Raw genomic sequence first — 144179 nt, forward strand, 5'->3', positions numbered from 1 at the left:
TGGAAGAGGTGAGTGTGCTGCCCTCAGCGAGTTTGCGGGTAGGAGGGCGCTTGGCGCAGTTTTTTCCAGCGTGGGTTTCCCTCACGAGCGACGCTTGGGTGCTGCAGACGGTCCAGGGCTTCCAGCTGGAATTTCATGGCCGTCCGTGTCAGCTTCATCGTCCCCGTCCCATTACCTTTTGCCAGCGCGATGCAGAGTTGGTGCGCAAAGAGGTGTCCACCCTCCTCCAAAAAGGGGCGAGTTGTTGCGCGCAAGAACACCCTGGGGGTTTCCTCAGCAATCTTTTTCTGGTCGTCAGCCTGAAGGAATTCAACGAATGGTTGGTGTACCGCCATTTCAAGATGGAAGGAATCCATCTCCTGAGGGACTGGATGGTCAGGCTAGACTTAAAAGACGCCTACTTGGGGGTGCCGGTTTTCCCTCCCCACCGTTGTTTCCTCCAGTTCAAGTGGGACAATCAGGTTTACGAGTTCACCACGCTACCTTTCGGGCTCTCCTCAGCGCCGTGGTGCTTCACAAAGGTGTTACGCCCGGCGGTGGAGGCTTTGCGAGCTCGAGGTATCAGGATGATCGTATACCTGGACGATATGCTCTTCATGGACCAGTGTCCGAAGCGGCTGACGGCCCAGCTTCAGGTAGCGGTCAACCTACTTCAAGGCCTGGGCTTCGTTATTGACGAGAAGAAGTCCCTTCTGATTCCCGCTCAGTGTGCAACCTTTTTGGGGTTCAACATAGACTCGGTGTCGTCCACGCTGAGTCTTCCCGCCAAGAAGATCCGACACGAGTTACGTCAGACTCTGGCAAAACCGCTCACGTCGTTGCACTACTTGGCGCGCTTAGTGGGTCTTCTGTCCTCTTAGATTCAGGCCATTTTCCCGGGGCCTCTTCACTACCGGGCCATGCAACGCCTGAAGGCGTACCATCTCAGGAAAGGCCTGACATATTCTCAGATGATTCCGTTGTCAGAAGAAGTGAGAGACGAGATGCGGTGGTGGTTGATGCACATGGAGGCCTGGAATGGCCATGCAATTTTCGGTTGCGCTCCGGATGTGGTTATAGAGTCGGACGCCAGTCGTTCTGGGTGGGGAGTCCGGTGCGGAGATTTTTCCACAAGAGGCGCCTGGTCGGCACACGAGCAGTCCTTGCATATCAACTGTTTGGAGTTGCTGGCGGGCTCCTTTGCGGTCCAGTGCTGGACGAAGGACAGAGTTCAGTCATGTGTCCTCCTTCGGATGGACAACGTGTCAGCGGTCCGCTATATCAACCTTCTCGGGGGAACCAGATCCAAGATACTAGCGGACCTTGCCAAGGACTTTTGGCATTTCTGCTTGGATCGGCAGATATCGGTCACGGCGGAGTACCTGCCGGGGCGTCAGAACGAAGTGGCCGATTGGCACTCCCGGCACCTGTTGGACGCTCCCGGCACCTGTTGGACGCCAGTGTATGGAAGTTGGACCCTCAGGTGTTCTCCCGGCTGGCGGACAAATGGGGTCCCTTCTCGGTGGACCTGTTCGCGTCTCGCCTGGATCATCAACTTCCGAGGTTCTTCAGTTGGCGCCCGGATCCATTGGCGGAGGTGACGGACACGTTTCTCCAGGATTGGTCGGGCGAGCAGAGGTACGAGTTTCCCCCGTTTTCAATGATAACACGAGTGTCGGCGTTGCTTCGCCATCAGTTGGCGGAGGTGGTCTTGATCACTCCGTGGTGGAGGTCTCAAGTTTGTTTTCCGGTTCTTCTGGAACTTTCTTGGGATTCTCCAATCCTACTCCCCCACTCTCCTCGTTATCCTGCTCAGTCCGGAGGGGTATCCCCACCGACCAGTCCAGGAGGGATCACTGCGTCTGGCTTGGCGGATCTCCGGCGTCGCTGGACGCTCCCAGGCATTTCGGGGAAAGCAGAGGATCTGATCTCCAAGGCTTGGGCGGATAGCACGACCAGGAGATATCGATCAGCCTGGCATAGATGGCGTCGCTGGTGTGTGCGACGGAGTTTTGATCCCGTGGGGGCGGATGTAGTTCATGTTCTTAACTTCTTGGCCGGTTTGGCGGAGGATGGCCTGGCTTACCGGTTGATCAACACCTTCCGCTCCGCTATCTCGGCCGGGCACGACCTTGTACAAGGTTCTCCGATTGGGGAGCACACTTTGGTGTGCAGGCTCCTGAGAGGGATCCGCCTCTCGCTGCCCCCTGAGCCGCGCTATTCCGTCCTTTGGGACGTAAACAGGGTTCTGAACTTGTTTTTGTCTTGGCAGCCAAATAGGTTTCTGTCTCGCAAGGAGCTCACGGCTAAGTTGGCAATGTTGTTGTGCCTAGTATCTTGCAGGCGAGTTTCTGACGTTTGAGCTCTTGACATCACTGCTAGAGTTTTTTCCCCGGATGGGGTGTCATTCACTGTGAGTAGACGGACTAAGTCCTTCTCGAGAGGGATCTCTTATCCGGCTTTTCCGGATTCCCCGAAACTGTGCGTGGTACAGTGCCTCCGTGCCTATGAAGATTTGACAGAAGATACTCGCCCTCCGGGCGAAAGACAATTGCTCATTGCCCTACGTAAACCGTACAAGGCTGTTTCCTCCCCAACTATCGCCAGATGGGTGCGTTGGGTGATGCAGGTGGCGGGGATTGATACCAAGCAGTTTGGTGCTCATTCGGCAAGAGGAGCGATGGCCTCTAAAGCTTTTGCCCTTGGGGCTAGATTGGAGGATTTGATGAGAGCGGCCGATTGGTCCTCAGACTCCACTTTTAAGAGGTTCTATTTCAAGCCAGTGTTAGAAGTAGCTCGGCTGGTTGTCGACAAGCTTTGAACTGGCATAATCCGAAGCCTCCGGTCCTGCCATATAATGAGAATTTGTCTAGCCTAGGTGCTGGTAAGTTCCAATTCTATTAAGGACTCGGAGGCGAGGATTATTCCCCCCCAATGACTTCATGGAAGTGGACCCTCCCCGTATGTACTGTAAGTAACTCGTTTATACAATTCCTACTGGCTATGTATGCTATTGATTGTGAAGTCTCTCGCCATGTTTCTTACGCTGAGTTGCGTAGATGGTCGGTATCTGACACTGTGTATTTTTGCAGGGAACGACGGTACCAAACAAGACGCGTAAGGTTGCTTGAGCATGGGCTTCTCGCGAAGGAAGAGGAAGCAGCTGCAGGGCATGATGGGAGCTGCTGGAGTGCGGAGAGTGAAGGACTACCATTGAGACTCTTTTGTTTTCCCAACTGTTCATGGGAAATGTAGTGTTTTGTATGTTTTTCTTGCTGCTGTTTGTGCAATAAAGCGAAGGAAAAAAAGGCATAATCCTCGCCTCCGAGTCCTTAATAGAATTGGAATTTACCAGCACCAAGGCTAGGCAAATTCTCATTCTGTCTATCTTGTCCACACAAGGAGGTGTTGTTTAAACTGAGTCTTTGGCTCACCTCTACAAGGTTTGTTTTCACACCCACAGGTGACACAAACTTAGTATAATGACCTGCGGAACCCAATCCAGAATATAAATGAGGTGGTGTCAATGCTTTTGGGTTACTATCCAGGAGCCGTCGTAATCCAAACAATCGTTCATTGATGATTTACACACTCAAGATCACTAGAAACGGAATATATATTTCAACATATTTATTTAAAAATAGTTATTTAAAATGCCGAGATGCAGTGTACATAATATTGGTAACATCACAGAAGATAATAAAAAGCAGCTGTGCTTTTCAATAAAAGTGAAAATTGAAAAAGTGTATCACATTTTATAGCCCTTACACCCGCACAGTGATCTCTCTCAGCACTATGCTAGTAGATGAATAAATAAGCCTGAACATCAAAGGTGGTGACTTAACTGACAACAGGGTTTCTTGTCTGTTTGAAATAGCTTTTAAGCTATTTCGAACACAAAGCAGAGAGAGCTAGGAGATTGCATCTGTGGGACACAACCTTGGCACTAGTTAATGAATGCAGAATGGAATGGTTTGAAGAGCCTCAGGGAGTCTTGATGTGGGTTTCTTCTGTCGCGATGGAATGTGGTGATGTACTCATCTGGATCTGCGATACACATCTGTGAACAGGGTGAAGTTTCTCTCCACTTAAGGAGATGAGTGATGGTCCTTAAATACTCAATTATTATCAGGGAAGAAAACCTCTGACATAGTTTTAGGAATGTTGGATGAAAATTACAGGCGCTAGAAGAAGCGTCTTAGACGCATCTTCATGAAAATGGGAGATGAAGGGGCTTCAATTCAGACTACACACTTTGGATGATTTATTTGTGGATGTTGATTTGATGGCCTTGACTTATCCCAGACTGGGTTTCCCATCTGGTGTTATATCCAAGGTCGTTATCTGAATGATTTGACACCCTCGGTTCTAGGAATGATAATCAGTGGCAGCTGGCATGTTCTGAGGGTGGTGGGCCAGGGGGACACAAATAAAAACAATAAACAAAATGCATTTACCTTCCTGCGCAGCGTGACTTCCTACTCCATTGGTGTTCTTTGAATTCAGGCTCCAATGTGGGACCCCGCCAACTCCCCTAACCAATCCTGGTGCCTCTCTCACCAGAATGAGAGCAGCGCCAAGACTAGAGGGAGCGACCTCACTTAGTGCTCTCAAGAGCACTGGAGGCCTGCATTTTCTCTAACCCCGGGGTCTAAGACCGCTTGGTTAGAGAAGTTTAAAATGTGCATATCTGACTGGCCATCGCAAGACGGCCGGCTAAAGAGAAATGCACCTTTTGAAGCACACAGCTCCCTGCTGCTACTCGACAGCACTGGCCTCACCCCGTCCTGTCACAGTTCGGGACGGGTCAGCTGAAAAAATAAATTGGTAATGAATAAACTATTACCATTTTATTTTCAGCTCTGGCCTGGGGCTTTTCTTTGTTGGGCGACGCTCGTTCACTCAAAGCCACCCCGGATGAGTATGATAAGGGCAGACTACATAAGTGGTGTTAGTGTGTATAATAGACATGACGGTGATTCAGCAGAAAACAGAAGTGTTGCCCAAGGTGGAATTTGAGGACTACTCAGAATGCAGTCATAACTTATAGACTCAACCCCAGACTTGTACGTTCGAATGTGATGTCACAGGGGTGTTTTACATTAATGGGGATATTAATTTTAAACAAAACCCATGATCATCTTTCTTGCGTTGTACCGTGCTATGGGTAAATAAAATGGCAACTCATTATCTAAAATGGCAACCTCCATTACCCAAGATGGAATAGCGACAAAGGTAAACAAGCTGGATAGTCTTAACAAAAATTGAGACAATAGCTAAAACAGAACCTGTCCTGTATGTGTTTTAAGAGCCTAAAACTAAAAGAAAGTAGGTTAAAAGCAAGTGAATATAATATATAAAAAAATCTGAATTATGGAGGGAAACAGTCATAATATTTATGACATTCTTGAAATAATTTCTAAGCTAAAGCACTGAATGTGTTTTTGATTGATCTTGCTTATCAGCGTTATTCATTATACATTTGCAGAATAAAAGCTTAAGCCAGAAACATGCATTTGATGAAAACAGCAATTCATCACTTTGTTACAGGTTGAATAACACATGCCTTCAAACTGAAATGTGCAACATCATAGGAGAGAAATATAAACAAGGGTATTATGCGCAATGAAGAATAAAAGGCAACAAGACAAATGTTTTCATTTTCTAATTATTGTGGCTGGATGCAAAAATATAAAGGTGTTAAAGTACAACCAGTCCCATTAGAAAGCTGTTTAAAAAAATAAAAGAAGTGCAGTTACTTTTGTGCATAGTGATGCAATCACCTATGTTTCTTTCCGCGAATTATTTGGACGTCAGCTCTCCAATGAAGTCTTTGGTGATGGCCTATGAAAAGGCTGGTATTCGCCACAGAAGAGAACGCGCAATGTCATCAGTTCTGCGCGTTGTAAATTTCCAAGGCGGCACTCGCTCGGAGACGCTTTTCGTCGTGAGTGGAGTTGCAGTCTATTGTACGCCTTTCCGCCTATACCACTTCTGCCCAGAGTGCTGAAGAAGATCAGGCGCGACCGGGCCCAGGTTATCCTTGTGGCTCCGGACTGGGCATGAAGATACTGGTATCCCGAGCTACTCAGCATGTCAGTCGATCCCCCGATTCGTCTGCCTCTTCGGGAGGACCTTCTGTCGCAGAAGCAGGGGATGGTTCTCCACCCGAACCTGTCCAGTCTCCACCTACAAGCTTGGAGATTGAGCGGCACCAGTTGAGGCCATTTGACTTGCCTTCTGAAGTCTGTAATGTCATTCTGGCAGCCAGGCGTCCCTCCACAAAGTCGGTATACGCCTGCAGGTGGAACAGATTTGTGGCATGGTGCACAGCAAAGGCTGTGGATCCACTCTCTGCACCCCTTTCTGAGGTTCTCCTCTTCCTTCTTTCTCTGGCCCAGCAGGGCTCTGCTCTGGGCACTATCAAGGGGTAACTTTCTGCCCTTTCCGCCTTCTTAAGGCTACCTGATCAGCCTTCCTTGTTCAAGTCCCCAATTGTAAATAGGTTTTTGAAGGGCATCACACACATGCTCCCTCCTGTTCCTTTCGTGATGCCCCAGTGGGACTTGAATCTTGTACTTACTTACCTAATGTGTGCTCCCTTTGAGACGCTCCATAACTGTCCTCTCCGTCTTCTTACTTTGAAGACTGCTTTCCTGGTTGCCATCACCTCTGCCAGGAGAGTGAGTGAACTCCAGTCTCTTTCTTCTACACCTCCTTTCCTCTCTGTCCATCCGGACAAGGTTGTGTTACGGACGAGACCCTCTTTCCTGCCCAAGGTTGTCACGGCCTTCCACATCGGGCAGTCCATTACCTTGCCCACCTTCTTTCCGCCTCCGCATCCCTCGAAAGAGGAAGAGAGGCTCCACCGTCTGGACCCAAAACGTGCACTCTCTTACTATCTGGATCGCACACGACAGTTCCGGGTGGATGACCAACTCTTTGTCGGTTACGTGGGCGCTAAGAAGGGAAAGGCGGTGCACAAGCGGACCATCTCTCGATGGATCATCTTCAGGCGTGTTACTCCTTGGCTAAGAAGGAGCCCCCTGTTGGATTGAGGGCTCATTCCACTCGGGCCACGGCGGCTACCACTGCCCTAGGCCGAGGAGTGCCCTTGCAGGACATTTGCCAGGCAGCTACGTGGGCCTCGCTGCACACGTTTGCACAACACTACTGCCTAGACAGCCAAGTCCGGAGGGATGGCTTCTTTGGCCGTTCCGTCCTCCAGGACTTTCTGGTGGGATTATTGGTTCGCAGACCCGAGGGTTGGTATTGCTGGGGTATCTATTCTAAGGTAAGGAATCTATCACTAACGTGTCTCTTTCAGATGCACAAGTTACTACTTGTGTAACGATATATCTGTAAGAGACATTAGTTAGTGATAGATTCCTTACCGACCCACCCATCCTCCCCGTTCTGCGAACCGATATTTGATATTTGATATTTATGTGTATTTGTAAAGCGCAGACGTTCGCTCCCGAGGGAGCATCATGGCGCTGGGCAAGCTGCAGGGGATAAGATGGAGAGGTGGAGTATGATGAACAGAAAGAGATTAGATGAAAGAAAATTAAATGGAAGCTAAAACAGAGGGGTCAGATTGTTGATAGACCCATGTCTTGAGAAGTCTCCTGAAGCTGTTCTCGTTTTTGACAAGTCTAAGATTGACAGGCAGGTTGTTCCAGGCCCTGGCTGCCAGAACAGTAAAAGATTTCCCACCTTTAGTCTTGTACTTGTACTTGGGGATAATGACAAGATTTGTCCCAGAGGATCTCAAGCAGCGCGGGGGGTTGTAGCGCGCGAAGCGATTTACAAAGTAGTGGGGACCTGTATTTTGAATGGTTTTAAAAACAGTGAGAAGCAATTTAAAGAGGATTCTTTTATGCAGCGGCAGCCAATGCAGCAAATGTAGTGCTGCAGACGCAGATGACCTCCTAGGGAGGTGAAGAACCAGCCTCGCTGCTGCGTGTTGTATGCTCTGCAGCTTTCTGAGGGTGGATTTTTTCACTCCGGCCATAAGACCATTGCAGTAGTCGAGTCGGGAAAGAATGAGGGCTACCACGACTGACTTTCTGGCTGCAATTGGAAGAAAATCAAAGAATTTCTTTAGAGATTTTATTTGTCCAAAGCAACGACCGGCCGTGATCCTGACGTGGTCATCGAAGGAGAGAGATGAATCGAATTGTATGCCTAAGTTCCGGGCTGATGAAACTGAGCTGGGATGGGCTTCCGATCCTAAGGGCCACCAGTCTTTCGGGCAAAAAGGCGTGTTTTTGCCCAGTGGGATAATTTCCGTTTTGGCGCTGTTGCATTTTAGGTGGTTGGTATTTAGCCATTTAAAAACATCAGAGAGACAATTTTTGAACTGAAGGTTTGCGTCAGTGCACTGTTTGTCGATGGTGACGACTAATTGAGTGTCGTCAGCATAGGATGTGACAAGGATCCCATGTGACTCTATCACAGCTAAGAGGGGTGCCATGTAAATGTTAAAAAATAGAGGACTTAAAATAGACCCTTGGGGTACTCCAGATGAAATGGGTTTTTTGTCGGATAGAAAGGGGCCAAGGGACACTGTCTGGGACCTATTAACTAGGAAAGATGAAATCCAGGCTAAGGCTGTGTCTGACACGCCAATCTCTCGCATTCTGTTTATTAAGATGGCATGCGAGATGGTGTCGAACGCCGCTGTGAGGTCTAGTAGGATGAGGACAGCCTGCTTACCCTCATCCTGCAGGAATCTGATGGAATCAGTGAGTTCGATCAAAGCTGCTTCAGTGGAATGACCAGAGCGAAAACCCGATTGTTGAGGGTGCAAGATGTTGTGGGCCTCTACAAATGTTTTAAGCTCCTCATGAACTAAACGCTCTGTGATTTTGCCAAGGACAGGAAGTAAAGAGATGGGGCGCATGTTAGTCAAGTCTGTTGGCGATTTGTTCTGCTTTTTCAGCAAGGGTTTTACAGTGGCCTTCTTCCAGTCATCAGGGACAAGTCCGGAATCAAAGGATTCATTAATGATGGCATTAATGAGTGGATTAACTGCCTCTATCAGGTGATGTAAAATGATAGGGGGACAGGAGTCGGTGGGCGCTCCTGATTTACAGGCCCGAATTGCCTTGCTAGTTTGTTGCATGGAAACAGGTTTAAAACGGGAAAGAGGAGGATAGTTAACTGTTACCTCTGGGGGATTTGTCGGGGGGGGGGGGGAAGTCTTTTTGAATGTTGACAATTTTGTCGACAAAGAAGTCTGCAATTTGGTTGCATAAGTTCTCTGAGGGAGGTATTTCAGTGGTGAGAGCTTTAGGATGGGTGAAGGACTTGACTATGGTGAAGATAGTTTTTTGGTTTTGATGGGCTTCAGCTATAAGCTTGGAGAAATATTCCTTTTTTGCTGTTTTTATATCAGCAAGGTATAATTTCCTCTGTTGTACGTAACCTGCTCTGGAGACTGTATCATATGTTTGTCTCCAGTGTCTTTCTAATTTCCGACATCGCAGGTGACTATCGGCTAAGGTCTGGGTGAACCAGGGGGCGTTGGGTTTTTTCTTCTTTGGACCTTTTCCCTGGTGATTTGTGAGCTCGGTATTGGCCGAGACAATTTGGTTCATCCAGATGTGGAAGTTGCGGGAGTCAACATTTCCAGAAATTATAGGGGGTAAGGGTAGTGGATTGGATTCCAGCTTTATGCGTTCAGTCACCTTCTTCCAGTTAACTGTGAATGGGGCCGGGGTAAAGCTAGTGCAAGGTAGGGTAGGGAGGGGTATCGTGATATTAAACGGGATAAAATGGTGGTCCGTCCAGATTTGAGGTAGTGGGGAGGACGTGGAGAGGGTTGTGAGGTTGGAACAAATGCCATCAAGGGTGTGTCCTGCCCTGTGAGTGGCAGTAGTGATATGCTGGGAGAGTCCGAAGACGTTTAAGGAGTGTAGGAAGGAAGTGGTATGGGGGTCAGTGAGCGATTCCATATGTAGGTTTATATCACCTAAGAGGGTGAAATTAGGGTACTGTAGCAGGAGCGCTCCCAGGGCCTCGTCTAAGGAATTAAGGAAAGAAGTGGGATATCTAGGGTTAAGGTCATCCCCTTTCAGGGCCCTAGTTTCATGGCACCAGTGTTGGTTCTATCATGGCTCTGCGTATCTGGCGCATAAAAGCTGTGTATCAGAACTGACGTCAGCATGCATGGGCGGCGTCTAAATACTCCGACGACGTCATTCCGGCGCTAACGACGCCGACGACGGACGCGGAGCCGCGGACGACGCCTGCCGGCGCGCAGGGGTATTGCTACGCAAAATTTTCCGGATCCAGTCTAACGCCTGGGGATATTCTAAGGTAAGGAATCTATCACTAACTAATGTCTCTTACAGATATATCGTTACACAAGTAGTAACTTGTGCAACATGACCAAAACAAGAAAACTCCAATAAGTAGAACATAAAGATTTTAGTGAAAATAGTGCCAAAAAGCATACCGCAGCAACTCAAGATATCTGGTCACACCGGGACAAAGTCACAAGTTCAAGCCGACTGCAAAGGAGCACAGGCAGTTTTCAGGGACCCAAGTTGGCTCGCTGAACAGTGCATCTTAAATCCTAGTTTGTGGAGCATTGCGAGGATCCATGTCTAAGGTGTATTGCACAGTTGAAGCAATGCATCGGTTCCGAAATGCAACGAGGCTACATTGCGATGGCCTGTGTCATCTTCAAAGAGTCAGTCGATAGGGCTTGCAATGCAACGTCAGACGTTGAGGATGCAGCACGCAGTTGAGGCGATGTGTCGGTTCTGAGAAGCTGCAAGGCTGTGATGCTGAGTCAGTCATCGTCATTGTGGCTGCCAACGAGGAGGGGTGCAAGGGCCTGTGCTGAGGATATACACTATGGGATTCGTGTTATATGTATGCTTCCTTCTGGGCCTAACACAAAAGTGGTGATTTACCTGGTGAATATGCCCCAATAATGATGTATAATTGAATCAGCGGAAAAAGTGTGGGAGTGTTGTGTTTGTAGAACAGAAATAAGAAACCAAGGATACTACACTATCACTACTAATTTAACCTGTTTGTGGAGGTGCAGCCATTAGAGTGCGTTGAAGCACATTGGTACTGATATAACAAAGTTGTAGGTTTTACACTTTGGCTAGGTGCACATGGTGCTTTGTGTAAGGGAATTAAGTGCTCTTTACAAAGTTGGTGATTTAAGATTTGTTTGATTTACAAAGTTTACTTTCTTGTCTTTCTGTGGTCCTGCTGCGGCCAATAATGATCGGGCCGAAACGAACCAACCTTTATATGGAGGAGCTGATTCATGGGTAATGTTTAATACATCATTTTCAAACAAGGTGGTTAAAGGGCTTTTGTCTTGAGAGACTGTTCCTCATTGGATTCCCTTATTCAAGCATGGACTACCTCCCAGTGGATCAGGCAAGTTTGTACCACTGTATCATGAAAATTGCTCACTGAGAGACCTGAGTCAGTATTGTGTGACATGTGAAATTATTGTTTAAGTTATGTTTGTCACAAATGTATGTGAATTAATTCTGTTATGTATAAACGTGTAAACTGTTGTAAGAACTAAAATAAATGAAGAGATTAATATAAAATATATATATATATATATATATATATATATATATATAAGCATCGCTTAAATATGAGTTGGAGAAGGTGCTTGAAGAATTGGAATTGACAGTTTTGAAATAAATGACTTTCCACTAGAAAAGTGTAACTCTATTGAGTTACTTTCTGTATTATTCATATTTGTCCCCATTTTGGGCCAGATTTTATTTAATGGCTATAGCAGCCCAGGTCCCATGGGATTATATGGGCACACTCTTATTTTTGTTTATGGGAATGCGTTGCGCAGCGGAGGTTCTACTGGGCGGCGATCCTACGCAGGTCTTTGAGATGGGTCCAATCCATGCAGCTGCAGCAATGCTTTAGTTCTGCTTGGGTTGCGCTACGCAGAAGATGAGATGCGTTGGTTCCGCTGGATCCACAGAGGCTGGCAGAGCACTGTAAGCCCACTTAGAAGGGTCTAGGTCTGGGTTACCACCACTTGGTAGGGTTGACTTACATCACTCCTCCCCCCTTCTCACTGCCCTTCATCGGCTACCGATCAAACAAAGAGCCCTTTTCAAACTTGGCTGCCTCACTTTTCAAGCTCGGGCGGGCACCGCCCCTGCGTTCATTAATTCCGCCATCTCCAATTACTATCCTGCTAGAGACTTACGTTCTTCTACCAAGTCTTTGCTTGTCATCCCCCGGTTCAAGAAAAAGCGATCCGGTGGCCAGAAATTTTCGGTACTCGCACCCACTTTCTGGAACTCCCTTCCCCCCCCTCTAAGATCCTCTCCCTCCTACTTGGAGTTTCATAAGGCTCTTAAGACCTTTCTGTTCCGGCAAGCTTTCAGCCCATAGCTCCCGATGCGTCCCTCGGCTCTGAAATCCTATAGCGCCAAGAAACTGCTCAGTGAATGTGCGCTCTATAAATAACTAAAAATTCAAATTCAAAATGGCAGAGTTCAGGTGCATAAGCAAGGTTGTTGGAAGCCTGTTCTGTCTCTGAGGCTTTAGATCAGGAGCCCAGCCAACTAGCCTTTGGCTTTATTCTGGCTTCAAGAGATGCAGGCCCAGTCCTTCTCAAGCAGGCAGCAGGGCAGCAGTCCTTCAGAGCAGCATTCCTTCAGAGCAGCATTCCAATAAAGTGGCAGCACAGTAGTCATTCTTCCTGACAGAGTATCCACTGGCCCTGAACTGTACTGAAGTGGTAGTGTCTAGCGTCTAGTATATATACCCAGTTGTGCCTTTGAAGTGGGAAGCAGCTTCTAGAGGCAGGCCTTTGAAGTGTACCGATGTCCTGCCTTTTCAAAGCTGCAAGATTCAGTGATCTTGACAAGGGGGTTGTTATAACGACCCCCTTGGCTTTGAAAAAATATCATACGCAGACGACACGCAGATGGCATTCTCGTTTGACCAAGATCTCGATAAAGCTAAAGATCGTTTTGCCAACAGAATGACCCGATCTGGGGATGGATGACAACAAATTGTCTACAGCTGAATATGGAAAAACACTGAGATCATGCTGTTTGGTAAGGCCCAACCACTCTGGTCAGACAATTGGTGGCCGTCAGAATTAGGTGCTGTCCCGATCCCTAGTTAGGTAGTCAAAAATCTGGGAGTGAAAACAGATCAAACTCTAACCATGAAAGAACAAGTCCTATCTATCACAGGAACTTGTTTTAATAGAATGTGTCTACTGAAGAGAGCATTCCGATTTCTCTCCATTTCAACCGGAAAAACATTAGTCCAGGCACTGATAATCCGCAACATTCTATTTGGAATAACTTTGGCGCCGGTTTATGAATCTTGGCGAAATTTTCAAAACTAGTTACCCACTCCGGTCCGCTCCTATCCTGAAAGTCTCAGGGTGATTTGTCAAGTGGGGGCTGAGAAAAAAGGGGGGTACGAAAACCTCTTTCCCCCATGCAATTTTCTATAGGAACCTATAATCGCAGCTACAGCCCGAACTGCTGGACGGAATTACACCAAATTTGGCAAAGAGGTAGCCCTTGGTTCAGACTCGTGCCTTTTGGTTAAATGGTGTAAATCCATTCAGTAGTTGATGAGAAAATCAAAAGTAAAATCATAGATATATCTATGGCCGCGGTGGATCCGCGCACCCTCCGTGCACCGTCCCAATCATGCGCTGCATGCTAATTGGCTGTCAACTGGTTGTCAACATTCCAAACCAGGAAGTGTTGGCAACCATTTTGTGCCTCTGTAGAAGCTAGGTGGAAGAAATCAGTGGAACAAGTGTGCAAAACGTATAAAGGGGGCCGTGTAGAAATCCTCTGACCCTCTAGACCTGCTTAGGAGGTCCAACAAGGACACTCAGGGCCCAAAAAAAAATATATATTTTTTTTTAAAACAGCAAAATGCGTGCAGGGTACGTGGATCCTGTCGTAAAAAAATAAATAAAAAGGATGCATCCCACCCCTCGCAGCACCGCGCTGAAGAGGTGTCTGTAGGGCAGCGCTGCCCACTAGCTCAGGTCTACAGTATGGTCCAGCAGGTCTTTAAAATGAGACAGAGAGGAGAGGAGACTGAATGAGGTGAGAGATCACATCATTATGCACGGCAATATAGTTTGTTCGCACCTGTGCAGTGACGCTGATGCACCTCACCCCTCTTGCCGCACCGCGTTCATTTGGAGGTCTTGTGCACCTAGGACGCTCTGCTTACCTGCTGCATACACTACAGGCAGCAGAGCTCACAACTTAAAGCTCCACATCTGAAGATAGTAGAGAATTAGTAATTCTAGGATAGTCCAGTATGCAGGAATGAAAAGACAGAGACGGTACTTTTCTCGATGTGAATTGATCCTGAGAACACGTCTTATATGCATCAAGTATAAAGGAAGAATGGGTGAACCTCCGTTAATTTCTACTTCTCAACCTTCTCATATTTAAAACATAACATTCCGAAAGCGACGCGGGGCAGCCACGAGCTGTGACACGAATGTCAAGCTCGTGTCTGCATGCTTCGATGTTCGCAACACACGTTATCTCCTTAAAAACAAGCAATTGCAATGCAATATGTCCCACATTATTAAAGCTTGAGCTATTGGCATTGCTAAATAATGCAACACCAATAGCTCAACATTTAATAATGCGAGACCTATTGCATTGCAAATGCTTGTTCTATGATAGAGTTGAACTTAAAGTGATATTGCAGAAACCATTATTTATGACACAGATTCTTTAACAGGAATAACACGAAGGAAGATATTTCGACTGGTAATTGCCACTATCTTGATCTGAACTATAATAACACCACCCTCTTACACCCCCCACCCCATTAAAAACACAACCATCTGCATGGTCCCAACTATTTTAATGGGCTTCGATTTATCAACAATTACTAGAAGTAGTAATGTTTCCATCTGGTTATAGAACACAAGTGGTGCACAGCCACACACGTGGTTTCAATTATCACGCCGGTTTCTGAGCACGATAATTCAATCAACAAGTCATTTGAAAATCCATGACCTATTGGTGTCTATTAAGCGCAGCAAGCACGTACTAGACACCAATAGGCCATGGGCAGAGCAATGCGCCCGCCTCTGGCCAATTGCATGCAGTCTTTTAAATAAGTCGCACGCAAAGGCCAGTGGAGTAGCACGGAAGGAAACGCACACGCACAACCCTGTGCGATTCCTAGGTTAGGTTCATAATCCCGTTTTTTCACTTACAAAATGTCTCGTGCTCCGCACTGCAACGAAGGCATGAGCCTTACTGCACACACCAACGCAGGCGTGAATCCTAAAACAACTGAGAAAGGAAAGGTTGTCAAAATAAGATGGTAAATTTAAGGGTACATAGTATAAAAAAAATACTCATCTACTTTGCTACAGATGTGGGAGCGACGGACATTTGGCCGACTATAAAAACTGTCCTGCTATTGGGAAAAAAATGCAATAAGACTGCGTACTCCTAAATCGCTGTCGCCTTTTTGTATCCAGTCTGCCGCACCCCACCTACTCCCTACGCTGCGCACCCAGGCCTCACTGCTCACCTTTTCGACGACAGGGCACCTTCTACATGATGCAGTCCCACTCTGCCACCGAGAAGTCTCACATTTGGTGCTGAGTCTTGATATCGCTATGGCAATGGACATACTTGTGCACGCATCATCATTGCAGGTTGCTCACCTGCTCAGTCCTTGCGGTACCACTAACTCATTGATCAAAGACGGCACGCACGTGGTGGTGGGCCTCCCTTTTCGATGGTTGGGGCCTACATGAGGTGTCCGTCTACAAGTAAGGGCCAACACAGCGCATGCAATGGGAGAAACTCTAAAATGGCGTAGAGCATGTGCGTGCGGTCTTTTTTATTGGTAGAGTCACGTGTCTTGTGATGCCTGTGCTGCATGGGTGTGGTGTGTGTGTATACTAGCCATGAGAGAGTGTCTGTGCCTTTCTGACAACTAGACCTGTGACCAGCAGATCACTACAATGAAAATCTGGGCCATGTAGCGTTGTTTTTTCCTGTAAGCGTAGCGGAGTGGGCTGGCCTGACGTATGCCAGTGCTTCGTGAGGCTGTGAAGAATGACTCCGGAGCTATGTGCGTGGCTCCGTCGTGAGCTATATGAGAAATCAACTGATTCGGGTGTCTGTGTTGTAGTGCTGCCGTCACCCGGGTCTTAAACGCAAATATGTCATTATGTAAGTAAAGTCCCACAACATGGCCAACATTGAAGGTACGGGGTAACACACCCTATATTCATCCATAGTTCCACCCAAAAAGATGGTGGACATGACGCATTTCTGTGCATATGAATGTTTATTGCACATTCAGTGGAGTGTTGTAGCTGTTGCAATACAGGGCCATGAAAAGTTCAGGTTGCAGTTTTTGGCACATTAAGGGCAGCTAATTAGAGTGAGGCTCGTGGTCGGAGTTAGGCTGCGCCAACATATGTACTTATATGGTCAGTCGGGTACACTGTCGAACATGGTGCTGGAAATCAGTGTTCGAGCGTCGGAGTCGCGACCACATCCTGTTTTTGTAGGCACATCATGTAATCTCCGTGTGCCTGAAAGTGTAATGTAAATACGGTGCTCATGTAAAACACTGAAATACTTTTGGGTCGAGTTCGCGCTATATAAATGATACACAAAAAAAAACCTCCGGCAATCGCAGGCACTTATAAATTTACTATACACTTTGCTTGCAGTACTCTAATGATTCAGTCTCTACGTTCGTACTTGTAGAATGAGCAAGAGAAAGTTACATAACCAAAGTTTTTCCTACTGCCAGAGGTAAGATGGTTGCATACACTGTTTACAGCACAATGTAATGTGGTAGGGCCCAGGGGCAGCATTTTGCAAACATAATGAATACACAGACACAGATAGATAGTTGAAGTAGGTACGAGCACGTGCGCTCAACTCAATTTTATTACCAGGGTCACATGTCCAGTGATGTCTGTGCTGGGTGAATGTGGGGTGAGTGTAAGCCAGCCCACCGGGAATCATTACTGTTGGTAACAAGTACAATAGTAATCATCAAATCATACACAGATATTCCATCATAAAGGGTTAATGACTTGTGTTGCACAAAGGTAGGAGCACTACATGTTAAATAATACACAAGATTCTATCGTAAAGGTTTCATGTCTTGTGGTGCAATGAGGTAGGGGCGGCAGATCTGAAATCATACACAAAATATTCTATCATAAAGGGTCCATGACTTGTGGTGCACTGAGGTAGGGGCATCAGAAGCATTCAGCATCTGCGAACCCAGCTATGATACGTGATGTGGGCGGGTCGCACTGGGAGCATTGTCTGTTGCCTTCTGGACTACATCATCTGTAATCGCAATTCGAACAAAAGATGAAACATTTATGCAATACATTGTCGAAACATGTAGGTTTCAGGGACATTATAGTTCAGATTGTGAGCTGTGCTGTCCGCAGTGTAGACTGCCCTTCAGTGTTCGTTTGGACTTGCAAGATGAATTTGGTTATTGTACTAAACCTATAACTGATATAAAACAAGTTCTTGAAAGAAGGATACTAAAAGGATATTGTGTAGGTTTGAGGGACGTTATACTTAGTTTCGTACTGCACTCTGCAATTAATAAATGAAGTCAATTTAATTGTGAGCCCTGATGACCGCAATGTAGTCAGGAGGCAGCGGTTAGCAAGGGCCCCCGGCCACGTGACGTTGAGTAGAGCTGCACAGTATTGGCAATTCAGTATGTGTGCAGCCAGCGATGATAATGGTACACTGAATTAGTGGCACCTGAAGCAACTAGCTGGTGTGGAGCCTGTGATGATGCGTTGTCCGGGCAGGCCGCGCTGGTAGCAATGTCTTTTGCCTACAGAATTTTGCCTTAATAAGGACACGTATCGATTATTTATGGTGCACTGAGTTAGTGGTATGTCTGGCGCTCAGCGTGTGCGCAACCTGCGATGATGCGTGGTCCGGGCAGGCCGCACTGGGAGCATTGTCTGTTGCCTACTGGACTGTATCATCTGTAATCGCGATTCGACCAAAAGATGAAACATGTATGGAACACATTGTCGAAATATGTAGATTTCAGGGACATTATAGTTCAAATTGTGAGCTGTGCTGCCCGCGTGTAGACTGCCATTCAGTGTTCCTTTGGACTCGGAAGATGAATTTAGTTATTGTACTAAAGCTATAACTAATGTAAAACAAGTTCTTGAAGCAAGGATACTAAAAGGATATTGTGTAGGTTTGAGGGATGTTATACTTAGTTGTGTACTGCACGCTGCAATTAATGAATGAAGTCAATTTAATTGTGAGCCCTGATGACCGCAGTGTAGGCGGGGGTTAGCAAGGGCCCACAGCCATGTGGCGTTAAGTAGAGGTGCACAGTATTGGCAATTCAGCGTGTGTGCAGCCAGCGATGATAAGTGGTGCACTGAGTTAGTGGCACCTGAAGCAACCAGCTTCTGGGGAGCCTGCGATGATGCGTGGTCGGGGCAGGCCGCACTGCTAGCAATGTTTTTTGCCTAGTGAATTCTTCCTTCATAAGGCCACGTGGCGATGATTTATGGTGCACTGAGTTAGTGGTACCTCTGGCGCTGAGCGTGTGCACACCCTGCGATCATGCGTGCTCCAGGCGGGCCGCACTGCAAGCAATGTCTTCTGTCTAATGAATTGTGCCTTAATAAGGCCACGTGGCGATGACTTGTGGTGCAGTGAGTTAGTGGCACCTGAAGAACTGTGCGCACCTTGCGATGATGCGTGGTCCGGGCGGGCCGCACTGGTACAATGTGTCTTGCCTACTGGACTGCGTCATCTGCAATCGCCATTCCACCTGAATCGTGAGCCCTGCTGTCCGTAGTCTAGATCGAAGGCAGTAGTCGGCACAGACATCGAGGAATGCTCTTTGTCACATCCTTTAACAAAATCTGAGGACATAGAGTATAATTGTCTCTGCATTAAATAAATCAAGGATTGAATTCCATGCTATCCGTAGTGTAGATCCAAAGCTGAATTCAAGTTGTGAACCCTGCTGTCCGCAGTGTAGATGGAAGGCAGTAGTCATCACAAACATCGAGGAATGCTTTATTGTCACATCCTTTAACAAAATCTGAGGAAATACAGTATAATTGTCTCTGCATAAAATAAATCAAGGCTGAATTCCATGCTATTCGTAGTGTAGATCCAAATCTGAATTCAAGTTGTGAACCCAGCTGTCCGCAGTGTAGATCGAAGGCAGTAGTTGATACAGACATAAGTCTGTGGTGCTGTGCGCTGGGTTCGCAGGGGGCCTGTGTCAAGGAGGCCCGTGGTCATGGCGGCAGCCATGTGGCAGGATGAGGGCCATCGCTCTGGCAGACTCTTTTGTCTTTGCTCACGTGAACCATGCCCAGGGCTTGGTCTATGTATTTATACTCTTACGCTGGAGTGCGTATGTTGGACCAGCCCACTCCGCTTCTGCTTCAAGGGGGGACAACACAGCTACATAGGTGTGGCGCTGCGGCTAGGGCGACTGACTGCGGAATCTGGGAATCACGGTTCGATCTCCGGCACCGGCGGCAGATTAGCCCAGCTCCCTGTGACTCTGGGGAATAGCTTGCCTAATCTTCCCGACGGCCCCCCCGGATGATTGTGCGCTTTACAAATGTGGATTATTACTATAACCAAGATATTCCCCTGTGTCTGAGATATTATGGTTGCGTCCACTGTGCAGTACACCACACGTATCAATACTATATCTACACATGGAAAGGTTTGTTGTTTGTATAGTGAGTTGTGTACAGCACATCACCGGTACACTTGGGATTCTGTGAATTATTGTTGATGTGCGAGTTCCCTCCCTTATACATAGTTGGTTGCCACATCTCCGAACATTCAGCTATTGTGCGGTTGAGGGGATATGGTATTTTGGGAAGGTCCGTTGTCCTGTGTTGCGCTGCCTCTGAGGTAGTAGGGGGGGGAGTGGTCCGGGGGGTGGTTGTGGTGGTGGTGGCGCTGGGTGTTGTGATTTTGTTGGGTGTCAGAGCTGCATGATTAGTACCTCTATCACATATTCGTCTTTAGATATGGGTGTGAGTTGGGTGTAATTCACGCAGTAGATAGATGTTGTTGTTAATTTGATACTGGTACGTGGGGCTATCGTCTGTTTTTAGGTAGCATTGCAGATTTGGCTGGTTGTTGAATATGGGGAAGTGGTGTTTTGGTGTTTTCTTTCAACGGGAACGCCTAGTTTGTATTTCATTAGCGTTAGTTGTGGTTCTGGTCTGTGGCGATTTTGTTGGCGGAAGGTATCAATGGAAGAGTGGTGATATTTGCAGTTTTTACTGGGTTGAGAATGGGATGATCATTAAAAAAGACAGAAAAAAACAGATATGCTTAGTGAACATTATAATTAGAAATTAGCATTGTGGTCGTGGGGTTTCCGCGGGCCGGTAAATCAGGCAAGGAGGCCGTAGGTAGTGTGCTATTGTTATGGGTTTTATTAGAAGTACAAGAGACACGCAAGGGACGGGTACAGCGGGCTCCAGATGTTCGGATCCGTCGTCTGTGTGGGCGCGATTCCCTTCGGATGGTCCTGGACGGGTGCTCTGTCTTCGCCGTTGGTGGAGATACCTCGGAGGGCAATAAGAGAGAGAGAGGGACCGTTAGTCCGAACAGGGACTCGGCACGTATGCCACTACCAACACCGGGAAGTGAAGGGGCAGAGCAGGAGGAGTCGTGAGGTAAGGAGGTACGGGGAAAAGGGTCGGTAGTAAGGATAAAGACAGTGATACTGCAAGGGTGTTCAGGACGTGACGGGGAGTTGGGCCGTGTACGGTGATAGTGCTATACAGAAGTTCACAGTGCGTCTACTACGTGATAGGTGCCTACAAGAGAGAAGACTATATACAATATGTACAGTGAGCACCTAGCGTGCTCACGGGGAGGTTTACGGTACTCACGCGGTCCGCCGTAGCTCTCCAGTGAGCTACGGCCGCTCTTCAGCCTCCTCCTTAAGGGTTCCACCAATCCTCCGACCACTCGTCTGCTTCGGTTGGCTCCTCTTCTCCATCTCCAAGGCCAGTCTGAGTATCCTGCCACGATTCTCCGACCCCGCCTCCACTGTTTGTGCCGCTTTTCACTGGTTCTGACGCTTCCTCCAGGGCGGGACTTCCGGGGTCAAGGCGTAGTACTTCCGGTTGTTGTTGGTCCGTGATTGGTTCCTGGAATAGAGAGAGAGGCGGGGGACTGTGGGTCATCGTTACTGTTCCGGCAATGTTGCGGACCCGAGGGGTTTGACGGCAAGTGTTCGTGCGGACCACCCCGGGATGAGGTAGCGACTCAGGGGGGAAGAAACCTGGGGGGGGGACGCCGGGACTCCGTCACATCCCCTTCCCCTAGCTGTCCTTCTTGTACGGTTTGGAGAGAGCGAGATGGGGTACCGGGATAGGAAATCAGCATTGCCTTGTTCGGATCCTTTTCGATGTTGGGTACGGAAGTGAAAGGGCTGGAGAGATAGGAACCAGCGGAGGACCCGGTCGTTGTGTCCTTTGTTCCGGGCCATCCACTCCAAGGGGGCATGGTCGGTAAAAATGGTGAAGTCACGACCCTCCAGGTAGTATCTCAAGGTTTCGATAGCCCACTTGATGGCAAGGGCCTCTTTCTCAACTACCGCATAGTTTAGTTCCCTGGGGAATAGTTTTCGGCTGAGATATAGGATAGGTTTCTCGTTTCCTTGTTCGTCTTCTTGTGACAGGACTGCCCCTAATCCCTGGTCGGAGGCGTCTGTCTGGAGAATGAAGGGCCGGGTATAATCAGGGCTCACCAGGACAGGACTGGAGGTTAGGGCTCCCTTCAGGTCGGTGAACGCCTGCCATATGAGGGGGTTAGGGTGCTTCAGGGCGTGTTCGGTGTGTGTAGCTTTTTTGAGAAGATCCGTAAGAGGTGCGGCTCTCTGAGAGAAGTTGGGCACGAACCTCCTGTAATAACCCAGGAGCCCGAGAAATGCTCGGAGATCTTTTTTTGTTCTTGGAAAAGGAAGGGTCTCTATGGCTTCGGTTTTGGATTTCTGGGGTCTGATCATACCTTCGCCCAACAGGAACCCCAGATACTGGACGGTTTGGGCCGCCAGGGTGGTTTTGGCGGGGTTAATGGAAAAGCCAAAGGAGCCCAGGGAAGAGACAACGTCATGTAAGTGGACTAGGTGTTGCTCCCAGCTGTCGCTATAGATGACTATGTCGTCGAGATAGGCACCTGCATACAGTGCGTGTGGCCGCAGGACTTGGTTCATTGCACGCTGGAAGGTGGCGGGGGCACCGTGGAGCCCAAAGGGCATGACGATGAATTGGAACAACCCCTCAGGGGTAGAGAAGGCAGTCTTTTTCTTGTCTTGGTCTCGGAGGGGAATCTGCCAATAACCCGTGCAGAGGTCGAGGGTGGAAATATATTTGGCCTTCCCTATTCGCTCGACCATTTCGTCAACTCTCGGCAAGGGGTATGTGTCGAACCTGGACACCTTGTTCACTTCGCGAAAGTCTATACAGAACCTGACAGACCCGTCAGGTTTAGGCACCAGAACTATAGGGGAGTTCCACTCGCTGATCGAAGGCTCGATGATCCCCATCTTTAACGTGTCCTCGGTTTCTCTTCTTATGACTGCCCTTCGTGCTTCAGGGACTCGATAAGGACGCAACCGCACCACTTTCCCTGGTTCAGTGTCTATTGCGTGTTCGGTGACGGTGGTTCTTCCTGGGTATGATGAGAAAACCTTCTTCACGGGTGACAGGGCTTTTTGGAGTTCATGGATTTGTCCCGGGGTCAGAGCAGGGTCTAGACAGGGATCAAAGGGAAAGGGAACCGGGAGGCTGTGCCCCGACAGGACAGGACGGGGTCCCTCCCATTTCTTCAGGTGATTCACATGATAGATCTGGGCCGTGCCTTTTGTGGGGTCGAGCTCGATCTCATAAGTGACCGGGGTCACCTGTCGCAGGACGGTGTAGGGTCCTTGCCACTGACCCAGGAGTTTATGGTCGGAAGAGGGCATCATTAGGAGGACCAGGTCCCCTACGGAAAACGCCCTATTCTTGGTGCCCTTATCATATTGTCTTTTCTGGGTGTCTTGGGCCTTTTCCATGTTTTGTTTGACTATGTCTCGGATCTGTGCCAGATGGGTCTTTAAGTTGTTGACGTACTCAGGTAAAGGGCGTGTGCGGTCCGGGTCAGCTTCCCAGGCTTCCTGTGCCATATCCAGCAGGGTACGAGGGGGTCTTCCATACAGCAACTCGTATGGGGAGTAACCAGTACTGCTCTGGGGCTTACACCGGATGGCAAAAAGGGCTAGCGGGAGGAGCTCCTCCCACCGTTTAGCCTCCAGTCCCAACATTTTCTTTAGAGTCTGCTTTAAGGTGGCGTTGTAGCGTTCGACCAAACCATCCGTTTGTGGGTGGTATGCTGAGGTCCTGATTTGTTTTATCCCTAGTCTTGAGCAGACTTGCTTCATCAGGGCAGAAACGAAGGGAGTGCCCTGATCAGTGAGAATCTCACGGGGGAAGCCTACACGGGAAAACAGCGTGATAAGAGCTTTGGCAATGTTCTGGGCCGTGGGCTGGCGTAGCGGAAAGGCTTCAGGGAAGCGCGTGGCATAGTCCACGATTACAAGAGCGTATCGACAACCGCTTCGGGAGGGCAACAGGGGCCCTATAATGTCCATTCCCACCCTGCTGAACGGTATGTCGATGAGGGGAAGGGGACACAGGGGCACCCTAGGGGGTCTATAACGGCTGTTCTTTTGACAAATAGCACATTCACGGCAATAGGTTTTTATGTGCTGATAGATCCCAGGCCAGTAGAAACGGTCAAGGACCGTTTGGCTCGTCTTTTCATCCCCGAAATGACCCCCTAACAGGTGAATGTGGGCTAAGAAAAGGACTTTGTCCCGGAAGGGGCTAGGAATCAACAATTGTGGGTTTTGTTGCGGGCCTCCCTTTCTGTATAGCAAACCCCTTTTCTTAAAGAAATATGGACCTACTTGTGTGGGGTCTTCATTTTCTAGGGCCCTTCCCCAGGCTTCTTGTAGGAGCGGATCCTCCAGTTGAGCCCCGCGGAACTCCTGGTCTGTCTGCCATGGGTGTTCATCCACAGCAACGGGATAGGCAGAGGTGTGTAACATCTTCTCCTGTCTTTTCTGTCTCTTGCTTTTGTGGGGTTTCGGATCCCTAGGGGTTGAGGTCGGGTCCTGAGGGTAGGGGGCCTCCTTCCACCACTGGGCCAGGGAGTCCGTTGTATCCTGGAGCAGCGTAGGGAGACCTGGGTAGTCGCTTCCCAGGATGGCTTGTTCAGGCAAAGCTGGAATGAGTCCGACCGTGAGGTTGGTTCCTGGATCGCCGGGATGTTGCACCCAAACCCGCGTGGTGGGGTACCGTTTCGTGTCCCCGTGTACGCACTGGATGGCCACTGCTCCCGTTGGGGTCCTCTGGTGGAGAGCCAAGTCCTGTGGACGGAGGACGCTTTGTCGACACCCAGTGTCCGCGAGTGCCAGAACCTCTTGTCCGTCTATGGCCACGGGACAATGAAACGGAGGGGGAGCAGCCCCGGGCGTGTGGCAGACGTAGTTTCTTACCAGTCCGATTTCCATCGGTACCTCCTTTTGGGGGCACATGCGGGCTATGTGTCCGAAGTTCCCACAATGGTAGCATTGGGGTCCAGGGTTGGGGGGACGGTATAGGATCGGGGAGGGCAAGAGAGGAGCGGGTTCTTGTCTTCGAGGTTGTGGAGGCCTGGGGAAACGGTTGGTGTTGGAGGTGTGGGACCTGTGGGTGGCTTCGTCCCTACCACGTTGCTGGTCTTGAGCTCGGCCATACGCACAAGCAATTTCCACTGCCGTCTCCAGGTTGAGCCTGGTATGTTGTCGTACCCATCTCTGCGTGGCGGGATGAAGGGACTTCAGGAACTGTTCGAGACAGATCTTTTCTACGATGTCCTCTTTTGTTGTGGCCTCCGGTTTAAGCCACCGGTTGACGAGATCCTTGATCCGAAAGGACAGAGCCCGAGGGTTTTCTTGGGGCCCTTCCTTGGTCTGTCTGAGCTTCATCCTATAAGTGTCGTCGTCTACTCCCAGACGTTCAAGGATGCATTTCTTTATGTCCGGGTACGGGGTGTTGCCTTAGATGTTGGCCTGTTGGTAAGCGGCCTGCAAGTCTCCGGTAAGAAGGGGACCCAGGTACTGACCCCATCGTTCTACAGGCCAGTTCGCGGCTTGGGATAACCTCTCGAAATTAGTAAAGAAGTAGTCGGGGTCTTCCCCGGGGACGTATTTCTGCAACACCACGGAAGGGAGAGAGGTCATGGGTCGTGGTTGTCCCAGGACGTCAGTCAATTTACCCAATGCTTGTTCCTGCACTGTTCCTTGTCCTTTTAGAACGTCATGAAGTTGGCCCCGGTCGTCTTCAGCTGTTTTTAAGAATTGTTCCATGAGTTTCCCCAGCTGCTCCTGGGATTCGGCCATTCTCTTCATGACGGCCTCCATGCTACCGGCTGATCCCACTTCTGACACCAGATGTGGTCGTGGGGTTTCCGCGGGCCGGTAAATCAGGCAAGGAGGCCGTAGGTAGTGTGCTATTGTTATGGGTTTTATTAGAAGTACAAGAGACACGCAAGGGACGGGTACAGCGGGCTCCAGATGTTCGGATCCGTCGTCTGTGTGGGCGCGATTCCCTTCGGATGGTCCTGGACGGGTGCTCTGTCTTCGCCGTTGGTGGAGATACCTCGGAGGGCAATAAGAGAGAGAGAGGGACCGTTAGTCCGAACAGGGACTCGGCACGTATGCCACTACCAACACCGGGAAGTGAAGGGGCAGAGCAGAAGGAGTCGTGAGGGAAGGAGGTACGGGGAAAAGGGTCGGTAGTAAGGATAAAGACAGTGATACTGCAAGGGTGTTCAGGACGTGACGGGGAGTTGGGCCGTGTACGGTGATAGTGCTTTACAGAAGTTCACAGTGCGTCTACTATGTGATAGGTGCCTACAAGAGAGAAGACTATATACAATATGTACAGTGAGCACCTAGCGTGCTCACGGGGAGGTTTACGGTACTCACGCGGTCCGCCATAGCTCTCCAGTGAGCTACGGCCGCTCTTCAGCCTCCTCCTTAAGGGTTCCACCAATCCTCCGACCACTCGTCTGCTTCGGTTGGCTCCTCTTCTCCGTCTCCAAGGCCAGTCTGAGTATCCTGCCACGATTCTCCGACCCCGCCTCCACTGTTCGTGCCGCTTTTCACTGGTTCTGACGCTTCCTCCAGGGCGGGACTTCCGGGGTCAAGGCGTAGTACTTCCGGTTGTTGTTGGTCCGTGATTGGTTCCTGGAATAGAGAGAGAGGCGGGGGACTGTGGGTCATCGTTACTGTTCCGGCAATGTTGCGGACCCGAGGGGTTTGACGGCAAGTGTTCGTGCGGACCACCCCGGGATGAGGTAGCGACTCAGGGGGGAAGAAACCTGGGGGGGGGGGACGCCGGGACTCCGTCACAAGCATTTAAAAAAACCTTTGAAATTCACTGAAAAAACCATAGGTTTCAGGTATCTTATAGTTAGGAATTAGCATTTAAAAAACCTTAGAAATTCACTGAAAAAAACCATAGGTTTCAGGGATGTTATAGTTAGCTGGACATTTCACTCATACAAAACCATTGAAATTCCTCCGTTATAGTTAGTTGTACTAACTATAACTCACGCATCCGCAATCCACTGCTGATGATGTCACATATTACATCATTCATGACATGGTCAGTGACATCACTAATGACATCACTGATGACATCATCCACGTGACAATCTGATACACCTCATCATATCATACTAAATCCTCTATCCAGACACTTATACATCCACTCAGGCTTCAATGCAGATTCCTATATATATAATACCTATTTAAATATGGAAAAAAAACACATTCACTTGTATATAAATAAGTATCCATAAGTTTCAGTGATTATTTGAGTGACTGTATGGAAAACTGTATACTTGTAATAGTGATTTTATAACACACCAAGTATGAGTTACTATCTATATGAATAAATAAAGTGGTGTTTGTATAATTGTGTAGCTGAGTAAATGTAAGTATGATCAGTTGTTTGCATAAGTGAGTAGGATGACTGCATAAGTGAATAGGATGTGTGCTGGTGTGTAATGTCGATATAGGTGTATAAGTATATGTAATAGTGTTCTGTTGATCTTTCTCCGCATGTATGAGTAAATCTATAGGTAAGTGTTTAGATGTGTGTCTGTAGATCTACAAATCACTCGGTGGGTTTGTAGAAACTTGTATTGGTGTGTCAATGGTTTAAACATGGTACTCTATATTTTATAGTGAGTTATGAAAGGTTATACTAGTGTATGATGAGGTGTATCAGATTGTCATGTGGATGATGTCATCAGTGATGTCACTGACCATGTCATGAGTGATGTAATATGTGACATCATCAGCAGTGGATTGCGGACGTGCGAGTTATAGTTAGTACAACTAACTATAACGGAGGAATTTCAATGGTTTTGTATGAGTGAAATGTTCAGCTAACTATAACATCCCTGAAACCTATGTTTTTTTCAGTGAATATATATATATATATATATATATATATATATATATATATATATATATATATATATATATTCTTTCACGTCAGCAGTGCATTGCAGGTGCGCAAGTTACCGTTAGGTGAACTAATTATAACAGCAAAATTTATATATATATATATATATATATATATATGTGTATATATATATTCACTGAAAAAACCATAGGTTATAGACCATATATAGTTAGGAATTAGCATTTACAAAACCTTGAAAATTCACTGAAAAAACCATAGGTTATAGACCATATATAGTTAGGAATTAGCATTTAAAAAACCTTATTTTACTCACACAAAACCATTGAAATTCCATATATAGTTAGTTGTACTAACTATATATCGCGCACCCGCAATCCACTGCTGATCATGTCACATATTACATCATTCATGACATGGTCAGTGACATCACTGATGACATCACTGATGACATCTCAAATGACATCACTGATGACATCACTGATGACATCTCAAATGACATCACTGATGACATCACTGATGACAACATCCAGTGACTGTATTTTTCTGTAAAGTTAAAATATGTCTTACATATTGAAGAATGAGTGGATGTATAAGTGTCTTGATGAAGGATTTAGTAGGGGCATGACTGACTGTATGAGTGACTGATTAAATGTGTCTCACTGAGTGCATGGGTTAGTGACTAAACTGTCTTAATTTGTGCATCATTATGTCTGTTGTTCTGTAAACTGCTGCATGTGTTGATCAGTAGCTATATGATTAACTATATGGGTTATTGATTGGTTGCCCAAGCATTTGTATGGGAGACTGAGTGTGTGTGGGTGGCTGGGAGGTGTATGACTCTCTGCATAGATGTGTGAGCAGTTGATTCACTAGATGTATGGGTTCAAAAGTGCATGTGGAAACAGCTGTATGGGCGGTTGACTGTGTGCATGAGTGTATTGGTGACTGAATGGATATCTCAGTGCTACATGTCAAAGTAAGTACATATGTAAAATACAGTACATGTGTGAGTTGACATATATAAATAACTGTGCATAAGAGCCAGTGAATGTGTGAGTGGCTGTATGGATCATTGTGAACTTGTATCCAGGATTGTATAAGTGAGTAAATATGTTTTAGTATATGTTTGAATAAGTAAGGTGTGTATAACTGTATAGTTGAGGAAATGGAGGTGTGATTGATTCTTTGCATGACTGACTAGGTGTGTGAGTAACTCCATGGATGAGTGACAGTCTGTGAGTGTATGTTTATACTGAGTGTATCTAAGGTTATATAAGAGTCTGAAGAGGTTCATCATAATATCACATGAATGATGTCATCAGTGATGTGATCAGTAATGTCAAATGAGATGTCATCAGTGATGTCATCAGTGATGTCATTTGAGATGTCATCAGTGATGTCATCAGTGATGTCAAATGAGATGTCATCAGTGATGTCATTTGAGATGTCATTTGAGATGTCATCAGTGATGTCATTAGTGATGTCATTTGAGATGACATCAGTGATGTCATCAGTGATGTCATCAGTGATGTCATTTGAGATGACATCAGTGATGTCATCAGTGATGTCATTTGAGATGTCATCAGTGATGTCACTGACCATGTCATGAATGATGTAATATGTGACATGATCAGCAGTGGATTGCGGGTGCGCGATATATAGTTAGTACAACTAACTATATATGGAATTTCAATGGTTTTGTGTGAGTAAAATAAGGTTTTTTAAATGCTAATTCCTAACTATATATGGTCTATAACCTATGGTTTTTTCAGTGAATTTTCAAGGTTTTGTAAATGCTAATTCCTAACTATATATGGTCTATAACCTATGGTTTTTTCAGTGAATTTCATTGGTTTTTTAAAAGCTAATATCTGTAGCTGTAAAATGTATTCTTCTTCAAATCCAAAAATATATGTTATATGTTTATTAATAATTTATTTTTTAAATATTTTTTTTTCTTCGCTCCCGGTTCGCGAACCGGGAAGCTTCCCGTTAGCTCAATTTGATGCCGCGACCCGGTCCGCGAACCGGTAAACGTTCCGCTTGCGCAACTGCCGCGTTAGAAATCAACATCGTGACGCGTCGCGGAAGCGCGACGTATCACGTTGTCGCGTAATGCGTCTTATGACGCGCCGCGTTAGCGCACCCGGAAGTGCTCCGGTACGCGAACTGAGACGCGAAGCGCAGCTCCCCGGAAGCGATCAGGGGCGCGTCGCGAAAGCGCGATGTATCGCGTTGCCGCGTAATGCGTCTTATGACGCGCCGCGTTAGCGCACCCGGAAGTGCTCCGGAGCGCGAACCGAGGCGCGAAGCGCAGCGACCCGGAAGCGATCCGGGGCGCGTTCCGCAGCGCGTAACATAAGCGTAACAGGTCATGTGACTTGTTAATAAAACTTTTCATTGGTTCATTTCACTTTTGGTTTCATAATGATGTAAGGCTAGGTCAGGTGACCTAAAAATAACACTTTTCATTGGTTTAGAACTATTGTTTTTACCAAATGATGAAAACCCCTCCTTCTTTCCTCACTCTGACTTTCATCTTTGTGAGAGGAAGACCTTTTTTGATAGTTCAGCAATGGCTTCATTGGTAGCTTCAGCTGGTGGACCCCCACCACCACCACCACCTCCTCATGGGAAGAGAGGACCACCTCCCCAGTTCATCAGCAACACAGAGGAGGAAGAGGATGAGCAAGAGGAAGAGGAGACAGAAGGACCACAGTTTTTAGAAGAGCAGCCCCGGGTTTCTCATCGGAAAACCAGTTTTATTTGGCAGTTTTTTTCGATCCCTGAAGGGCAGAAGAAAGTAAATGCCAGATATGTCACCTGCCTCATATGTAAGGAGAAGTTATCTAGAGGCACCTTAAAAAAATACAGCTTCGGTAACTACACCATGCATCGTCATATGAACAGGTGGCATCCATTAAACTACAGCCGGGCAGAGATGCGTGACCAGCAGGACAACCCAACAACTCCTGTGGCCAGGTCATCATCACAGATATCTTTGACAGCAGCAGAGGCACGGGAAACCGTGCCAAACATTCAGGACAACTTTGTCCATATGAAGTTTACCTGCTTGTATTGTGGTGCATTACTGTCTTGTGGCAATATGAGTATTACCTTAATCAACCGAGCTTATGAAAATCACAATTGCCCTAAACGCCCCAGACAGTAAATTTTTTTGTTGCTCCTGTTGAGCCGTTTCCAATGCCTGTTTTTTGTTGTTTCCCCTCCATCAAAAACAAAAAAAAACATAAAACTGTTCAAAAAATACAAAAAAAACAAAAAAAATTCAGAAAAATAAAAAAAAATATAAAACAACAAAAACATTAAAAAAACAGTTCTTTTCAGAACTACCTCCCCTTTCAAAAAAAATTGCTAGAATGTTTAGCACTCTGGCAAGCTCTATTTCTTTTGGTTTGCTTCCCCGTTAGCTTCCCGGTTCGCGAACCGGGAGCGAACCAACATTTTTTTTTTTTTTTAAAAAGAAGAGTTAGTATAAAGGAAGTAAACAGAGAGTAATGTTAAAAGAAAGACAGCTATAGGGAGTAAACCAGAGATACTGTTTAATAGATCTATTTACCGAAGAAAAGATGGAAGAGGGTATAATTGTGAAAAACAAAATAAAAAAGGAAGTGAAAGAAAAAAAAGAGAGTAGAACAATAACAAAGAAGAGTTTCTTGGAGAATGTGAGTGAATGTTCAAAATAAGATTAAAACATGTGGAATAACAAAGAGAAAAAACAGAAAACAGAAAAGAAAAAATAACAGAAAAAGATTAATTGAAACAGCAAAGAAATGTAAATAACATAGAGCCATATCATCAACATAGCCAATAAAGGTTTTGCAGCTTTTATCGGCAGAAATGTGTCGCTAAAGCCGCTTTTGCGGCAGAAAACTGCCGCTAAAACCACTTTTGCAGCCGTTTTCTGCCAATAAAAACAACAATAATTTTATTGGCTGTGTTCATAATATGCCCCTTAGTGTGCTTCAACTACACAGAGAAAGCCTTATGAACAAGTAGTGAAAGAGTGATCAGTCAAAGACACTAAGAGTAATAGAGACGGTGTGAGTGAACAAGAGTGAGGAACTATGAGAAGAGAGGGACTGAGAAAAAGAGTGGAAGGAGTTGAGTAAGTAGGTAATAGAGAAAGGAATGAGGAAAGTAGCAAAGGCAGGAAACTGAGGGTTAAAGAAATGAAGCTGTGGAACTAATAGTAGGTGAATGTGATAGAAATGTAACGAAAAGAGTACAAAACATTTACCTTATAATTGTCGTTAACTTACTCACTTTTTATTTTTATACTTTCAATCTGTGAAAGAGAGAACAAACATTTGAAAAATATTAAAACATGTATTTAAAAATTAGAAAAGACAAGGGAAAAGATTGAAGGACAAACAGTTTTTCAACAACTTTGACACTTACAGAAGCTTCTGCTTCTCCAGGCCCCCTACACAGTCCTAAAGATATACATTTTAAACTAACAGTATCTTGATGCAGATGAAGTGAGGCCTATCTTAAAACATGGTGCATCTTTTGCACTGCTGTTGTCTCACAAAAGTGTCGCAAGACACTAACATTTTAAATGATTGTTTCAGGATGCCAATAAGATGTGTCCTATCCAGAGGTTTGTTTGAGGTGAGGCCTACTCAGGGTTCCAAATGAAATTTCGAGTTGTTGAAGAGAACAGAGGACATAATACATGTGAAGGCCAACCAATGAAGTAAGTCATGTCCACATCACTCTTGAACAAAGGCCAGACCTCTTCTGTGTCCGTGGACAGACCTAAAGTTCATCTGCACAATGTCATTCGTAAACTTAGGAAACACTGGTGATGTAATTGAAAAATGTGGAGTTTCTTTTCCTCATTTCACAATCACATCACCTGTGTTGCCTTTGATTAGGTATCTCATAGTGCAGATGGAGTCTAGCATATCAAAGAGTACATAGAAGTTGAGCAGTATATACAACAATTTTGACATTTACAGAAGACTTAGCTTCTTATCTTGTTGGAGATGAAGTCAGGCCTGTCTTGCAACATGGTGCATCTTTTGCATCACTGCTGCATCGGTTTCATGTGGCACGGGTTTTTTACAGCATGACACATCTGCCTAGATGCATCAATTTGTAATTTTGTCGCCTCATAGCAAATCCTTTGCACCGCCGCTGCATCACAAAAGTGGCGCACAGTGGCGCAAAAGAGGCATACACCTATCATAAATCTGTCCCTAACATTTGAAATGATTGATTCAGGATGACGATAAGGTGTGGCCTCTCCAGAGGTTTGTTTAAGGTGAGGCCTACTCAGGATTGCATATCAAATTTATGCTTGTTGAAGAATACAGAGGAGATAATACATGTGAAGGCCTACCAATGAAGTAAGTCATGTCCACTTCACTCTTGAACAAAGGCCAGACCTCTTCTGTGTCCGTGGACAGACCTAAACTTCATCTGCACAATGTCATTCGTAAACATAGGAAACACAGGTGATGTAATTGAAAAATGTGGAGTTTCTTTTCCTCATTTCACAATCACATCACCTGTGTTGCCTTTGCTTAGGTATCTCATAGTGCAGATGTAGTCCAGCATATGAAACAGTACCCAGAAGTGCAGCACTGCATGCAACAACTTTGACACTTACAAAAGCTTCAGCTTCTGCATGCCCCTACACAGTGCTAATTATATACATTTTAAACTGATGGTATCTTGCTGGAGATGAACTGAAACCTATCTTGCAACATGGTGCATCTTTTACACAAAAGTGACCCACAGCGGAGCAAAAGAGGCGCACGGCCATCATAAATCTGACCCTAACATTTTAAATGATTGTTTCAAGATGCCGATAAGGTGTAACCTATCCACAGATTTGTTTCAGGTAAGTCCTACTCAGAGTTGCAGATGAAATTTAGGTTTGTTGAAGAATACAGAGGAGATAATACATTTGCAGGCCTACCAACGAAGTGAGTCATGTCCACTGCACTCTTGAACAAATGTCAGACCTCCTCTGTCTCCAGGAACAGGCCTAAACCTCATCTACACAATGTGATGTGTAATGTTAGGAAACACAGGTAATATAATTGAAAAACGTGCAATTTGTTTTGCTCATTCCACAATCATATCACCTGTGTTTCCTTTGCTTAGGTATCTCATTGTGGAAATATAGTCTATCATATGAAAGACTACGTAGAATATGAGCACTGTATGCAACAACTTTGACACTTACAGAAGCCTCACCTTCTCCATGCCTCCTACACAGTTCTACATGTACATCATAAATGCAAACAGTACAGAATTAATTATACATGTTAAATGGTTTATTTTTGCTGTTCTCAGAATGTATCAAATTTCACTAAAAACAGTGACTTGAAGGTATTCATCATATAACAGCGGGGAAAAAAAAACACAATCAAAATGATTGTGTTTAAAAAACCCATACAACATAACAAATCAGAATTCAGAACTCCTTAAAGTTAACTTACTTTCCATGACGTCGAAGGATGTCCTATGAACAGCTTACACTCTGTTGTGCTGTTATTACTTTCAGCCCGCCACTTTCTGAAAGAAAATCTCCATCGTTTTGAAAAATATGTTACATACAATAAATGACTTCTCGCTCTCTACCACACGTTTCCACAAGGCCAAATCATGTCAGAGCCATTTATAACTCTTGGAATTCTTGTAAGCCAATCCCGTCATGTTGTATTTCCGCAACTTTCAGAATTAAAATGTTGAAGATCATTTTCACAATCCTGGACTACTAATATCTTACCCTTCTTGCTCACTCATGTTCTACATTTCCTATGACACTGATACTGCTTACTATGAAGCAGACTTACACTACCTCTATGACTACTACAATTATTTAATTCTCTACATCACTTTTAATCACAAAGCAATATAAAACAGTAGACAGCATTGCAGACTTACATTCCCTCTACTCCATGTTTTGATTGGCTGCTTGAATTAGCTTATAAAAAGAAATAGTTTTTCTGAACTCATTCAAAGTGCACTTATTTTTCCATGACGTCCAGTGTTATGGTAAGAAGTTATGTCTCTGTACTACACTTATCCTCAAGGCCAAATCGTGTAGGAGCCATTAGAACTTCTTGAAATTCCTCAGAGCACATCCCGAGATTCTTTCCCTAAAATTTTGGTTTTAAAAACACCAGGTAAGAATTTTTAAGGTCATACGGCAATTTCTTTTTGAAAATTAAAACAGAATCGTTGCAGAATGACCAGCCATTTCTAGACTTTAAATAAGCTGTGTAATGTCCTGATGTTATTGAAGGACCGTCATGATATATAATTGCTACAGTTACAAAAGTCCTTCCTGATATTGACAACTGTGAAGCCACAACATTTTTAATTAAAGTTGTCAATTTTGTTCCATCAGGCCTACATCGTTGGAACATTAAAATGACATACTGGCCATATGTTCGTATAAATAATGTTGACATCATTTCAGATTTACATTGGCTACATTCCATGTTGTGATCAGCTGCTTTTACTAGCTTATTAAAGGAGACTGATTTACTGTCTGGCAAAGTTAAATATATAAATCTTTCTGAGTCTACACTAGTAGTACTTGATACCCTACAGTTCTCGCAGTCATGCTGCCATTGATAAGAAAGCCCAAACAGGTGATCTACATCTACACCTTCAGCATGCAATACATCAAGCATATACATTAAAAACTCCTGACAATCTTGCTGAATATTTTGAGAGAATTGTGTTTGGCCTGAACATCTGTCTAACAGATTTCGAATTTCAGACACACTTTCTATTTTTGTTCTATCAGTGCTACATTTCTCTAACACAGAATTTAACAAACTGCATAATCTTTGATCAGAATTGACCACAATCTCTTCTTTTACATTTTCTAGAGAAAACAAAACATTAACCACTACATTAGCATAGCAGTTGACACCAGAAGTGTTTTCAAATTGAAAACCAACAACATCTTCAACAGAATCCTTTTTGTTTCTGCTTATAATTTCAGGTTCATCGACTTTTCGTCTTTTTGCTACAACCTCCCCAGTATTGGTCACATTTCTTCGTTTCCGGCCTACCACACGTTTCTCAAACAAAGGATATTGAGGCAAATGTGGCGCATACTCTCTTCTCAACCTATTGTATTCCTTAACACAATCTAGATCCGCACAAATGTTTGTGACATCACACTCAATCAAGTACAATCCCGATAAAGTTCTAACTCTTGACAATGCCACATATGCCATACCCTCCTTGAACACAAAACTGCCAATATTCACCAATGCACTGTCTACACTTAAACCTTGCGATTTATGGATTGTCACCGCATATGCCAAGCAAACAGGAAACTGCTTACGGCGAACATATAAGTCTTTTACAAGCAAAAATCTAGCAGAACAACGACCAATTAGCTGTACTTCCTCAATGCCATCAAATTTAATTTTTAAAAATTCAATTCCATCTCTATTTCTGTATTTCACAAAATCAACAACATTACCCATTGATCCATTTACCAGACCTCTTTCAACATGTAAATTCCTTCTTAAAATTATACGGCAGTTCAAGCACACATTCAGACTCTTTTCAAAACCTGCAGTTTTAGATATAGTCTTCTCTAATGAATCCAATTTTGATTTCAAATTCTCAGACAAAATAATTGTTGATCCCATATGCTCTACTCTGTCAATAGCTTCCAGTTTCACAATCTCTTGCTTTTCTAAATTCAACATTTTGTTGTTGAAGATGGCACATTCTGCAAGAGTTGGCATCAAACATATTCCAGATTTCTTCTCAGTAATTTTCTGAAAAATATTCTCAGGCACTACATCTTGTTCTGGATATAACTTTGACAGTAATCGTGCATGTAAAGCTTCTTTCCCATGCTCGGTCACTTTTCCTATTCTAACATCTTGTAGAATATTCTTGTAAACTTCATCCTTCGCCTGACGCATATTTTCATGCAGTTCAGCATAATTGAAGTTTAACCATATATTGACGTTGCCAATGCTCCCTAGGCACTTCCTGGTATCTTCATGCGTGAGCATTTTGAACACAGGTTGCCCTTTCACTGGTGTCAGCTGCAGAAGATCTCCGAAAACAATGATGTGTTTGCCACCAAATAACACATCATACTCTGTTTTGAGAACTTCTTGCATTCTCAAATGCACAAAGGCAAGCATGACATTGGAAACCATGCTTACTTCGTCAATGATAAGAAGTTTCATTTTCCTCAAGATTCTTGAAACTTCACAATAAGCATCTCCAGATAGCTTGTGATATTGTAATTTGTTGTCATGCTCCACTGGCAGCATCAGTAAACGATGTAAAGTAATCCCTTTAATGTTATGTGCTGCCAGTCCAGTTGGAGCGGTGACAACACAAGACAGCGATGACTCAGTCCTTTCCTGCAAATAACATGAAATTGCTTTAATAAGGAAACTTTTTCCAGTTCCCGCTTCTCCACTCACGTAGAGTCGGACAGGCTTCAACGACGTACATGAGCACTCTTTCTTCTCATGACTTAATCCATGATCAATTTGCATGGTAACTTCGTCATATATTTTCCTCTGCTCAACGTTGAGTTGTCTTTCCAACTCTTCTAAGTTAACCGCATCCTCCTGAGCATGTGCCATGGCTCTTTCCACTTCATTCATAGCAGTGGCAGCTTCATTTTCGATAACAGGTCCTCCTAGTGGATCCTGACTCAATGAAGCAGAACTCTGACTGTCCTGAGAACTGTCTCTGGCAATCTCGGCTGCAATCCTTGCTTCCTGCTCGATTTCCACATTCAACATTTCTACATATTTGGGAAAAGCAGGACATTCTATGGTCTCCTTGGCGGCAGTGAAAGAGTCTTCGTAACAGAGGAAATCTCCAAGCAGTTCCTCTTCTGCACGCCAAGGCTTGAAAAGTTGCAAAAGTGCTAAATAGAAAAACTCCTTTTTTTCAGGAGATTCGCCACTCAATTTTCGATGGTTTACCAAGTGGCATTTTCTTTGCTTGACCAGACATCCCTCACTTCCAATTACAGCATACACTCCTTTCTCAGTATCTTCTTTGATGTTCCTCTTGAATATGTAATTTTGAAGGACCTCATACAGACAAACATTCTCGAGGTGACTGCTTCGATTTGGATAATATGTATCCAACATGTTGCTCTTCAAAATGTCGGTACTGTTTGGCTCCTTTTCCGCCAAATACTCAATTTCCCGCACAGGTTTCAGAACTCGATTACGCGTTGCAGCAAGACCAAGACTCGCCCAAACGATACTCCTGGATTTGGCATAGAGACTTGCTGAAGACAACCGGTCAGAACATTCGTAAGCTCCGATTTCTCGATGCGACAACATCTTCAGACTGAAACTGTACAACTTCTTGCTGAGGCTCTTTTCATGGGAAATGTCCTCCCACATATCCTTCAATTCTGTCTTCTCTTTTTTGGTGATGTAAGATGTCACATACCGAGCCACAGCCATACAGTTATCAGCCACAAACTGTATATCCATGTTAGCATTCCACATGGACAAAATCACCGGGTTGTAGTCGTTGATGTACTTGGACTCTTCGTTCCTCTTCAAATTGTATGTGTTTTTAGGTGATTTCTTCATCACATTATGTCGCAGCGAAGACATCAAACTGTTTACTCTTCCTTTAGAAATCACCGGTCGTGGAAAGCCGAAACGACATTTGGTGTAGAACTTGTCCTTGTTTCGGAATTTACGACGACAGTACTTTCCACAACGATGGCTTTGGAAACGTAGAACTTTTTCTCTTAGGCTTTTCTTCTCCTTTGCGTTTGGAACAGCACACGTAGAATACTGTTGTATGAAACTCATCACTGAGTCTTCTGGATCTGTTCCAAATTTAGGTGCATCCTTGATCCACAACAGCATATGTATGTGAGGAGCACCTCTTGCTTGGTACTCCTTTCTCCAGAAGAAATCCAACACCTCTCCAAGAGGTGGATTCTTCTTATTCATGATGAAAGACATCATAGCTTCAAATCTATGATTGAAGTACCGGCATACATTGACTGGATCCAAAGAGCACAGTTCTCCGGGTGTCTTGAATTCGATGTTTTCGATGTTTCCATTTGCCTCTCGTAGAAATTCAAGTAAGTCTTCCCAGCCATACTCGGCACAGCTCAGAGTGAGGAACCATGTGGGAGTTCCTAAGTTCCTCAGCATACATTTTAAATCACCATGACGACGGTACCAGTACGCATTAGTACCACGCTGACACGCCATGAGATTAATCAGGTGAGAATCCAAAATACTGTCTTGGACATTGACTTTATCCATAAAGTCACTTGCCGAGATGTTTTGCATGTGTATACCACTTTTCAAGATGTGGTTCACTGCATATGACAGTCCAGACAGATCGCTTTCAAACAGGAGATGAAACAAATAGGGAATACATTGTCGAAACCTAGCATCTCCTGCATACAAGTCCGGTATTCAGAAGCAGGAATTTGATGAGGTCGCTCATCATATCTTCCTCCCTGACCTGTTGGAAAAAGCTGTGGGAAACACCGAGCTTCCAAACTTTCCTCCCAAACACTAATGGGACTCCCTTTGGCTTGTTTCATTTGAAACAACTCAATAGCATTCCCCATGACTTCCTTGGAATGCAAAGGATGAACACTATAATGTTCATATATTTCTTCACTAGTAGAGGGTTCTACTTTCTCAATTTGACCAGCACACAAATCACTATCCTCTTCCTCACTTACTTCCTCTTCTGCAACATATATATTCTTATAGTACTTATTATTTTTTTTCAAGTACAATGTTGCCTTTTTGACTTTCCTAACATTCACTAAATCTTGCCATATTTTCTTATTCTTTGTCGGAACCCCATTAACTAAGATAACCAGAGGGTCCTCTTCCACTTTTTCTACTCCAATTGTGTTAATGTTTTTCTTCAAATCTAGAGGCAAATAAACAACTCTTCCATTTAATCCTCTCTGTAAATCTGATGGAGGCAATTTCCCTGTCTTTGGCTCCATTCTTACAATAGCCTGAAAGGGATGGATACTTTGAATCAAAATAGATTCATAAGTATTTAAATCCTTCAATTCAGAAGGAATCTCAACCAATTCCAGATTATTATGAACTGCTCTAGCAGGCATCTGGTTTTGATTTAATTTGCTACAACAATAAATACACACACATTGATCCGATCCCAAATCAAAACAATTTTCTACCATCAAATATGTTGTGAAATCCTTCCATTCACTATTATTTTCCCTTTCACTTTTTGCATATAAATCCACTAACTTAGTCTGATTCTTATAATAAGTGCGTCGACAACACACACAAGTGAAATTAGGCCTCTCACTTGATTTCACCTGAAACGTCGCAATTTCCCTCTGAAAATTATCTGTACTGGAAACCTGTACACTATCTTCCACATTACCCTCTTCTTCTTGGTCAATTTCAACATTCTCCTCTTTACTTCCAAAGTAACAAAACTCAATTTCTGCACAAATATTCTTCACATCTATTTCAGAACCATGCAAAAGAGCAGCGCATAATTGTTTAAGCATAATTGCTGGACTCTTAGCATAATACAACATTCTAACTAATTTCCTCACTTTATTATGATGCACTGCTAGCATCCTGAAATGATGAAAAACACTCTGGCATACTCTCCTGGAAAGACAAGCCAGTGAATGACCATGCAAACCTGTCACTTCTCTCACTCTGCAAGGATCTAATTCTTGCAACAACTTCATTTTCTGCTTCAAACTTTTCTTATTAAATGTCCGTACAAAATCACAAAGCAAATTGATGGAATCCTGTCGCACACTGCAAATACTACTACACTTCCAGGTGTACACAGGACCCTTAGGACGTCTTCCTAAAACCTCATTACCTAACACCTCTTCTGTCTCTGTTGTCACAAGTTTTTCTTTTTCAACTGGACAACCATCTTTCACTTCATAAGCTCGACCACTGGTGTCAACTGCATGCACCAAATCATTATCCTGGAAATAACTCTCCTCATTAAAAAATGCCTCACAACTTGAACTATGCATCCATTCTCCGGAAAAAACTTCACAAAAATTACTACGATTAACTATTCTCTTCCATCTACTATTTCTTTTGAAATCATAAATTGCCTTGTTTAGCTTCCTAATTCTATTGATTATCAAAATAAATAACTTACGTTTAATTTCAAATGCCTGATCAATAACTTTCTCAACTTTTTTTTTTCTCTTATAAAAAACCACTTTTTTTGTTGACCTTTCTTAATATTTTTTAACAAATTGCCAATTATCCTGTTGCGGAACATTCGTTTACGAATGTCCCTAAACTGTTGTTTCCTTCTACTATCATGCACAGAGTTATCTCTTGCTCTAGCAGTAACATTTTTGATTGGCCTTTCCTTTCCGTTTAAAATGCTTCTCTTTTTCTGGACTGAAACATTTTCTGTAGTAATATTTTTTTTACTACAAATATTTCTTATAAATGTTTTTGTGCTCTTACCCGGTGCTTTCTTGGTGACTTGACAAGTTTTTTTGTTAGAGGACTGCTGCATTATATCATGTACCTGCTGTCTTTGACGTTTTGCAGCCTTTCTAAGTCTTTCTTTAGTTGGCATGCTGAAATCTTGAAATGATCTGCAGTTGAATCTGTGGTAAAATATAATAAAAAATGTTATTAACCACTATTACCAAACAGTAAATCAATAACAGTCATCAAAAACTTAACACACTACTTGACATTTTTAGTGCTTGGCAAATTTAGAATACAGAAATAGCAGAAAAGAAATGGAATTCATATTCATTTTTACCTGTGCTGTTTTATATGTGAATCTGATCTAATTTTATGAGCATATTTTAATATTTTATTGAAGACACTACACATAACCTGTTTTTGAAGGTGTCTTTATTTTTAAATGAAACGGTTTACATTTTTACTTTTCATTTATTATAAATTTAAAAAAATAAATGTTTATAGTTCCATAGGCTCAAGCACGTCAGCTTCCCACCCTATGTCATACAATTCTGACAAATCTGCATCCTCATCATGTTCTTCTTCATCCTCAGGATTTAAATCATCCAAGGGATCTACTTCCACTGATGTTTCAATTACGAGTTCAATTATGAGGTCGAGATCAACTGATTGCTGATTGTCGCTCATGTTGATGTTGTCGTTATCTTTAAAGAAAGAGAACAACAATGAGATGTTGCAGAGTAAGGCACAAATCTCAGAGACTATAATAGTAAAATTGTTTAACAAGAGTAACATTTTGCAGCTATTATTTAGCCATGACCAGCGATGCTGAGGAGGTAAGGCCTATGTCCAAGTTTTCAGTGAACAGGACTCATCCCTTCTTAACCTTGGATAAGCCTCACCAACTCTGTGTCCCCTGCTCATACTTAAATGTAAAGTGGCAGATTTATGTTAACTGACGCATTCCCAGGGATGCACCAGTTAATGTGCACCGCTGCTCTGCCACCCATGGTGTGCCGCATTTACAATGTGGAGCACCATTGAGTGAAAACAGCACAGATGCGTCACGCATCTGTGCCGCAAAAGCAGCACATTGCAGGAATCACGTCGTAAGCGCAACATGTCTACTGCAATGCACAGGAGCAAGCCACACATTGCATGGTGCATCACTCCTTATGCCTGTTTCAAACAGGCGTAATGATTTGATTCAGCAATGCTATAAAGCTGAGTCAGTGAAATCTTCTAAATTTCACTGTGTTAGTTTTACAGGGCTTTCTTGCAAATTAATGCATACCTTGCAACAAAAAACCTATATGAAAACTGACGCAGGTTTCATGTGGCACAGGACTTTACAGCATGACACATCTGCCTAGATGCATCAATTTTTAAATATGTCGCCACATAGCAAATCTTTTGCACCGCCGCTGCGTCACAAAAGTGACGCACAGCGGCACAAAAGAGGCACACGGCTATCATAAATCTGTCCCTAACATGTTAAATGATTGATTCAGGATGACGATAAGGTGTGGCCTATCCAGAGGTTTGTTTAAGGTGAGGCCTACTCAGGGTTGCAGATTAAATGGAGATGGGGCACCCCTGAGCCTTGCTGGAGCTGCATGGCACTTGCGATGCAGCTCCAGCAATGCGCCACCTTTACGGCACAGATGCGTCACGCATCTGTGCTGTTTTTGCCCCATGGTGCGCCGCATTGTAAATGCAGCGCACCATGGGTGGCGGAACAGCGGCGCAGGATGACTGGCACATCCCTGGGGATGCACCAGTCATCATAAATCTATCCCTAAGCTTCTTATCTTGTTGGAGATGAAGTGAGGCCTGTCTTGCAACATGGTGCATCTTTTGCATCACTGCTGCATCGGTTTCATGTGGCACGTTTTTTTTACAGCATGACACATCTGCCTAGATGCATCAATTTGTAATTTTGTCGCCACATAGCAAATCTTTTGCACCGCCACAGCGTCACAAAAGTGACGCACAGTGGCGCAAAAGAGGCATACACCTATTATAAATCTGTCCCTAGCATTTTAAATGATTAATTCAGGATGACGATAAGGTGTGGCCTATCCAGAGGTTTGTTTAAGGTGAGGCCTACTCAGGGTTGCAGATTAAATGGAGATGGGGCACCCCTGAGCCTTGCTGGAGCTGCATGGCACTTGCGATGCAGCTCCAGCAATGCGCCACCTTTACGGCACAGATGCGTCACGCATCTGTGCTGTTTTTGCCCCATGGTGCGCCGCATTGTAAATGCAGCGCACCATGGGTGGCGGAACAGCGGCGCAGGATGACTGGCACATCCCTGGGGATGCACCAGTCATCATAAATCTATCCCTAAGCTTCTTATCTTGTTGGAGATGAAGTGAGGCATGTCTTGCAACATGCTGCATCGGTTTTATGTGGCACGTTTTTTTTACAGCATGACACATCTGCCTAGATGCATCAATTTGTAATTTTGTCGCCACATAGCAAATCTTTTGCACCGCCACTGCGTCACAAAAGTGACGCACAGTGGCGCAAAAGAGGCATACACCTATCATAAATCTGTCCCTAGCATTTTAAATGATTAATTCAGGATGACGATAAGGTGTGGCCTATCCAGAGGTTTGTTTAAGGTGAGGCCTACTCAGGGTTGCAGATTAAATGGAGATGGGGCACCCCTGAGCCTTGCTGGAGCTGCATGGCACTTGCGATGCAGCTCCAGCAATGCGCCACCTTTACGGCACAGATGCGTCACGCATCTGTGCTGTTTTTGCCCCATGGTGCGCCGCATTGTAAATGCAGCGCACCATGGGTGGCGGAACAGCGGCGCAGGATGACTGGCACATCCCTGGGGATGCACCAGTCATCATAAATCTATCCCTAAGCTTCTTATCTTGTTGGAGATGAAGTGAGGCCTGTCTTGCAACATGGTGCATCTTTTGCATCACTGCTGCATTGGTTTTATGTGGCACGGTTTTTTTACAGCATGACACATCTGCCTAGATGCATCAATTTGTAATTTTGTCGCCACATAGCAAATCTTTTGCACCGCCACTGCGTCACAAAGTGACGCACAGTGGCGCAACAGAGGCATACACCTATCATAAATCTGTCCCTAGCATTTTAAATGATTAATTCAGGATGACGATAAGGTGTGGCCTATCCAGAGGTTTGTTTAAGGTGAGGCCTACCTACATTTATGGGGAAATGAATTAAAATGTCCTTAAGACACATTAAAGCGTTTTTTTAAAGCCTTTGCAGCATTTTTGGGTCACTTTTAACATGGCTATGTAACTTAAACAATCAAAATCTAAATTTGCCAAGCACAGGTGGGAGCATATTTACAAGGAATTTGCACCACGGGGAAAGGTCTTACATTAAAATGGGAAAAATAACATCAGAGACACTCCAATGTCTTATAAAGAAGCAGACACCATTATGTCCTTGTCATAAATGTTAAAAGCATTCCTTTACCTCAAAAACGATTTTCAAGTCATAATTTGAAAACACTGCACATGGGGAAATGACTGAAAATGTCCTTAAGACACATGGAAGCGTTTTTTGATTGCCTTTGCAGCATTTTAGGGTCACTTTTAACATGGCTATGTAACTCAAACATTCAAAATCTAAATTTGCCAAGCACAGGTGGGAGCATATTTACAAGGAATTTGCACCACGGGGAAAGGTCTTACATTAAAATGGGAAAAATAACATCAGAGACACTCAAATGCCTTATAAAGAAGCATACACCATTATGTCCTTGTCATAAATGTTAAAAGCATTCCTTTTCCTCAAAAACGATTTTCAAGTCATAATTTGAAAACACTGCACAGCTCCTATGCACAAAAACACCCTGTCAGTACTAATACTTCACATTCTCTCCAATTACAATTTCTCAAAGAAACAAAATCTATTTGTAAAACACTTGAGGCAAAGCAACATTTTAAAAACACAACTTTCTTCATAATTTTCTCCTTAAAGCACACTATTCTCTATCTAAATTAAATAAATCTTTTCTCACCTTAGCAAATACTTTATGAGTTTCAAAACAGTCTCAGAAACACACCACTTTGTCTTTAGCAGAGCAAAAGGTATGCACTCCAGAGTCTGCAGCTATCAAAAGCACAGAAATGCTGTAATTCTTCACACATATCTCTCATGTCACCCAATCAAAACTCTTCCCTCACTTTTTTCAAATCAAAACCCTTCCCCCCTCTGCCCTCTCTGCCTTTTTTTGCATAGCAACCACCTCTTGGAAGATCTCTGGTGTTTGCAAGTTCACACAACAATGTTTCAATTGAACTCTGAACTCTCAGTGCACCTGCATATCCAGTGCAATCTTTCATTTAATGATTTTTTCTTGACCATTCAAAATACATCTTTCAAAGAACTCATCCATGCACCCTAACTTTCTGTTTTCAGCAATCAAAATCCACCAATCACTGTTACTGCTTCATTAACACAGAAACTCCACAGTTTTTTTCATTTTAAGCTCTTATTTTTTCAACTGCCATTTCATTGCCACACTTCATCTGACTGCAGCAGAACCTTCTCTCACCATGTTTTCTGTCTGGATTGTTGGACATAGTTACATCTACTGGGCTCAGAGGTATGCTGATAACAGAAATGTACCTAACCTCAATTTACAAGATGTGGAAATTAAGTGGTTTGGCCACAGAGGATTAAAATGTCACCAATTGATACCATTGGTGAAAACCTTTATGCATTTGCCAAAACCTGACCTGTTAATTGTGCACTGTGGAGGTAATGACTTGGGCACTTTGACTGGGGTAGGTCTGGAAATGCTTTTAAAGGACACCTTTGAGCAATTAATGGCACTTTTTCCTCAGACTGCCTTGGTATATTCAAATATATGCCAAAGACAGAAATGGAGGTGGTCGAACCAATTTTGTCCACAAATTGAGAAGTCGAGGAAGCATGTAAACAAATCTGTTTCAGCTTACATGAGAGACCATGGAATGGGCTCCGTGTACAACAATAACTTGCGTTACTACATGCAAGATATCTACAGAGGAGATGGAGTTCACTTCTCAGATGAGGGCAACAGAATTTTCATTCTGAATTTAAGACTGTGCATTGGTACCTACTTAGAAGTACCTAAATGTACCATAAACCCAAAAGCTCTTCTCAGAGCTACCCTACATCTGATAACTCACAATTATTATTTTACTCTAACTTTTTTCACTAATTTTCAACAAAGTACGCTCCCCGGGGCGCTACCCGGTACGCGGACCGGAAGCTAACCTCGCAAAATTTTTTTTAAAAATGTTTTTTTTTCGCACATATGGGCCTCCTCAGCCACCCTCAGAAAACCTAGGGGGTCAAGATAAGTCTACCGTGCCCCCTTCTACCCATTCTGAACATTAGTTGCCCTCCATCTTGTATCTTGTATCTTAATTCCACCGAAACACAAAATGGTGGACTCCCGTAACGCTTCAGGTTCGCGTACTGGGGCGCTCGCCAGTTCGCGTACCGGGGCGCTCCCCGGGAAGCGCTCCATCAAAAAAGGTGGGAAAGTAATTACAGAAAAACGACTGGAGACACTTTCACCAAATATAGATTAGCTCATACTACATACCAATCCCTATCATTTTCACAAATTTGATTGAAATTCCATTTAGCCATTTAGCCTGTAGACCTCTCTAAATACCGTGAGGTAAATTATTCACAAAACACATCTGAAGTGTTGGAATTGACAACCAATGAAAATGTTACTTTCATTTTCTACTTTTTTTACCTGACATTTGATTGGTTATATACCTGAATATATATAAAGGAAGAGAAGGAAACACAGCCATTTTGACTACTACTTCCTGGTGTACATTTCAATTGGATTTTCACTAATCACTTGTAAAGGTAAGTTGTTATTTTAAAAACTGAAGTATATTGTGCACTATCAGTTAATATGGTAAACTTTTTCTGATAGTTATATACTATCCCTCTGTAGTAGTTATAGATTTAGATAGACTTCTCTGTTATAGTTATGGATGGAGTTAGGTTTCTCTTGTATAATTATGAATTTACTTACGTTAAATCACATACACTTTTTTATATTCCTACTTCCACTCTGATACTATACACTGCCCAAATATAAATTCACTGATAAAAACTGCCTATCTAAAATTAATCCCAACAGTGCCCTATCTCTACTAATATATATTTTTTTATCCAAATTTCAGGCAACATGGAAGGCGAACAGAAAGTTTCATTTCAAATTGTCCTGCAAGAGAGCAGCCAAGAATTAATTGATCCAAATTATATAGAATTTATGGATGAAACTTGGGACCAAGAACTACTGCAATGTGTGCAAGCAGTAGATGACCTCCTTCAAAATGAGGACATTTTACACACTCAGAGATTACAAGCTATGTTCAATGAAAATCACGACATTTCAGACAGTGAAATGTTAGAAATGTTATTAAATTTTGAAACACAATCACAATAATAAATAATTGCTTAAAAAATAAAGAAATTAAAAAATAATCAACAAAACCAACAATCAATTAACATACAGTATTTTAAAAGTCTATCATTCTTTTTTCCTTATAGTACGCTCCCCAGAACGCTTCCCGGTTCGCGGACCGGGCGATCCCCACGCAAAAAAACACTTTGCACTGCGGGCCCTTTTAAAGCCTCCACATCAAACCTAGGGGATCAGGGAGGATCTACTATGCCCCCTTATGGTCATTTCCCCCTTTGTTTTGGCCTCCTCTTGTCTCTCGATCCTACCGAGAGACAAGATGGCGGCCGCTCCGGACTGTTTAGAATGTTGACAGACACCGGAGAGCCAATCAGCTTCGCTACGCGAAGTTCCGTTACGCGTCAGGTACGCGAACCGGAGCGCTGCCTGGAGCGCGCTTACAGATATATATCTTTTTTTGAACGTTAATTTCTCAAAATCCACTGGAGCACATATATTGAGACCTAGCAAAGGCACATCGGGCTAACAGTCCCTACAATTTTGCCAAGTTTCGTGCAAATCCATTCAGCCGTTCGGCCTAAAAGTGAGGCCAACCGCCCTATGGAAATTAACATGGGAAAAACACGTTTTGGGACCCCCCTTTTTTCTCGGCCACCCCTTGACGAACCCCCCCCAAATTTCTAGGGGCTGCTCAGAAACAAAATGTTCCATTTTCCTGAAAATTTCAGCCAATTCCGTCCACAAACGCCAAAGTTATTAGACATAGAATTTTCAAAAATCCCATAGGGAAAAAATCCTAACTATATATACCTACTGGCGACCGCCAGTAGGTAATATATATATATTCACTGAAAAAAGCCATAGGTTTCAGGAACATTATAGTTAGTTGGACATTTCACTCCTACAAAACCATATACATTTTGCTGTTATAATTAGTTCACCTAACTATAACTTGGGCACCTGCAATGCATTGCTGATGATGTCACATATTACATCATTTATGACATGGTAAGTGACATCACTGATGACATCTCAAAAGACATCACTGATGACATCATCCAGTGAATGTGTGTTTCTATAAAGTTTAAATATGTATTATATATATGCCAAGGTGCATTGAAGAATGAGTGGGTGTATAAGTGTCTGGATGGAGGATTTAGTAGGTGCATCACTGACTGTTTAAGTGAGTTATTACATGTGTCTTATTGGATGCATGGGTTAGTGACTAAACTGTGTAAATGTCTGTATCAGTCTGTCTGCTGTTGTATAAGCTGCTGCATGGGTTGGTTAGTAGGTACATGAGTGTCTATATGGGTTATTGATTGGTTGCCAGAGTATTTGTTTGAGTGCCTGAGTGTGTGTGTGGGAGGTGTGTGACTGTGCATACATGTTTGAGTGATTGATTCACTGGCTGTATGGGTTCAAGAGTGCATGTGTAAACAGCTGTATGGGTGGGTGAGTGTATGTATGGTTGTGTTACTGAGTGAATGGATGTCTCAGTGGTACTTGTCTAAGTAACTACATATGTAAAAGGCAGTGTATGTAAGAGTTGGAGTATATAAATGACTATACATGAGTCAGTGATTGTGAGAGTGACTGTATAGATGAGTGTGTACTTGTATCAGTGATTATATAAGAGAGTAATGATGCGTTTGTTTCTGTTTGAATGAGTGATCTGTTGTGTGTATAACTCTGTAGGTCAGTAAATGGAAGTGTGATCGGTTCTTTGCATCACTGACTAGGTGTGTGAGTAACTCTGGATGAGTGCTGGTGTGTGAGTGTCTGTGTAGGTGTATGAGTGTATATGATAGTGTTGTATTTATGAGTGACTGCATGTATGAGTGATTGTATGGGTAAATGAGTAGACGTGTGTGTAGTCCTAAGAACCAGTGAGTAGATATGTAGTAAGTGGTATTGGTGTGTCTATGGTTTTGAAAATAGTATTCTGTATTTTGGAGTGGGTGTATCAAAGGTTATATTAGGGTGTGAGGAGGTGCATCAGATTATCACATGGATGATGTAATCAGTGATGTCATCAATCATGCCATTTGAGATGTCATCAGTGATGTCACTGACCAGGTCATGTATGAAGTGATATGTGAAGTCATCAGCAGTGCATTGCGGGCGCACAAGTTATAGTTAGGTGAACTAATTATAACTGTGAAATTTCTATGGTTTTGTAAAAGTGAAGTGTCAAACTAACTATAACGTGCCAGAAACCTATGGGTTTTTTCTGTGAATTTCCAAAGCTTTTTAAATGCTAATTTCTAACTATAACGTTCCTGAAACCTATGGGTTTTTCAGTGAATTTCTAAGGTTTTTAAATGCTAATTTCTAACTATAACGGGCCTGAAACCTATGGTTTTTTCAGTAAATTTCGAATGTTTTGTAAATGCTAATTTCTAACTATAACGTTCCTGAAACCTATGGTATTTTCCTGTGAATTTCTACGTTTTTTTATATGCTAATTTCTAACTATAACGGGCCTGAAACCTATGGTTTTTCAGTGAATTTCTAGGGTTTTTTAAAAGCTAAAGTGTAATTGTAATATTTATACAACCTTTTATGTTTTTCTGAAAATTATAAGTTTAAAAAAAAAACTATTTTGTAACTGTAATATTCTAAAATTATTTTCTTTTCTTTTTTCTTTTAATTTAATTATGTAATGTCCTATCTCTTTTAAAATATATGTATATTTTTTTGTTCAAAAAATATTGGAGTCGCGTATCCATCGTGTACCTATCACGATGGGTGCGCGAATTCAAGCCGCCATATTGGAAAAGTCGAGAAGGAGCCGCGTTTGCATTTCAATGGGTGCGTGGCCCCGCGTAACGTCCTATACGTGTGGGATTGCATCATGTGCGTGATTGGTATGCGACGGGTACGTGGTGCATGGACCCGCATAACGTGATATACGTATGGGTTCACGTCATGTGCTCATCTTGTATGCGATGTGTGAGCTGTGCCGGGACCCGCTTGACGTCATATACGTGCTGGGTCACGCCAGGTGCGCGACTCCTGTAAAAAAAGAAATTGTATTAATACTATATGTATATAACTTTAATGTACATATCAGAACAAGAGATTATAAAAATTATTAAAATAATATATTTGTACTTGTAATAAACTTATGATTGTTAAATATATTTTCACGACGTGTTGGGTGCGCGACTTCCATGTGACTTTGATAGAATCTATTTAATTGGTTGACAAGGTTTTCCATTCTAGAACTTAGAGGACCCCACCCTCTTTAGTCATTCTCTCAGCTGCATCAGAGGAGAAATACCTGCTGTGTTTTTTGGAGCAATACTGAGAGTTTTTTTGGTGTTTACTAAAAAAACTTCTGCAATGACTTCTTCTACTCCACCAATAGAACTTCCATCTGATGATAAAGATTTGGGACCACCTCCAAAATAAAAGACCAGAGTCTATTGTTTGGAATTTCTTTACCATTCTGGAGGGAGAAAGAAAAGTAAATGCAAGGAAGGTCAGCTGCAGGCTCTGTCCCAGAGTTCTATCAAGAGGCAGCGAGAAGAAGTACTCGTGTGGGACTTCCAGTATGTATAAGCATCTACAGACTATACATCCGAGACTACTTCACGAGAATAATTGTGACGTGCTCAAGATGCCACACAAAGTGACCAGGGAGCTGGTCCCAGCACTTCTGGCGGCTCAACCTCTTCATTTCGTGCTCCAGATATTCGAACAGAGTTTGCAATTCTCAAACAGCATTGTATAAAATGCAATGCCATTTCATGCTTTGGGGAGCAATCAGTTGACGCTGTATGTTCAGCAGCCAGAAATCATTGCTGCAAAAAAAAAATTCAGTTGGAATGACATTTTAATTGCAAACGTTTAAATTTGTGTATGTTTGTTTTTTGTTTTTGAAAAAGCACCAAAAAAATCTCAAAATTGTTCAAAAACACAACAAAAATTTAAAAAGAAAAAAACTGTTCTCTTCAGAACTACCTTATTTGGTTAAAAAAGAGAAATAACAGCATGCTAACATCTGGGTGATTGCTAGAGTACATGTGTAGATCATGATTGATTCTAAGAGTGCATGGGTAGTAAGAGGGAGATGGCTGGACTGCATGAGTAATGCACAGGTAATTGGAGGTCTACATGTGTTAGTGCCTGTGTTAAATATAGGAGTACATGGGTACTGACTGGACAATTACACTACTGCAAGGAGAGTGCATGGTGATTTTATAAGTGATTACGTTTTGGCGGAGTGATTGGATTAGGACATGGGACTGGCTTGGTAATTGAAGGAGTACATAGGTAGTAAAATGGGGATCACTAAACTGTATAGGTGGCACTCAAAGGATTGTAAAAGTGCAAGAATTAGTTCCTGGGTAATTGCATGAGTACATAAGTACTGACTGGATGATTGGAGCACTGCAATGTGAGTGCATTGGTGAATTTATAAATCCTTGGGTTTTGTCAGAGTGATTGGATAAGGACATGGGACTGTGTGGGTAATTGAAGGAGTGCATACGTAGTAACAGGGAGATTAGTAAACTGTATAGGTAGCAGTCAAAGGAATATTGAAGTGCATGAATAAGTGCCTGGATAATTGCATGAGTACATGGGTAGTGCCTGGATAATTAGAGTACTGCAATGTGAGTGCATGGTGAATTTATAAGTGTTTGGGTAGTGGCGCAGTGATTAGATAAGGACATGGTACTAGCTGGATGATTGGGGGAGTGCACAGAAAGTGACAGTGTGATTGCTGGGCTGCTTGGGTAGTACCTGGGTAATTGGAGGTGGTTAGAGGACTGCATGAAAAGTGCACATCTGATTGTAGTACTACATGTGTTAGTGCCAGGGTCATTCCATGAGTATATGCATACTGACTGGATACTTAGAGTGTTGCAAGGAGAGTGCATGGTGAATTTATAAGTGCTTGTGTTTTGGCAGAGTGATTGGATAAGGACAATGGGACTGGTTGGGTGATTGGAAGAGTGCATACCTAGTAACAGGGAGATTACTAAACTGTATAGGTAGCACTCAAATAATTGCAGCAGTGCATGTGTTTGTGACTGGGTCATTGCATGACTACATGGGTAGTGACTGGATGATTAGAGTACTTAAAGGAGTGCGCATGAGTGAATTTATAAGTGCTTGGGTATTGACAGAGGGATTGGATCAGTACATAGTACTGGCTGGGTGATTGGAGGAGTGCACAGAGAGTGACATGGTGATTGCAGGACTGCATGGATAGTACCTCGGAAATTTAAGATGTAAATGAGCAGAGTCTAGGTGGTTACAGGACTGTAAGGATAGTGCACAGCTGAATGTAGTAGTGCATGGATAGTGTGTGGGTTACTTAATGTTACCTTTACAATACCAGATATCAAAGTATTTGAAAGAATTTTTGCAGTTTTTTATAATTTAAATTTTAAAAACTTTCAATCTTTAGAATTAGGCTCTTTAAAAGAGAAGATAAAATACACTTATAACATATAATATTAAGAACACAACATAATTGTACGATTATATAACCTATTTAGTGTTCCTTTTTTGCTGTTATCAGAATCTATTGAATTTCACCATAGACAGTGATTTCAATGTTACTCATCATATAACAGTGAGCAGAAAAATACAATCAATAAAATTGTTAAAAAAACAAATGTGTCCCCAAAATATTTACAACAAAGTCAACTATCTCTTCACATTTCCTAAAATAAACATCCTCAATAACATTGCATATAATATCAAATATTTAAAATGGTTCTTTCTAAGAGAATTTTCTAAATACAATATCAAAGAACGGAAACGATAATTTAATCAGCTATTCTTTATTTATACCTATAGTCGAAATAATTTGCAGTGAGAATATCGAAAATAAACTTCTTAATTCATATCGATATCGTTCCCACTACGCCGAAAGATATTCCTGATATTGCTGCTGTATTTTTAGGAGCAATAGTGAGAGTTTTTTTGCTGTTTACTTGGAACACTTCTGCAATGGCTTCTTCTAATCCACCAGTAGACCTTCCATCTGATGAAAAAGATTTGGTTGCACCTCCCAAAAAAAACCAGAGTCTATTGTTTCGAAATTCTTTACAATTCCGGAGGGAAAAAGAAAAATGAATGCAAGGAAGGTGAACTGCACGCTGTGTCCCAGAGTTTTATCAAGAGGCACTGAGAAAAAGTACTCATATGGCACTATTAGTATGTATAAACATCTGCAGACTATACATCCCAGACAAATTGCAAGAGAACAACTGCGACAAGCTAAAGAGGCCACACAACAAACTGACCAGGGAGCTGGTCACAGTACTTCTGGAGGCTCAACCTCTGCATCTTGCAGTCTGGATATTTGTATAGACTTTGCGACACTCAAACAGCATTGTATCAAATGCAATGTCATTTTATTCTGTGGAGAGCAATCAGTTGACGCTGTATGTTCAACAGCAAGAAATCATCGCTGCTAAAAAAGAAAATCAGTTAGAATGACTTTTTGACGCTGTACAAAAAAGAAGTAAAAAAACATTTCTCTTCAAAACGACCTTATTTGGTTAAAAAAGAAATAACTGCATGCTAACATCTGGGTGATTGCTAGAGTACATGTGTAGAGCATGGTTGATTCTAATAGTGCATGGGTAGTGACCGGGAGATTGCTGGACTGCATGAGTAATGCACAGGTAATTGTAAGTCTGCATGTGTTACTGCCTGTGTTATTGTAGGAGTACATGGGTACTGACTGGATGATTACACTACTGCAAGGAGAGTGTATGGTGATTTTATAAGTGATTAAGTTTTGGCGGAGTGATTGAATTAGGACATGGGACTGGCTGGGTAATTGAAGGAGTACATAGGGAGTAACATGGGGATCACTAAACTGAATAGGTAGCCCTCAAAGGATTGTAAAAGTGCAAGAGTTAGTTCCTGGGTAATTGCAGGAGTGCATAAGTACTGACTGGATGATTGGAGTACTGCAGTGTGAGTGCATGGTGAATGTATAAGTCCTTGGATTTTGGCAGAGGGATTGGATAAGTACCTGGGACTGGCTGAGTAACTGAAGTAGTGCATTGGTAGTAACAGGGAGATTAGTAAACTGTATAGTTAGCAGTCAATGGAATGTAGAAGTTGAGGAATAAGTGCCTGGGTAATTGCATGAGTACACGAGTACAGACTGGATGATTAGAGAACTGCAATGTGAGTGCATGGTGAATTTATAAGTGCTAGGTTATTGGTGGAGTGATTGGATTACTATATGGTACTGGCTGAGTGATTGGAGGAGTGCACGGGGAGTCGCAGTGTGTTTGCTGGACTGCATGGGTACTATCTGGGTAATTGGAGGACTGAATCAGTAGTGCGGAGGTGGTTAGAGGACTGCATGGATAGTGCACATGTGATTGTAGCACTGCATGTCTTAGTGCGCGGGTCATTCCATGAGTACATGGGTACTGACTGGATGATTAGAATACTACAATGTGAGTGCATGGATAGTGACTGGATACTTTGTGTGCTGCAAGTTGACAGCATGCTGCTTGGGTTTTGGCACAGTGATTAGATAAGGACATGGTACTGGCTGGATGATTAGAGGAGTGCTCAGAGAGTGACAGTGTGATTGCTGTACTGCAAGGGTACTACCTGGGTAATTGGAGGAGTGAATCAGTACTGTGAAGGTGGTTAGGGAACTGCATGAATAGTACACATTTGATTTTCTGATCTCTTGACAGGGGAGATGATTGCAATTGAACCAACAGGTTGGACAGCAAGGACTCATGGATAGCAGTTCCCAGGCATGGTCTGCAATTTCTTGTGATACGAGCATTTGTTAGTAATTGTCCTCGATTATGATTATGCCTCATTGCGGGCTAACCTGATTGCACACTTATCCGTATAGTGAATCTAATTGTGTTGTTTGTGTTAAAACAATAAAAAATATATTTAAAAAAAATGAATAGTACATATTTGATTATAGCACGGCATGTCTTAATGCCTGAGTCATTGTTCAAGTACATGGATAGTGACTGGATACTTAGAGTACTGGAAGTTGACAGCATGGTGAATTTATAAGTGCTTGAGTTTTGGCACAGTGATTAGATAAGGACATGGTACTGGCTGGATGGTTAGAGGAGTGCACAGAGAGTGATAGTGTGATTGCTGGACTGCACGGGTACTACCTGAGTAATTGGAGAAGTGAATCAGTACTGTGTAGGTGGTTAGGGGACTGCATGAATAGTGCATGCGTCATTGCATGAATGCATGGGCGGTGCTTGAATACTAACTGGGTGATTGCACAACATAGAATCAGTTAATCATTTCTCATTTACTTATAAAATCACATATTCACTACCTTTGCACTCCTGTAATCAGTCAAGCACCTCCCAATATTTCAGTAAATATACATACACCTATATAAATACCATCTGAACACATAAACGAGTCATTACATACTATCGAGTTAAGTAGACAACTACAACATAGCAGAAAGAGTAAAATGTGCGCTATACAAGTATCAATTTTTACATTTACATTTACATTTACAATGTGGTGGTTTACTTTTGAGCTACATCTTGACCATTAAATCTAAAAATACGCGACATCATCAAACTATACCCCTCAACAGACTGAAGGAAGAAGACTAATAAACAACACCTTTGATGAGCATTTCTAAAGCCACACTTTAATTATACATCTTCAGCATTATATCTAAAATGATGTGGCATCATTCAACTTTATACCTTAGCTAAAACTACTAAAAGAAGAATAATTGACAACACCTTATTTCACCATTCTATCTTAAAACATATGGCATCATTTAAGTTTACCTTCTGTACAAACTAATAACAGAAAATTATTAACACCTTATATGATCATCTTTCAAACAGCACAGTTGTGCTACATTTTACCAAACTACCTATATTTATGCAATGTCATTAAACTATACCTTTGTAGAAAGAACCAACTATCTAAAAATAAGAATCATCATTCAGCTATACCTGTGAACCGACTTAGAAATATATATATTACTGTACAAACTGTTTCTGAAACAAACTTCAAGTACAATAAAAAATAATCTCAATATACAGCTCTACATTTAATAACATATTTCAAACAACAGTTTTAGTATAATGGCTAATCTATTTAAATGAACCTCAAAAATATATAACTCACCTTTTAAATAAATCTGTTGATTTATCGACAAATCTGGAAAAATCTTATATTATGTCAACAGGATCAAAAGAAAAAGGGAAATTTATCTATAACATTGGATCACACAAAATTGGCCAGGTTAAGACTTTTTCATATCTTGGCGTACTGTTTGACAATCAATTGACTTTTAAACCCCTGGTGGAGAAACATGCAATGAAATTGGCGGCGTCATCAGGGGCTATCATGGGGTTCGGGAGAAGACTGGGTAGATGGTCCCCAGAGCAGATATTAAATCTGTATAGGTCAATATGCCGTGCAAAGGTCACTTACGGTGCAGAAGTCTGGGGTTTCATAGATGAAAAATTTCAACAGATACAGGTGGAAGAAAATAAATTCCTCAGAAGAATTCTGAAATTACCACAGAGTGTCTCAACCTTCATCATTCATGAGGAAGTTGGAGAGTTTTATATCGAGGACCAGATCAAAGTCAAACCTCTCCTAGCGTGGGTTAAAATCTGGACCAACCCTGATGCACACTTCACAAGACAAATTATAAAAGACTGCCTCAAACGGGATAAATGGGGTCATATACCTTGGCTGAAGTACATCAAGGACTCTATGGAGGACATTGGCTGTAAAAACTTCTTTGCAGCCCCAGAATCCCTAACTGCTGAGAATAAATCAATGGTTAAAAAACTTTTCTTAGATTGGTCGTGCACGACTAGGGCAGAAAGGGAAAAATGCAAAACCACTGTTTCATCTTATTGCCAATTAACAGTGAAGCAGGGAATGGAACCGTATTTGAGGGTCATGCATAATGCTCAGGACCGTTAACATATGACCCGCTTTAGATTGAACATGCTCCACCATTTATTTGCGGTTCCTTCCGGGTTTACCCTTACAGTGGAGGCGAAGGGTACCTGCGGCTGCGACGACAGGTCTCCGCAGGATACCCTTCATTTTGTTTTACTATGCCCCTTTTATTCTGCCCCAAGACGCAAGTTCCTAGTAGGGATCCTGAAAGAAACAAAATTCAGACAAGCAAAAAGGGCCTTGAGATTCTTACAGGAAGCCACAGATGCCCACACATTGTTCTGTATTGTAAGCTTCATCCGGGTTGCATTACGGTTAAGGAATACAAGAGAAAACTGACTCTAATGCCATCAAATCCCGTAAAGACAATCCTTTTCCCCTAGCCTAATGAAATATCTCTTTCCTTTTTAGCTGATATTTTTTAACTCATATTTTTTAACTCATACTTTTTAAAGTTTTTTTAAATATTGTGTGTATATTGTGTATGTGCTTTTATGGTGTCTTTTTAAGTACCGAATAAAGATTAATAATGGTAAAATCTGTTGAATGACAAATCTCACAAATCTCACACACTCCGACAGGATTTTCTTTTACACACAGTGAATATAGATCACCACACTCTCCAAGGTAAAAACCAGTAATGGCAAGATTTCCCTCTATTTTGCCATACAAATACACATAAGCAACAAATCACATTGCTTCCCAGAGATTTTCAAATTGAAAAACACATTTCCATTGGTCATACATAATAACACTTTTCAACTGACTTCTTCCCCCCTTCTACTTAATGCCAGTCTCCATAGCAACAGCTCTTGCGACATTCAACTTAACGGTCAGGTCACAAGTTCACCACAGAATGTTGCAAAAAAGAACAGCAAGTGAGGTTGCTTTTGCAAAACATGCCCTTATCCTTTCTGCTGTACAATTCAATAACATTTTACTAACCAATAAGAAACATGATTTTTAAACAAAGTAAAATGCACCCAATTTTTGAATGTATAATCTTCTTAAACAGTCGATCAAATCTCTACTTTCTTAAAAACAGCATCTTCTCCACTATTTTAGATATCTCTCATTCTACCAACTGACTTCCTCAGCTTCCAGACATCTTTTGATTACCTACAGAGATCCCTTCAAGATGCTTTCAGTGTGGACTGTTGGGCACAGCTATGTATTCTGGTGCAAAAGGTATGCTGAAAGCTGAGGTGTTGACAAATACCTAGCTTTGCAAAATGTAGACATTCAATGGATTGGACAGAGAAGATTAAAGTGGCACCAATTGATTCCTTTGGTTAAAACCTTTTTGCATCTCCAACCCCTTGACCTCATGATTGTGTACTGTGGTGGCAATGACCTAGGCACATTGACTGGGCTAGGTCTGAAAATGCTAATGAAGGACACCTTTGCAGAATTGATGTTGCTTTTCCCCCAAACTGCCTTTGTATACTCTAACATATGCCAAAGACAGAAATGGAAGTGGTCCAATCAATTTTGTCCACAGATTGAGTAAGCTAGAAAAAATGTCAATAAAGCTATTTCTGCTTACCTCAGAGACCATAGAATGGGCTCCATATATAACAACAATCTACGTTTCCATATGCAGGGCATCTACAGGAGTGAGGGAATACACTCCACTCATGAAGGGAACAGAGTGTTTCTCAACAACCTGAAGCTCTGCATCCGCACTTACATGTACCTATAAGAAACTCATAATAAGCAGAAGGGCTCTTTTTAGAGCCACCCAATAACCCTACATATAACCGGGATTCGTGACCCCAGCGCGAATACGCTGAAATTTAAAAAATGAAGCGCGTCATTTAATTGGGACAGATCCCGGGGCACTGCCCAAAAATATTAGCGGGGGCCTCCGCAGCCCCGGGGAACACCACCTCCCCGGGGCTATATTCATAATTTGCCCCGGGGACTGCCACCCAGGCATTTTTAATATTAAAACTGTGTGGGGGGCTTGAACACCCCCATACGCCCCCATACGCCCCGGGGACCGCCACCTCCCCGGGGCACTAATCATGTAAATTTGGGAGTCCGTTCCGGGGACCACCACCTCCCCAGGGCTTCAATCACATTGGGAGGGGGGCCGTTCGGCCCCCCTCCTGGAGCCCTCGATGGCCCTGGTGCCCATCCCCGGGACACTGCTGTTTGCTATGACAGGGCGGGAGCCATGCCACTCCCGCCCTGTCCTAGCAAAGTTGGTTTGGATTTTGGAAGCGAGAGCAGGCAAACTTGCTCTCTCTTCCAACATCCGAAGCCAATTGCTTTTCCACACTGGGAGCTGCATGTTAACAGCTCCCCGTGTGGAAAAGCAATGCCAGCCCCTGCAGAGACCGTGGGGGCATTGGGGCTCCCCCCACGGTCCGTAAGTATGAGGCCAGGCCCCGGGGGATGGGGTCCCCGGGGCGAATGTAAATTAATGAAAGTGGAATTTTTTTTAAAACTAGGAATCATGACCCTAGCGCGGTGCTCAGTGCGGCCCCCTGGTGTGAACGCGAGAGGTGCGAGGCTCCCAATGCGCCCCCTGGTGTAAACGCGAGGGGTGTGCGGCACTCAGAGCAGCCCCCTAGTGTGAACGCGAGGGGTGTGCGGCTCCCAGCGCGGCCCCCTAGTGTGAGCGCGAGGGTTGCACGGCGCTCAGCGTAGGCCCTAGTGTGAACGCGATGGGTGTGCAGCTCTAAGTTGCGTTGGGTGAGCGACTCCTAGCAAAAATAATTAATATTATTTTATATAAACCTAGGTTATATGTAGGGTTATTGGGTGGCTCTAAAAAGAGCCCTTGTTTTTATTATGAGTTTCTTTCAGGTACATGTAAGTGCGGATGCAGAGCTTAAGGTTGTTGAGAAACACTCTGTTCCCTTCATCAGTGAAGTGTACTGAATCAATCAATCATTTGTAAAGCGTACTACATACCTGAGAGGGTCTCAAGGTGCTGGGGGGGGGGGGGGGGGGCGCTACTGATCAAACAGCCAGGTCTTGAGTATCCTCCTGAAGGTCAGCAGGTCTTGGGTCTGTCGTAGGCTCAGTGGGAGGGTGTTCCATGTCTTGGCTACGAAGTGGGAGAAGGATCTCCCACCGGTGGTTGTTCTTCAGATGCGCGGGACGGAGGCGAGTGAGAGGTCGGTGGAGCGTAGCTGGCGGTTGGGGATGTAGAAGGAGAAGGAGAGCCGTCTGTTGAGGTAGGCTGGGCCGGTCTTGTGGAGTGCCTTGTGTGCGTGGGTGAGGAGCTTGAAGGATATCCTCTTGTTGATGGGGAGCCAGTGCAGGTTTCTCAGGTGTGGGGTGATGTGGCCGTGGCATGGTATGTCGAGGATCAGTGGTGCTGAGGCGTTTTGGAAGCATTGTAGTCGTTTGAGCTTGGTCGGGGCTCCCGCGTAGAGGGCGTTTCCGTAATCGAATCTGCTGACGAGGGCCTGGTTACTGTCTTTCTTGTATCTGTTGGGATCCATCTGTAGATCTTGTGGAGCATGCGAAGGGTGTTGAAGCAGGAGGAGGAGACGTCGTTGACTTGCTTGGTCAGTGAGAGCGTTGAGTCGAGGATGATTCCCAGGTTGCGTGCGTGGTCGGTGGGTGTCGGGGCTGCCCCAGTGCTGTCGGCCACCAGGAGTCGGCCCAGGCTGAAGGGTTGGAGCCGAGGATGAGGACCTCTGTCTTGTCCGAGTTCAGCTTCAGATGGCTGGTCTTCATCCAGTCGGCGACGGCCTTCATTCCTTCATGGAGGTTGGCTTTGGTGGTGATGGGGTCCTTGGTGAGAGAGAGAGGATCAGCTGAGTGTCGTCGGCGTAGGAGATTATGTTGAGGTCGTGGTGTCGGGCTACGTGTGCAAGCGGGGCCATGTAAATGTTGAACTGCGTTGGGCTGAGGAGGGAACCCTGGGGTACACCGCAGATGATCTTGGAGGCTTTGGAATGGAATGGGGGAGGTGGACGCTCTGGGTTCTGCCGGAGCGGAAGGAGGTGGTCCAATCCCAGAGCCTTGTCTTGGATCCCTGTGGTGTGCCCGTAGTGTGCAGTGGCAGACGGTGTCGAAGGCGGCAGAGAGGTCTAGGAGGATGAGTGCTGCAGTCTCGCCGTTGTCCAGCAGGGTCCTGATGTCGCCAGTGGCGACGATGAGGGCAGTCTCGGTGCTGTGGTTGCTGCGGAACCCTGACTGGGAAGGGTCCAGGGTTCTGTTTTCTTCGAGGTATCGGGTTAGCTGTCTGTTGACGGTTTTCTCGATGTCCTTTGCCGGGAAGGGGAGCAGAGAGATGGGCCGGAAGTTCTTGGGGTCTCTTGGGTCTGCCTTAGGTTTTTTGAGTAGGGCGTTGATCTCGGCATGTTTCCAGATCTCTGGGAAGGTCTCGAGGGAGTGATTGAGGACGTTGCGCAGGTGGGGTGCGATGGAGCTGCTTGCTCTGTTGAAGACGTGGTGCCGGAATGGGTCTGACAGAGAGCCGGAGTGGAATGTGCGCATGGTCTTGATGGTGTCATCGATGCTCACGCTGGTCCAGGCTTGCAGGGGGTCGTGGTCGATGGTGTGCAGAGGGTCTGTTGTGTTGCTGTCTGTTGGGGCTGTCTGGGTGTTGAAGCTGTCGTGGATGCCTGCTATCTTGCGGTGAAGAAGGTGGCGAGGGAGTCGCACAGGGCTTGCGACGGCGGGATGTCGTTCGTGTTGGAGCTGGGGTTGGAGAGTTCCTTCACGATGTTAAAGACCTCCTTACTATTGTGTACGTTGTTGTCGAGGCGGTCTTTGAAGGAGGTCCTCTTGGCCACCCTGATGAGGTGGTGGTGGTTGTGGATGGCGTCCTTGTGTGCTACGTGGCTTGCCGGAGTTTGTGCTCTGTGCCATTTCTTCTCTAGTTTCTGGCAGGCTTGCTTGGAGGCTAGGAGTTCTGGGGTGAACCAGCTGGCCCTCTTGCTGGTGTCTCTGTGGGGGGGTTTCTTCAGCGGGGTGAGGGTGTTGGCGCAGTACTTGATCCAGCGCCTGAGGCTGTGGGCAGCGTCGTCAGGTGTTGGAGGGTTCAGTGGGTGGGCTGAGAGCGAGGTTTACGTGTAGTTGGTCTTCGGTGATATTGCTCCAGCAGCGTCTGGGGATCTGTTGGGTGCGGTGGTGTGTGGTGGGTTTCTGGAAGGCGAAGTGGATGCAGTGGTGGTGGGTCCAGAGGCGTTCGGTGGTGTGGCTGACGGAGACGTGCAGGCTTGAGGAGAAGATGGTGTCGAGCGTGTGGCCGGCGGAGTGGGTGGGCGTTGTGACGAGCTGCTTCAGTCCCAGGTTGTTGATCAGGGTTGTGGAGTTGTTGTTGTTCTCAAGGTGAAAGTTCAGGTCTCCGAGGAGGATGTAGTCGGTGGAGGTCAGGGCGTGCGTGCTGATCAAGTCGGCGATGGAGTCGCTGAACTAGGGGCAAGGTCCTGGGGGTCGCTAGACGAGGGTCCCTCTGAGGGTGGAGTTAGGGTCTGTGTGGATCTGGAAATGCATGTGTTCAGCAGTGCTGAGCACGTTGTCGGTGCTAGTCGAGACCCTGATGCTGTTCTTGTGGATGATGGCGATTCCTCCTCCGACTCTATTGATGCAGTCTCTGCGGGTGATCTTGTAGCTGTCTGGGATGGCTATGGCGATGTCGGGTGCGGAGGAGTCATTAAACCAGATCTCTGTCAGGAAGGCGACATCCTGGGATGTTGTTTTGAGCAGGTCCCAGAGCTCGACAGCATGCTTGCGTGCAGAGCGGGTGTTCAGTAGTATGCATCGGAGGTGGTTGGGGTCTTTCTTGGAGGGTGGTTCGTCGGCTCTGATGCTGGTGTAGCTGCAGTTCCGGCAGGTAAAGGGGCCATGTGTGCGTTTCGGGGTGGCCTTGAAGCAGGTGTGGCTCCGTCCTGAGTTGAGAGCGTGCAGAGTACTGGCGTCTTAGTGGCGGTGGTCATCGTGGCGGGTGCGTGGGCCAGGGGTTCTGCCTTAGGCGCGCCCACTGCACGTAGGTGAGCAGCGGCCGGCATATATGTGGAGGTGGGAGAGAGGAGCAGCTGGGAGGCGGGGGCAGCGAATGGGCAGTGAGCAGTCAAGGGAGCGGGCCGCATGGGACGCAGTGGCGAGGGCGGTGAGGGACAAAGAAGGTAACAGAAGGAAAATGGGGCACAGAAACGAGGGAAAAACGAGTGGCGCAGACAGGAACAAAAAAACAGAGGGCAGAAGGGCACAAAAAACGAGTGGAACAGAAGGCAAAAGGGACCCAAAAACGAGGGAAAAACGAGTGGCACAGAGGGCAGAAGGGCACAAAAAAACGAGTGGAACAGAGGGCAGAAGGGCACAAAAACTGAGTGTAACAGAAGGCAAAAAGGGCACAGAAATACCAGTAAAACAAGTGGCACAAAGGCAAAATACAGAATACAGAAATACAGGGGCAGCTAAGAACAGAAGGTAGAACGGGCCAAGAGGCACAGGGCAGAAAGGGGAACAGAAGGGAAAACCGGGCAGTGACACGGGGGGAGCAAGGGGTTACCGAAGGAAAGACCGGGCAGAGAGAGCACAGGGACTGCGAGGGGAACCGAGGGAAGAAAAAGGGGCACGGACCACATACAGGCAGCGGGGGAAGACAGACAACAGCAGTCACAGACACAAAAAAGAAAATACATGCAATACAATAAAAGCAGTAAAGCAGAGGATGAACAAACATACCTACGGCCTACCACTGGCCACCAAGGATGAGGTGGTAGCCTGCGGGTGGTGGAGGGCCTCGAACTTCCTCAGCAGCGGCAGCTGGGGCAGGAAGACACAGGGGGTGCTGTGCGGAGGGGCAGCGAACTACCTGGTACTCCGTCACTCATATAGATGTCTTGGAACCATTTGAGCGCTGGCCCATAAAGACTATCTCATGTAGTCTCTGTAACAGCCTAGTATATGACAGTATTGAAAGCTGCAGACAAGTCGAGCAGCACTAACATAGCTGGCAAGCCTGTTTAAAGAGAAAGTCTTATTGAACTGGAGACTGCAGACAGCACGGTCTCAGTACTGTGGGAAGACCTAAAACCTGATTGGATAGAGTTTAGGATTTTGTTCACCTCAAGATATGCTGTAAGTTATTTATCGATTAAGCTTTCTAATTGCTTTCCTGAGAGAGGGAGCAATGAAATAGGTTGATAGTTGGAGACGTTTATAACATCCATATTTGCTTTCTTTTGAATGGGTAAGACGTGCTGACTTCCATGGTAAGGGAATTTTTAGCAGTTTCCACTTTAAGGTTAAACAGTGACTGAATTGTGGGTGCAAGCTGGTTAGAAAGTAGGGCCAAAACCCTATGTGGACATAGGTCCAGAGGTCCAGAAGCCTAAGCCTTCTCTAGAGCTTTCTGGACTTGCTCAATGGAGAAAGGTTAAAATGTTCCCAACTTTTAGTCAGTTAGACTGGTGTGAATTAATATTTACAACAGCTTCACACTAGTATTGGCAGACAGAAAATGTATGATATATATGTTTTACTTTGGCCTCAAAGAAGTATGTAAGGGAATCGCATCATTCTTGTGAGCCCTAAGTAGGTGGAGCACAAGCGTGGGGACGAATAACATCATTAAAAGCTTTAAAAAGCACCTTTGTTGATTTTCTTGTCTGTTCAATTTGTTTAGCAATGTGCAACTTTCGCATTACTTTATTATTGTAATATTTCGAGAAGGACGCCTTATAATTGTTTTTATCGGTTTGATTTTTTTTGTCTATCGTTATTGTCTCTAATTTTTTACAGATGGATTTTTCTTGCTTTAGCACAGTGGTGTACCAAGGAGTATAGGATCTTTGTTTGGTAGTAGTATGAACTGGTCCCCTGTTCCCATTTAGAAATTATAGCTTATTAAATGTAATAAGTTAACTTCAATGTTATCCTATGGGAGCGGTAGGCCTTGCAGTAGTACAAAACAAATGTAGGAGTTTTTCTCTTCCAGGACATGTAAAACTTAAAAGTTCATGTACAACTTTTTTAAATACACTGCACCCTTCCCTATGGGCTATCCAGGGCATACCGTTGGTGTGATTGTATTAAAAAGGCAGGTTTGGTCCTGGAAAAGGTTTATTTTGACAGGTCGAAATTTCAGTTTGAAACTGCATATACACAGGTTGCAATGGCAGGCCTTTTTCTTTTTTTTTCTTCAAACCTTTACCTTTTTTTGTCCCATTTCACCTGTGATGAGCACAGTGTGTACCCACGACTGTCCCTTGCGCTCTTTCTCGGGTGAGACTCAGTCAGCAATCTGTGCTACGGCTCCAGGGTGACACCTCCAAAGCAGTTTCTGCCCTAAGCAGTATAATCAGCTGGTCCCCAAAATTGTGCATTCTCATTCCCTTCCATACATTTCTTGTTCAACTCATAAAAGTATGTAACTGATCTCCACCACTCACACCAGGACAGGGGTTCTGGTTAGGACCAGTTCTTGCATATTTCACCTCTTGCCAGGAGAATTAAAAGACTAACTTAGCTTGGTGTGATGTTACTCGCCATACCATCTTTTTACAATATACTGAAGAAAAGCATAGCAGCCCTTACCTCGAAAGGCTTTCCCGCCATTTCTGATATTGTCTTATCCATATTTAGCCAGTATCCCTTTATACTGGGACAACAGGCAAACAAGTGGACTTCATCCGCATTTTCCCACCTTTTAACATCTGGCATTGCTGTGCTTTCTAATTTTTGCAAGCTTCAAGGGTGACCAAAAGGCTCTGTGGAGGGTAAAAAATGTTTCCTCCTTAGTGCAGCAGACTTGACCACTGAGTAAAGTATGGTCATTGATACTTGCCATACCTGCTTCAGCTCTGAGCCAGGCAAGTATCTGTCCTAACCTTGGTTCGGTGGTTTCAAGCTCTCCCCTGCTGCATTCAAGAAATGCTGACACCAAAAGGATATTTCCTTTCCTTACCCGGGGATCTTGGAGTTCCAACTCCACTATGATTGTCTTATGATGTATCTACCCATGGGGTTTGAACCAAGCAGTCATCTGATAGTATTTGAATCTTGATAACAACCCATGTGTGATCTTCTCCCAAGTGTCCCATGATAGCTCCTTACCCTCCTCCAAAACCTGGCCACACTTATTTATACTACTTTCTCTAATTGATGTCACTAAGCGGTCAGTCAGACCATCTGGAGTTCCACACTGGTGACAACTTGCTATAATATTGAATCCCCAGTGTCATCCTAATCTCCAACCACAATCCTGCAACAGACAGAAAACACTTCAACCAAACCTTAAAGTATTTTGGCGCTCCAAATTTGTAGGAGAAACGCTCCCCTGGTAAACTTGCTAACACAGACCAGTACATGACTCCAAAAGGTTAGTCATCTGAATGGAGGAGTAGAATCTGGCAGTTCTTCAGCTGAAATGCCCAACAAAACAACTGGATGTCTGGAAGTGCTAAACCCCCTTTTTCCAACCTTTTCCTTAGTTTTTTCCAGGATAGCGGTGTACCCTTACCTGCCCATATAAACAAGGTTATTCTCCCCAGTATATTCCTCTAAAAAAATAGAGAGATATTATCGAACAGGTAGGTGAATCTCGGCAGTATAGACATTTTTGCCAGATTCACTTGGCCATATATGGAAATTGGTAGATTGTGCCATCTTTTCAATATCCTGTCTACCTCGTTGCTAATCCTCCCTAGATTTAACTCCTTGATTTTCTCCAGGTTTTACAAAATTCTTGTTCCTAAATAACTTATTTCTTCTCTGTGTTCAGTATCCTCCCAGTCTTGGTTCCAGGTCATAACCTCTGACTGATTAGTTTACCTCATTTTATTTATTTATAAGGTTTCATATAGCGCAAACGTGACCCATGAGGGTATCAGAGGGCTTTACAGTATACAGTTATTAAACAAAAGAGATGAGGTAGTATGCAAGCATATGATGGTCATCATTTCAAACAAAAGAGGTACATGGTGTATGGATAACACATGCGACCAGTAGTCAAAACATAATACATGATTATTAAACGTTCAGGTGTTTGAGGTCATAAACATACATATAATATTTTCCTTCAATACACAAGAGGTAAGCAGTGAAATGTAGATCATGTAGGAGACTCGCGGTCAACCTAGAATTCAGTCTTAGGATGTGAATTTGTTCAAAAGGAGTATTTTTACTTCTTTTTTTTAAGGCGGTAAAGGAGGAGATTCCACGTATCCCAGAAGGTAAGGAGTTCCAGATCTTTGGAGTGTTCCCTGAGAAGCTCTGCAACCATTTCTCTTTTTATGAAAGGACTGTGGTTTCAGAAGTTAAGAACTTGCGCTGCGTAGTTGTCTGCATCCTCCCGAATGCTCCAGCTTTAGAGCTAAGTAACTGGGTGTATTGGTATGCAGTGCTCTGTGGGTCATGCAAGCAACCTTTAGGTGTTTTCTTGCCTCGTAGGGCAGCCAGTTCAAAGCTTTCAGGGTCGGAGAGATGTGGCTATTTCTTTTTGTTCCTGATACCAGTGTTGCCGCAGCATTAAGCGGTGCCCTCAGCGGAGCCAGCTTGTATTTCGGGAGACCGCAAAGAGTGGTGCTTCCATAGTCTAATATTGGTAGCACTAGGGCTTGCACTGCAGTTTTTAGGCCTGTGGGAGGAAGGGTTTGAGTTTCTTTAATATATTCAACTTGTGATTAGCTCCCTTGGTGGCATTAGTAAGGTGTGCCTGCATATTCAGGTGTTTGTCTATGGTGACTCCCAGGGATTTTGCGGAGTCAATGATGGAGGGAGCACAGTCAAATGAGGTTAGGTGTTTCAGCCATAGATCTATCTTAGGAGTGTGATTGGGTGGGGAGATGAGAAGGAATTCCGTTTTTTTTTTGTATTAAGCATGAGATGGTTGCCAGTGAGCCAGCTTTGCGTGTTCTGTAGAATAGTGCTGAGGGAAATTAAGTCTTCTGGAGTGGAGGGGGGGCACTAGGTGGCGCACGTGTGGAATGGCAGCCATGGAGTGAGGCTCCCACAGACCGACACGTAAAATCCGGCAATTATCCGTCTCATTGTCCACACTTTGAGCGAAAAAGGTGTGAGGCTCCAGCGGTGTCAAAATCCGGACAGGCGGAGGTGATGAGAGCGGCTTAGGAATAGTGCGTACCGGAGGAGCAGCCTAAGAACTCTGGAGAGGACCAGCGGCGCAGCCAGCTACGTGAGGCCCTGGCTCAACACGCGGTGACTAGGCCAGCAAGAGATTGCACTGCACAACCTGCGGTGCGGCGGAGCGGCAGCTGAGCAACCGCGGGCGAAACAGCTCAACAGAGAGTGTGTTGTGGTACGAGAAGTGAGGGCCGCAACGCACTAACAGCGGGCTGGCTCGAAAGACCTGCCAACAGTGAGAAACAGCCGGCGGACATACTGGGTGGCCATTTTAGGCGCGGACGCCACGGGTCCCAACGCTGCTTGTGCCTGCGGTCCAGGTATGAAGTGCGGTGGGTGCTGCCGTGGACTGCCAGCACCTATAATCAGCGCGCTGGGGGCTGGACGATGCCAGTGCCTACTCCCTGCTTGATGCCTGGAGAAGAGCGGGCAGACGAGATAGACGCACGACAGGGAACACCGCTGTGCAGCGGCTGTGGGAGACGGCTGGGCTTGGGAGAGGCCCTCACTGAATAGCGCTTGATCTGTGGATACCCTGGAAGAACGAAAGTGGAAGTGAGGGCAGCAATTGTTGGCTGGATGCGTTGCAGCGAGGGAAGCCCTATGAGCGAGTAGAGCTCCTACAGCTCTCCCACGGAGAAATAAGGGAGGGGAGTGTACAGTCTGAGGCGCTAGCAGCAAGAGACACACAGAAATAGCGCTATTCCTGGCGGTGTTGGGGGAAGGCATTGCGCTGCTATCCTCTATATAACTCAAAGACAGTAGTGGAAAAGGCAGAGGAATACATCTACCGCCTCCCCCCCCTGCAATGGACTCTTTAAAGGAAACAATGGGAACAGCTTCTGGGTATTAGGGAAGTAGTTGGCGTAAACACTTCCTACTTACACGGTGGATAGTGAATAGTGAAGGTGGTAGTGAGGCGGGCCGCTGCTCCTTTTGACAACTGTGCAGGTGGGACGCAGTAAGAAGAGTGGTGAACCTACCCGCAAGTGGGAAGCAGCATTACACTGGGAGCTGGCTAAGGAGGTGGCTGCACCCTGGTAGTTTGCGCCATAGAACTGTGCACGTGTTGGTGACGACCGGGGCTCCGGCTGGCCTTACTGTCTTGCAGCGGGGGAGTTATCCAGGACCATCCTGAGGGTTGCCGGGGTGTCTACAGGGCTGTGTGTGTGGCTCACCTGCGGTGGGCGGCAGACAATCGCCTGAATGAAATAGAGCCAGGGGTTCAGTCTATATATCGAAGAGGGGAGAGTGGGCACCCTTGCCTGGTTCCTCTTTCTATCCTCACTAGTGCATCTAGGTTGTCATTCACCAACACCTAGGCACTCGGAGAACTCTAAATCTGCTGCTCTACCCTGGAAAACAATTCCCCTACCCCAAGGTGCTTTAGCGTAATCGTTAGGTATTCCTAGTTAACTTGATCAAAGGCTTTATCTGCGTCTAGTGTTATAATTGTTAGAGGAGTCGAGGAAGCTATCGCTTAGTCGATTGAGCCTTTAATTGCGTGCGTCAACTCCCTTAAGTGTCTTACGAGCAGGAAACCCTTTTGATCTTGATGTATGAAATGTCCCACAACCTTGCTTAAGCGTGCAGCAAAGATACCCACAAAAGTCCTTATAGTCACAATTCAGCAGATATATGAGACAATAGGCCAGATTATTGTCGGGCTTCAGAATCAAAGAGTTAGATGCTTCATTCCAAGACACTGGTATGGGCAAACATTTTCAATAGGATAGAGTTGAACAGCCTTATCCAGACGGAGATCACTCTCTCTACCAATAAAATATACAACTCACTGGGAATCCCATCTGGTCCTGCAACTTTACCTCTATCTGAAAGAAATACGTTAGTTATAGATTCCTTACCTTAGAATTACCCCCAGGCGTCAGACTCGATCCGGAAAGTATTCTCGTTAGCAGTACCTCTGCGCGTCGGAAGGTGGAGTCGGTAGGCTCCAGGTTCATCGTTGGCGTCGTGCCGCCGGGATGTCGTCGCGGTAGCTACTTAGACTCCGCCCTCGCGCGCTGATGTCTGTTCTTTCTTTTTCCGCACCAGCCAGCGCAGATCTGGGAAGAGCGGTACCTCCAGTCAATTTTTGACTGAACTTTTTGAGTGACATTTTGTCGAGGTCCTTTGAGTCTACATCTCCTGGTGCATGTAGGGATGCCCAGCTTCAAGGCTTGCAAAGCCTGTTCCAGACTGATGTCGGTTACGGATCCGCACCGCGTGTGCCTCTTTTTTCCTGGAGTGCGACCATGACCCCAAGTTGTGTCCCGACTGCTGATCCATGGCGCCGAAGGCTTTGCGGGAGCGGGCCCGAAAGCTTCTTCAGGGTCGGCAGTCTGCTCCGCGCAGTTCGAGGTCCCAGTTAAGCGGTAGGTCGAGGGACCGGTCACGGAGCCATCAACATTCATCGAAGTCTTCACACTCGGGTTCAGGTAAGTCGAAGCACAAGAAGAAGTCGAAGAAGCATTGTCGCTCTTCGACTTCTCCTCGTTGGTAGGCTGACCCGACGAGGGATGCGGGCGGTGCCACTCCCCTGGCTCCGTGTGCAGAGCTCGAAGAGCCGACTCCGAGTTTCCCTTCCATCCGGGGATCCAGAGCGACTCCCGCCCAGCTTTGTTTGTTCTACGAGGCGATGCATGCCATCTTTGGGCGGCCCAAACCCTCTGGCGTGCCTTCGGGCCCTGCTGACTCATTGGGGGTCTAGGCCTTCTCCGCCGACGGTTCCGGCGCCGCAGGCCCCCGTTAGATCTAGGCCTGGATCCAGATTGGCGCGGGTTGATCTTATTACGCATCCACTGGCGCGGCTTCCTCCACCACTGCTACCGCATTTGAAGCTGGTCGGCCCTCCGGCCGGCGTCTACCCCGGCCTCCATCTTGATGTGGACCTGGATCCGGACCGCATCGGCCGAAGCCGGATCCGGCACCAAGAGGGGTTGTTGTGCCCCTGTTCACACCTGAGGTCCCTTTTTGACCAGATTGGCACCCAAAGGAAGAGGAGGAGGACTGGAAGGGGTCAGGTGACCCTCTGACGTAACAGTTGGATAATGAACAGGACTGAAGAGAGGAACTGAGGGATGCCATTGGTCTGGACACCACCCCTGACCTTGGCATGTTGTCTCCTCCTACCGTGTCTACAGAGGAGGTAGTGTCATACGCAGTGGTGTTGCATAGGGCGGCCGAGGCTCTCAACCTTGAACTCCCTACACGGGCAGGACTAACCTCCTGACAGAGGTGCTTCAACCGGCTGTAAGCTCTTCGGAGCCTCTGCTTCGGTTTAATGAGGCCTTTACTGACGTCCTTTTGGGCACCTGGTCCAGGCCAAACATGGGGGCTCCCGTGGATAGGATGATTGCCCAAAGCCACCGCCCGGCTACGGGCGACCCCACTTTCCTCTCCCAACACCCCACCCCTGAGAGCTTGGTGGTCCAAGCCTCTACTTCCAAGAGCACACTCCCTACCGCTCCACCGGAAAGGGAACCCAAGAAGCTGGATCATCTTGGAAAGAAGATTTTCTCTTCTGCCAGCTTGAGACTGAGGTCGGTAAACACTGCATGTCTATTGGCCCGTTATTTCCACTCTGTGTGGGACTCGGGTGCGCAAGCGCTGCCTCAGTGTCCGGTGGAGGCCCGGATAGTCCTCTCCCAGGCTATTGCTGCTGGGAGGGATGCAGTGAAGTTTACCATCCGTTGTGGGCTGGATACTGCTGACTCTGGGTAGGACGATTTTCATGTCGGTAGCTCTTTGACGCTACGCCTGGATGGGATCAACTGGCTTTTCTGGGGATATCCAGAATACCCTCTTGGACATGCCCTTTGATGGCGGTCGCCTTTTGGGCGACAAAGCGGACACCACTTTAGAGCGTTTCAAGGACTCACGGGCTATGGCCAAGGCCTTGGGCCTCTCCAGCCGCCCTGCGCAGTCTGCTTTTTGCCCCTTTCCTGGCTATGGAAGGGGTGCCCCACTACGTCCCGCCCATAGCCACAGGCCGCAGAAATGTGCCCAACCTTTGCGCAGCCGGGGATGTGGGAACAATCGCCGTGGTTTAGGGGGCCAGTGGGCAGGCCAGTCCACCAACCCCCCCTCTGCAGAAACCTTCTAAACCTCCTTGTCTGACCTTTCAGGCCCATCAAACGCCAATGGGCGGCATGATTCACCATCACCTCCCGCACTGATGCACCATCACGTCAGACAGGTAGGTTTTGCAGATAGTTCCTCGTCTCCTCTAACTCCCCTTTGAGGCTACTCCTTCAGCCATGCCACCTCAATACCACCGTATATCTGAGCATCATCTGGGCCTTCTCCAACAGGAAGTCACAGCTCTCTTGGCCAAGGGAGCCATTGAGCGCGTTCCTGCCCCAGAAGTAGGTTGTGGTTGTACTCCCACTGCTTTCTAGTGCCCAAGAAGGACTAGGGCCTGCGTCCTATCGTGGATCCCAGGAACATCAATCGCTTCCTCTGGAAGGTGAAGTTCAAGATGTTGACGCTCGCTCAGGTCTTGTCTGCCCTCGACCCGGTAGACTGGTTGGTAGCGTTGGACTTGCAGGATGCTTACTTTCACGTCCCCGTCCTGCTGGCCCACCGGTGTTACCTACGGTTCACGGTAGACTACGAGCACTTTCAGTTTACCATGCTCACCTTTGGCCTTACCAGCGCCCCTCGGGTGTTCACGAAAGTGATGCCTAGTTTAAGGTACCAGTGGTCAGTATCTTGCATGGCTTTGCATTCCTGGCGCAGAAAGTAGTGTCCAGCACCGACATCAGCGCGTGAGGGTGGCGTCTAAGTAGCTGCCGCCACGCCATCTCGGCGACCACGATGCTAACGACTGAAGCGGAGCTGCACAACGCAACCTTTTGACGCGCAGGGGTACACTTTACGGATCCAGTCCGACACCTGGGGGTAATATCTAAGGTAAGGAATCTATCACTACTAATGTTTCTTACAGATTATACAGAAGGTAAGTAACTTGTTCTTTAGAAGCATTTAGGGGAGTGTAGGGTAGTAGCCAATGAGCTACTTGCACCTGGGGTGACAACACCCCCCTTATATGACCACTTCCAGGGGAGAGTATGCATAATCCTGACTTGGAGTTCCTAGTTTCACCTAATTTAAAATGGTGACAATCCTTCCTTGGCTTTCACTTCAGGTGACCCACCTTATGGGTGTGCCTAGCCTAAAAGTGCTACATGCCTAATGACTATCTAATTTCCTGCCTGCTCTGGTGCCAAATAGACCCAGGGGTGGCGTTCCCCAGGTCTGGGGGAAGCCGTTGATGCATATCAGAGGTGGCAGAGGCTTTGAAGCCTCTGGATTTGACATGTTAAATCACTAGGCATCCTGCTGGAGGAGATGTGATCACCTTCCACCGGAGCAGGCATTGATTCTGACCTCTTGTGAGCGCAGACTGTCACCTACAGGCGGTCAGAAACTTGTCTGTGGTGGCAGGCAGGGAGATACTAGTCAGCCAGCACACTGAAGGACTAGTAGGTTTTCAGGGGGCACCTCTAAGGTGCCCTCTGGGTTCATGTTATAATAAATCTAGTACTTTTTGCACCAGTACAAATGTATTAAGACAAGGTGTTTGATACCAAACACCATTGGTTTCAGTGCAGCCGTCATGTAGCTGGGTAACTCGTAATGACCAGTGCCCAGTACATGTCTTTAAGGTGGCTGACTGATAGCTGGCAATATGTAGTAATGAATCTGATAGAGACTTCTAGCCACAGATTCCTTAACTTAGAATATCCCCAGGCATCAGACTGGTCTGGAAAATCTTGCGCGGTAGCACCAGTGCGAGCCGGGGTGGTGGCACCGTATGGCTCTGCCCTGATGTCGTCCATGGACGTGATGTCAGCGGAGGCATATATGCTCCGCCTCGGCGCGCTGACATCAGTTTTCTTCTTTTCTGTGCCACGACGCCGATCCTGGAAACCATCAGTTCCTGGCCTTGTTTTGGGCCCTCCGACACCGTTGGTGTCGTGCCAGAACAGTGTGCAATGCCCTCCGGATTCAAAGCCTGTGAGGCCTGTGCGCGTCAGATGTCTGGCACTGACCCACTCCTTATTTGCATGTGGTGCCTTGGTGTGCACCATTATAGCAAACAATGCGGCAACTGTCAACAGATGAAGCCAAAGTCCCTACGGGAACGCCATATGCAGTTGTTGGCCGCACGGCTGTCCGTCCCAGCCTCTTCTTGTCGCTGCTCTCCCTCTCCAGAGGGAGCTTGTTCTCGAGGCCGCTCCCGCGACCGGCGCCCTAAAAAGGTAATCTGAGCCACAAGCGTCCACTGTGGTCTACCTCTCGTAGGCGTGCCGCTGGCGCTCATTCTCGTAAGGGATCAACTATGGATGCCCGGAGGTCACCTCTTCCATATCCTCCTTTTCCAGGAGTTGGAGCGATGCGCTTCCAAATGGAGGCCTACTCCCGGGCTCTTCAGGCCCACTTTGAGTCCCCCTCTCTCCCTGGTGCGCCTCCACTCACCACAGAGGTGGAGGGTACTCAGGCCGGGCCCTCGTCGGCGGATCCTTCCCCGACCAGGGTTGTGTGCACCAATTCCAAAGCCAAGGCGACAACGTTGGACCGCGGCCCAGACCGTCCTGATTGCTCTAGCACACTCCGCCAGTCAGCGCATAGCCCTGGGCGGCTTCCTGCGCGGACAGCGGGAGCGGCGTTGGCGATGCCGGGCTCGGAGCCGGGCACCACGTCGGACCAAATGGCGGGCTCAACGTCCTAACCCACACCCAGCTCTAAGCCTAATCCCACGCCTGTGGCAACGGCATCCGACGTCAGTCGATGTCGAGGTTGCGTCCCTTGTGGAGGCCGTCAATGTCCAATCGACTTCAACACGGAGCCCGCTGATGCTGCTGTTGACGCATCCATCGCCACTGGTGTCCATCCGTTCATCGACACCGGCGTCCATGCCTGGTGTTGACCTCCCTCCTGATTCCTTGTTTCTGTCTCCTCAGCGGATTCGGGCGACTCCAGTATCCGCTACGGACTTTTCGGAGGGTGCTGCTGCTTCCCCTTGTCGGGATCCATTGGTGAAGGTCCCTAGTGTGGCATGGCCTTCGGGTCGTTCCCCAGCCCCGCTCTTTATGGCAACTGGGAGAATAAGCCTCCAACTGTCTCCTACAGATGGCCTCTTGTCCCCTCCTATGGGGACTACTAAGCTAGGGGCCGCCTATGCGTGGGCTATCAACCGGGCAGCTGCTATCATCAGCTTTCAGCCTCCTGTGGTACCCCTCATCCCCGATCCCTTAATGGATCTGCTCCATCTCGAGCCCATTACCGTGGAGCCCTTGCTACCCCGTGGGGGTATTTTTTTTAGAAGCCGTGCGTGGCGCATGGGCACGGCCCTCTTCCGGAGCCCCGTTTGATCAGGCTATTGCTGGTAGGCACCATCTCGCCCCGGGGGTTCCACTTTGCCTGTCCCTTCACCCTACTGCTCAGGACAATAATCCTGAAACACCGGTGTCCAGAGTTGGCTTGCATTACACTTCGGAACTTTTGAATAAGCGCACCCGCTTTGAAAAAACTGCATTTACCATGATGCTCTTGGGGATACCCGATGGAATGGTGGAGTAGCGTGCGACCTATGGACCTTTTACTTATATACGGCTCCCTCGAGCCTTTGAGCTGACGAGCTCAGGTAACGCCCTACGCGCCCGGAGAGATACCAGACCTGAGAACACTTTGGCAGCCTGCACAGCAACCCCTGTAAATCTTCCTACACTCTGCTGATGAAGGACAATAATCCTGAAACACCGGTGTCCAGAGTTGGCTTGCATTACACTTCGGAACTTTTGAATAAGCGCACCCGCTTTGAAAAAACTGCATTTACCATGATGCTCTTGGGGATACCCGCTGGAATGGTGGAGTAGCGTGCGACCTATGGACCTTTTACTTATATACGGCTCCCTCGAGCCTTTGACCTGACGAGCTCAGGTAACGCCCTACGCGCCGGAGAGGTACCAGACCTGAGAACACTTTGGCAGCCTGCACAGCAACCCCTGTAAATCTTCCTATACTCTGCTGATGAAGGACAATAATCCTGAAACACCGGTGTCCAGAGTTGGCTTGCATTACACTTCGGAACTTTTGAATAAGCGCACCCGCTTTAAAAAAACTGCATTTACCATGATGCTCTTGGGGATACCCGCTGGAATGGTGGAGTAGCGTGCGACCTATGGACCTTTTACTTATATACGGCTCCCTCGAGCCTTTGAGCTGACGAGCTCAGGTAACGCCCTACGCGCCCGGAGAGGTACCAGACCTGAGAACATTTTGGCAGCCTGCACAGCAACCCCTGTAAATCTTCCTACACTCTGCTGATGAAGGACAATAATCCTGAAACACCGGTGTCCAGAGTTGGCCTTCATTACACTTCGGAACTTTTGAATAAGCGCACCCGCTTTGAAAAAACTGCATTTACCATGATGCTCTTGGGGATACCCGCTGGAATGGTGGAGTAGCGTGCGACCTATGGACCTTTTACTTATATACGGCTCCCTCGAGCCTTTGAGCTGACGAGCTCAGGTAACGCCCTACGCGCCCGGAGAGGTACCAGACCTGAGAACATTTTGGCAGCCTGCACAGCAACCCCTGTAAATCTTCCTACACTCTGCTGATGAAGGACAATAATCCTGAAACACCGGTGTCCAGAATTGGCTTGCATTACACTTCGGAACTTTTGAATAAGCGCACCCGCTTTGAAAAAACTGCATTTACCATGATGCTCTTGGGGATACCCGCTGGAATGGTGGAGTAGCGTGCGACCTATGGACCTTTTACTTATATACGGCTCCCTCGAGCGTTTGAGCTGACGAGCTCAGGTAACGCCCTACGCGCCCGGAGAGGTACCAGACCTGAGAACACTTTGGCAGCCTGCACAGCAACCCCTGTAAATCTTCCTACACTCTGCTGATGAAGGACAATAATCCTGAAACACCGGTGTCCAGAGTTGGCTTGCATTACTTCGGAACTTTTGAATAAGCGCACCCGCTTTTAAAAAACTGCATTTACCATGATGCTCTTGGGGATACCCGCTGGAATGGTGGAGTAGCGTGCGACCTATGGACCTTTTACTTATATACGGCTCCCTCGAGCCTTTGAGCTGACGAGCTCAGGTAACGCCCTACGCGCCCGGAGAGGTACCAGACCTGAGAACATTTTGGCAGCCTGCACAGCAACCCCTGTAAATCTTCCTACACTCTGCTGATGAAGGACAATAATCCTGAAACACCGGTGTCCAGAATTGGCTTGCATTACACTTCGGAACTTTTGAATAAGCGCACCCGCTTTGAAAAAACTGCATTTACCATGATGCTCTTGGGGATACCCGCTGGAATGGTGGAGTAGCGTGCGACCTATGGACCTTTTACTTATATACGGCTCCCTCGAGCGTTTGAGCTGACGAGCTCAGGTAACGCCCTACGCGCCCGGAGAGGTACCAGACCTGAGAACACTTTGGCAGCCTGCACAGCAACCCCTGTAAATCTTCCTACACTCTGCTGATGAAGGACAATAATCCTGAAACACCGGTGTCCAGAGTTGGCTTGCATTACTTCGGAACTTTTGAATAAGCGCACCCGCTTTTAAAAAACTGCATTTACCATGATGCTCTTGGGGATACCCGCTGGAATGGTGGAGTAGCGTGCGACCTATGGACCTTTTACTTATATACGGCTCCCTCGAGCCTTTGAGCTGACGAGCTCAGGTAACGCCCTACGCGCCCGGAGAGGTACCAGACCTGAGAACCCTTTGCAGCCTGCACAGCAACCCCTGTAAATCTTCCTACACTCTGCTGATGAAGGACAATAATCCTGAAACACCGGTGTCCAGAGTTGGCTTGCATTACACTTCGGAACTTTTGAATAAGCGCACCCGCTTTGAAAAAACTGCATTTACCATGATGCTCTTGGGGATACCCGCTGGAATGGTGGAGTAGCGTGCGACCTATGGACCTTTTACTTATATACGGCTCCCAAGAGCCTTTGAGCTGACGAGCTCAGGTAACGCCCTACGCGTCCGGAGAGGTACCAGACCTGAGAACACTTTGGCAGCCTGCACAGCAACCCCTGTAAATCTTCCTACACTCTGCTGATGAAGGACAATAATCCTAAAACACCGGTGTCCAGAGTTGGCTTGCATTACACTTTGGAATTTTTGAATAAGCGCACCCGCTTTGAAAAAACTGCATTTACCATGATGCTCTTGGGGATACCCGCTGGAATGGTGGAGTAGCGTGCGACCTATGGACCTTTTCCCGATCCCTTAATGGATCTGCTCCATCTCAAGCCCATTACCGTGGAGCCCTTGCTACCCCGTGGGGGTATTTTTTTAGAAGCCGTGCGTGGCGCATGGGCACGGCCCTCTTCCGGAGCCCCGTTTGATCAGGCTATTGCTGGTAGGCACCATCTCGCCCCGGGGGTTCTACTTTGCCTGTCCCTTCACCCTACTGCTCAGGGCCTGGTAATTCAGGTGGCTTTTGGGTTGCAGGCCTCCTCCACTTTGCCCTTGTTTCCTCCCACCCGGGAATCCAGGTGGCTGGATGCATTTGGAAGACAGCTGTTTGCTTCTTCTAGCATGGCTATCCACGCCGTAAACAATACATGCGTGTTTGCACGTGCGTCCTCCGCACTCTGGGACTCTGTGGCTAACCTTCTTCCTTCCCTTCCGGAGGAATTGCGCCTGGAGTTACTCCATCTTGTCCTTCACGGCAAGGAAATGGCTCCTTTTACAATATGCTCCTCCCTGGATACCACAGACTCTGTGGGCTGTGCTCTTGCACGGTCTGTGGCTTTGCGCCGTCATGCCTGGATGCGTGACAGTCGCTTCCCTGATAATATTCGGGAGAGCCTCCAAGATATGCCATTTAATGGAATAGACCTTTTTGGGTCCCACGCTGACTCGGCGATCTCCAGTCTTCGGTCAGGGCTACCTTAATTCTGCTGTGACACTGACTGATTGACTTTTCTTCTTAGTTGCCGTCTTCCTTTACGGACCAGTTTTTATCAGAGGCAGGTTGGTGCCTCTGTATTGTTTGTATAGCCGTATGGCTGGGTTGTTTTTGTTTCCAAGTCTTCTGACTGTCTTTTTTGCCAAGAGGACCCCCTTCTGTAATGAATGTGCCATTTATATGGTTGAATGGCCTGATTATGACCGTTGCCCATCACCATCTCAGTATATCTTGATCTAATATAGTGATGTGTAGGCCTGCATAGTATGAATAAGCTACAAAGTAGGGCTTGATTATGCTTTTTCTGTTTCCGACTTTATCTTGCTTAACCCCTTCCATGCTCATGACGAGCTCAGCTCGTCATGACCACACCCAGTAGTATTGGTCCTCAGCACAGGAGGAAAATATGCCTAGCAGCGATGTGGTTAATGGCAGTGCTTGCCTATTGGCTTTGGCATACTCTTATGCCGTCTTGCATACTAATTTTGCTAATTTCCGGGAATAGTGTCCTATGCATGAGCGACTCCATTTTCTAAACTGTCACCATCTTCTGAGCCTTTCTAGGTGAGAAGCCATGTTATGCTTTCACTTGTTTTCTGCACTTTGTATACTGGTAGAAACTGGTTCTTGTCAGAGGAATGCACTCGCTCTGCTCTGAAGTTATAACAGACGCCTGGCCAGCTGAAGCTGTGGCCTTGGTACAGAGTGGTACGGAATCTGATGGGAAAAGGGGGCGCGTCTCACAGGAGCCTTGTCTTACGTCCCCACTGGTACTAAAGGGGGTGTCTGGGTCCCGATCACCGGAAGTTCAGCACAGGGCAGACATAAATTGCCTCACGCGCAGCGCCTGACACTAGAGGGGTTTGATTTGGTGTGCGAGCCTCTCGGCAAGAGCTATGGAATTGTAATTATTGTTTTTTAAATATTTATTTTATTATTTTTATTTCCATTTCCATTAGAAACATATCAAGCATGTCACATAAAATTGTCCATCGTACCCTGCTCTCCCTCCCCCACCCACCACCCTCCATCGCCAGCGTTGCACAAAACATACCGCTGCATCTGTACCCGACAACATGCCATCTACTTCTGGAACATGCAGCTGCATCCAAGTCCCTCCCCCAAGCGCAAGGGCTGCAAAAAGAACAGTTCTCACTCTCTCAGAGCCCCCCATCAAAACCATAGTAAAGTCGCCCTTTCCCCCACACCCTATTAAACTTCTTCGTGCAGCCTCTAGCTTTATATGTAACCCTTTCGGCTGCCATGTAAATATCCATTCCCCTCCTCCATTCGTCTAGTCTAGGGGGGGTCTGGAGCTCCCCGGGCCACATCCCTCTTTGCCACCACTAGGGCCAGTGTTAGAAAAATTAAAAGGGGTCGGGTCAAATCCACTTAATTTGTTATCCCCAATAAAACTAATTTAGGCTCCAATGGTAAAGTCATTCCAGTATCTCACCAAGCTCCCTCAGTATCTTAGCCCAGTAGCTCTGGAGGACCCCACAGTCCCAGATGGTATGATGAAAGTTTCCCTCGGCATACCCACACCATAGACAATTAGGGTTGCTGGCCCGTCCCATCTGATGCAGGCGATACCTATCATAATAAACTCCATGGAGAATTTTAAATTGGATGAGTCGGAGACGTGATTTTATTGCCACTTCCCTAGGGTGCATCAAGGCAGTCTCCCAGTCAAGTGTGTCCATCTCCCCCAGGTTCGATTCCCATGTACTTTTCAATTTCACCAGCCCGTCCGGCATATTGTTAAGCAGGGTTTTGTAAGTCAAAGAAACTAATTTAGTCGGGAACTGGTCCTGTGGTAGACGACCCTCCAGTGGAGCATACTCTGGCAAAGAGCCCGAGAGTGCCTCCTCCGCCCACCAGGCGTGACGTACTTGAGCATATTTCAGAAACTGAGTGTGGTGCAAACCATATGCCACCCTCAACACCTGAAAGGATTTCAAAGCTACCTGTTTCTGTTGGTCACCCAATACCGAAATACCTATGTCGTCCCACCTTTTGAACCATCTCAACTTATGTAGCTCCCGTAGCCACGTACAGAGCCATATCGGGGTTTGTCTCGACGGTTTGTGCCGCCAACCGATCTTTCTTGTTGCCCTTTCCCACAGCTCTATAGTCACCCGTGTCGCGGATAACAGCGTTTTTCTACCCCTGCCTCCATATAGGTAGTGTAGCCATGTGCGACGCTCCAGTTTTCCCCGTTCCAGTCTATACGTGGGATGATCCGCCGGGGCATGAAGCCAGTCATTTATTGGCGCCATGTGTTCGGCTCAATAGTATACATAATTATTGGGTAGGGAGATCCCCCTCATTGAATTGTAATTATTGTTGTTCCTATCTTGGGTAAGTATTGTGGAGTGTTGTATCTTTTGGGTCCCAAGATGGATAAGCTTGCATGTCCTGATTATTGGCAGAATATCAGGCCATTACACCTTCTTAACAGGGGTTGACCCTTGCCCTATGTGGGGTATTGGCTGGTGGATGGTGTCGTCATGAGTCACAGCGGAGCTGTGCTCATGACGAGCTGAGCTCGTCATAACGGCCATGGCCCGCCCACGCCCGGTTAATTTCCCACCTGTGCGGGAGAATTAATCAGTGAGCAGGGTTGTGACGAGCCACAGCTTGTCATGAGCACAGCTCTGCTGTGAGTCATGACGAGCACAGCAGCGCCACGGACCCCCCCCCGCCGCGGGGTAATTAGCCCCGCAGCGAAGGGGTTAACACCCGCCCGTCCTGCAACAACCTTTTCAGGTTGGGCTCCTTGCCTTCGCCTCCCTTTAGGTGGCTTTATTCCTCTGCGGGGTGACATCTTCTCTTCACTCCGACTCACCAGGCTACATTCTGTTTCGTGGCTCTGCTCTGTCCATTCTTGTAATTGGACGGTATGCTCATATGCCGTGTGTCCTTTACAACCCCTATCCAGGGTTGTCCGATGTGTGTCTAATTGTTCCCTTCTATCTTCAACTGCTTGAGGTCTCTTGCCTTCCCTACACTCTAGCAGTTGCAGTCTCTGAAACTGCTGCATTTGGCAGGTCCATTATTCGGATCTGACGTCTCCTTTTGTGTGACGCTTTATGGTTGTTTGTCTTTACTCCTGGGTTCTGGACTGCTTGTCCTTCACTGTCATATATTGTGGTTGCAGCCTTTCTGCCGGCTGCTGTGATGATTCACCAAGGAGCTATGGCTCAATGGTGAGTCTTAAGCCTCTTGTGGCACAGGCTCACACAGGCCAAGGGTTCAATCCTGCCTATGCTCTGCATCTGCTTCTCCCTCCGAGGGAGGTTTTGGACTTAACAATTTAGGGGTCCCTCCCAGAGTGGTGCTCTGTCCTTTTCCCTTCCTCAGTTTACAATATACGGTGCCTGGCACTGTCTTTCTATGGTGATGTTTTTTCACCATACCTTGTTTTTTTTTTCTTTCTTCACACTGTTCCAATATTTTCACCATTTTTGGTGGTGGCTTCGTGTTCTGACGCGGAAAAGTCTTCTGTTGAAAACTGGACGACGTCAGGGCGGTGCCGTATAGCGTCGCCCCTCGGCGCGCAGAGGTGCTGCTGCGCACGATTTTCCAGACCAGTCTGATGCCTGAGGATATTATAAGTTAAGGAATATGCGGCTAGACTATGTCTCTACCAGATACATCGTTACAGAAGGTAGGTAACATCTTTAACTCTTTTATCCCTCCACTATCATTTTCAATCAAAATTAACAGACTTACATGTTCACTTCTCAAATTCCATATTCAACTACACTAATTCACCACTAATCCTTTATGGGTTCCGGAGTGGTGTGCTACTCGCCAGAAAAGCGATTCAACACCCATCAGGGGTAACAAGTGATATATGAATGCAAACCTTTCTTCCCCTTTTATCCCTCCACTATCCTTCTCACTCCAAATAACTAACTAATATCCACCCTGAAATTATTTCATATTTCACCATATTAATTCGCCACTAATCCTTTATAGGCTTCCTGAATAGCGTGCGTGGGGAACATCCTTTACAACGCGGATGTTACCCCGCAGTGCAGTTACGACGCGTCTTTTACAACGCAAGTCGTTACTACGACTTGCGCTGGATGGCGCTGTGGGATAAGGAATCTTGGAATTTTATATTCCAAAACCTTCCCTACTGTTACGGGGACTGGTGTTGGATTATAAAATTATAAGATTCCGAAATCCGCACCCTCCAACGCAAGTCGTTGTAACGACTTGCGTTGTAAAATCTGCGATGTAAAGTACCGCGTTGAAAACAACCGCGTTGTACTGACATACATCCGTGTGCGTCAACACCCCATCAGGGGTAACAAGCGCTATATAAATACAAACCTTTTTCCTCTTCTATCCTTCTGCTATAATTCAAAATCCAAATACCTGACAAACCTATCCACCACTTAAAATGTGCTTTCATGTTTCACTATACTAATTCAACACTAATCCTTTATGGGTCCCGTAGTAGCGTTCTACTGGCCGAAAAAGCCCTTCGATGCCTTGTCAGTGGTAGTAAGCGCTATATAAATGCAATTACAATACAATACATATAATATAATGCACCCTGCCTAAAGGCTCTAAGGCCTGCTGTAGGGGTGATTTACATATAGTATATGCAGTGTACATGGCACAGAGTGGCATAAACCTCCCGCAATCCCAGGACAGAGTGCCACCTAAGAGAAGATCGAACATACATTGGAAACTCTTATTACTGAACCTAAGGGAGGACCAACGACATCTGCAGGAACACCTGTGCTGGTGCGTTGCAACGAAAATGGGGAAACCGGATACCCGACAACCCAAGCTGAACTTTGAAGCGGGGAAAAAGGCAAACAAACCCGCGCAAGACGATCAAGACCCGGAGTCTGTGGCGCACACCAGCGGGGCTGCTACTTCTCAGGCGTCGGAAATGAACAATATCTTACAGGAGATGCGGCAGGGCTTTGCGACAGTGGTGGACAAGGTGGATCGTATGTCATCCAGGATGGATGCTATTGCACATAAGCTCGATGTTCACGATGAGTGCATCAAGGAGGCAGAGAGACGTATATCCGATGCTGACGACGTCACCGCAGGTCATACTGCTCGGATAACGAGGATGGAGAAGATCTTACGTACAATAGCGGCCAAGAACGAGGGCTTGGGAGCCCATAGTAGACGTAATAATATCCGCGTCGTAGGCGTTCCGGAATCGACGAATACAGGCAGAATGGAGGACTACGTCGAGAAGATGTTGATGGGGTCCATCGGGAAAGAGGCATTCTCCTCGCAGTTTATAGTGGAAAGGGCGCACAGGACACTTGGACCGCGCACGATGACGGGCAACCCCCCGAGACCCATCATTGCAATATTGCTAAATTATAGGGATCGGGATGTGGCTCTCCGTGCAGCAAGACACAAGCAAACGCTGACATACGACGGCGTTACCTTTTCAATATATCCTGATTTTACTCCGATGGTACAGGAAAAGAGGCGCAAATTCATAGAGGTCAAGAAAAAGCTCAGAGCAGCGCAAATAGACTACGCATTACTATACCCGGCGAAACTCAGGATCACGCACCTGGGAAAACAGAGGTTCTTTACGAGCCCGCAACAGGCGGAGGACTATGTCCGAACAGTAAAACACGTGGCTCGGGGTGGAGGGGGCCCAGGTTCAGCCCAGCAGCCTGAACACGATGGCGACAACGAAGAAATTTAATGATTAATCCCTAGTACTAATAACATTACCTATCAGTCAGGTGGGAGTAACAGCACACAGTACGGCCGTCGTGAGGTGAGAAGGTTCCAATTGCATCATTTGCTGTTATGTTATTCAAGTTCCAAGCTCTGCTTCCCCCCCCTGTGAAACACGACACAACACCAGGGGAAGGCTCGTAAAGAGCGGAGTGACTGCGTGGCTATCTAGTTATATCCCCCCATGGGCAAACCCCCTTGGACGATCATGTCCAGTTAAGTGGTAGGGATGTACAGATGTGTTTACTGTATTTGAAGGTTGAGGGTGGAGGGAGGGACTCAGATTCTGGCAAAGTTAGGTTGCTTCAGTGGAAGGGAGGGGACGGTGTTGGGATGTTTGGTTTACAAAGGAGGGTGGGGTACAAGGTTCCCTCCTAAGGGTTGAGCGGATAGAAGGAATGGACATGGTACAGCATCATAAGGGAGAAGCTTTCAATATGTCTGAGCAAATACAAAATCGAGGTGGGACTGCATGGAATGTAATTGCGAATCGGAAAATAGCCAGACAATATGGCTAGTACAACTGTAGGTACACTTAATATTATAACGTGGAATGTTAGGGGTATGGGCAACCCTAGGAAAAGAAGACATATTTTATCCTACTTAGATAGGCAGAAAGTGCATATTGCTATGCTACAGGAAACATATCTGGCAAGCCAGAAACAAGATACTTTCGCCGCTAGATGGGCAGAGCACAGACTATTCTCCTCATATTCCACATATGCACGGGGAACGCTGATAATGATAAAAAAAAACAGGTCCCCTTCCGAATGGAGGGCGCACAATGAGACTGGGAGGGATGATACTGCCTCGCGTGGGGCCGGATGGGCAACACGTCAGTTACGCTTGCATGCTGCTATGGGCTGAATACAGATGACCCTGGGGTTCTTCGACACAATATGGGCTAAGATCTTCGAGATAGACTCCACTCATGTTGTGTGGGGAGGAGACTTTAATGTGACATATTGCCCCAGATTGGACAGATCACACCCTGCTCCACATCACTTCACTAAAGCGCAGGCAGTGCTTCAAGACATAGTGGCTGCCTACCAACTGGTGGATGCCTGGAGACATACTCATCCAAGTGGGAAGGAAGGCACGCATTTTACTGCGCATGCGCAAACATGGGCTCGCTTAGACTTTTTTTTGGTGTCAAGGGGAATGACTCCTGCGATAGTTAAAGTACAACACTTAGCTAGAACCTACTCTGATCACGCACCAGTAGTACTGAGACTCTCCTCGGCTGACTTTAGCACACCACACAGTCCCTGGAGGCTGCATGCCCCTATCCTGCTCGATACGGTATTCCAGGAGGAGATGCGAGAGGAGGTTGAGGTCTTCTTTGAGCGCAATAAAGACTCGGTCGATAGTGTGGAAATAGTCTGGGAAGCTTTTAAGGTCACAAACAGAGGTTATTGTATAGCCAAGGGGGCCAGAGTGCTTCGGGGATATATTGAACACCCTGCGGACACTAGAAATAGACCTTAAAAAGCTGGAAGCGGAGCTGGCGGAGATCCCGAGGGGCCCAACACAAGCAGCTTTCAGACAGAAACTCACGGACTATATGGAGGAGGCTCGGAGAGAGGTGCAGTTTCGGGGCAAACATTGGGTAGCTCGGCAATTTGGTGAAGGGGAGAGGCCTGGTAAGGGGTTGGCACAAAAAGTAAGACAGCCTCGTTGCAATAATTATATAATGGAAGTGGCAGATTCAGACGAGGAGATCTGCAGAGAGACACCTACTATACTTAATGCCTTCTTGAAGCATTATAAAGCACTCTACACCACAACTAGAAAGAATACACTAGATTTGGACGGATTCTTAGGAGATGTTACGCTCGGCTGGCTAAGCAACTGGCAGAGAGGATTTCTATGTCCACCTTTTGAGATAGATGAGGTACGGGAGGCTATAATGGGGCAACAGTCCAGGAAGGCCACGGGAACAAATGGCATTCCGGCAGAATTTTATAAAACATACATAGATATGATGGCCCCTATCCTCACAGTAGTGTACGAGGATGCTTTAGAGGTGGGAAATCTGCCGGCCTTAATGAGGGAGGCGCTCATATTATCGTTGCTTAAGCTGGGTAAGGCACTGTGATTCTTATAGGCCGCTATCGCTCCTTAACTGTGATGCAAAGATCCTGGCCAAACTTAGAGCTACGCGCCTGAGTCTATTAATGGAGCATTTGATCCTGCCTGACCAGTCGGGCTTTGTGCCCGGAAGGGCCACCTCCCACAACTTGAGAACGCTGTTTGCCATCCTAAATAATGTCTCACCTGATCTGCCTCTGGCTGCCGTTTTTTTAGACGCCACTAAGGCATTCGACTCTATTGAGTGGAATTATATTTTTGAGGTGATGAGGCGTATGGGCTTCCCCTCGCTGTTTCTGTCATGGATAAGACTGTTATACTGCCTGCCAGTGGCTAAGGTCCTTATAAATGGACAAACGTCAAATTCTTTTAGCATCACGAGGGGGACGCGACAAGATTGCCCCCTTTCCCCATTGCTTTTTGCAATAGCTACAGAACCCCTGGTGGCGCGTTTACGACAACACCACAATGATAAGGCACTCAGATGCAATTTGCAACAGGTGCTGGTCTCCTTGTATGCCAACAACATCACTCTGTATGTTCGTGAACCGCAGCAAAAGCTAAACCCGTTATTGAGAGAATTCATCGTTTTTGGGCAGCTTTCAGGTGTTCAAATAAATTGGAACAAATCCTGTGTTTTTCTATTGACAGAGGCGGCGGCGCGCTTCTCTCTAGATTTCCCATGGAGTAGTGTGAGGATGACCTGAAATACTTGGGGATCATACTCACTAGAAACAAAGAAGAGCTACTGAGGCTGAATTATGGCACGGCCATGAATACCATAACGGAATGCGTAACGCGCTGGGTGGCGTTGCCCCTGTGTATGGCGGGCAGAGCGTCTTTAATTAAAATGGTTGTAATGCCCCGGTTGCTGTACCTCTTCTTGAATTTCCCTTTTTATCCAGGAACATTTTTCTTTAAGTCATTGAGATCAGAGATGATTTGGCTGGTTTGGGGAGGGAAACAGCCGAGGCTACAATGGGAAGTGATGACGAGAGCATACTCGCAGGACGGGTTTGGAATCCCAAATTTTGAACTCTATTTTCTGAGCGCACAGGCCCATTATGCTTGGTATTGGGTGAAGCAGCCTAAATATATGCCGCAGGTGGCAGCCGAACATTGGCTGTCGCACCCCACACCCATAGAAGGTGCTTTATATGTCACTGTCAAGGATAGGGATAGGGCGGCCAATGCACTTACGGGCACAAGTGTCGCCTGGCAACGCCTGCAACGTATGCTAGAAATACCCATGATATATTCGCCTCTACTGCCCCTTGCATACCACCCAGATATGCCTCTGCTGCAGGAGGGGGTGTTTAGGAAATTCCAACAACAGACTGGCCTATTCACTTGGGGAGACTTATACCATGAGGGGCGATTTCGAGATATTGATTACATGTTCCAAACAGGGCAGAAAACGCCATTAGATGTGTTTCTATACCTTAGACTTTGAAATGGGGTGAGATCGGTTACTCCTGAATTTACCGCAGAACCGCCAGTGCTTATACCACTGCAGATAGTGTTGGAGCGGGACACACCCAAAAGGTTGGTGTCATTGATATACCATACGGCACACACACACTTAACAACACCGCCTCCTCCGGCACAAGCGAAATGGAATTCGGAACTAGGGATGGAACTAACTGACTAGCAGTGGGAAGAGACCTGTCTACAAACTGAGCGAGTGTCTGCCAGTAGTCGCCACCGGATACTTCATTATAAGTTTTTACATAGACAGTACTATACACCGGCCAGGGTGCATAGGTTCCACCTGCGGGAGGACGACAGGTGCGATAGGTGCCGCATGGAGGGGGCAGACTTTCTGCACTTAGCATGGGGGTGCCCTGAAGTGAGAGAGTATTGGGAGCAGGTGTTTCAGGCACTGAGGGAAATGATTTCTGCACCTGTGGCAGCCACCCCGTTGATGGCACTGTTGGGGCATGTCCAAACACTTCGCTCTGAACACCGTAAATTTATTGCGTTGGCACTTCTCATGGCTAAGAGACGAGTGGCGTGCCGTTGGGGTAGAGGGCGGGCGCCCAGGTTTAAGGATTGGATAGCTGATTTAGTGATGTGCCAGGAGAGGCTCTCGACTTATGTGGAACTACTACCACTAGCCTCTCGGCCCAGGGATGTTTGGGCTCCATTGAGGGGTTATTTGCTGGCGTACTCGAGAGAAGAGTCGTAATAGAGTACGAGGTGACCTTGCACGGAATGTGATGGGCAATAATACACTTGCATGTTGAGAGCGAGGGTGGATGGTCTTGCTGCTAGGGCATAGGGACAGAGATGATGTGTGATAGTGAGTTGGGAGCCGTTCACTTGATCAGACAGTGCATGGGATTCTTCATGTACATGTGAGGATATACGTGATTCCTGAGAATACTAATGCACGAGGGATGTGATACATACTACAAGTTCTACATGACATGTACGGTGATTAACTCAATGTTGTATCTACGATGTAAATTGCATGAAGTAATCGGCAAATGTATGTACCATTGCAATGTACCCGATCTATGAATCAATTGCATGCACTATGCTTTTTTAGGTCTCGCGACCTATCAATGCGCGCGCGCGCATTGAGCGGAGCGAGAATTCAAGTGCTCCAAATCCTCGTCAAACCAAGGGCTTCTTGCGCTGCGGTTTTCATTAAGTTCACGTGAATCACGTGAGCAAACAAGCACGCGCATCAGCCTCCCTCCCTCCCTCCTACTCGTACGTTCAGTTTCTCCCGCCCCCATCCGGCCTCTCTCCAAGCGCATCGCGCGCATCAGCCTCCCTCCCTCCCTCCTACTTTCAGTTTCTCCCGCCCCCATCCGGCCTCTCTCCAAGCGCTTTCGCACACAGGCATTCCACCTGCCACACTTCTCCTCCCTCGCATTCCCGCCCCCCCACCAGGCTCTCCCGCCCCCATCCGGCCCCATAGAGCTCATTGTTGGTGTTGAATGTTCTCCAATAATTTCAATCATTTTTCTTATTTAAACAAGCCAGTCTCCAGGCACTTCTACACTGCAACATGATCCCGCGCTATTTTTAACTGTTGAAGTGGAATTTCCCGCTGGCGCAGAAAGGATGGCGAGAGACGCAGGCAGACTGTGCCAAAGTTTCTTCGTGTTGACAGAATCAGGGCAATTTTTTAAAGTAAAGCAAAGGAGGCGGTGTACCAAAAACTCACAGTGGGTGTAGAGCTCCCCCATTTCTATCCCTCGTTTGGCGTCAGTGTCACGCTCATTTGCTTGCTTCTTATTCAAGGGGTTGCCTTGCTCGCTCGGTGTTTGTCCCTATCCTGTAGCACAGCCTCTTTACCATCCTTCTGAGTGGCTCACTCGCATTCTTCCAACGCTCAAATATAGTAAACAACTAAACCCCATGAGAATGAATGTTTTCCATCTCTCAGTGGTGCAGTTGCCTCTGTGAACAGCCCCTTCATCCATCTGTGCGCTCTGTGTTGTTTCCACATCCGTCCTCCCAAACAAATCCTTTGCTTTCCCCGCACCATTCCTGCTCCCTCGCCTCTCGCCCGATCCCCGTCGCTTGCCCCATGCAGCACCCCAGCCCGCTCCTACTTGGCTCCCCCCGCCCGAGCATCTCTACATGTCCTATGTATGGGAAATGACTTGAGTGCCAGCAGCGATCGCCTCGTCGTGCCTTTTTTTTTCCTCGGCATTTGAATCGGTAAAAAAACATTGGTAAAGCAAATAGGCCATAAAGGGTTTTAAAATACTGATACCAGTAAAAGTTGTGTATCAACCCTGAGCAAATTATTAGGCAAAAAGTCAGTGCCAGCCACTGCGATCACTTCTCCCGCCCCCATCCGGCTTCCCTCCGACCATTTGCCACACTCCTTGCCTCTGTCTTGCCTCCCCCTCCATTCTCCTCCCCTCGCTCGCATTCCCGCCCCCCCACCAGGCTCTCCCGCCCGCATCCGACTTCCCTCCGGCCATTTGCCACACTCCTTGCCTCTGTCTTGCCTCCCCCTCCATTCTCCTCCCCTCGCTCGCATTCCCGCCCCCCCCACCAGGCTCTCCCGCCCCCATCCGGCTTCCCTCCGGCTTCCCTCCGGCCATTTGCCACACTCCTTGTCCTTGCCTCTGTCTTGCCTCCCCCTCCATTCTCCTCCCCTCGCTCGCATTCCTGCCCCCCCACCAGGCTCTCCCGCCCCCATCCGGCTTCCCATTACTTAGCACACCGGGATACACGAGGTAACAAAGGCCGTCTTCTGCCAAGCAAGCCCGCAGGCGCCACGCAGCCCCGGCTTCCCTCGGTCCACAAGCAGCACTACCTTCATCAGTAGAGCAGCAGTAGCACGATCTAACTATGCATCACAGAGCACAGCCGGGGATCGCTTCCTCGGCACATTTCAATAGCACGTGCTGCCTAATAGCAGAGACCAGCACAGAATACCAGCATGTACCCACAGCAGCACGTTTCACAGCACAGCCCACGTCTCCCACCCCACAAGAGACGGTACTGCTCGGCTATGTCTCCCAGTACATCAGATACCAACACTGTATAGTGCCTTGGCACGCCTGTCAACAAGCCTGACAGCAGCACTGTCCACCAGCGCATCAGTGCCCTCGTGTCACTAAGTGCTCTGCCAGCACGTCTCAGAGTCCTAGAAGTCAGAAATGAGAAGCGCCTTTTCGGCGTCTGCCATCTCACCAGACAGCAGCACTGCCTCTCCATGTCTCAGAGCACCAGATGTCACAAATGAGTAGCGCATTTTCTGCATCTGTTACCTTACCAGACCGCAGCACTGCCTCCCCATGTCTCCAAGTGCACTAGCCAGCAGCACTGCCTCACCATGTCTCCCAGTGCACCAGACAGCAGCACTGTCTCGCCATGTCTCACACCACCAGACAGCAGCACTGCCTCGCCATGTCTCCAAGTGCACTAGCCAGCAGCACTGCCTCACCATGTCTCCCAGTGCACCAGACAGCAGCACTGTCTCGCCATGTCTCACACCACCAGACAGCAGCACTGCCTCGCCATGTCTCAGAGTACTAGATATCAGAAATGGAGTAGCGCCTTTTCTGTGTCTGCTACCTCAGCAGACAGCAGCACTACTTCACCAGAGCCCCACTGCATCAGATGCCAGAGCAAACCCTGGCTCGCCATGTCTCACACCACCAGACAGCAGCACTGCTTCGCTATGTCTCTGAGCACTAGATAACAGAAATGAGTAGCGCCTTTTCTGTGTCTGCTACCTCAGCAGACAGCAGCACTGCTCCACCAGACCCCTCCTGCATCTGATGCCAGAGCGAAGCCTGACTGGCCATGTCTCCCAGTGCACCAGCCAGCAGCACTGCCTCGCCATGTCTCACACCACCAGACAGCAGCACTGCCTCGCCATGTCTTAAAAATGTACAATACGGTTTTCTTCTTACACCGGGGGATGGATTTCATCAGTCAAACCATTTACTGAAAAAATAAGGTTTCATAATATTTAAGAACACTTGAATCGAGCTCCAGCCGTCTGTGTGATGTAGTCTTGAGTGACGACGACGCATTTCACTGGAGCCGTCTTTACTGCAGTGTTCAGACTCCTGATACATCATGATGTCTCCTTCACAGCATTGTTTCACTGTAAACACAGGGTTTCCTTTTCCACTCCTCCCACCAACTCCAGTGCTGGCCAAACAAAAGACAAATGCAGAGAATTCATAGTACACGGGACTAACGTGTTCAAATGTCCTTGCTGGCTCACTACCATTCACAACAGGCCGTTCATAACGATTAGTCAACTTTCAAGTTAAACTCGTTTTACAGAGCTATGAAAGGTAACAAAGAATTTACAGAAGAGGATGCTTAAGGCAGTTCTGTAAAACAAGCACTGGCGTTGGCAATAGGTTTCGCATTTGGAAAGTTGGAGCTATTACAATTGCAAATAACAATGCCTTTTATTTTATTTTTTCATTTTAAAAACATAAAGGGCTTTGTCATTTACAAAACCAATAGCTCCAACTTTCCTACTGCGAGACCTATTGGCAACGGCAGTGCTTGTCCTGACCTGCGTACCTGTTATGTTTTGACCCAAAACAAAAACCCAAAAAAAAGATGTTTAAAAAAAAGTATATATATATATTTTGAAATCACTGCAATAGTTACTGCATGTTGATTTGTTTATTGTAATTGTGTTTATGTTGTGTATAGCTAGTACTGCTTTCTTGCCTATGAAGTATTTAGCCTTAATCTTATGCTTGGCACTGCTAAGCAACAAAACTAGCTTTTTGTCTGGAAATTTACAATTCTTGTATCTTTTTCAAGATCCTTTCTCATTCTTCTTTCGCGAAAGATGTGCACCTGTTATACAAGTTTTGGTTTCTGTTGCATGTACTTTTGCTTGAAGCATGTATGAAGAAAAACCTATAAAAAGTCAAGTATATCAGGAAGGGTCTATTGTTAGATGCTCAGAGCTAATGGAGAGGAAATGCTGCTGTTTTGTATACCAATATCATACTTTGATGTTTTCTGTGTAAACTTGAGCTTACTTCACATAGACGTACTAGTATAGTAGTCTGTCTTATCTATGACACAAAACACTGAACTGTATGACTAAGACTGGAATGTGTGAACAGCAGGTTACAAAAGTATCTCTTACACAAATGCATTAGGTCCTTGAGAAAATTCACTATTATATTAAACTATGATATCCATGTTATAAGCAGTGTTATGTACCAAGCTCCTTAGCCCTCAAAGCTATTTTATCATTTAAACTCATGATCAACAACTTATATACAGATCTCTGCAGCACGCTCAACAGCTGAGCTGTATTACCAGAAAGATACCATCAGACTAGCCTGATACACATGAATCAGATGAAGGGGTTCCTTCCCCGCTAAGCCAACTTATAAAGTGACCCATAACAGCAGTTAAGCTACATGATTATAAGCCTAAATCTGATAGAGACTTCTAGCTGCAGACCCCTTACCAAAAAATTATCTCCAGGCATCAGACTGAATCCAGACATTCTTTAGCAGTACCCCTGCATGCCGGTAGATGGTGTCATTCGGACTGAATCATCTGCGCTGGAAGTGACATGCTCGGTGCCTATTTAGGCACCACTCAGTGTGCTGGCCTTAGTTCTTTTCTTTCTGTGCCAGTCAGCTCAGATTTAGAGAGAGCTGCCCCCAGTCAATTTTCGACTGACCATTTTTCAACATTTTGTTGAAGCTTGTGTGCTAGGGATGTCCCCTAAAAAAAACTGCAGGTTTCAAACCCTGTGGTGTTTGTCGCAGACAGATGTCAGTGACAGACCCACATTTTTTGTTTGTTTATGGTGCTTGGAGCACAACCTTGACTCCAAGACCTGGGAGAACTGCTATATCATAAATCAGAAGGCGTTTGAGAATGTTCCTGAAACACCTCACCGCCTGACATCAGATGACCTAGTGACCACTCTCAATCCCAGTCACGCGGAAGGTCCAAGGACCGCTCACAGAGCCGTCCCAGTACCAGTCATTAGGAAAAGTCCCACAAGCGTAAGAAGTCAAAGCGCTCTTCAACTTCACTACGAGATCCATCTTCAGATGAGGCGCTGGAACAAGGACACCACTCGGGCCTCACTCCTCTGTGAACCCTGTGCCTGGGTCCTCTCCACACCTCCCAGAGTTTTCCAGAGCTGGAGTGACCCCTGCCTGACTCAAAGAATTTTATGAGGCCATCTACCTCATATTTGGGAGGCCCTAATCCTCTGGAGCGCCTTCGGGTCCCATAATTTCAGAAGGGTGCCTCTACTGGATTTCCACCTGCAGGTCTGCCCTCAGTGCCAGTCAGGCCCAATGGATTCAGAACTGGATCCGTAGTGGCTCCCCCGCGAAGCCCCGACCTTCTATGGAACCCGCTCCAGTGCTGTTGTTCCCGACGTCGCTGACACCCTGCGGCAGCACTGACCCTATTGTCATTTCCAACTCCAATACAGAGCCGGATCTGCATCGCCCGATGCGGACTCTAGCTAGTGCCATACTGTCCAATATGGAGCTGTGTCGTTTTTATTTTGATAGGCTTAGAGAAAGGGTTGATTGGGCGGGGTCTGAGGACCCTTATGGATTCCCCCACCCCCTTGACGAACCAGAGGACAACTAGCATGAGGAACTGGCGAATGCCTGTGGTTTGGATACCTCACCAGACACTGGCATTGTCTCTCCTCCTACCTTGTCTATGGAGGAGGAAGCTTCTTTTGCCATGGTGGTGCGGATCCACTTCACGTCTTGAGTCTCTTCCCCTTTCTAAACCAGTATTAAAAGGAAATAAGTTGGAAGTTGAACTTTATTGATTTGAAAAAGACGGAATACTATGAATTTTGCCTTTTTAGATGTTGTAGTGATGTGGAGGAGTGTGGCTCACTGATTAGAGCGGCAGACCCTGATGCAGAGGTCTGGCCCGGGACCAGGGTTCAATTCCCGACGCGGCAGGGTCCTGAGCCCAAAATGTCCACGGACTCGATAATTCTCGCCTCGGTGCCTATTCTAATCATGGGGTCCCACGCTGCAACTCTGGGCAATAGTTGCTTAATCTCCACTACGGCAGCCCACCTGCTGCGGGATGCCTGGCTTTCACCCTGGGGATACCCAGTAGGGGTTATCTCACAGGGAAAAGCCAGGACGGGATCCCAAGGCAAGCGCCTTGATGCCTTCGGGTGATCCGTGCGCTATATAAGTCGCAATACATTTACATTTACATGTGTAAATTGTGTTCACTATTTTGTATGTTTTGTATTGAGTACTGTCACTATTCACGTCATATTGTCAGTCTGTCAATTTTCTTATTATGTATTTGATTGCATAGCAGCCATATGTAATACAATACATTCAAATGATATATAAATGTTATATTAAGAATATTGTGTGGTGTACCTCAGATTTAGAAAAGGGGGTGGTGATGAACAGAGTGTCTGAATTAAGCAGACCACTCTTACCCAGTCCAAAGATCAGGGCTTGATCCATCACCGTTATTTATCTCACTGCCCCATCCCAGCTCAGAACCTGGCTATATGCAAATTAGTCTGTCCCTGGCCCAGTGCATCATGGGAACAGGGCAGACCAAACTACCAAGCCAATTCTTCACCAGAAAGGAGACAAGCTACCGGGGACCGGTTTCTGGCATTTCAGCCTCTTCGGCCCGGCTTGCTTGAATCCTGATGGAGCAGTGAGAAAGGGACTCATGTCTGAGTATACCCTGCCACACCTATAGTGGCCAAAAACGATACAGAAAAGGGGGTGGTGATGAACAGAGTGTCTGAATTAAGCAGACCACTCTTACCCAGTCCAAAGATCAGGGCTTGATCCATCACCGTTATTTATCTCACTGCCCCATCCCAGCTCAGAACCTGGCTATATGCAAATTAGTCTGTCCCTGGCCCAGTGCATCATGGGAACAGGGCAGACCAAACTACCAAGCCAATTCTTCACCAGAAAGGAGACAGGAACAGACTAATTTGCATATAGCCAAGTTCTGAGCTGGGATGGTGCAGTGAGCTAAAAAACGGTGATGGATCAAGCCCTGATCTTTGGACTGGGTAAGAGTGGTCTGCTTAATTCAGGCACTCTGTTCATCACCACCCCCTTTTCTGAATCATTTTGTCCACCATAAGCGTGGAAGGGTATACTCAGATGTGAGTCCCTTGCTCATTGCACCATCAGGATTCAAGCAAGCCGGGCCGATGAGGCTGAAATGCCAGAAACCGGTCCCCGGTAGCTTGTTTCCTTCCCAGTATAAGAATTGGCTTGGTAGTTTGGTTTGCCCTGTTCCCATCATGCACTGGGACAGGAACAGACTAATTTGCATATAGCCAAGTTCTGAGCTGGGATGGTGCAGTGAGCTAAAAAATGGTGATGGATCAAGCCCTGATCTTTGGACTGGGTAAGAGTGGTCTGCTTAATTCAGGCACTCTGTTCATCACCACCCCCTTTTCTGAATCATTTTGTCCACCATAAGCGTGGAAGGGTATACTCAGATGTGAGTCCCTTGCTCATTGCACCATCAGGATTCAAGCAAGCCGGGCCGATGAGGCTGAAATGCCAGAAACCGGTCCCCGGTAGCTTGTTTCCTTCCCAGTATAAGAATTGGCTTGGTAGTTTGGTTTGCCCTGTTCCCATCATGCACTGGGACAGGAACAGACTAATTTGCATATAGCCAAGTTCTGAGCTGGGATGGTGCAGTGAGCTAAAAAACGGTGATGGATCAAGCCCTGATCTTTGGACTGGGTAAGAGTGGTCTGCTTAATTCAGGCACTCTGTTCATCACCACCCCCTTTTCTGAATCGTACCTCAGATTTATCCTTGAAATTTTAAGTTAATGATGAGATTGATTATGAATCATTATCATTTAAACTAAGCGATTAAATGACCCAACAGAACACATGGTAGTACCTATCATGGTGGTGCGGAGGGTGCCGAGGTCCTGGACCTTACACTGCCCTAAGTAGCAGTCAAGACGAATGTCTTGACAGAGGTGCTGCAGCTGGAATTTGGCGACCCCCTTTCCCCCCACCGAAGCCTCTCCTCCCAATCAATGAAGCGCTCACAGATAATCTACTCTGCTTGGGGCCTTGTCCAAGCCCTGCACTGGGACTCCTGTGCACAGGACGATTGCCCGCCACTATCGCCCCACTCCTGAAGATCGCAGTTTTCCTCACCCAGCACCCCAGAGAGCATGGTGATCAAAGTCTCCCCCTCCCAAGTTGACCCTGGTTCATTTCCTACCACTATTAGCACTGCATCAGATATGGAATCCAAAATGCTGGACGCCTTTGCTAAAAAGATATTCTCTTCTGCAAGCCTAGCAGTGCGGTTGGATCTGCCATCGCCTGCCTCACTGGCAGTCCATACATTCAGACAAGTGAGATCTTCAACTTGCCCAGAGAGGTTACTCTATCACTGTTCTGGAAACCCATGCCACCTTCTCACAAATGTAAGTCCAAGATGCTAATGTTAGCTCAGGTCCTGTCTAGCCTTGAACCGGGAGACTGGATGGAAGTGCTGGGCTTGCAGGATGCCTATTTCCACATCCCTTTCCTGCCTGCCCACAAGTTTTACCTGTAGTTCATGGTGGGTCTTAACTGCACCCCTTGTGTGTTTGACAAAGGTAACGGTTGCAGCACACGTTACCTCGACGACTGGCTGTTGAAGGCGGGTTCACGCCCAGCAGTCTCCCACCTGCAGACTACAGCGGACCTCCTACACTCTCTGGGATTCTCTATCAAAGTACCAAAGTCATACCTGGCTCCCTCTCTTATGCTCCCTTTTATCAAAGCTGTTTTGGACACATTGCAGTTTCGGGCCTGTCCTACCGAACGGTGAGTCCAGTATAATCAGGCAATTCATCAAAATGTTTCAACCTCTATCCTCATGTCCTCCGGAATCTTGCTGTTAACACATGCCTGTTGGCATATGCGGGCTCTGTAGTGGGACCTGAAGTCTCAGTGGGCACAGCATCAGCTAAATCTATCCGACATGGTCCAGATCTCAGAATGATTTGAAAAAGACCTGCTGTGATGGCTGGCGAACCGTGATTGGCTCAGCGGCAGACCCCTCTACCTTCCCAAACCAGAGATGACTATAGTGACATATGCGTCACGCATAGGCTGCAGCGGCAATCTGAGAGAGGTGGAGATCGCAAACTGGGAGAGGTGGAGATCAGAGGACTCTGAGTCCTAGCTCCATATCAACCTGCTGTGGGTGTGGGTGAACCGACTGGCATTAAAAGCATTTCTTTAATTGATCATGGTAAGGCTAATTCAGATGTTCACAGACAACACCATCGCCATGTGGTACTGCAACAAACAGGACAGGTTGGTGTTGTGGACCATGCGTCAAGAAGCCCTGCGTGTCTCGACACTGCTGGAACGTCAGGGTATTTTCCAGGTAGTTCAATATCTGGCGGGCTCTCTGAACTCCAGTGCAGACAAACTTGCCCGTTGGAGCCTAGAGGATCACAAATGACATCTTCATCCTAAGGTGGTGCAAGGTCTCTACCGAGACTGGAGAGAACTTTTTTTCCCACAAAAAATGTTATTGTAGTGTTTACCTGACAATGGCCCGGAGGACCAGACACAGATACAGTAGATCGCTTAACAAATTAGTGCCGCTTTATCTCATTGGGAATAGCAAGGAGTAATAGAAACAATAAGAAAAGAATACAATAATGAAACCTAAACGTTTGCGCAAAAACCGTCCAATGCACCCCTCCCACCCAATCCACCACCCGACACATGTATACATTAAGGAACATGAGGGTGTGTATGAGTGTCCTGTCCGTATTGTCTAATTTCAGGATCCAATTGCATGTCTGGGGTGTGTACAGGCTCTCAGATCAAGCCCCGGTAGTCAGCCCATCGCTGGCAAATTTTGGAATGCTTTTGCAGGCACATACTCACCTGAAACACCTCAACCTCGAGGCCCATACAGAAGCCCAGGCCTTTCTTCCAGATGCCCAAAAAAGGAGGGTTTGCATTTTTTCATTGAGGGACAATGTCTGATTTCGCAAGGGCAAGCATTTTTTTTGTAAACAAACTTTATTCAGTTTTCCTTTACCAAAGGCATGAGCTTCCAGATTTCTTTTGCATATTACATTCAATTATACAGTGGTATATCTATTTAAGGATAAAGTATGTCATATTCACAACCCGGCCTACTCCGTCCAGGTCTTCATCTCCAGCTTCTTCAGTATTATTGTGCACATAGTACATTTATCTAAGCTGTTACAACCTTTAACTCTGGCCCAGAGAGCAATACCACGCTGCTCCAAGGTTATTCCTATCTTGACTTCTCTCCTCCCCTAGTGAGGCCACTAAAAACAACTCCTCCCCCTTCCCTGTTCCCCCCTCCGTCCCTTCCTCCCCCTTCCCCTCAGACATGTCGCTATTCCCCGTATCTCCCTTGTAGCCCAGCATACATTCCTACCACCCTATTAAAATCCTTATGTCAGTAATCAGGGTTCCAACTAGGGGGATGCTCTCACATCCATCGCCTCACCCAACATCCGTCCCACCTACACACCAGAAATAATGTTCCAGAGCTGGAAGGCGAACCCCCCGCCTGCAGACGGTCAGTCGTCATCATCAGTCGGGCTCTTAAGTAGGTCCACCATCGCTACCCAGGCCCTAGCCGTTTCCAGTAATTTTTAATTGTTGATTCTCAGGGCCATTTGTAGTCTGAAAATCCCCTCACAATCAGCCCACTTCATAAATTCCCGCAGCCATTGCGCTGTATTAGGAGTAGCGACCGCTTTCCAATGCCTAGTAATCTCCCTTTTAGCAAGGCCAGTCCTAAATCTAAGAATTTACTGGTGATCTTGTTACGGGCCGTGTGGGGAAACCAGTGTAGCAGGCAAACACCTGGAGTCAGCTGCAGATCCCTATCGGTCACCTCCTTTAGTTTGGTCAGGACCTCCCCTCAAAACCCGTGTAACAGTGGACATTCCTAGAGCATGTGTGCAAACGCAGCATTTTCCAGTTTTCACCGCGGACAGGCTGTGTGGGATCCGAAAAACTCATTGATTTTGAGAGGAGTGAGGTACGCCCGATGGAACACATAAAATTGTGTGAGCTGGAATCTCACGTTCCGGGAACATTTCCATGCTCACTCCATCAACATCTCCCAAGGTTTTTCCTCTATAGGTGTACCCAGATCCGCCTCCCATTTAATACGCAGCCCCTCTAAGGGAGTTCTAGAACCCTGCGTAACTCTCCTATACAGGCAGGTGACCGCCTTGATCTTTCCAGCTGAAGTGACCACATACCAGCATGGAGGAAGGTCTGTGGCTCCTCCATTCCATTCTTCCAGTGTTTACGCATAGCTGCCGTCAATGCCGCATGCAAGAGAAAATTTTGGGTGGCCAGTTCATACCTTTCTATGAGGTCTTGAAATGGTATGAGGACACCATCCTCATAGAGATCCCCAATATTGGAGATCCCCAGGTCAGCCCAGTCCCGCAACCTCTGCCAATCCCCTCCATGCGGCAACGCCTCACAGAGCCATACTGGAATCTCAGGCGTGTACGGGGGACCCATCTTAATTCCCCTATTGGCTCTATTCCAGCATTGTCGCACCACCCACTGATCCCTCAGTTCCTCCCTTTCGCGCAACGGCAGCTGGAGAAGAATCCGAGCAAGTTGGCAAAGACCCGAGTCCATACCCCTCTGGTCCGGCTCCTCTCTCAACTTCGCCATCCACTGCGTGAACCATTGAAATTGGGCCGCATGGTAATATGCCTCAAAATTAGGGGCTGCAAACCCTCCCTCCTGCCTAGGGCGCATCATAGTGTTCAGCGCCACTCTGCGCCACCCTGAGTCCCACAGAAGGCTCGTAACCATAGTATTTAGTTGGGCAAAATGTTTCCCAGGTACCCAAAGTGGTAACGTTCCAAAATAGTAAAGTAAACGAGGCAGGGTTATCATCTTTAGCAACCCCACTCTCCCCGCTACTGATAAAGGCAGAGTCCCCAAGAAATCAAAATTACCCTGGCAGCTCTCAATGCACGCCCTATGTTGCCCTTGAATAAGTCTGCAGGCTCATAATAAATTCTGACTCCTAATTGGGCAAGCAGCTGCTTTCCCATCGCACATCTAGCCCCTCAGGCAGTTCAGCTCTACCCCCTCGTACCGGAAATAGACACGTTTTATTCCAGTTAACTTTGAGCCCCGCCATTTGCCCCAGTCTAGCCAGCAAGTCTCGGGCACCCTGCAGTTCTTCGGCAGCATTGGCAAGGAACATTAAAAGATTGTCTGCATATAGAGCATTGTAGTGTGTCTGACCCATCCCAACCAAGCCCCTGTAGTACCTCCCTGACCGTGCATGGACAGCCAGTGGTTCCATTGCCAGGGCGAACAGGAGGGGAGACAGTGGGCAGCCCTGTCTCGTCCCCCTACCCACACTGCAGGCTTCGGAAATCACTCCCCCGTTCTGACCCTGGCAGTCGAGCAGTTATACAGAATCTTTGTCCAGGCAACAAATCCCTCGCCCAGACCAAATGCCCTCAAGACCCTGAACAGATATGGCCACTCCAAAGTATCGAAAGCCTTTTCAATGTCAATCGATAGTACGCATGCCTCCCCTCCCTCATCCGCCGTCCCGTGAACCAATTGGCACAACCTTCGTATGTTCATGGCCATATTCCGGGAAGGAATAAACCCGACTTGGTCCCCATGCACAAGGGTTGTCATAGGCACCATCAGACGGCTGGCCAAAACACTGCTCAAAATCTTATAGTCAAGATTAAGCATCGCAAGATCCAAGGGGTATAATTACTGCTTCCCTTGTTGAGCTAGGTAGGTAGCCATCTTGCTTTGATCAATTATATAGGGTTAACAGCTGAGGGGCTAGTAGGTCCACATACGTGACATAAAACTCAGACGGTAGCCCATCAGTGCCTGGAGTTTTGTTCTTGGCCATCCGTTTTATGGCTCCCCTGATCCCACCCAGCTCCACTGGCCGACCCAAGATCTCTGCATCTTCCGCCCCAATCTCCGGCAGTTCAATGTCCAGGAAACCCCCTCCTCCAGAACCCTGGGATCTAGCCAACCGTGATATAGAGTAGTGTAGTATTTCAGAAATTGTGTGTTGATAGCCTGCTGTCCATAGTGTACTGCACCACCCTCACCATGTAGCTCTAAAATCGGTGTCCCTCTGTGCGCTGGGTTTGCTTGCCAGGCTAAGAGTGCCCCAGATTTATCCCTCTCAGTGAGCGCCCTTGCCGCATATGCCCTATAATCGAAACACCTCAGCCTCTCCACTTGTGTCGCCAACCCTTCTTTCGCCATCAAAAGTTCCTCTTGTTTATCCTCCCGTCCAGGTCTTTCCTTTTCTATCTCCCTGTTCCGCCTGTTGTACCTCAGTCAATAAGGTTTCATGAACTCCCACTGCTTCCCCAATACAACAACCTCGTATCACTACTTTGAATGCATCCCACTCATTATGTAGGCTAGTGAATGTGTTGGTGTTAGCATTACCAACAGTGGTTTGGAAGACCAAGTATTCCAGCGTTTCCGGGCGGAGATGCCAGCTAGGGATTGCCAGTCTAATTCAAACCCAATTCAAGGACACCAGTAATAGGTTGTGATCAGAGGTCGTCCTAGCTAAATACTCATTCAACATGACCATCAAATGTACATCAGGGGAGCAAAGTATAGCATCCAACCGGAGGTGTAGCTCATGTATAGCTGAAAAATAAGAGTAGTCCCGTTCCCCAGGGTGATAGGCCCGCCAAGTGTCTGTCAGTCCCCAGTGCCTGTTGCCAGTCCCGTCGGGCTTCTGCAATCCTATGAGTGGGGGCGTCAGGAAGCGGGGGAGAGAGCGGTCCAGGTCTATGTCAGTAATGTAATTGAAATCCTCCCAGAAGTATAGGGCCCGTCAACACCATCGGCAATTTTTGTGATAACTGTGCGAAAAAGGCAGGTTGCTCAATCTTAGGGGCATATATGCTTCCTAACGTAATGTCACGGCCATCAAGCCGTCCTGTCACTACCGTGAATCGGCATTCCGTATCGACCAGCTGCCTAACACATTGGAATGGCACCCCTGCTCACACCCACACTAAGGTACCTCTTGCATAGGCCAAATTTGTTGTGTGAAACACCTGCCCCCTCCAACGACGCTGTAACGCAGCTCCTTCTGACTTCATCAAGGGGGTTTCTTGAAGAAGTGCAATTTGCACCCCTCTCCGCACTAGGTAGGCCTGAATTTTATGTTGCCGGCTCATAGTGTGCATCCCCCTTACATTCCAAGATATAACTTTGATTCCTACGGCGGTACCCATGGCTCCAAATCTAGATCCTGACCCCAGATGAACCCCTTAGCGACATGTCTGACCCTCCCCATCCGCCCCCAACTTCAAACTTTACCCAACTCCCAATCCCCAGGACAGATACACAAGAACAGGCCCCCACCCAAACAAAGATATTCATACAAAGAACCATAAAAAGAAGGTGGCATATGACTCACGTCCAATGCCCCCAGAACCACTCCCGCGGCCCACCCCACCCCACATAGAACTAAGTCAGCCATCCGGGCACCGCAATTCTTGTAAAGTTTCCTCTCAGCCCCCCACAGTGTTGCAGCTGGGTCCCTAGGTCCAGGAGTCGCAGCGGGCATCCTACCATCTTTTCCGCATACCCTCTGCAACCCAATCATCCAATCTGCTGTCTGCGGAGTAACGTCCGGAAGTTCAGTATCGGAGAGCCCCCGGGCACTACTCGATCTTGAGCTCTCCGCTCCACCTCTCTCGTTGTCCGTGTTGTTACTAGTCAGACTGACTGCGCCCTGGCTAATGGTTGCCACCGCTAGGACTACTCTGTCTCGTTCCTGGCGCAGATCAATTGGAGTGGTGGCCCTCTGTACTGGCAATGTGGTGGACAGCCGTCCTCGGGGAGAGGCTGCCTGCGGCGAGTGCGCGCCGGTGTTGCTTCGGGTGTCCAACCAGTCCCATGCAGCCTGCATCCGCTGTTACCCTCAAGTGGGCCGGGAACAGCATAGCGTAGGGCAGTCGGAGCTGGTGCAGCTTTCGTTTAACAGCCAGGAAGGAGGCTCTTTGACGCTGTACCTCTCTAGTATAGTATGGGAATACTACACTACAAATATAGTCAACTCTACCATGCCATTAAAACTGAAAAGAGTTACAGGAAAGGATAAAAACCCACAGTTTAATGGGGCTCTGAATGAAGATAGCCGGAAACTAAGACTTGCTGAAAGAAAATGGAGACAACACCCATCATCCCCCGAGCTGAAATCACTCAGTAAAATCAGAAGGGAGTACAACAAAAAGATCCTAAAGTCCAAAAAGGAATTTATTAGATCAGAACTGGATAATGCTAAAAACAGACCACAGAAACTATTCGAGATCTTAAAGCAGCAATCCAACAAGTTGGCCAAATCGGCACAAGAATCGACCAAAACTCATCTGAGTTGTGAAGAATTCTCAAATTTCTTCACTGACAAGGCCAACACGCTAGAAAGAGAGCTCAAGATGGCGGCTGATAACATGCCCAACCAACCACACTCATTCAATAATACCACCTCGACTATCGACCTTGAAAGGGCAAAAAACAAAGCACAGTGGGATACCTTCATGCTATATGACCAGACTACTATCGCCAAAACGCTATCGGATATCAAACTGAATAACCACTACAATGACCAACTCCCCTCTAAATGTCTACAAACAATCAACCATATCGTCATCCCAATATGGACCAAGATAATAAATGCCTCGCTATCCCAAGGGATCCTTCCAGAATGTCTAAAAACAGGCCAAGTCGTGCCCATCATCAAAAAACCTACAGCAGACCCAGCAGATCCTAATAACTTTCGTCCAGTCACCAATATTCCAATACTGGCCAAATTAATCGAGAAATGTGTGCAAAATCAACTGAACCATCACATCACTAATTTCATGCTATTGGACGACTGCCAATCAGGATTCAGAACAGGACACAACACGGAAACAGCAATCCTACATATCGTAGATGTTGCGTTACTGGCCCTAGATCATAATCGAACATGTCTACTAGTGCTGCTTGACCTGTCGGCCGCAATCGACACGGTAAATAATGAAAAACTACTAAGCAGGCTTCATGACAGGATGGGAATGTCAGGAAATGTACTGAAATGGTTTGAATCCTTCCTTCAGAATAGAACGCAAAGATTTTTGGTCAACCAGACGCTATCCCCACCCAGTCCTAATTCAATCGGAGTCCCTCAAGGATCTACACTATCTCCCTCACTCTTCAACCTGTATGTCGAACTTCTTACAGAAATTCTACGAGACGCTAACATATCCTATCACATGTACGTGGACGACACGCAGATTTACATCAAGCTTGCATCTCTGGAAGACATTAAATTAATGAATGAGGCCTTAAAAATGTCTCTATGCTGGTTAACTAGCAATCATCTGAAGTTAAACGCGCAAAAAACGGAATTCCTATTATTCTCACCACCTAAGAACAACACAGAGGTGAAGGAATGGACCAAACTGATCACAGCACTAAACTGCACCCCTACCCTAGTGGACTCCGCTAAATCTCTGGGAATCACACTGGATAAGAACCTAGAGATGAAAGCCCACATCAAAGCAATGGCAAAAAATGCCCGCTTTCACTTGAACTACATTAGGAAACCATTCATTTCTACGACGGATCCCAAACTGGCAGTGCAATCCTTAGTTATCTCAAGGATTGAATACGGTTGTACAACTTTAGCAGGGCTACCAAAAATCTCCACAGCACCACTAAAAGCATGCCTTAATGTAGCCGCAAGACTCATCACTGGATCGAGAAAATTTGATCATATCTCGCCACACCTAAAGTCATTAAACTGGTTACCATACAAAGCCAGAATCCTATTTAAAATGGCATGCATCACCCACAAAGCGCTCCACTACAAAACACCAAGATACCTGGCCCAGAAGATAGAGATATCTGGAGGATGCAGACCATCCAGGAGTGCCAAGGAGCTGCTGCTGAGACCACCCATCTTCAGGAAGAAGAAAACATATGACAGGGCTTTCTCCGGAGCAGCCCCCAGAATTTGGAACTCACTCCCTTCAAACATTAGGAAAATTCCAAACACGGCAACATTCAAAAGGGAAGCTAAGATATTCCTAATGAGTAAGTTCCTTACATAGACAAGTAAGGTCATCGCCGCCATCGAGACCTAGATATTATTATTATTATTATTATTATTATTATTATGCGTTCTTATATAGCGCTCGCTTACCCGCAGGCATCTCGGCGCTTGCCTTGGGAACCCGTCCTGGCTTTTTCCCTGTGGGATACCCGTAATGGGCATCCCCAAGGTGGAAGCCAGGCATCCCGCCGCGGGGGGGGCCGTAGTGGAGATAAAGCTGGCTAATGCCCAGAGCTGCAGAGTGTGAACCCGTGATTCGAGTAGGCACCGAAACGAGAATTATCGAGTCCGTGGATATTTAGGTTCAAGACCCTGCCGCGTCGGGAATCTAACCCTGGTCCCGGGTCTGACCTCTGCTTCAGGGTCTGCCTCCTCTAACCAGTCAGCCACACTTCTCCAAAACTATACAACAAATGTAAGTAAAGAGAAAGGTACCAGCTATATGGGGGATAACCAGGCGGTACTTTACTAAACCAGACTTATGGATGAAGAATGCACAGAAAAAGACGATTCGGAATTATTGTAATGGAATATAATATATAGTACAGTACACAGTAGAATAACTTTGATGGTAACTTTTAAGATAGACATACAGAGATGTTTTAGAGAAATATGTAAGACCTGATTTCATGTAATGGCCTCGTCATTGTACATACTTATGTATATTGTATAAGATGTATGCCAAACTTACCTCATATCACTGTGTAAAGCTCACTATATAGCTTTACACATCTCATATTGTTGAATGGTGTTGCCATATAAAATGTATATCTAATTCTACTTCATGTAACTGTACAGCGCTCTGATACCGAAGGGTCACGTTCGCGCTATACAAAACTCTCTCAATAAATAAATAAATAAAATACATAAATAAATCACCTTGCTGTTCCCAATCTGTAGATTCTGTTACTCCCGGGCTCTCTGCAGTATGAAGTCGCGGTCTCTGTAATGCAGCAGTATCACCACCATTGGGCGGGGCCCCAGGTTTAGGTGGGCGAGCCGGGACCCTGTGTGCACGTTCCAGCGCATAGAAGGGGGATAGTCCCTCCTGTGCCACCTCCGTTTTCAACCAGGTTTCCAAGAACTGGACCGCATCAGCCCCCTCCTCGCGCTCCGGAACTCCTACGATGTAGAGATTGTTGCGCCTGGAGCACCCCTCACTGTCCTCAGCCCTCATCTCCAGCACTTTGACCATAGGCACTACTTCATTCAGTGAATTTCGCAGGGTGGCTACCGTGTCCGGCAGGGTCCTGAGCCCAAAATGTCCACGGACTCGATAATTCTCGCCTCGGTGCCTATTCTAATCATGGGGTCCCACGCTGCAACTCTGGGCAATAGTTGCTTAATCTCCACTACGGCGGCCCACCCGCTGCGGGATGCCTGGCTTTCACCCTGGGGATACCCAGTAGGGGTTATCTCACAGGGAAAAGCCAGGACGGGTCCCCAAGGCAAGCGCCTTGATGCCTTCGGGTGATACGTGCGCTATATAAGTCGCAATACATTTACATTTACATGTGTAAATTGTGTTCACTATTTTGTATGTTTTGTATTGAGTACTGTCACTATTCACGTCATATTGTCCGTCTGTCAATTTTCTTATTATGTATTTGATTGCATAGCAGCCATATGTAATACAATACATTCAAATGATATATAAATGTTATATTAAGAATATTGTGTGGTGTACCTCAGATTTATCCTTGAAATTTTAAGTTAATGATGAGATTGATTATGAATCATTATCATTTAAACTAAGCGATTAAATGACCCAACAGAACACATGGTAGTACCTATCATGGTGGTGCGGAGGGTGCCGAGGTCCTGGACCTTACACTGCCCTAAGTAGCAGTCAAGACGAATGTCTTGACAGAGGTGCTGCAGCTGGAATTTGGCGACCCCCTTTCCTCCCCCACCGAAGCCTCTCCTGCCAATCAATGAAGCGCTCACAGATAATCTACTCTGCTTGGGGCCTTGTCCAAGCCCTGCACTGGGACTCCTGTGCACAGGACGATTGCCCGCCACTATCGCCCCACTCCTGAAGATCGCAGTTTTCCTCACCCAGCACCCCAGAGAGCATGGTGATCAAAGTCTCCCCCTCCCAAGTTGACCCTGGTTCATTTCCTACCACTATTAGCACTGCATCAGATATGGAATCCAAAATGCTGGACGCCTTTGCTAAAAAGATATTCTCTTCTGCAAGCCTAGCAGTGCGGTTGGATCTGCCATCGCCTGCCTCACTGGCAGTCCATACATTCAGACAAGTGAGATCTTCAACTTGCCCAGAGAGGTTACTCTATCACTGTTCTGGAAACCCATGCCACCTTCTCACAAATGTAAGTCCAAGATGCTAATGTTAGCTCAGATCCTGTCTAGCCTTGAACCGGGAGACTGGATGGAAGTGCTGGGCTTGCAGGATGCCTATTTCCACATCCCTTTCCTGCCTGCCCACAAGTTTTACCTGTAGTTCATGGTGGGTCTTAACTGCACCCCTTGTGTGTTTGACAAAGGTAACGGTTGCAGCACACGTTACCTCGACGACTGGCTGTTGAAGGCGGGTTCACGCCCAGCAGTCTCCCACCTGCAGACTACAGCGGACCTCCTACACTCTCTGGGATTCTCTATCAAAGTACCAAAGTCATACCTGGCTCCCTCTCTTATGCTCCCTTTTATCAAAGCTGTTCTGGACACATTGCAGTTTCGGGCCTGTCCTACCGAACGGTGAGTCCAGTATAATCAGGCAATTCATCAAAATGTTTCAACCTCTATCCTCATGTCCTCCTGAATCTTGCTGTTAACACATGCCTGTTGGCATATGCGGGCTCTGTAGTGGGACCTGAAGTCTCAGTGGGCGCAGCATCAGCTAAATCTATCCGACATGGTCCAGATCTCAGAATGAACTGAAAAAGACCTGCTGTGATGGCTGGCGAACCGTGATTGGCTCAGCGGCAGACCCCTCTACCTTCCCAAACCAGAGATGACTATAGTGACATATGCGTCACTCATAGGCTGCAGCGGCAATCTGAGAGAGGTGGAGATCGCAAACTGGGAGAGGTGGAGATCAGAGGACTTTGAGTCCTAGCTCCATATCAACCTGCTGTGGGTGTGGGTGAACCGACTGGCATTAAAAGCATTTCTTCAATTGATCATGGTAAGGCTAATTCAGATGTTCACAGACAACACCATCGCCATGTGGTACTGCAACAAACAGGACAGGTTGGTGTTGTGGACCATGCGTCAAGAAGCCCTGCGTGTCTCGACACTGCTGGAACGTCAGGGTATTTTCCAGGTAGTTCAATATCTGGCGGGCTCTCTGAACTCCAGTGCAGACAAACTTGCCCGTCGGAGCCTAAAGGATCACAAATGACAACTTCATCCTAAGGTGGTGCAAGGTCTCTACCGAGACTGGAGAGAACTTTTTTTCCCACAAAAAATGTTATTGTAGTTTTTACCTGACAATGACCCGGAGGTCCAGACACAGATACAGTAGATCGCTGAACAAATGGTGCCGCTTTATCTCATTGGGAATAGCAAGGAGTAATAGAAACAATAAGAAAAGAATACAATAATGAAACCTAAACGTTTGCGCAATAACCGTCCAATGCACCCCTCCCACCCAATCCACCACCCGACACATGTATACATTAAGGAACATGAGGGTGTGTATGAGTCCTAGCTCCATATCAACCTGCTGTGGGTGTGGGTGAACCGACTGGCATTAAAAGCATTTCTTCAATTGATCATGGTAAGGCTAATTCAGATGTTCACAGACAACACCATCGCCATGTGGTACTGCAACAAACAGGACAGGTTGGTGTTGTGGACCATGCGTCAAGAAGCCCTGCGTGTCTCGACACTGCTGGAACGTCAGGGTATTTTCCAGGTAGTTCAATATCTGGCGGGCTCTCTGAACTCCAGTGCAGACAAACTTGCCCGTCGGAGCCTAAAGGATCACAAATGACATCTTCATCCTAAGGTGGTGCAAGGTCTCTACCGAGACTGGAGAGAACTTTTTTTCCCACAAAAAATGTTATTGTAGTTTTTACCTGACAATGACCCGGAGGTCCAGACACAGATACAGTAGATCGCTGAACAAATGGTGCCGCTTTATCTCATTGGGAATAGCAAGGAGTAATAGAAACAATAAGAAAAGAATACAATAATGAAACCTAAACGTTTGCGCAATAACCGTCCAATGCACCCCTCCCACCCAATCCACCACCCGACACATGTATACATTAAGGAACATGAGGGTGTGTATGAGTGTCCTGTCCGTATTGTCTAATTTCAGGATCCAATTGCATGTCTGGGGTGTGTACAGGCTCTCAGATCAAGCCCCGGTAGTCAGCCTATCGCTGGCAAATTTTGGAATGCTTTTGCAGGCACATACTCACCTGAAACACCTCAACCTCGAGGCCCATACAGAAGCCCAGGCCTTTCTTCCAGATGCCCAAAAAAAGGAGGGTTTGCATTTTTTCATTGAGGGACAATGTCTGATTTCGCAAGGGCAAGCATTTTTTTTGTAAACAAACTTTATTCAGTTTTCCTTTACCAAAGGCATGAGCTTCCAGATTTCTTTTGCATATTACATTCAATTATACAGTGGTATATCTATTTAAGGATAAAGTATGTCATATTCACAACCCGGCCTACTCCGTCCAGGTCTTCATCTCCAGCTTCTTTAGTATTATTGTGCACATAGTACATTTATCTAAGCTGTTACAACCTTTAACTCTATCCCAGAGAGCAATACCACCCTGCTCCAAGGTTATTCCTATCTTGACTTCTCTCCTCCCCTAGTGAGGCCACTAAAAACAACTCCTCCCCCCTTCCCTGTTCCCCCCTCCGTCCCTTCCTCCCCCTTCCCCTCAGACATGTCGCTATTCCCCGTATCTCCCTTGTAGCCCAGCATACATTCCTACCACCCTATTAAAATCCTATATTATGTCAGTAATCCGGGTTCCAACTAGGGGGATGCTCTCACATCCATCGCTTCACCCAACATCCGTCCCACCTACACACCAGAAATAATGTTCCAGAGCTGGAAGGCGAACCCCCCGCCTGCAGACGGTCAGTCGTCATCATCAGTCGGGCTCTTAAGTAGGTCCACCATCGCTACCCAGGCCCTAGCCGTTTCCAGTAATTTTTAATTGTTGATTCTCAGGGCCATTTGTAGTCTGAAAATCCCCTCACAATCAGCCCACTTCATAAATTCCCGCAGCCATTGCGCTGTATTAGGAGTAGCGACCGCTTTCCAATGCCTAGTAATCTCCCTTTTAGCTAGGACCAGTCCTAAATCTAAGAATTTACTGGTGATCTTGTTACGGGCCGTGTGGGGAAACCAGTGTAGCAGGCAAACACCTGGAGTCAGCTGCAGATCCCTATCTGTCACCTCCTTTAGTTTGGTCAGGACCTCCCCCCAAAACCCGTGTAACAGTGGACATTCCCAGAGCATGTGTGCAAACGCAGCATTTTCCAGTTTTCACCGCGGACAGGCTGTGTGGGATCCGAAAAACTCATTGATTTTGAGAGGAGTGAGGTACGCCCGATGGAACACATAAAATTGTGTGAGCTGGAATCTCACGTTCCGGGAACATTTCCATGCTCACTCCATCAACATCTCCCAAGGTTTTTCCTCTATAGGTGTACCCAGATCCGCCTCCCATTTAATACGCAGCCCCTCTAAGGGAGTTCTAGAACCCTGCGTAACTCTCCTATACAGGCAGGTGACCGCCTTGATCTTTCCAGCTGAAGTGACCACATACCGGCATGGAGGAAGGTTCGTGGCTCCTCCATTCCATTCTTCCAGTGTTTACGCATAGCTGCCGTCAATGCCGCATGCAAGAGAAAATTTTGGGTGGGCAGTTCATACCTTTCTATGAGGTCTTGAAATGGTATGAGGACACCATCCTCATAGAGATCCCCAATATTGGAGATCCCCAGGTCAGCCCAGTCCCGCAACCTCTGCCAATCCCCTCCATGCGGCAACGCCTCACAGAGCCATACTGGAATCTCAGGCGTGTACGGGGGACCCATCTTAATTCCCCTATTGGCTCTATTCCAGCATTGTCGCACCACCCACTGATCCCTCAGTTCCTCCCTTTCGCGCAACGGCAGCTGGAGAAGAATCCGAGCAAGTTGGCAAAGACCCGAGTCCATACCCCTCTGGTCCGGCTCCTCTCTCAACTTCGCCATCCACTGCGTGAACCATTGAAATTGGGCCGCGTGGTAATATGCCTCAAAATTAGGGGCTGCAAACCCTCCCTCCTGCTTAGGGCGCATCATAGTATTCAGCGCCACTCTGCGCCACCCTGAGTCCCACAGAAGGCTCGTAACCATAGTATTTAGTTGGGCAAAATGTTTCCCAGGTACCCAAAGTGGTAACGTTCCAGAATAGTAAAGTAAACGAGGCAGGGTTATCATCTTTAGCAACCCCACTCTCCCCGCTACTGATAAAGGCAGAGTCCCCCAGAAATCAAAATTACCCTGGCAGCTCTCAATGCACGCCCTATGTTGCCCTTGAATAAGTCTGCAGGCTCATAATAAATTCTGACTCCTAATTGGGCAAGCAGCTGCTTTCCCATCGCACATCTAGCCCCTCAGGCAGTTCAGCTCTACCCCCTCGTACCGGAAATAGACACGTTTTATTCCAGTTAACTTTGAGCCCCGCCATTTGCCCCAGTCTAGCCAGCAAGTCTCGGGCACCCTGCAGTTCTTCGGCAGCATTGGCAAGGAACATTAAAAGATCGTCTGCATATAGAGCATTGTAGTGTGTCTGACCCATCCCAACCAAGCCCCTGTAGTACCTCCCTGACCGTGCATGGACAGCCAGTGGTTCCATTGCCAGGGCGAACAGGAGGGGAGACAGTGGGCAGCCCTGTCTCGTCCCCCTACCCACACTGCAGGCTTCGGAAATCACTCCCCCGTTCTGACCCTGGCAGTCGAGCGGTTATACAGAATCTTCGTCCAGGCCACAAATCCCTCGCCCAGACCAAATGCCCTCAAGACCCTGAACAGATATGGCCACTCCAAAGTATCGAAAGCCTTTTCAATGTCAATCGATAGTACGCATGCCTCCCCTCCCTCATCCGCCGTCCCGTGAACCAATTGGCACAACCTTCGTATGTTCATGGCCATATTCCGGGAAGGAATAAACCCGACTTGGTCCCCATGCACAAGGGTTGTCATAGGCACCATCAGACGGCTGGCCAAAACACTGCTCAAAATCTTATAGTCAAGATTAAGCATCTCAAGATCCAAGGGGTATAATTACTGCTTCCCTTGTTGAGCTAGGTAGGTAGCCATCTTGCTTTGATCGATTATATAGGGTTAACAGCTGAGGGGCTAGTAGGTCCACATACGTGACATAAAACTCAGACGGTAGCCCATCAGTGCCCGGAGTTTTGTTCTTGGTCATCCGTTTTATGGCTCCCATGATCCCACCCAGCTCCACTGGCCGACCCAAGCTCTCTGCATCTTCCACCCCAATCTCCGGCAGTTCAATGTCCAGGAAACCCCCTCCTCCAGAACCCTGGGATCTAGCCAACTGTGATATAGAGTAGTGTAGTATTTCAGAAATTGTGTGTTGATAGCCTGCTGTCCATAGTGTACTGCACCACCCTCACCATGTAGCTCTAAAATCGGTGTCCCTCTGTGCGCTGGGTTTGCTTGCCAGGCTAAGAGTGCCCCAGATTTATCCCTCTCAGTGAGCGCCCTTGCCGCATATGCCCTATAATCGAAACACCTCAGCCTCTCCACTTGTGTCGCCAACCCTTCTTTCGCCATCAAAAGTTCCTCTTGTTTATCCTCCCGTCCAGGTCTTTCCTTTTCTATCTCCCTGTTCCGCCTGTTGTACCTCAGTCAATAAGGTTTTATGAACTCCCACTGCTTCCCCAATACAACAACCTCGTATCACTACTTTGAATGCATCCCACTCATTATGTAGGCTAGTGAATGTGTTGGTGTTAGCATTACCAACAGTGGTTTGGGAGACCAAGTATTCCAGCGTTTCCGGGCGGAGACGCCAGCTAGGGATTGCCGGTCTAATTCAAACCCAATTCAAGGACACCAGTAATAGGTTGTGATCAGAGGTCGTCCTAGCTAAATACTCACTCAACATGACCATCAAATGTACATCAGGGGAGCAAAGTATAGCATCCAACCGGAGGTGTAGCTCATGTATAGCTGAAAAATAAGAGTAGTCCCGTTCCCCAGGGTGATAGGCCCGCCAAGTGTCTGTCAGTCCCCAGTGCCTGTTGCCAGTCCCGTCGGGCTTCTGCAATCCTATGAGTGGGGGCGTCAGGAAGCGGGGGGAGAGAGCGGTCCAGGTCTATGTCAGTAATGCAATTGAAATCCCCCCAGAAGTATAGGGCCCGTCAACACCATCGGCAATTTTTGTGATAACTGTGCGAAAAAGGCAGGTTGCTCAATCTTAGGGGCATATATGCTTCCTAACGTAATGTCACGGCCATCAAGCCGTCCTGTCACTACCGTGAATCGGCATTCCGTATTGACCAGCTGCCTAACACATTGGAATGGCACCCCTGCTCACACCCACACTAAGGTACCTCTTGCATAGGCCAAATATGTGGTGTGAAACACCTGCCCCCTCCAACGACGCTGTAACGCAGCTCCTTCTGACTTCATCAAGGGGGTTTCTTAAAGCAGTGCAATTTGCACCCCTCTCCGCACTAGGTAGGCCTGAATGTTATGTTGCCGGCTCATAGTGTGCATCCCCCTTACATTCCAAGACATAACTTTGATTCCTACGGAGGTACCCATGGCTCCAAATCTAGATACTGACCCCAGATGAACCCCTTAGTGACATGTCTGACCTTCCCCATCCGCCCCCAACTTCAAACTTTACCCAACTCCCAACTCCCAGGACAGATACACAAGAACAGGCCCCCATCCAAACAAAGATATTCATACAAAGAACCATAAAAAGAAGGTGGCATATGACTCACATCCAATGCCCCCAGAACCACTCCCGCGGCCCACCCCACCCCACATAGAACTAAGTCAGCCATCCGGGCACCGCAATTCTTGTAAAGTTTCCTCTCAGCCCCCCACAGTGTTGCAGCTGGGTCCCTATGTCCAGGAGTCGCAGCGGGCATCCTACCATCTTTTCCGCATACCCTCTGCAACCCAATCATCCAATCTGCTGTCTGCGGAGTAACGTCCGGAAGTTCAGTATCGGAGAGCCCCCGGGCACTACTCGATCTTGAGCTCTCCGCTCCACCTCTCCCGTTGTCCGTGTTGTTACTAGTCAGACTGACTGCGCCCTGGCTAATGGTCGCCACCGCTAGGACTGCTCTGTCTCGTTCCTGGCGCAGATCAATTGGAGTGGTGGCCCTCTGTACTGGCAATGTGGTGGACAGCCGTCCTCGGAGAGAGGCTGCCTGCGGCGAGTGCGCGCCGGTGTTGCTTCGGGTGTCCAACCAGTCCCATGCAGCCTGCATCCGCAGTTACCCTCAAGTGGGCCGGGAACAGCATAGCGTAGGGCAGTCGGAGCTGGTGCAGCTTTCGTTTAACAGCCAGGAAGGAGGCTCTTTGACGCTGTACCTCTCTAGTATAGTATGGGAATACTACACTACAAATATAGTCAACTCTACCATGCCATTAAAACTGAAAAGAGTTACAGGAAAGGATAAAAACCCACAGTTTAATGGGGCTCTGAATGAAGATAGCCGGAAACTAAGACTTGCTGAAAGAAAATGGAGACAACACCCATCATCCCCCGAGCTGAAATCACTCAGTAAAATCAGAAGGGAGTACAACAAAAAGATCCTAAAGTCCAAAAAGGAATTTATTAGATCAGAACTGGATAATGCTAAAAACAGACCACAGAAACTATTCGAGATCTTAAAGCAGCAATCCAACAAGTTGGCCAAATCGGCACAAGAATTGACCAAAACTCATCTGAGTTGTGAAGAATTCTCAAATTTCTTCACTGACAGGGCCAACACCCTAGAAAGAGAGCTCAAGATGGCGGCTGATAACATGCCCAACCAACCACACTCATTGAATAATACCACCTCGACTATCGACCTTGAAAGGGCAAAAAACAAAGCACAGTGGGATACTTTCATGCTATATGACCAGACTACTATCGCCAAAACGCTATCGGATATCAAACCGAATAACCACTACAATGACCAACTCCCCTCTAAATGTCTACAAAAAATCAACCATATCGTCATCCCAATATGGATCAAGATAATAAATGCCTCGCTATCCCAAGGGATCCTTCCAGAATGTCTAAAAACAGGCCAAGTTGTGCCCATCATCAAAAAACCTACAGCGGACCCAGCAGATCCTAATAACTTTCGTCCAGTCACCAATATTCCAATACTGGCCAAATTAATTGAGAAATGTGTGCAAAATCAACTGAACCATCACATCACTAATTTCATGCTATTGGATGAGTGCCAATCAGGATTCAGAACAGGACACAGCACGGAAACCGCAATCCTACATATCGTAGATGATGCGTTACTGGCCCTAGATCATAATCAAACATGTCTACTAGTGCTGCTTGACCTGTCGGCCGCAATCGACACGGTAAATCATGAAAAACTACTAAGCAGGCTTCATGACAGGATGGGAATGTCAGGAAATGTACTGAAATGGTTTGAATCCTTCCTTCAGAATAGAACGCAAAGATTTTTGGTCAACCAGACGCTATCCCCACCCAGTCCTAATTCAATCGGAGTCCCTCAAGGATCTACACTATCTCCCTCACTCTTCAACCTGTATGTCGAACTTCTTACAGAAATTCTACGAGACGCTAACATATCCTATCACATGTACGCGGACGACACGCAGATTTACATCAAGCTCGCATCTCTGGAAGACATTAAATTAATGAATGAGGCCTTAAAAATGTCTCTATGCTGGTTAACTAGCAATCATCTGAAGTTAAACGCGCAAAAAATGGAATTCCTATTATTCTCACCACCTAAGAACAACACAGAGGTGAAGGAATGGACCAAACTGATCACAGCACTAAACTGCACCCCTACCCTAGTGGACTCCGCTAAATCTCTGGGAATCACACTGGATAAGAACCTAGAGATGAAAGCCCACATCAAAGCAATGGCAAAAAATGCCCGCTTTCACTTGAACTACATTAGGAAACCATTCATTTCTACGACGGATCCCAAACTGGCAGTGCAATCCTTAGTTATCTCAAGGATTGAATACGGTTGTACAACTTTAGCAGGGCTACCAAAAATCTCCACAGCACCACTAAAAGCATGCCTTAATGTAGCCGCAAGACTCATCACTGGATCGAGAAAATTTGATCATATCTCGCCACACCTAAAGTCATTAAACTGGTTACCATACAAAGCCAGAATCCAATTTAAAATGGCATGCATCACCCACAAAGCGCTCCACTACAAAACACCAAGATAGCTGGCCCAGAAGATAGAGATATCTGGAGGATGCAGACCATCCAGGAGTGCCAAGGAGCTGCTGCTGAGACCACCCATCTTCAGGAAGAAGAAAACATATGACAGGGCTTTCTCCGGAGCAGCCCCCAGAATTTGGAACTCCTTCCCTTCAAACATTAGGAAAATTCCAAACACGGCAACATTCAAAAGGGAAGCTAAGATATTCCTAATGAGTAAGTTCCTTACATAGACAAGTAAGGTCATCGCCGCCATCGAGACCTAGATATTATTATTATTATTATTATTATTATAATGCGTTCTTATAAATAGCGCTCGCTTACCCGCAGGCATCTCGGCGCTTGCCTTGGGAACCCGTCCTGGCTTTTTCCCTGTGAGATACCCGTAATGGGCATCCCCAAGGTGGAAGCCAGGCATCCCGCCGCGGGGGGCCGTAGTGGAGATTAAGCAGGCTAATGCCCAGCGCTGCAGAGTGTGAACCCGTGATTCGAGTAGGCACCGAAACGAGAATTATCGAGTCCGTGGATATTTGGGTTCAAGACCCTGCCGCGTCGGGAATTGAACCCTGGTCCCGGGTCTGACCTCTGCTTCAGGGTCTGCCTCCTCTAACCAGTGAGCTACACTTCTCCAAAACTATGCAACAAATGTAAGTAAAGAGAAAGGTACCAGCTATATGGGGGATAACCAGGCGGTACTTTACTAAACCAGACTTATGGATGAAGAATGCACAGAAAAAGATGATTCGGAATTATTGTAATGGAATATAATATATAGTACAGTACACAGTAGAATAACTTTGATGGTAACTTTTAAGATAGACATACAGAGATGTTTTAGAGAAATATGTAAGACCTGATTTCATGTAATGGCCTCGTCATTGTACATACTTATGTATATTGTATAAGATGTATGCCAAACTTACCTCATATCACTGTGTAAAGCTCACTATATAGCTTTACACATCTCATATTGTTGAATGGTGTTGCCATATAAAATGTATATCTAATCCTACTTCATGTAACTGTACAGCGCTCTGATACTGAAGGGTCACGTTCGCGCTATACAAAACTCTCAATAAATAAATAAATAAAATACATAAATAAATCACCTTGCTGTTCCCAATCTGTAGATTCTGTTACTCCCGGGCTCTCTGCAGTATGAAGTCGCGGTCTCTGTAATGCAGCAGTCTCACCACCATTGGTCGGGGCGGGGCCCCAGGTTTAGGTGGGCGAGCCGGGACCCTGTGTGCACGTTCCAGCGCATAGAAGGGGGATAGTCCCTCCGGTGCCACCTCCGTTTTCAACCAGGTTTCCAAGAACTGGACCGCATCAGCCCCCTCCTCGCGCTCCGGAACTCCTACGATGTAGAGATTGTTGCGCCTGGAGCACCCCTCACTGTCCTCAGCCCTCATCTCCAGCACTTTGACCCTAGGCACTACTTCATTCAGTGAATTTCGCAGGGTGGCTACCGTGTCCGGTATGTCTTCCATGTTGGTTTCGTTTGTCGCCAATCTCTCTTTGAGTTTTCGGTAGTCATCGTTCAATAGGGTGAGATCCGAGCCGATGGCGTCCATCCTCGTCTCCAGCGCCTCCCATGAAGCTATGATGGACTGCATGATGTCTCCCAAGGAAGGGTCCCCAGATTGTCCAGGTCCTCGCCCCCCAGTGGCAGCATCGTCATCATCTGTATGCTGCTCTGACTCCTCCATCCGCAGGACCTTGAACCCCTTTCTCCTGGACACTCTACCCATCCTGGTATCCGCAGGCAGCAGTGGTTATCAATACCAGGGGAGTCTGAGTCCTCTCCTCCTCAGCTATAAGGCGCTGTGTCTTTTCTCCCAAGATAGAGCCACACCGTTCACGTCAGAAACCCGCTGGGCAGCCGGTCTCTCCTCGCAGGTTCTCCAATTGGTCACTCCCCGTGCCCCGAATATACTTACAGCGGTCCCTCTAAGAACAACAACCTTAGGCACTATACAGAAACAGTACTGCGGGGAGCCAGTTGCGACCCCTCTACATCAGCCAAGCCCCCCCTGCCCTCCACGGTGATGCAGTGCATACTCAGTGACAGCAGCAGGGCGCTTCGAGGCCTCCAGCAAATTTGTACGACCCTGTCTCAGCAGCCGTCTGCCCCAGCCCCCACGCTCCATGGCACGTGCTGTCCGCCTGCAAAGTCCCCCCCTATTCATGTGGGGGTCCAATCTCTAGCCTCTGGTGCGTGTCCGCATCTGCCCCTTAGCTGGTCCGGACGCTCCTTCGTGGCCCCCAGCCTCGGTATCCACCCTACTTAGGAGCGCCACAGTCCTTTTATCAGGCCCGGCGTGGCCCGGTCATCCCCCCAGCTGCACACGCGTTTCACCTTCCACCATCTCACAGGCCTGCAGCTCTCTCTGTCTCCGCCAATCTCTTTCAGCTGGGCTTCCCCACTTATCTCAGCACCTCCCCGGCAGTGCGATCCAGCTCAGGCCAATGCAATTAGGTCAGCAGGGCAAAAGAGTGTTGCAAAGTTCCCCTGCGGGAAAGCCAACTCCGTGTTGTGTGGCCCTACCGCAGTGCTTCCAGAGCTTCCCCCGCCGCCATTTTAGCGTCAGGCAATTGCCACGGATCAGTTGCGGGTCCCGCTATCCTTCTCTCCGCGAACTCTCTATGCCGCCTCGCCGCACCGCTACTTAGCTCTCTGTTCCTGGATACTGCTCTGCTGATCAGAGGGACTCTGGGCACCACAGCGCCTCTCAGTTTCAGGCTGGCTCACCACGGGTCGCGGCTGCCATTTTGCGCAGTGTGCAGGCAAGATGCGGTCCGGGAAACAGATTGCCGTTTTCCCCCTCAGTTCGCTCCTCGGATGTCTCGTGAGTGCGCCCTGAAGAGCACCCGGTATTCCGCTATAGTTTGCAGTGCCGGGGACCCCTTCTGTGTATCAGGATAGCTCTCAACAGAGGGAGGCCATGGAGGAGCCCCGAGGTCCGCTGCCGTTTACATCGGCGCCAAGCCACGCCCCCCTAGCAAGGGCAAACATGCTGCCAATCCCATCAGTGCTATGTAACTGGAGTAATTTCAAGGTCCGAAGGATGTCCCAGGCGAGAACCTCAGCCAGGCTCCTCACCCCCGCCCCCCCCTCCAACACCAAACCAGGGCTCTACATTCCCAAACTGTATGTAGGAAGGTGCCATCCTTGCATTCGCATCGCAGGCATCTGGGGAAACCTATAAGACCTGTACGCCACAGCCGGTGTCTAGTAAAGTAGGCTCAATGGAGATATTTAAACTGGATTAAATGCAGGCGTGAGGATATCGTCGCCCCACAAGGGGACCCCAGAGCTTCCAACCGATCATCATCATCGTCTAGGTCACCTATGTCTCTCTCCATGCCACCCGGAGGGCCTCTAAAGTAGTGGTGCTATTTGTGACCAGGGATTGGTAGATCTTTGATATTTTATGACTGCCCAGTTCGCCCATAAGGAGCTTCCGTTCCAATGGGTTGAAGTCTCGCAGAGCCGAGAGAGTACATGTGTCTGGGGACAGCGAATGGCGCAACTGTAAATATTTATAGAACTGACTGCAGGCCATTGATAATTCAGAAGGGAGTTCTTGAAATGATTTAAGAACAAGGCCTGAATCACATCCACCGGAGGCGATATACCAATCTGAGCCCAGCCCTGAAAGCCCTGTCGCCTGCCACTTGGGGAATGAGCATGTTCCACCACTACGTAAGGCTCCCCATCACCCCAGCCTTCGAAGGGACTGTCGCCACACCAGTATGACCACACTCATAGTCAGGGGGGAGGGAACCCACATCTACTCTGCTACAAAGGTACTTGATCATAGACGGATTACCCATCGCCTATCTCTCAACCGCTTATGCTGGGTTGTCTCCAGGGCAATAACACCAGTCATTGATTTCCTGTAGATGTGCAACCGCATGGTAGTATTGAATATCTCCGGCCTCGATACCCCTACAATAAGTGGATGAGGCTGGGGAGAATTTTGGTTAGATCTGTTTACCACCACTGAGAACATGCAATGCCAGCAGTTCTGTGCGCTGGAGTTTCCACTTTCTCTGAGACGCTTTTCACCTCCAGTACAGCTCAGGCCTCCTGTACGCCTTTCCCCCAACACCACTCCTTCCCAAAGTTCTCATGAAGATCAGGAACAACAGGGTTCAAGTCATACTTGTAGCACTGTATTGGGCATGGAAAGTTTGGTATCCCGAACTTCTGAGCATCAGCATTTGTCCTCCTATCAGGCTGCCTCTTACGGAGGATCTTCTGTCACAGCAGCAGGGCTGGGTGTTGCACATTCAAAACTGCACAGCATCTGCCTTCATGCATGGAGATTGAGACGCGGCAGTTGACAGCCTTCAACCTTCCTCCTGAAGTCTTGGCAGCAAGGCGTCCCTCTGCCACAGCGGAATGCAGCTGCCATTGGGACACATTTGTGACATGGTGTGCATATAAGAACACTGACCACCTTTCTGACTCCTTTTCCCACCCAAGTTTTATTGTTTGTTCTTTCTCTGGTCCAGCAGGGCTTTGCTCAAGGCACTGTTAAAGGTTACTTGTCTGCCATATCGGCTTTCTTGCAGTTGCCAGACCAAACATTTTCATTTAAGACACCTGTTGTGACTTGTTTCCTCAAGGAACTACAAAACTTGTTTCCTCCAATTATTCACCATAAAAATGGCATTTATATTGGCTGTAATATCCACCAGGAGGGTCTGCGAATTGCAAGCACTCTCTGTGCACCATCCCGACACAACATTATACCCAGATAAACTGGTTTTGAGAACCTCTGCTTCTTTCCTTCCAAAGGTAGTGACTACTTTCCATGTAGGCCAAAATATCCCGTTACCTACTTTCTTTGGTCCGCCTCACCCTTCTAAAGAGGAGGAGAGACACCACCATCTGGACCCAAAAAGAGAGTTGTCGTTCTACACTAATAGTAATAGAGAATTCTGGGTGGATGATGAACTGTTTGTTGGGTATGTCAGGGCAAAGAATGGAAAGGTTTTGCAAAAACAGATCATCTCACGATGGATAGTGCTCTACATTAAAATCTGCAAGCGAATATGTGACGTTATTCCGCACACAAATACCCCGCATACCATCACTCCGCAAAAAAAATACCGCAAGTACTATTACTCTGCAAATTAAGACAACGAAAACTTTTACAACGAATATGCCTTTACCACGCATGCCTTTACAACGCAAAGGCATGCATGTTGAAGGTATACTCGTTGTAAAAGTTCTAAAGGTAAGTAAGAGTACCCTACCCTACCCTACCCTACACTCTAATGTAGTACCCCTGCACCACCCAACCTTGACACGCAGTCCTTTTCCTACATTTACACTACCCAGCACGACCCCCCAACACTACCATAAAGCACTTTACTTCCCTACACAAACACTACAACACTACCTTAATACACTACCCCCAGCATGACCCTACACAAACACTACAACACTACCCTAACCCCTAAAACACTTCACCCAGTATGACCCTACACTACACAAACACTACAACACTACCCTAAACCCTAAAACACTACCCCCAGCATGACCCTACACTACACAAACACTACAACACTACCCTAAACCCTATAACACTTCCCCCAGCACGACCCTACACTACACAAACACTACAACACTACCCTACACTCTAAAACACTACAACTGAATGACCCTACACTACACAAACACTACAACACTACCCTAAACCCTAAAACACTACCCCCAGCATGACCCTATACTACACAAACACTACAACACTACCCTAAACCCTAAAACACTACCCCCAGCATGACCCTATACTACACAAACACTACAACACTACCCTAAACCCTAAAACACTACACCCCAGCATGACCCTACACTACACAAACACTACAACACTACCCTAAACCCTAATACACTACCCCTGCGTGACCCTACACTACAACACTACCCTAAACCCTATAACACTTCCCCCAGCATGACCCTACACTACAACACTACCCTAAATAACTACCCGCAGCATGACCCTACACTACACAAACACTACAACACTACCCAAAACCCTAATACACTACCCCCAGCATGACCCTACACTACACAAACACTACAACACTACCCTAAACCCTAATACACTACACCCAGCATGACCCGACACTACACAAACACTACACCACTACCCTAAGCCCTAATACACTACCTCCAGCATGACCCTACACTACACAAACATTACAACACTACCCTAAACCCTAAATAACTACCCCCAGCATGACCCTACACGACCCTACACTACACAAACACTACAACACTACCCAAAACCCTAATACACTACCCCCAGCATGACCCGACACTACACAAACACTACCCTAAACCCTAATACACTACCCTCAGCATGACCCTACACTACACAAACATTACAACACTACCCTAAACCCTAAATAACTACCCGCAGCATGACCCTAAACTACACAAACACTACAACACTACCCAAAACCCTAATACACTACCCCCAGCATGACCCTACACTACACAAACACTACAACACTACCCAAAACCCTAATACACTACCCCGAGCATGACCCTACACTACACAAACACTACAACACTACCCTAAACCCTAAAACACTACCCCCAGCATGACCCTACACTACACAAACACTACAACACTACCCTAAACCCTATAACACTTCCCCCAGCACGACCCTACACTACAACTCAACACCACAACTCTACACTACACTAACACTACACTACACTACACAATCACTACCCCAGCACGACCCCCACCCCTAAAAAATTAACCCGAACCCCCTTACCTCTCTCGTCGTCGTGGTTCCACACACCTCCTGGTTCCATCATCATGAAGTCTGTTTTTTTTTTCACAACGCAAGTGCAGTTACCATACATGCCTTTACAACGTAATTCGTTGTAAAGGCATGCGTGGTAAATGCACATGCGTTGTGAAAAAATGCGGAGTGATGGTATGCGAGGTCAATGACCTTGCGGAGTAATGGTATGCGGACTTTCATGCGGAGTAAAGGTTGATTACCCTGCAACACTGGCCATAAAGCAACCCCTCAGGGTTTGCGTGCTTATTCCGCCAAAGCTGCAACCACTGTGTTAGCTCACAGAGTCCGTGCCCTGGACATCTTTCAGGCGGCAATGTGGACATCTTTAAACACATTCGCCGAGCAGTATTGCCTGGGCGGCCACGTCTGTCTTGATGAGCACTTTGTCTGTTCGGTCCTCAAATACGTTTTGGTCTAGTCTGTTTGCAGACTAAGTCTGGGCGGAGTTCCCGGAAAGAGACAAAAAAAACTATGCCGTGCTACACAGATTTCCGCAAGCGGCGGAGTGCATTAGGGTCATGCCATTCACTGTGATTTTCATTGCTGGGTCAATATCCTGCGCTGGAAAATTATCGCAAACGGCACCATGCGCAGCGCAAGAAGGCGCTGCTTTCTTTCTGCTGTTTGAATAGATTTTCTTCCGCAGTGGTAGCTTTCTCAATGCAAAAGGAAGGTTTCTGAACACGAGCAGTCGTGAACATATGTGACCACTAGCGGTGAGAAATCCGCCCCGTTGAGAAATCTCACCGGGAGGTTGATTTTCCTCGCTCACACTCACCAAGTAGACATTGCCATGCGCAGGCGAGGAAAAATCTCAACTGGAGGTCTTTTTTCCTCGCTTGCCAACTTGACATTGATGAGTGCAAGGAAAAAAAGTTTTTGGAACTCTGTGAGCTCCCTGGAGTGCAGGAAACTCCGCTAGCGGAATTCACCGCCCAGACTTATTGCAGACCCATCTCTGGGGAGTTACTGCTTGGGTATCTACTCTAAGGTATGGAATCTGTGACTAAGTTTCTATCAGATGAACAGGTTACTTGCCTTCAGTAACACCTTATCTGGTAAAGTCTCTATCTAGCCACAGTTTCCTTACCGACTTACCCCATCTTCTACTGGAACAGATTTGTACATAGGGTCACCTGTATGAGGCCAGTAGGGGTGCACACCAGTTTATCAGCATTCTTTGTAGCTCCATGCTCCTGGCAAGGAAAGGTCACAAAAAGAAACTCATGCCAGCGCACTGGGGTGGTGCCTATATAGGCAATGCCCACATCACTTTCTGCCCTACTGATACAGAGCTGAACGACGCCACCACCGAGCGTGCAAGGGTAGTGCTCAAGAATTTCTGGATTCAGTCCGATGCCTGGGGCTAATTCTAAGGTAAGGAATCTGTGTCTAGATAGAATCACTACCAGATAAGGTGTTATCGAAGGTAAGTAACTTCAGTAAGGAGTTGTCACCTGAAGCAGCAAAACAAGCTATTGAATACCCCGAGTAAGATACAGACATTATCACATTGTCACTCTTCCCAATCCCATGCTTTAACTTTGAGGTAATCCATATCATCACTGAACTCTTCATTTCACAAACCAATACTGAGGTGAGGGAATTAAAGCCCCCATCCCTCCGTAAGATTCTTCCTTTATTTGTTCTCTCCTCACCACCAATAATGGGTGGCATGGTCTGAGGACTCCTTTCTGGAGAAGGATTGGGGAAACATTAAGATGTGTTGTGGTGCCAGCATGCTACATATTTTAGCAATGGTATAATATGGCACACTGCATGAGCAGATGCATTTGGGGGTTTGTTTTCACATCTGGTTTGCCAACAGAGCTTTCACCAGACCTTATGTGATCAACAGAAAAGAGCTTTAAGAAGCACTGCTGAGAAAGGGGCTATGGCTCCACCCACATATTGATCTCCTCAACAAACATTTGATTGAAAAATGGTTATGTTACTTTATCTAAGAAGTAGTTATATTGCTCATAATTGTGAGGGACATTGTTAACTGAGACCACGCATCAAATACAGTAGGATGGGGCTTCCAAACACAATGAGTAGGGGATTTACATTATGAACCCTCTGACGAATGCAATATGAAGAAGTTTCACATTGTGAACTCCATGACGAATACCAAAGGAAGTGACTTAAGTATTCAACAAATAGAACAGGAATATGTTGAAGAATGTCACCATAGCAAGGGGTTTGGTACTTAAATCCCTTTTTTAGGTCTGGCTGCAATAAATGCTTGGTGTCTCCAAAAGTGGGGTCAATCTTCAAGTCAATATATATAGTTCTGCCTAAATCTTTTGCTGGTTCTCTCATAGCACGGCTTCCACATAATGGATTACCGCTTACAAATCAGCCATCTGTCATCCCACTCTGGTCCAATGACCTGACCCCCCAAGCTGCGTTGTGCACTCATAGGCGCACATTCCTTATCTAAATACAAGTTTCAGAAACCTGATTTGGTTTTTATAACTGAAACATGGGCAGACTCATTGTCCAGCCCTGACATGGTAGTTGTAGTCCCCCACAGGATTTTGTGAATGCTTTATAGCTAAATTTAATATAGTCCCGTCCCTTGATTGCGAAGCACTAACTTTCAGTATGGAACTCACAAAAAAAATCATTTAAGGGCAGGCGATTATACCGCCGGCCCGGTGTTATGAGCAGCTTTTTAAAATCGATCAGTTCACTGCTGGAAGCCGGCTCATGTGCCAACGACGTCACTGTCCTAGGTGATTTTAATTTTCAGCTTGAGGCCTCCTCACATAGAGCAACGGGGCATTCCTCTAAATTCTGAGCACCCTAGGTCTAGTGCAATGAATTAACAAGCCCGTACATCAGGCAGGGCACACACTAGATGGAATCTCAAACAATCCCCATATTAATGTAAAGAATGTCTTGCCGCTGGTTTGGTCGGAGCATCACACAGTCATTTTTTAAATTAATATTCTATGGAATGTCCAACCAAGCACTGATCGTAGCTAACCATCCCCCTTTCGTACTCGGAACAAATTTGACATCAACCAAATTGCCCAGCAGCTTACACAGTCACAGCCTTTAGTTCCTCAAGATACTGGACTACTTCCTGCAAAGAATCCCCTTGTGGGTGCCCTTTGGGCATTGCAGCATGATACCCTTTAGGGTTTGTGATGGCTCTTGCTTCTGTGGGATCAGACCCCCCCGTCTGATTCCTCAGTTCATAACCATACCAATTTCCTCTAACTAATTCTCTTCTGAAAAGGAACTGCATACTCTTGTGAGTTCTTGTACATGGTCCCTCCTCTTTTGATATAATAATACAGCCTTCACCAGGCTAGTTCCATATAAAACTTCCTCTGCCCCGAGGATTAAACCCTCTGTGCCCTGGTTCACTGAGGCACTTTGAACAGAAAAAAAAGTGTAGGAGACAAGAAATATTATGGTGTTCCCATTTTAGAAAGCTTGAGAAAGACTTGTATAAACTTGCTCTGTCCAAATACAAATCCTTATTGAGGAAAGAAAAGAGTAGATACTTCATACAACAAAATGAACTAGCAAAGAATTCGACCTAGGATCTTTTCAGAGTAGTTATTAAACTAACTACACTCCCAGGCAGTAAAGTAGAAAACCGTAGTCGATCCTTCTGTGACACACTTGCTCATTGCTTCCAGGATAAAGTTGAACAAATCTACTCAAAGTTTGAGGCTTCTAACAACTCAGACCCCATTGGAAAAAACAACTTGGCAAATCTTTACTGCATTTTCCCCAGTGACTTCAGATTTGGTGGTAAAAATGATTCACTCCACAAAATCCGGTTCTCCATTAGATCCCTGTCCTCCCTCGTTGCAGAAGCTGGGCCCCAATTTGATAGCTACGTAACTCACGGCTATCTTCAACTCAGTGTTTAAGACCGGAGTTTTCCCTTCTCATTGGAAAAGAGCCTCTATCTCCCGCCTCCCATTTCCTTCAAAAATTGCAGAGAAATTGATGAACCAACAGCTTGCGCAGTTTATTCTAGCAAATCATCTTCTGAACCCAACGCAGTTTGTGTTTAGCCCTGGGCACAGTACTGAGACTGCCTTAATTAAGACCACGGAGAAGATAACGACTGAGCTGGATAGGGGCGGAGCTGAGGCACTTATCCTCATTGACTTGTCAGGGGCTTTTGATATGGTCGATCACAAGTTTGTGATCGACTGTCTAGGAGAGCTAGGAATCAGAGATAAAGAGCTTGGCTTGCAGACTTTGTTTCTAACTGGCAGAGTAAAAACTGTGGCTCTTGTTCAGTATGACTCCACTCCTTTCTCTCTTCCTTGCGGGGTCCCACAGGGATCCTCGCTCAGTCCGACATTATTCAACGTATGTATAACAGGGCTTGCTACTCTGATTAAAACCTATGGCTTCTTTCTAACCTCTTATGCTGATGACACTCAAATTGTGGTGTCCGATTTTAACAATGATAACATTTGCACCAAGTTCCACAACTGCATGTGTGCAATCAGTCAATGCATGAACAAACATTGCCTCAAGCTAAATTCAGGAAAGACTGAGGTTGTGTTATTTGGAAACTTCACTCCTATCTGGGCCCTATCCTGGTGGCCGGAGGTACTAGGACTCCTTCCTATCCCTCTGACTAAGGCAAAAAATTTAGGAATGGTCATTGACAAACTGAACTTTGGTAGCCAGATCAATGTTGTTTCCTCCTCGTTCTTCACCCGGAGAATGATGATAAAAAAAATTCTCCCATATATTCCGGCCAATGACAAAAAAACTATCATCACTGCTTATCTAAACATTTGACTTTTGTAATGGCCTATATGTGAATATGCAGGAACAATATCTGAATAGACTACAGACTCTGCAAAATGCGGCAACAAGGCTGTTATTGGGTATTCCCAAATTTCAATTGGTTTCCCAGGCAATCTACAAGCTACACTGGTTGCCCGTCAGAAGTTGTATCAAATTCAAGGCTCTCTGTATTGCCCTTAAAGCCTTGCATGACACCAGCCCCGATTTTCTGAGACAGGTCTTTGATTGGTTCGAGGCCAAGAAAATGGTAGTCCTCAAATTCCGAAGGACCTAGTGGGGAGGAAAAAGTTTCATCACAGGGGCAACCAATTTCTGGAATAGTCTTCCTCTACATATCAGGGTCTTGCCCTCACTGACTTCCTTTAGGAAGGAGGTGAATTATTATTTTTTTTAAATAACTCAGGGTCTCATTCCAATTGTGCTCGAGGGAAGCTAAAACCAAGACACCTCCGGGTAAGCAAGCGCTCTATAAATCTTTTTAATATAACACAACACAGCCATGTTCATTTTGAAGTCTACAGGCTTACTTTATTGATTTTTAAATGTGGTTACAAACACAGTAAGCTTCTTATTTTACATAATGAACAACTTGATGAAGCCTGTAGACTTAACCTTTTTGATTGTGAAAAGCCTCATCATTTCCAACAGGTCCATGTGGGACCAATTCAGGTTTTTATTAATAGAGCCTGCTGGTGCACAGATTGTCAATTTGGTACCTAATGGATAACAGGAGAAAACTACATTTACAGGTTTAGTTGCCCCCTGTGATATTTCTTTCGGGTAGGTGAACTACACCCTGGTTGAGCTGCAAGGCCCCTAAAGGAGGGGAAGCAATTTGTAATTCCACCTGAAATTGTGTAAATGTTTGTTATTTTGAGTATTTGGTTGTATGTACATTAAAGTACTTGCCCCTTTTAAAGGAAAAAATGATTGGGTGGACATTGATTTATGATGTATTATTTTTGGTTTGCTCAGTTTTGAGTTTATAGTCCACAGCACCCTCCTGAGTTCATATTCATTCATTCAAATTCACAGGGAGGAGCTACACATTATTTAACACTAAGAGATTTTCTGACACAAATCTTTTGATCAGTTGGCACTATAGCAGTATTGAATAAAGGTACTTTTACTTTTTACAAGTACAAACACAGGACATTGATTTATTAAGAATTTTTGTGGAGTTCTTTAAAGTTTATTTAATCCCTTTAGTTCATTATTTTGGTTTTACTTTTTTAACCAAACCATTGATATTCTGTTGCTAATACATAACTGTGGAAGGACTTCTGCTTTACCCTTAAACTTCAGGAATGTTTTGCTACAGTCTTATGTTGGATAACCAACAACCTTTGACGTTGAATGCAGGTAAAACATAGGCGTTGGTTCTAAGGAATCATGCTTCGAACTGAACCTCCATTTGGTAGTCACTGGCTTTTGGCTCACCCCCTGCTACCATGAATAAACCAGTGAATGAACAGATCTTTTAAGACATTTTGCATGGTGCATATGACACATGCTGGCACGTATCCAGAGTATCTCGGCTCCCTGTTTCAGTGCTATATGCCCTCTCATGTTGTGTTTTCTCATGCATCTTTGGTTGTGCCCATGTTGCATAGCACTGAGGCACACTCTCTTGCTTTTCTCTCATATTTCCAGTATACCAGGGGGGCAAACCGGAGAGACCAGTAAAAGGACACCCTACCTGCTGGACAGACGCTCGCTCGCTTGCTCCTGGGGCCCAAACGCTGTGGTCTCGCCGCCACTGCATTCCACCTCGCGGCTAGAGACTACAGCTCCCAGGGAGCCTTACGGCCACTTCCTGCTTCCGGCCCAGCGCGCCCGGAGGCGCTACTTCAACAGGACGTTCCCTCGGTGGAGCGTGGGCAACCGGAGAGACCAGTAAAAGGACACCCTACCTGCTGGACAGACGCTCGCTCGCTTGCTCCTGGGGCCCAAACGCTGTGGTCTCGCCGCCACTGCATTCCACCTCGCGGCTAGAGACTACAGCTCCCAGGGAGCCTTGCGGCCACTTCCTGCTTCCGGCCACAGCGCGCCCGGAGGCGCTACTTCAACAGGACGCTCCCTCCGCATCGCGGGACGCGTGCGGGCGTGTGCCGGGCTAAGCCCGGGCAAAGGGCGGGCCCTCTTAGGCCAGAGGAGGCCGGGCTGGGCCACAGCTCTGATATCTGCAATAAGAGGTGAGCAGGGGATAAATCATCATGGGGAAGCATAATAACACGTCTACAACGCCTGCCCCTGTCAGTCCCCCCATCCCACCCCCCTCTTTTGAATGCATATTGGAAAATGCCTTAATAATGGTTCAGGAGGAAATAGCTAACACGGAAAGGAGGATGTCACTGGGTTGCAACACCATTGACCTACAGTAACCCCAAGTTAGCCCTCTTAATAATCGTCGGCTATCTCCAGCAATCACCATCCTGAAACCCTCTACCATGGTAACATCGTTGGAAACGCTGCCTGGGGACAGCAGTCCGGTCATAACCATTGCCTCTCAGCCTGACTGTGTTGTACAGTCCGTAACCTCATCTCCATCTACGAGCAATAAAACTGGCGATGGCAAAAGGAAAAGGGGTCCCCTGAAATCCACTGTAAACAAAAGGAAGCAACCTGTCCGCAATAAAAACCAACCAACTCCGCAGAGCATGTGGACCAGAGGGAAACAGCAACAATCTGAGGGTAACACTGTTAATACCAAAATGCCGCAAAATGCTGATTCGGTTACTCCCATAACCCTTTCTATTGATGACTACAATTCCTTGGGCACACAGACTGAGTTTTTGACTGAGAGTATCATTCAACCCAAGCCTAATGGGAATTTCATTGAGACAATTGTAGACTCTATTTTTAAACAACTGGAATGTCAAATGATCAAGCAATTTAATATTGTTTTTAAAAGGTTAGACAAATTAGAAAACTTAGTTAAAAAGGAAGAGGTAAAAAGGAAAGGGGCGATCAGTCTTGACCAGCTGAGGGGTGATCGCCTTCTGAAAGACCTGGAGTCTGCTGGCAAGGTTTTCTTGTGCGGTGCGCCTAGTACTAGCAGTAGCACGAAGGGCGCTCCTAAACCTGCCAGCAGTACCCCAACAGCTGATAATATACCTAGGCACACCAACACAGGGCAAACTAAACCTGCCACTAAAGCCATGCCCACTCCTCTCGCAGTTGCCACCTCCTCTAACACCACCATTACATCCAATGGCACACGACAGGAGGGCCATAACACAATCCCCGTAAAACCTGCGGCCCAAAGCAGTAATAACGCTAGGAAGGAACAACCAGCAGTCAGCAGACCCAGAAAATCTCAAGAACCTGCCCTCCATTTACCACCTGACGCCTGCCCATACGTCTTAGTATTGGCAGGCGTCCCACCCCTTAAGGAGGGACAAGGTGAGTCCTGGGTTCAGCTAAATAATAAGTGTATTGACTGGCTGACCAAGCACAAGGGGGTAGGTCACGACATCTCAAACGAAATTCTGTCTGCCCGTCGTGTAAGTTGGGTTGGCCCCTTACGTAAAGACTTTAATGGGACTGCATCGTTCTAAACTTCAGGTACCCTGGCACTGCTAAATATATACTTAATCACAACAGTATTCACCCTGGACCATCTACTGTTGTCACTCCCTTGCCTTTGGGCTACTTCTATAGGCCACCACCCAGGCAACTCTTCTCAGCTCCACCGTCCTTTCCACTCTTTCCAGCTCCACCGTCTTTCCCACTTTTTAATAGATACACTGCTCTAGCAGATGCATGTAGTTTGGACTGACCATTAGACACTTCATCTCACATTTCAGCTAGCGATCATACCAATAAGGAAGTTCCTGCAGGTAATTCGTCTATCTGTCCCACTGTAACACTGCGAATTCTCCAGGCAGGCGTAGGTTGTCATCTGACCCCACTAAAGGTGCCCAGGGCCATATTTCTACGACAGTTTCCGATGAATTATCCATCTTGAGTTGGAATATTGCCGGCCTCAATGCCAAAATGAACATAAAATCCTGGACTGATTGGGTAACCAGTTTTGATGTTTTAATGCTGCAGGAAACCTGGTGCACAAGATCTCTACTCCTTGAGGGTTATAGTTGCCATTATCTGATTGTCCCCTCCCCTCCCATTGGTCGCCCCAGTGGGGGTTTATCAACTTGGGTCAAAATTACAGCTGGAGTCAAAATTGAATTACTGCCAACTAATAACAATAACTTCATGGCGTTGAAATATATAGGCCGGTTAAAGTTATGTCTTATTAACTTCTATAATAATGACTTCATAACCCACCCTAACACTAATTTTTTGAAACTGTTTAACTTCATTGATGAAGTCGTGGACGGTCAAAAATACGGCAGATTTGATGGCATTTGCCTGGGAGGCGATTTTAACGCACACATCCATCCCAGAACCCCACCCTGCAGGAGAGGAGAAGAATTATTTGATCTGTTAGCATCACGTGATCTAGTTGACGTAATGGAGAAATTAGATACTGATGCGGTTAATGTACCTGTCCCCACCTATATTGGGCGTGGGAGCTCTACCACCATAGATTACGTATTTAATTCATCCCTCCTCGAGGATTTCTTATTGAAATCTGAGGTTATCTGGTCCTCGCATAGTGACCACTATCCCATTCTAATTCGCCTTAAATCAATTAAAACCCTGAGCAAGAGAACAGAAATTGGGGCTAAAAACCTAATTGCATCGACGGACAGATTAAGGGTGGCTTGGAAGGGGATAGACAACCAGGATGTTTTGGCTAGAGTCATTAAAAAACATCCTACTCTAGTCTCGGTTTGTCTATCAACCTCCAGCCCGGGGCTCGATATCGTCAACTCATTTTGTGAGCTCTGTAAGGCAATAAAAACCGAAATTTCCAAACCTGTCCCACCCCTTATTAATATCAATCCCAGGTGGTTTGACACCTCATGCTCTAAAGCTAATCGGGACCTTAGGGCTGCCCTTACTGCTGCTCCGCGCGACCCGTCCCTGGTAAGGACTCTGAGATCCAGATATAAACACTGTTTAAAATTTAGATCTGAAGAGCTATTAAAAGACCATTGGGACTCCCTTGTCCGCACAGCCGCCTTTCGAGATGCTGCAAGGTTTTGGAGGGCCGTTAAGAATCTTAGATCATTGGGCTCTAATATCTCCCCTATCAACTGTAATATAACAGGGGATGTGTGGATTGACCATTTTTCTAAGATCTATGATGCTTCTGCGTCTGGCAACCCATTCCAAATCGCCCCAGCAATCAAGTCTTTAAACATTTTGTTGTCGGAGGTGGAGGATGCTATCACTGAAAGCGCTGGGAACAAAGCCCCTGGTCCAGATGGCCTATCCATTGACCAAAGTAAATCTGAACCAGATTTCTGGGCTCCCCTGCTATGCAACGTTTTCAATAATTTATCCCTCACCACTGTCCCGGAAACATGGTCTTGCAGTACTATTGTCCCAATATTTAAAAAAGGCGATAGACTCGACCCTGGCTGCTATCGCCCCATATCATTACTTGACAATACACTAAAAGTCCTAGGCAGGGTCCTTTTTAACGGAATTAGTACTTGGGCAGAAGAAAATACCATCTTACATCCCTGCCAGCTAGGCTTTAGAAGTAAAGTGGGCATGGTGGAGCAGTGCTTGAACCTAAACCTGCTTATGGCCAAATATACGAGTGCCAAAAAATCACCCTTATATTTTGGTTTTATGGATTTAAGTTCTGCTTTCGATTTTGTTAACCGTTCCCGCTTATGGTCAGTCCTGCGAATTATGGTCTAGATGAATGTCTAGTTTATTTTCTGGCACATCTTCATAGCGACCTGAAAGCACGTGTCCATATTAACAATGATGGTGAAGTCTCTAATGATATTTTAATCGGCAGGGGGGTCAGGCAGGGTTGTGTCTTGGCCCCCCTGCTTTTTATTCTGTACATAAATGATTTGAGTGTTTCTTTGGCCAAAATAACTAATGATGTTCCGCAAGTCAATGGCAAACATGTCCCTGCGCTTCTCTATGCGGATGATGCGGTCCTCATGGGCCGCACACCCAATGCTTAGCGAATTTTAATCCTGGGTTTTGTCAAATATATGGCAGATTTGGGCCTCTGCACCAATTTTAAAAAATCACTCATAATGTCTTGCGGCCCTAAAAGCTATAAAATAAGCCATATCCAATCAGGGGACAACATCTTAAAAAGCACCTGCACTTTCCCTTATCTTGGTTTGTTATTTTCAAACACTGGCTCTTGGCAACCTCATGTTGCCCAGGGAAGGAACAAAATGAGTAAGGCTATAAATTCTCTAACCTCCCTTCGCCAACCCAACCAGGCAGACGTGATTATGTCACTGTTACAAATCTATAGAATACAATGTCTACCTGTAGGTACCTATGGTGCTGAGGTGTGGGGTTATTCTAACTGTACCCTACTACAGACTGAAGAAAATAGATTTTGTCGGAAGATTTTGGGGGGGTCATCAGTGCACCAACTCATATTTGTCACAGGGAATTAAACCTCCATTATATAGAGGACTTCATAAGATCCCGACCTCCATTGTTCTGGATAAAAATTTGGTGTAATCCTGCTGCCTCCCTGTCACGTGATATTATTACGGACTGCTTAAATTGTGAGAGGGCTAACATTATACCTTGGTTTAAGGCTGTGGAAAACAGTTTATCGAGTGTGGGGCTAGGTCATCTTTTTACATCCCCGCAACTGATTAACCACACGCACAAGAACCTAATAAAAAAAGGCCCTTTACGATTCTTACCGTAAGGAGAGGCTAAGGCGTGACTCGGCTAAGCCGACCACAATTAGATATACTTCCCTCATGGAGCCAAGTGATAAACCATTTGCCCTGCCCCAGGGCTATCTCCGCTTAAAGCTAGGCAGGTGGAACAGGAGTCTGCTATTTCGGTTCAGGGACGGAAGCATTATAAATTTACTCAGCTTCCCGTTAGGCTTTAACAAACGTGGAAAATTTAAGCTGTCCCTGTAACCTAGGCGGAAAACAAAGTTTGCTACATTTTATTTTGTGGTTTTTATAGAATGCACACTTTGCACTTTCTAATGCCGTACTGTAGAAAAAACGCTCTGATGGATTTTAAATTAGCTTTTAAAGATTTGTTATTGTTAAAAACGGATGAGGCCATTTTTAGAGTGAGCTGCTTTTTTAAAGCAGCTGTACGGTCCCGTGCTTCTCAGTTAATTGACTGAAATACTTTGCACTTTGCTTATTGCACATTGTATATTTTGCACTAACGATTGCATTTTTGCACATGACAAAAGTTGTATATCGCTATGAATTTGTAATCAAGTGGGATGTAATTTGTGTTTTTATTTCTGCTGGATTTTATGTGTACTTTTATGGATGTTTTACAATCCGAATAAAGATCATTTGACTTGACATGACAGTACACCAGAGTAAAAGACTCTTGCCTATTTGTGTGCAGCACACGAATGGCAGACCTATTTGAATTGCCAAAGCTTGTTAAACTTTGGTAGGGGCTCTTCTAGGGTGTCAGCATAGTTTTGTTCCTAAATACCCTGCACAAGAGTGTGTATTTGTTGTCAAGTGAGCTGAGTTTAGCAGTCATGGATTAAGAGGCCAGGCAGATAGTGATTCCAGTTTCTGGCCTCCTCGGGAGACACACAATTAAAAGACAATTCTCTCTTCAAGCTTTGTCTCCTTGGCATCTTCCCCAGCATGCACTTGCTCAAAAGCCTCGGACTCCTGCTTATTCTGTCACTGGGGTAAATCCGGCTCCCAGGCCGGGTGTTCCAGCTCAGCCAGTGTTTATCTTGAGTGAGCTGCAAGGGTTGATAGAACAAATATTAACAGGGATTATGAAAAAGACTTCTGTTTTTCAGTCCCAACTTCCACCCCTTCCCCCACACCCAAAATAAGAGGAGACATCCTTCAACCTGGGGTAGTACTATGAAGCCCTCAAGACTTCTATTCAGCATGAGGGGTTGGAGTAAACCCGGTGCACATCAGGAACAATATGGATTTGGACACGTCTGTTTCCACTTCACAAGACGTTCATTTCCCCGGCGTTCCTCTCCATGCCTCAATCATTACGCCTTCTTTCATGAATGAAAAGAGCCTAAAAGGTCGAACATGTCACATTTCTTGTGCAGGATGTATCCTATTCTGTAATTAATACTTTCTGATGATGGTAAGGTGGACATGCTCCTGCCCACGCTAACTGGGAACACTGTAGTTAACCCCTTGGGACACTTATCCTTGTTACGTGAAAGTGGAAGAATTCTTCAATAAACCTTTCCCTGATGAAGGGGCATTTCTGAGCTATACTGCACAGCCGCTGTTGTAAAATTGTGAATAATAGGCCCAATTATTGAAGCGGGGAAGCAGTTACAGCTATTGTCAGGTATGACATTTCTCAAGATAATCTTTATTCAATTGCGTTGGCTTTGGGAACCACAGTAGGGCACATAGTCAATGCTTTTCTTAAAGGTTAATTCCAACCTGAAGTCATTCGTGCTGTAACTCCAATTTTCCAGCAGCAAGTTGTCTTGGCTTGAACTTCGGTGATAATGAAGTATGTAGTGGAAGAACAGAAGCTGGCCTAATCACTACAAGCTGCATAACCTACTAGTAGAGCTGGCGGACGTTCCTTGGGCCGAATCCCACCTTTCCAGCAAGAGTTTCATTATGAGGGCAATAAAGAGGCTGGAATCGACCTAAAGGTTCAAGAATTCTCCATAGCTCCAGGTTCCTATTAGTCCCTCCCCGTTCCCCACTGATGCCTCAGTCACTTACATCTCAAGTTAGAAGCTGAATCCTGAAGTTTTTTTTCTGCCTGGTCAGCGTGCTTTACAGACTGGAGGGCCCAGGAAATTGTGGTCGAGGGATATGCCCTGATGTTTTTACTATCCCCTCATCCTCTCGGATAATAGACACCATCTTTGCAATCTGGAGAAGCTGCAAGCTCTGTTGTGAAAAGGCAAAGACATGGTGAAGATAGGTGCCCTCATCCAAGGTACCTGCTCAAGAACAAGCAGCAGGGTTTCTACTGGATACAGTTTCTTGTCTTGAAAGTATCAGACTATAATTGCCCTATGATAGACCTGAGATAAGTATGTTTGTCAGGACAGTGTACTGCAACATGATGTCCATTCAGTCCATTACCTAGTTGCTTTCATCAGGGAACCTTCTCTTATCCATTGATACAAGGGATTCCTAATTTAATTTCCCCATCATAAGGTAACCTAACCTTTATTCGGGTTGTAGTACTTGAAATTCTGGACCCATGTTGTAAACATCATCGTATCATGACGATTTTGATATCAGCAGACCAAGAATGGCTGGTAGTCTATGCACAAGCATTTTCGTCATATTCGAGCGACGATTTCACCCTGAAATCATAGTTTTCGTCCTGAACCCTCGGGTTCCATTTTGTGTACGGCAGCCATTTTGTGGGTTGCCCTCACATAGGCAGATGACAAAGGCCAGAAACGATTCTGAAGGACACGTACACCTTTGCTGACTTCTCTGCGACCTGGGCAAGCTGACTCCACTGCCCAAGGCCAAACCTGTTCGGTCAGTTCCCCTCCCAGTGGCCGAACGAGATAGCATCAGGGCACAACATGCCATAAACCTTTCACCGTACACAAACCACGCCTAATCTTACACACACCTGTCCCTGTTTCCTACTTTATGACTTGCTTTACGAGGAGGAGGTGCCCGTTTTTATTGGGGGTCTGTCGATATCTGATGAAAATACTGGGCCTTGCCGGGTAATTGATTGTGGGCTGGACAAACTGAAATATGGGATTGTCATCATGACTCTGCCTTTTCTTTGTAGTGAAAATATGTGAATGGTCAACTGTAAAACAAAGAATGTTTGCCTAAAGCGTAATATTTTGTATAAAAGAGAAGACTGGCTTTGTAAGATTGAGCAGTCTCCTGAGAATATACACTGTGTTGTACTTCTAGGATACCTGTTACTTGGTTGCAGCCATTAAATTCGATCTTTGACTTCACCTAGAAGACTCCGTGTTTCTGTAGTCTGAAACAGGAAGAACCCGAAGTCTTAGGGTGTTGTCCCTGGCACCGCTGGGTTCCGAAAAACCCAGTACTTCATCTGGCGCCCAACGTGGGGCGATATCAGCGGTACCGGTCCAAGCCAGAGGTTCGTGAGGAGCTTCGTGTGAAAATTCTGGAGGAAGGCCGCCACTTCATCGACCCCTGCATGTCGACGTGGTCCGAAAGTCTTTGCTGTGAGGTTCCCCGCTTCCCGACGGCTACGAAGGACTGCTGCCCTGACTATCGCCCTGTTTTGCACCTTTGATGTTTGGTAGAGAGAAACGATAGACGAGTCTTCTGGTGACGTCATCGATACCTCAGTTAAGTATAAGTGGAGCGTCTCCCAGTCCTTAGTTTGGTTCTTAGTTTGGGTATCCCTTTGGGATCTTTGATTTGGAACTTGCAAGTACCAAAGCCGAAGGGCTCGTGTATTCACGAGAATATCGTATTCGATAATCCTTTGAAGTTTGAAGCTAGACTTGAGAGCGAAGATGCCTGGTCTTAGCAGACTTGGAAATTTGTTTTGTCTTGGTTGTAATAGGGATTCCTGATTGGAGGACTCGTGTCCGGTTCCTCCGATTGGAACTCCAACATATGAACTGTATGTGAAGCATAGAGTAGGCCCCATCACATATAATGAAGTATGGATCCGATACACCCACAAAGATGGTGTTTTAAAATGGCCCCAATACGGTAGCTTTGACACGGAGATCCTAGATGATCTAGAAGTTAAACTTTTTAAGAAGAAAGCCCGGCCGGCGATGTTTGACTCTTTCCGCCTATGGCGTAAGGAAGCCAAACAGAAGGAAATTAAATTAGCGAAGAAAAATAAGAGAGAAAAGGGTATCTCGATAATGCAAGCTGCTATGCAGTATAAAGATAACGAAGAAGAACAGGCAAGTGAGCAGTTGCACAGGCAACGTAAAATGGTAATCGATAAATGTTACCCTGTTTTGCCGCCTCTTCAGCAAGATGCAGCAAAAGACCTTGAAAAAGAACCCCTAATGTCACATTTGTTGAGTTCGCCACCCACTTATGCGCAGAGTGCTACAGCACCTCCGCAACCTTTAGTCGTACAACCCCCGATTGTTGTGCCTCAAGTTCTGCCACAGCCACCAGCTGCTCTTCAGTTGGCTCCTACTCTTCCGGTGCAGCCTCCTCAAGGGCCACCGACTTTGACATCTGCTCTGCCTTTACTTCCTACAACTCTGACCACTATATCGACTACCACTCCTGGTATTCCTCCTGACACTACCTCTGCGTCTGCCTTGCCTCACTCTGCTTTTCCGCCTGTCCTTTCATCGACTTCTCCCTCTGTTTGCCAGAGAATGACTAGCACTGTTGCTAGCCTTCTGTATCCTCTCTCCAGAGCAACAAGTGTAACCCCTGTTTCAGAACGTAAACAATTACGTTGCCAACTGCCTGATTCTAGGGAGAAGGAAACGTTGAATTATTTGGCACATAAATGGGTTACCGACCCGATGAGATATGAGCTAGAGTCAGTTATGGATGTCTTCCATCAGTGGGAAGCACCGAAACAGAGATACGTTTTTGAGAAAATGTGTACTTTTCTTTGTGAGGATTTAGAGGAAAATGATTTGGAGCCTAATCCGCCTGAGTTGTGCCGTGTACGGTTCGAGTTTGCAAAGGAAACAATTGTGGGTTCCGATGTTGAGAAAGCAGTTGCGACATTGTTGTCGTTTAGGAGTGAGGGTGTTTCTCGGTCGTTGTTTGAGTCTGATTCCTCCGTTAAGAAGAAGGTGAGACAGTACCCAATGAGAGAAGTTCCTCCAGTATGGAAGGACGCCGTTGCGGCTGATGTAGCTAATCACGTTGATGCTGTACCAGCACACTTTCAGCGTGTCTGGGTACATGTTCCATGGAAGCGAGCTGAAGTCTTGGCCCTTAAGCAGACATTGCCTGATCCCCGTAAAAATCCTGCAGGGTATTACAAGGAATTGTCACAGACTGCAGGCTCTTGTATTATGAATTCAGCTGATATAGACATGTTGTTTGGAAATGTTGTTCCACAGCCTTTATGGGGAAAGATTCGTCATGCGGATCATGATCAAGAGTTAGGTGACTCATGGGCTAATATTAGTGCTGCAAATGACAGACAAGTTGGTGGTGCTAAACCCGAGCCTTTAGTAGCAGACCTCCCTGGTAGGATCATCAATTACATGAAAACTTTAATGCCTGCGATGCGTGTGAATTGGGATAAATTGTCTGCGTGTAAGCAGAAGAAAGATGAAACGGTGTCTGATTTCTTCACCAGGTTTGAAGAGACGTTTATCGACCACAGTGGTCAAGATATGAGTACCGAAGGTGGTCAACGGTTGTTCGTTGACAAATGTGTGCATAATTTGCTTCCCGAGTTATGTAAGAAGTTAAAAGATTCAGAAAGTTCTTGGGCCGTTTCCTCTTCAGCACAGATATTGGCTACTGCACAGTATTATGAAAATCGAGATAAAGATGAGAAGGATAGAGCAGACAAGAAAACTAAAGAGTTGAAAACAAAGGTTCTGTTACAGCAAGCGTATCCGCCACGTGGTGGCCAGAATAACTATCAGCAACCTCAACAGTATCACAGAAACTCGCAAAGAGTCGAGTTTTCTCAACCACATGTTCCTGTAGGTCCCAATCAGTGTTCATATTGTAAAGAAGAGGGTCATTTCAAGTATAGTTGTCCTATCCTGTTACAGCGTACGAATGGTACTTCTGGTGTAAGAGGTCGAGGTGTTCAACAAGCGCCTAGAGGTAGAGAACGTGGAAATTTCCCCCAGAACGCACGTTCTTTCCCGCCTCAAAATTCAATGAATAGGTTTGATCAGCAGAATAATGCGTCTGGTAGTACAGCTCAGTACTATGCTTATGACTATTATGCAGAAGATGAACATATGGAAGGTAATGATTGCTAGGACAGCCATAGACAAAGAGAGGGAGTTGTTTCAGTTCCAGTAGATCAGAGTGGACCTTATGTTGAGGTGATTACATCAGGTGTGTCAGAGACTTTTCTGTTGGATACTGGTGCTACAAAGAGTTCTATTATGCACTCAAAACTCCCTGGCGCACCTTTGTCTGGCGAAACGAATGTTTCAGTAGGTTTTTCTGGCGCCCCGGTTAGGAACCCAGTTTTTAGTCCTATGTCCCTTTCTGTTGGACCTTGCGAATTCGAAGCACCCCTTATTCTGACAACAGGATGTGGTGAAAACCTGTTAGGATTGGATCTGTTGAAAAGATTGTATGCGACTTTGTACTGTTCTCCCTCGGGAGTACAACTCACACTGGGTAAGAAAGTGGTTTCTCCAATGTATTTGTCGAAGGATAAACTTCTGACAGAATTGTCATTTCTTCCAGATATTCTTTGGGCTACTGGTCCTAATGATGTGGGTCTTTTAGAAATACCGCCATATGTTGTGACATTGAAAGCCAATGTTAAAATGCCACGAATTCCCCAATACAAGATTTCTAGTGAAGGTGAAAAAGCGTTGCTAGCGATCATTTACGATTTGATTGAAAAAGATGTAATTGAAGAGACAAGAGGCAACGTTTGCAATAGTCCTGTTCTGCCTGTTTTGAAACGTACTGATCCTTCTCAGCCACCTGTGTACAGGTTTGTGATTGACCTTAGAGAAGTCAATAAAATAGTTGTGCCACAATTTCCAGTTGTTCCTGACATCACTGCCCTATTGACTATGGTTCCAGCTTCCGCGACTTGGTTCTCGGTGATTGACTTGAAGAATGCTTTCTTCAGCATCCCGATAGCCGAGGAGAGCAGGGATATTTTCGGATTCAGTTTAGGAGGCCGAAGCTTCCGCTTCAAACGCGCTCCCCAGGGCTACTGTGAAAGCCCATCAATATATAGTCAGGCTTTAAAGACACAGCTTGATACGATTGTTTTACCTGATGGCGCTACACTTATCCAGTACGTTGATGATTTGCTCGTCGCTGCAGATACGGAGGAAATCTGTAAAGAAGCCACGTTGTCATTGTTGCGTCATTTGTCTGATTTGCACCACAAAGTGTCTCTTTCCAAATTGCAATATTGTCGACCAGAAGTGACCTACTTAGGTCATCTCTTATCGAAGGAGGGAAGGAAACTGACCCCAGAAAGAATTCAGGCAATAGCGAAATTGAGTGTGCCAAGGACACAGAGAGAAATGCGTGCTTTCCTAGGTATTACATCATACTGCAGACAATGGATACCAAATTTTTCTTTGTTGGCCAAACCTTTGGTGGCATTAACCTGTAA

This window comes from Lissotriton helveticus, chromosome 1_1 (genome assembly GCF_964261635.1).
Source record: "Lissotriton helveticus chromosome 1_1, aLisHel1.1, whole genome shotgun sequence".
NCBI classification, from domain to species: Eukaryota; Metazoa; Chordata; class Amphibia; order Caudata; family Salamandridae; genus Lissotriton; species Lissotriton helveticus.